Genomic DNA, 141814 nt, shown 5'->3' with positions numbered 1-141814 from the left:
TTATAGATAATTGTGCTCTTGCAGTTGAGGTAAATGAGACTTTAAAACCGAATGCATGTTAGGAGCTTGGAGTGACGTCAAATGATTGAAATTATCCGGAATTTCAGGAACAGGTTAAGGTCAGGATAACACAAAAAGGGAACAAACTGAGCAAACTGGGACCAAATCTCTGTGCAAAGGGCCTTGCATAGAGCCATGGTCATCCTTGCCCACACAATATGGGAAATAGTACATTTGCAGCGGTTGCATTAGCTCATGATTGTCATTCACTGCATAAATAAATGCCTTATTGAAAAAGTTGAAGTGCTTGTTTAGTTAGGACTAAAAGACTTCAGTTAAGGTTTTAGTCTTGTTAAGATTAAAAGAGCTCTTGCCACAGAAGTCCTTGTGATTTCAGTGTGTCATAAAAAAATACAGGTAGTTACAGCATTTTAGTAAAGGATAAAATAGAGTATATCAGTAAATTTACAACCCAGTCCATCATTATCTAGTGATGGATAATGATTATTTCTGTATAATATTTGTTGTGCAGTTGTGGATGACGACTTGATCAGCATTTACAAAAAATTCTAACATAGCCTTTTTTCTCTTTTTGTGACAGGTTTGCTCGCCTCAGTCCCTACGATCCAGGAAGAGGCGGAGCCTCCCATGTCAGATGAATCTCAGGCCAGCAGCAGCACTGCCGGTGAGACCCGTCATACTAACAGGATTCACCTGTGCACCTGTGTTTTTCTCTTGAAAGCAAAATGTGACTACTTTTGCTGAAGTGGCATCATGTTTTCTACAGGTCAAGCCTGCACGCCCCCCCCTGCAACATCAACACCGCCCAGCTCAGAGCCCTCCAGCCCGACAGCAGCTGCCCCCGGCACCCACACCCAGAGGAAGAGGGGTCGACCCTCTGAGCTCACGAGCAAACAGAAGTCAAAAGTCCAGCACACCAACCAAGCCAAAGGAGTCGAGCAGAAGATTGACGACAAGCAGTGACCACAGGTACAGGCCAGAGTTATAAATCCCACAGTGTTTGTACTGATTCCTATGTATGTGTGTGTGTGTGTGTGTGTGTGTGTGTGTGTGTGTGTGTGTGTGTGTGTGTGTGTGTGTGTGTGTGTGTGTGTGTGTGTGTGTGTGTGTGTGTGTGTGTGTGTGTGTGTGCGTGTGCGTTTTTGTGATTTATGAGGACACAAATTTGTATAATGACATGGGTATTACACTGGTATTATAACATAAACATGAAATATTTGGACATTTCCTCATATTAAAAAAAAAAAAGCTTTAAAACATACTAAAAATGTTTTATTAAAAATCTAAAAATGCAGAAAGTTTTCTGTGATGGGTAGGTTTAGGGGTAGTGTATGGGGATAGAATGTACAGTTGGTACAGTATAAAAACCATTACTCCTATAGAATGTCCTCACTAAAATAGCAAAACGTAAATGTGTGTGTGCATATATATATTAGGGCTGTCAAAGTTTAACATGTTAACGCATGCAATTAATACAGCATCCGTTTTTTCCTGCCACCCTTTGGATAGTGTTGCTAGCCATATGATGATGCTATCATTCATTCAAGTGCTATTAAACCATTAAAGTGTGACAAGGCACAAAAAAAGAACTTAAAACTGTACTGGCGTGTGTCTGTGATGCGGTGAAACTGAAATAAGAGCACAGAATGCCGCCTTAGACAGCGTGCCAGTGCAGCATTGAGTTCTCTTTCATGCTTGAACGGACAAAAACACAAAAGGATACTCGCCACTAATGGGAATTTTGACATTATTTTGTTATACAGTCTTAAAATTAGTTTATTGAAAAAGAAAAGTGTTAAATGAATATAAAGAAAATAGGTCAGATCCACATCATGTGTGGCATGTTTTAAAGTGACAGCAGCCTAATAAACCTGCTGCTGTCATTAATGTTAATCAAAGAACAAAAGACAGAGAAAATCACTCACTGCTCTTGACTGAATCTCTTGTTTCTTTAATAAGGATCAATCTATATTCAGCTTATAATTTATGCAATGAAGACTGGAAAGTGTTTATTAGATAAAGAAATTATTCAATTTCTGTATATTTACCAGTTAGACCTACCTGAAAATCTTAAAGCAAGGTTACATGGGTCAAAAACAGCGAAAACAGTAACTTTTAGTGCATTTTAGCAAGGCAGGTAAAAATATGAAACGACCCGCCTGGGCCAGTAGAAAAAAAACCTTATTATTGAGCCCTGATATATTAATGGCACAATATGAAAATATCCAAAAAAACACTAGAACAATGTGTGATATATTTTGTTGACTTGTGTACTTGCATTATCTCAAACGTTTCCAACAATGTTTAAATCCAGAGAAATACGCAATTTTAACTACGTCGCCTATCACTGACATCACATACCATCGATTTCCAGTTTTACTTTCATAGAAACCATGGAAACAACAAAGACGCTTTAATATATTGTTTTATTTGGCAGGTGAGCAATACATTTATCAACAAACTTAATTTTTTCAACAAATCATTGTTATACAGCTAAACGCAGTCTTATTGTTTGAATTGTTTTCTTGATTTACCACGAGTACAATGTAAAAGTTTAATACATTACCTCATCCGTTACTATGATTTCTGACAGTCCGTCGAATTGCTTTCCATCGGCAGAGGTGAAGACAACAAGTCCCATGATTCATTAAGTCCACGCTTATTCACAGCATCATCAAGCCATGCCATTGGTTTGAATAAGTGACCTTTAGTGGAGAAACTTACATATTGTGCTTTTAAAGGCAGCTAAATGTGACCTCTATTACAGTGGATTTATGTAAAGATTGTTTTAAGTTCACTTCAGTTAAAAGTTGTTATATTTTTAAAGCCTATTAAATGTTAAAAATGATAGTTTTCAGTTATACTGTAATGTTGAAAAGCTATAATTAATGGCTAAAATTGAGGAAAAAAATCCATGTAATAGAGAAAGATGTAAAAAGATGTCTTTAAACAAATATTTAAAATATACAATCTTTGTTTCTACATTATTTTGGAGATTCAATGTGAAAGCATTACAATACAAAAAAATATACATTAAAATACTTAGGTGTTAGTTGCGATTAATTAAAAAAAATGTGTGATTTAGTTTTTTTTTTTTTTTTTTTGTCGATTGACAGCACTATATATATATATATATATATATATATATATATATATATATATATATATATATATATATATATATATATATTAGCATTGAAGTAATCCAGTTTTTAAGCTTTTAAAGTCGAGTCAGTGGTTTTAATTTGCTAGCAAAACGAACCAGCCAACAGTGATGATGATCATGAATTTCTGCCTCCTTCAGGTAGAGACTGCATTTGCAGTCCCATATCCAAGGGAGTCGGAGGAGTCTACCTCCCAGAACCATCCGACAGACGGAAACGGCAGGAGAAAAGTGTGAAATGTCGCCACCTTTTGCAGAAGAACAGAAACGGCACTAATAAAAAACAACGACAAAACATTTAACAGTTCTGTCAAGGCGTGTTATACTGTGTAGATCCAGGGCTTCTTTCCGAAACATCCTTCATAAACAGCTGCTTTTGACCTGCTAAACTAAACATGATTGTATGAAGATACAGATCTGTTTCAGATGTTTAGTGCATTGCGACCTGACAGAAATGAAATGGATATTTCCGTCGCCATTGACAGTTTAGGGTAATGAGTGATTCGCAGAAATAAGTATTCGTGAAATCTAGCCAAATTTATGCAACTCGAGTTAATGGTATGTCATAGAAATGAAGAGGGAACATTTGAAGATACGGCCTACAGTGTTCTGACCACATGAATTGAGAGTTGTAATTTTTGTATGAAGTCTGATATAGTTGAACTCTATAATTGCTTGCAAGCTACAAGCAACTAGTTCGCACAAGCAATGAAGAATTTTACTTCTTCAGTTTCAGTTTTGGTCATTTCTCCCTATAAATATACGCTTTGTGTAACTCCGAATGCAAACATTTCATTGCCACTGGCTGCACTAAAGTTTTCTGAATTTAACTGCATTCGATTCTCATATTATTTCATTAAGCTTGATTTATTTACCGAGTCATTCATTATAACGTTTTCTAACAGTTAACGACGATTAATTGTACATTCCACTAAATGTGTTCATTCACTATAATTTAACAATTTAAGATGTTCTCTCTGGCAATGTGGAACAGCTTTATTTATTTTTCCTCCCTTTTTTTCTTTTTTGTATTGTATAAAAGAGTTTATTTTCATTAAAAGGCTGACGGGATTGTTAAGCTGTTCTGTTTGTAGGCAGTAATTTATTTAAGCCTTTTCACTGCATGCTTCTGTCAGCGACAATGTTTCTGCGATATATTGCATCTACGATGTTTCTCTGTAGACTACAATATATCAAATAAATTTCATGAATCTATTTGAAACTCATTTGACTTTGTTTTTCTTCAACATTACTTCATCATGTTACTCATCCAACAGCCATTGTTTTACGAAATCTCATGCAGCTTGTTGAAGAGAGGTGTGCTTTTACTTTTCTAAGTGATCAGACTGAGACCTGTTGGACGTTACAGCAGCTGAGCTATATTTAGGTATCAGAATATCGTAGACACGTGTGTAGGCTCTTTTGATTTGGGTCAGTAATTAACAACCAAGAACACCTTAACACCATAGCAACATACTTAAAAACACCCAAGCAATGCTCTGTCAACCACCCACAAAGCCACAGTGATAGTCTTGCAGTTTTGAGAACATTGACTTCAATCACCACCAGAGGGCGTCATATGGACGTATTTTTTGGATTTCTCTCTCTCTCTCTCTCTCATGTATATATGTATGTATATATATATATATATATATTATAGTAGAATGCTGAATTGCATTTCTGCAAAAGCCTGCTCATTTGCATTAAGTGATTGAAACTAATCATATTTATGGTCATAGTCATAAAACTGTTAATTTATAAATGTTTCTAAATGTTCAGATGTCTCTTTTAACTGCCCAGTACAAATCTTTCAATCCAGCAATACATTTTTTTGTTTTATTGTTTAGCTTTATTTTATATTTTATTTTATTAATATTTAGTTCTATTTTATATTTCATTTTTTTTTTTTTGTTTTTTTTTTTTGCTTTTTCTTTTATGTATTTTTGCTTTTATAGTATTTTGTTTTTAAACATTTTACATTTTATCTTTATTTTTTTCTGCATTTTGTTGTCTTTTTTTGGTATTGTTTCTTGTTTTGTTTTTTTTTCTTAGTTTTGTTTTTGTTTTGTTTTTTGCTTTGGGTTTTGTTATCCTATTTTTCGTTTGTTTTTGTTGTTTTTATTTGTCTTATGTTCTTTTTCGTTGTAGTTGTGTGTTTTTCTTTGTTTTATGTTCTTTTCTGTTGTTTGTTTTTGCGATTATTTATTTATTTTATTTTTTTGCTCTCTTTTTGTTTGCTTGTCATTGCTTGTTATTTGTTCAGTTTTGTTTTGTTTCGTTTTTGTTTTTGTTTTTTGTTCATTTTTTTTGTTTTTCTCTTGGTTTTTGTCTTTTTTTGTTTTCTCTTTTTATGTTTGCTTATCATTGCTTGTCGTTTTTGTTCAGTTTTATTTTTGTTTTTTGTCTTTGTTATTTTTTTTTGTTTTGTTTCTTTGTTTTGTCTTTTGTTGTTTTGTTTTCTCATTTTTTTTGCCATTTTTGTTTTGTTTCTTTTTGTTCTCTTTATGTTTGCTTGTCGTTGCTTGTCATTTTTGTTCTGTTTATTTTGTCTTTTTGGTTTTGTTCATCTCCCCTCGTTTTTTTGCCTTAATAGTTTTGTTTTTGTTTAGTTTTTTTTTGGTTCTCTTTATGTTTGTTGTTGCTTTGTTTTAAAAGGTCATCATCCAACCTTCACATTAAACAGATTAAACGGTCACAGATACTTCCTCTGTATTATAATCATTTATTGTTATTCATCTAAATAAGTGAATAATGAAAATGGCATCTGTGATAGTTTTCTCATTGTTATTAAAATTGACATGCACCATCAGTGAACGTCTGAGTGAACTGAACAGCATCCAGCAGTGTGCTGCTGTTTATCTCAGACTGGCATTGTAGTAATGCAATCGAGCTGCTGTATGCAGAGCTGATGTGAACGGCGTCCTGTGGGAGCTGCGCTAATGAGAGAAGAGCTCTCAGCTCCTGTCCAGGTCAGCTAATGTCTGCTCTTATAGAGCATAATGACCATACAGAGACTCTTATCGCTGCCTCTTTGCCTGTTTCTCTTTCTTCGTCCTCCATCTTCTGCTGAGTCCCGCAATGAAACAGATCTCCTGCAAGTCAATAACACGTGTTATCTTTGCTCGCCCAACAGTTCAATGTAAAATAAGATGACGCATGTTTGATCCATCAATAACATGCTTGCTTTTCCATTAATGAAACATGGAGATCTGGATCTAATTAACAGGGTTTAGGAGGAGTTACTAATGAACTTTAATGATACAATATATATCACAGGCAGCCTTGGAGATATTTTCATCTGTTATCAATGCCATCGATTCCCAGCAGGCATCTGCCGGCCTGCACTAGTGTGGAGGTGGCAACTTGAGCCGCATTGATCTGGACCATCAATCACTGGGGTGGCAGACCCTTTTAGAGGAGACTACGCCTCTCTCTCTCCCTTTCTCTCTCTCCCTCTCTGTTATCCGCCTCTGACTTTAATGGCTCCATTGAAGGACACACGCAGAGCAGAGCAAGGAGTGTCATGGGTGTGCAGCAGGATGTTTTCCAGGGGAAGTGAGGACATCCAAAGGCACTACAGCTTCCCGTGGCTGATGTAAGCCCCCTGAGGACCCTCGTGGAGGACGTTTCTGTGTGGAGTGCCGTACGGGTGGTTAAGAAAGAAAGTGGCATAATTGTCGGCTCCATCGATTTCCCCCCAAGAAGGGTCCAGTGGCACCCCGCCCTGCCCCGCAGATGGTGCTCAGCCTGGCCATGGACTCCAGAGAGGATGGGGACAGCTGGATGGAGGAACAGTGGGAGAAATGGTACAGTAGTCATGCGGCCTTTTGCGCTGCACTTAACTGACCTTGGATCAGCCAATGTGCTCTGAAATGGGCCAGAACGTTAGTTTGGTGTGCACGCAGGAAAATAAATGGGTTATGGATGCGAATGAAGGAGATATGAAAGTTTTTGTCATTTAATATGTGTGTATATTTCTACTCTAAAATTAGGCTTGCTTTGAGTGTATCAAAAAAGATAAAATTACTCTACTGTGGTGTGCAAAATGACATTTAGAGGTCTACTAGGGTTTTTCCGCTTGACTGAATTTATGTTCAGTTATCTTGTTCGTCTTATCTATGCAGCTGCACAAATTGCAGGAATATAAAAAGGAAGTGCTGAGAAGTTAGAATGCTTTTTAAAGCTTAATTTATCAGTAAATGGCTAAACGATTTTGCTAGCTTGCAGACAGAGGTAAGGATACCTAATAACAGTTGCTTTCTAAATATTAGGCTGAATAAGAATGTAATTGTCAAGGATGTTCATACAATGTGTTGAAAAAAACTGCAGAAAAATATAGCAGAAATGTGTTGTTTCCGTGCTTAACTTTCATGATTCTGAATATAACTTTGTTAGGCCGTTTAATAAATTCGTTTTTTATATACTTTTTTATATGTATGTATGTGTATGTGTGTGTGCCTGGTATTCCCGGTATTCCCTACAAGGATAGTAATACCAGTAAATTTTGACCTTATGGTAACATTTTTTTTTTGGGTCCCCATGAGGAAAACAGCTTATAAATCATACTTAAAGAAGTGTTTTGAAAATATAAAAATGCAGAAAGTTTTCTGTAATGTGTAGGGGGATAGATTATACAGTTTGTGCTGTATAAAAAACATTACGTCTATTGGAAGTCCCCATAAAACATGAAAGTCAGTATGTGTGTGCGTGTATATATAGCATTGCAGTATTCCTGAAGTTATCAGATCACCCGGCGAGCCGTGCCCTCACAGTGATTGTCTAGCTTTAGTCTCGTGGAGGAATGACGTAGTGTGTGTCACTGTGAATGTGGGTGTGCTGGCACTTTTCAGGTTAACTCATGACATCAGTCTGAATGAATACGAGGATGATGACCTGTCAGAAGTAACAGAAATCACAGATGAGAACGGAATCACTCTCAGCCACCTCGACCTCGACCCTAAAGTAAGTCTGTACCCTCAAATACAAAGTCTGTTTGCATATAAGCTGGCATTTTGGGGTAAACCATATACATTTTAATACCTTTTATTTATGTTATTTTAATTTTTTACTTTTATCTTTAATTTATGTTTTTTTTTGTAAGATATTTATATGTAATTTTCAAAATTTACATTTTAAATTTGTCATTTATTTACATTCTAATTCACATTAAAGTAAGGTTTAATATTTTTTGTTTTTATATGTATTTATATACATGTATTTTGTAGTGTCGGGTTTACTCTGGTTTTTGGGGGTGTGCCAAAGCACCACCTGTACATGCCTATAAAAGTTAATCAACATCTGCTCTGAGCCTGGAGCTAATCTCCATTGGGCTAATCCAGGTCTTACTACAAGACTAGTTCAGGAATAAAAAAAATGGCACTTAACTTCAGATTTGGGTTTGCATTAAGAAAAAATATTTGTACATGATATCACTGTAAATTAAATTTAACTGTTCAAAAGTAAGTTTAACGATATTTACTAGGGCTGGGTTGATTTTAATCGATTTTCATTTTGAGTAACCGATATCAATTCTTAAAGGGTTAGTTCACCCAAAAATGAAAATAATGTCATTTTTTACTCACCCTCATGTCATTCCACACCCGTAAGACCTTCGTTCATCTTCGGAACACAAATTAAGATATTTTTGTTGAAATCCGACGGCTCAGTGAGGCCAATATTTATATTATAAAGCGACAAGAATATTTTTGGTGCGGCAAAAAAACAAAATAACGACTTATATAGTGATGGCCGATTTCAAAACACCGCTTCATGAAGCTTCGGAGCATTATGAATCTTGTGTCGAATCAGCGGTTCGGAGCGCCAAAGTCACGTGATTTCAGCAGTGTGGCGGTTTGATACGCGATCCGAATCATGATTCGATACGCTGATTCATTATGCTCCGAAGCTTCATAAAGCAGTGTTTTGAAATCAGCCATCACTATATAAGTCGTTACTTTGTTTTTCGGCGCACCAAAAAATATACTTACGGGGAAAAAAACTAAACTGGCGCCACGTAAGTTGAATAGGGAGGGCGGAGGACATACAGTGTAAGCGCTTTGAAGAATGCGGAAAACGGAAGCACTTGCAAGGCGATAATTTGTGTTTATAAAGCATATACAGTTGTATTTTATTCGAACCGTCGTTTCACTAGATAAGACCCTTATTCCTCGTCTGGTATCGTTTAAAGCCCGTTTGAAGCTGCACTGAAACTGTAATTTTGACTTTCATCCTTCTGGAGGCCATTGAAGTCCACTATAAGGAGAAAAATCCTGGAATGTTTTCTTAAAAAAAACGTTATTTCTTTTCGACTGATGAAAGAATGACATAAACATCTTGTATAACATGGGGGTGAGTAAATTATCAGGAACATTTTATTTGAAAGTGAACTAAATCTTTTTCATTTTTGGGTGAACTAACCCCAAGTTAGTTTAAATCCCAAGAATCATAGTTTGCTGCTTTCAGTGGATGAATGAACAAAACTTTGTAGCCATGTCCATCCAATAAATTGCAATAAGCTTTGTGCTTTGTTGCTTTTGATATGAAACAAAGTTTTAGCTTTCAAATTTTATCCATTTTATTACAATATACAAACAATAAATGCCGTTTTGGCGCTCTTTTATGTGGAGTGACAGATCGCTACGCCTCAAATTCCTCGTGTGAATTAATCATCTCTTCCGCTTGACTACTAGTTTACAGCACGAAATAAACATGGATGAACAACAGAAGGTATGTTAAAAGATACTTACAACTTAACGAAATTGTATCATGTCTCATGTAATCACTAAATCGGTGTTTCAACCGCCGAAAGACGTCAATAAGGTCACCTAAAATGTAAGATTTACGTTGCCTCAGAAAAGCCATTGAATGTCCATGAACTCGTTAAATGAACTCAAGAGAGGAGCATTTTGATAAATATATGCACTATATTGTACATTAATTATAAACTGTTTTCCATTATTTAATGTAGCTGCCTATGTTTGAATAAATCCTTCATTTTTTTAATGACAGCCACCATTTAAATATTTAATTTAAATAATTTATTTTTTAAATGATCAGAAACATAGCCTATTGCCTTTAAAACGTTTTTATTATAACGTTATCATTATTTAAAAAAATCCTTTTGTAATTTAAATGCAAGTAGCCCATATAAATCAGTTAATATTGACCTAATATTATAGTAATTTATGACTACCAAATGAGGTTCTTTTTTTCTATATTTTCCCTTGAGAATATTTTTATGTACTACCTGATACACTACCCTAATTAATCAATATTGAATCAAATCAAAATCAGAACTGAATTTAATCGCAAGCTTGTGAATAGATATTGAATCCAATAGTGAAATTTCTGTCAGTATATAGCTGATGTAATTAAATGATTATCAAGTATTTTACATTTAAAGGATGAACATTCCATGTTTTATATGATCCAGACTACAAATATTGCCTTTTAAAAAAATATGAATTCAAAAATCTTTATTTACTCACCCTCATGTCGTACTAAAACTGTATTTGGAAAACAAAAGAAGACATTAGTTACCATTAGCTTTCAATATATAGAAAAGAGCAGTTTGGACATTCATCATAATATCTCCTTTTGTGTTTTTTATATATATATATATATAAACAGTCTTACAGGTTTGAAAAGACATGAGGGTGAGTAAATGATGACCAAAATTTACTTTTGTATAATCTACCCCTTCAATTTTTGTTGTTCCTTGTGATCCCCATGAATTAAACTTATTTAAAATCTCAAAGATCGTCTGTAACTAAAGAGTATGATTAGTGTTAGACAATAATAATCAGTTATCTTAATTCAAAAACAGTAGACGTCAACAGGCAGTCCCCACCACAAGTAAAACATTTATTTGTGGTTTATATCTCTCCACCCTAAAACCAAACAGTCACTTATCTTTCCATGAGAAACAGTCATACGGTCTTGAGCTGAATGAGGAGTCATTTGATGGTGCAGAGCTTGGCGAGCAGTTTACCCCAAAGCAAAAATAGATTTCTAGGTCATCCGCACAGCATTAGTTTCCATGTATTGCAGTCTGAATGTGTGTGGAAATTTCAGCATTCATATGAATATGAGTGTGTATAAGGTCACAAGAGTGTTCAGAGTCAATTAGTATAGCAGTCAATTAGCATTAGACATTAACACCAAGGGGAGATGTCAAAACCAGTCACATCTGACTGTTTATCATGGATATCATCATCTAACCACTTACACTTAAACAAAAGTCCCTCATTTATGGTTTCACTACCTTTTTTATGTGAAAATTAGCAATATAATATAAGTGTTTGTTCTAAGAATAGCTGTGTTTAAAAACAATAAGGCATTTTAGCCAGAGACTATTGAATAACACAAGACACGTCACTTGTATTGTTTTGAATGGGAGAAAGTGTAACACGCAATATGGCGGAATAAGTCCCGCCTTCTAAATAAGAGCCAATCACGACTGGTAAATCGACATTGTGTCACTGCAGCGGCCGTTAGAAGCTCCGGTTCCTATAGAAACAGTCAGACTAGCGCTTCCGTTATGAGGCACAAAAGACGCACATTTAGGACTGCGCGTTAGCTTGATCCAGCCTGAAAATACAGTTTTTTGTCATGATTTGAGCGTTTAGAAACAAAATTTATGTGACAATTGTTGTCAGATTTCATTGATGATTTCAAATATGAAATTTAATCGAAAGCTTGGCAAGCAGTTTTGGAGAATTTGATGTTTCCCCATTCAAAGAGATAGGAGCTGCACTTGAATGCCCGAGAGATGTTTCAAAGATGGCCGCTGAGTGAAATGACTTGTCTTAAAGAGACTTTGGTTTAGCGTACATGTTATAAATTCTCTCTGTCAAAGCCAGTCACATCTGACTATGTGATTTATCATGGAAATCATCATATAACCACTTAAACTTAAACAAAAATCACTTATTTATGATTGCACAAGCTTTTTTAATGCAATAATTAGCATCATGTCATTAATGTTAATGCTAAGGCTGCGTTTAAAGGCAGTTTAGCATGGTTGAACGTCAAAACCAATTACATCTGACCATGGATATCATCTAACCATTTAAACTTAAACAAAAAACCCTCATTTATGATTTCACAACCTTTTGTATGTGATAATTAGCATCATAACAAGTGTTTATACTCAGAAATGCTGTGTTTAAAGATAATACGATAGTTTAGCGTTATTGAACGTGTTATAAGTTCTCTGTCATAGCCGTTCACATCTGACCATGGCTATCATCATCTAATCACTTACACTTAAACAAAAAATCCCTCATTTATGATTTCACAACCTTTTTTATACAATAATTAGCATCATAACAAGTGTTTCTGCTGCGTTTAAAGGCAATAAGGCAGTTTAGCATAATTGAACATGTTATAAATTCTCTCTGTGTCATTTCTGGGTGTGTTTATTTTGCTTGTCGTGTGACACGCCTCATTGTTCTCTGGGATTGAATTAGCTTTCCTTACAGCAGCCAGGAAGGGAGCCACAGGCTGATGTCATCACCGCTCTCTGATTGGCCGGCTGCGTCTGACTGCAGCTCCTTTGCTCTTGCCTCTAAAGCTCTGCTGCCTGCTCTTCCCAGGATCACATGACCCAGCCGACCAATGGCACGCCGAGGAGCGGCTGGAGGAGGGGGGTGGCGGAGCTGCAGACGGAGATGCTTCACTTGGACCTGATTGATGCAGAGGGAGGAATCCAGGAAGAAGGGGAAGAAGAGGAGGACGAGAGGCGGCCGGTTGATGCCGTCGATGACAACCACAAGGAAGAGCAGGGCGCAGGGCCGCCTGTCACTCAGCCTCAGCTAAAGGATTTCATCCCTGCTGTCGCCATGGATACCTACCGGCCCAAGAGACCCACCACCCTGAATCTTTTCCCTCAAGTGCCAAGGACTCAGGTGAGATGGACCGTTTTGGCAGCGGCCTTTGGTCTGTAAGATGCTTGTGATTTACATCCGAGGCGGGATTAGAAATTGTTTTACAGTAAAAATGATGATTTCCATACTGGATCTCGAGCGGTAATGTCATCTCGAGCCATTCCCCTAGAGGGATGGGGTGTATTTTCAGTGTAAACGCATGTAGCGTTCGGTTTTCTTTGGTATTCCCGGCCGCTGATGCTGATGACGTTTCCTGTTTGTGAGCTCCCGCTCGGCCCACCTGCTATGAATCACTGCTGTCCGCCCTCCATGTGTAATGTAATCTGACAAGAAAGAGCGTGAGTGGATCATTACTGTTGACCTGTGAGGGTCAAACAGCAGGGGGCGGCACTTTAATAGGCCGTTTTGAACAAAATATTTCGAGGTGGGAGTAAAAACCCTGTTTTTTGGATGTCATATGTGGTGCTGTTTTTGAAAGTCTATAGTGTTCTGTGTAATTCATTTTAGACATTTTAGGGTTAGCTATTGTAGAACTTGTTGATCTATAGATATGGGGCAAGTTGTCTCAGTTTTTACTCCATTATTTCTTGGCTTCATAATAGATAGTAAACATTTTCCATCGTAATTGTCCAGGAAGCTTGTGTGACAACATGCCCCAATAGAAATGTAACATACAATGATCTGAAATTTGACCTGGGAACTTTAGCAAAAATATGATGATATCAGAATTTTTATTGTGAGAGCTATCCTCGATCTCCATTACATTTCCCAAGCACTAAAATTAAGTTTAAGAAATTAAACTCTTTTGGGAAAGAGTTTTTGTCTTAAAATTTTGGATAGTTCACCCAGAAATGAAAATTCTGTCATCATTTACTCACCCTCATGTTGTTCCAAACCTGTATGAGTTTCTTTCTTCTGTTGAACACAAAAGAACATATTTTGAAGAATGTCGGTAACCAAACAGTCGATGGACCCCATTGACTTCCATAGTATTTTTGTCCACACTAGGAAAGTCATTGGGGTCCATCAACTGTTTGTTACCCATATTCTTTTGTAGGAAGAAAAAAGAAATTAATACAGGTTTGGTACAACCTGAGGGTGAGTAAATGATGACTGAATTTTTATTTTTGGGTGAACTATCCCTTTAACATTAAATACTCAAATTTATTATATATAATAACATAATCACACTTTTAAACATCACCCTGTCATATCACAGAAATTATAAATGGAGTGTTATTTCTTTCTTACTATTGCACATAATCTTACCCAGTGTTGTTACTAAAAGTGAAACTATGAAAAATTGTTTTTGGAAATGGAAATAAAGCTGAAATAAAATTTAAAAAGAACCAAAATTACTAAACCAAATGTAAACAAAAAGCTAAATAGAAATATTTAAAAAGGAAAAATGAAAATATAAACGTAAAAATAAAAAATAAATAAAATAAAGTAAAAATAAATGTAAAATATGATACAAATTTCACAGACTGTTATCATTTCCACAGTTATTAACATCTCAAATCTAGAAAGTTTTTCATATTTTCATTTTTAAAAAATGTAATATTTATAACGCTTGTGTTTTCTGTCATCTCCTGTTCACCGCTGTAGAAGTTCACTCAACTAAGATGACTTCTGCTTCTGAGAATACCAGAAATGTGAAAAGCATCCATAGTATAGATAGATATAATGCTAAAATAACTCTGATCTAACCTCAGTTTTTAACGTAAATCATCAGCTGCCATCCTTTCTCTCTCTCATTTTTGAAGTGCATTGTGGGTAATGAGGCAGAGGGAACTAAATGATTTAAGTAATGGCCCAGCACTGCTATCTCCTGAAAAGACTTCCAATCCAGACTGTATTGACCTCAAATTGACCTTTTCATTTTTCTCTGTTACCGAATAGTGTTTGGTTATGCTGCTTGCTGTAATTTCTGACATTGTCCTCACCCTCATGTCAATCCAAGCTTCTTTCTTTTGTAGAACACAAAAGGAGATATTTTGCTGAGCGTTCCCGCTGCTCTTTTACATACATTGAAAATACTTTATTCCAGATCTTCTGAAGTCATCCAAAAACCTCAAGTCTCATTCTTGATTTAATATAGGTCAGTAATACATGTTTGGATTGACATGAGGGTGAGTAAACTAACCCGTTAACCTCCACTGAGCTAAAATGCACATTAAACACAATGCATTTTAGTCAGTTTAATATTGCATAACAATATTTACCAGTCCTCAATATTTAAATCACTGGATATATTGAAACTAATGTTTATTATTAGGAATTGCAAAAACCCACTTGTATGATATCTTATTATTTATAGTTTACATGAAAGTGTTGCTAGAATAATAAAACAGCCTTTTGCTTGAATGTTTGCGCACCCTGAATCATATCCAGGTCAGCAGATTGTTTTACGACTAGAGAAGATGGATGGTGGATGACTGTAAATGTGCTTCCCTGTCTTTAATCTCGTAATCTTGGCTTGTCGAATCTCTCCACGTCTGCAGCATTGGCACAGCCGCTGGGCTCAAAGGGCATTTGAGGAATTAGCAAAGAGCTTTTCCACAGAAAGTGCATAGAGTTATTGGGTAATGCAAGTAAAACGGTGAAAAAGTATGCTCTAAAAATATCTACATTGTGACAAAAGTATTTCAGCTAGCAAGCCAGAGGCCTGGATGTTGACTGAAACTCTTAGAATAGATGTGAAGTGCTATTGACAACCTATTACTTACTGTAATCTGACACGTTTCTGAGCGAAATGGGATATTCAACAATTAAAAATGTTGGAAAAGACTTGATTTTATCAAGAAATAACTGATTGAATAGTTGTTTCAGAGGCAGAGCAAAATTATTACATTTTAATAAAGGATTCTAAGGATAGGCTTAATGTTTTCTTTTTTGTTTTTTTTACTTAATTAATATCCATCAATGATTTGTCCACAATAACACCATGTGCATTAAGAAACTAAATTGGGACATTTTGAATCATATTGAATTTCAAGTTATTGACAAAAAGGAAAACGGTTTGTTTTATTTCAGTTTATCTCTTTGAATTTTGTAGAAAAGTATTAAAACATATACCGCCTTTTGACTATTTAAAGACTTTATCAAATAATTTTTTTTCCCTTTTGTTGACATGTTTATTATTGAAAACAGTGGTTCCTTTTCTAAAACAAAATAGCCAATGGCCTTTAGTTTATGTCACAGCTGTAAAACATGATTTGCTATTTGCATATGGTTTTAGGTGGAGAGACATTCTTGCTCTAGAAAGCATCTGATTGGACGAAACAATGTAGTGCAGGATGAGTCATCAATATTTCAGCTCCAAGACTGTGCACATGCAAAAATAAGAGAGAATCAACGAAATATTAATAACTGATTATGTTGTAGTCAATGTATGCTTTTTGTTTTTCTATGCTTTTTTTTTTTTTTTTTTTTTTTTTTTGCACAGTAAAATAAAACCTGTAGCTGTAGTTTGCCTTTTTTTGCTAAATAATTTTGTCAGTTAAGTTTAAACCAAGTTTAGTGTTTTGATCTTCCCTCACATTTAAAAAGCTTTAAAGGTGCCCAAGAATGCTTTTTTACAAGATGTAATATAAGTCTAAGGTGTCCCCTGAATGTGTCTGTGAAGTTTCAGCTCAAAATACCCCATAGATTTTTTTTAATTAATTTTTTTAACTGCCTATTTTGGGGCATCATTAACAATACACGGATTTACGCTGGGCGCCGCCCCTTTAAATCGCGTGCTCCCTGCCACACGAGCTCTCGACTATATTACAGCACATTTACAAAGTTCACACAGCTAATATAACCCTCAAATGGATCTTTACAAGATGTTCGTCATGCTTGCTGCATGCATGCTTCGAATTATGTGAGTAAAGTATTTATTTGGATGTTTACATTTGTTTCTGAATGAGTTTGAGGCTGTGCTCTGTCGCTAACGCTACACTGTTGGAGAGATTTATAAAGAATGAAGTTGTTTATGAATTATACAGACTGCACGTGTTTAAAAATGAAAATAGCGACGGCTCTCTTGTCTCCGTGAATACAGTAAGAAACGATGGTAACTTTAACCACATTTAACAGTACATTAGCAATATGCTAACGAAACATTTAGAAAGAGAGTTTACAAATATCACTAAAAATATCATGATATCATGGATCATGTCAGTTATTATTGCTCCATCTGCCATTTTTCGCTATTGTCCTTGCTTGCTTACCTAGTCTGATGATTCAGCTGTGCACATCCAGATGTTAATACTGGCTGCCCTTGTGTAATGCCTTGAACATGGGCTGGCATATGCAAATATTGGGGGCGTACATATTAATGATCCCGACTGTTACGTAACAGTCGGTGTTATGTTGATATTCGCCTGTTTTCCGGAGGTCTTTTAAACAAATGAGATTTATATAAGAAGGAGGAAACAATGGAGTTTGAGACTCACTGTATGTCTTTTCCATGTACTGAACTCTTGTTATTTAACTATGCCAAGATAAATTCAATTTTTTAATCTACCTTTAAAAATGTAAAATATCTTCCTCTTATTTTGATGGTTTAATAGAACTTGTAGAGTCATTAAAACAAATATCCCCTCTGGACACCTTACAATGTAATTAATTGCATGATGTGGCGATTAATAAATCTAATTAATCCCAATTTAATCGCACATCATTTTTGTCAGAGAAATTATCCCCAAAAGATAATTTGAAGTCATTATTGTGTAAAGCATCAAATAGACATTACAAAAAGTAACTTCAGAAAGAAATATTTTATTTGATTCAACATACACATTTTTACACATGAACTTTTGGATTATGAGGTTGAGTAATTGATGCCTGAATTTTCATTTTTGGGTGAACTATACCTTTAATGTTTTAATATTAATATGGGAATATGAAATTATTATTATTTAAAAAGGGCTATGGGACAAAAACAGCACTCGTGTGATATTGCACTAGTTACTTGTGTGATATTGCTTAACTCCTATGATCTAAATATGAGACAAAAACTCAAACAGGAGCATTTTTGCCCCCATATCTTTAATTTTAGGGATTTCTGACTGTGGAATGAGTTGTTGCCCTGCATCATATTCGTCATCAATCAACTGTATGAAATGTTACTGTATATGTCTGGGGCGGGGCAAGTGCGTTAATGCGTTAAAAATTCAACATGTTATTTTTTAGTGTAACTAATTAATCTCATAATCTAATCTAACTGCCAGTTCTTTGAGAGACATCTTTCTCAGATTTAAATGTCACATGCTTTATTTCCTATAGAGATAAAGATGACATAATTCTAGCCTGATATTAGTAGACTCACAGTAATAGATTGAGACAGGCTTTGATTATTAAACTAGAAAGCAATAAACTGTCAGGATAGAATTTCTCCCATCTGGTTTCTTTCCTGATACCGTTTTTAGAGTCACTGGATAAGAGCATCATTTCAGCCATCTGTGTCTTCCTCCTCCGTCATGAGCACTACTGTGTTCTTCCCCCACACTTACGCACACACTGACACTCTCTCACGCATGCCAATTCCTGCATCATCGATGGGCGCATTGCTATGGCAACATAGGAGTGTCGGTGTTAAAGGTGCATTATAGCAGCGAGGTCAGTTGGTGAGTCAGCGATAGGAATGAGCAGTAAATAATCTGTCAGGCTGCTCTTCCTGTAAATCTCTTGCTTTATGGATTGAAATACACTTTCTGTTTATGGTTTCACTATATGATAGAAAAGCACCTAAAATGTGGTGGAATGTTTGACATTTTACTTTTAATTTTTTTTTTTACGTAATAAAATTTTTTAATCTAATGCGTTCTTGTATATATTTTTAAATTGTTACATTTTAATATACTAATAATAAATGTTACATGTTTATTTGTTAATTTTAAGGTTCTGTAGAGAATACTGATTCATGGTAGTGTCCAAAAATGTTATAATTTTTATTGTTTATTTTGGTATATTTTTTGTAAGGGTTAATCTCACCAATATTGATTTGACCCTATAAGCACTTTGTATATTGAAAAATCTATTCCTCACTCTTTTTCTCTACTTTAATCACAGGACACAATAAATAACAATTCCTTTGGTGAGAAAGAGCGGAGGAAAGAAAAGAAAACCCATTCTTCATCACCACACATTAAGGGTGAGTAATGGCCACGCGTACCACAAAACTGAACACGTCTGATGAATTGCTGAGACTTAAATTTTCATTTTTCAAACTAATTTCTATGCCTTAGTGGAATTACTATGAGATGAAAGAAAGAAATGCAATATATGTAGCATTATTGTGGGTGTTTTTGTAGTATTTGCTTCAACGGAATGTAAATGTGTTTACATGCTGCAATTAACTTAATGGGATTTTCGTCAATCTACTTACCCAGAGAGTTCATCAGATGTCACTTGTGTCTGACTCTGCTAGCTAGAAGTATGAAAACAAAGGTTTGATCACTGTAAAGCTGATGTGTTTCAATTTTCCTGTCCCAGCATAATTCATCAAGGAGTGTAAATACTATGACTACCAGGCTATGTCCCAATTGTCATGATTTTACTATGTACTAAAATTGTATACTTATGATTTGGCATGTGTAAGCATTAGCACCTACTTAAAGTCAGCAGCCATCAAATGAAAATTCATAGTTTTCTAAATGCATGTTAAATGATCTTATTGTGACAATTCATCTGAGCATGTTTTATTTTATTTTTTATTTTTTGGAAGACCATAACTAGGTCTTGTAGTAAAACAACAAATTTCTCTCTGATGACGTATGATGGACTTCTTCCAATCATTTAGGCCCTGTTTCCACCTGGTATTAAGATGCGTTATGGTCGATCGGATCACAAGTGGACGACAGGTGTAAACGGGGTATAAAATGTTTTGAGCTTGTGCACTTTCGACCACTTCCAGAGGTTGTCGAAAACGCATTAGACTGGTTTGCTTTCATAGTGGAAACAGGCTCTAAAGACCGTCTACTCTCCACCTACTGACCTAATGCATAAACATTATGGGAGGCGCGCTAGCCAGGCAGGATTTAAACTTTGCTGAAGACGAAAAATGTACCAAGCACAATGTTCTCTCACAATTCCTGATTTCTAACACACACTCAACGCTTTCGGCGTGGTATTGCATCTATCAGAGCAAACATGAAAGCTGATCTTCTCCTTATGTTTTTCTGTCTTCTCTGGGTGCGTTCATATGTAAATTGTGTGAGCTTATTTTGCCCATTAGATTGAAAGATCTGAACAAAACCTTACATTTACCTGCTTATAGACCCTTCCCTCGAAGAAATCAGGACAGAAGTGGACAAAAGGGATGGATTAAAATACCAGGTGGAAACGGGTTTGTTTCTCTGCTGTCCACTTGTGATCGACCAAAACGCATCTTAATACCAGGTGGAAACAGGGCCATAGTCTGCTTAAACCCGCCCTTTCTTATAATCAACTGCAAGCTCGCATTCAGATCTGCCTCCATCCACTCAACAACCAATGAATTGAAGACCCGCTCTACATTTTTCCTTTTTGATAATCCGTTTCACTTAAATGTATGTCACAATATGTAAGAAAATATCTGTCGCTATTCATCTTGTCGTTTCATTCATTGTTTCTTTACTTCTAGGATCGTACATTTACAAATTGTGACATCGTGGAAATATCATGGTGCATTTCTTCAGTTGACAAAATTGCACACTTCACTTTAAAAAATAACAGCAATGGCATTGAAATTGTAAAGACTACACTAAATGGAAAAATAGTCCTTCTTTTCTTTCTATACTGGTTGAAAAACCATCAGGATTCATTACTTCCTGTGCTGAGTGAAATGTAGCATTTTGTGTTTATGAGGCATTAACTGACATTTTTACATAATCCTCTTCAAATGTTTTCCTCCATTAGGCTTATTGCCTAATTTATAATCTTCTGTGTGTGTGAAACAGGAGATCCGGCGGCCAAACCTGAGCAGGTTAGCCAGACCGATGGGGACAAAGTTCAGGCCAGGGCTGACACCAAACCACGAGGCCCTGCCTCCTCTACGAATAAATCCTCAGCCTTTCGCAGCAAGCAGCAGGACAAGTTATCAGAGTCTTTGAACAACCCCAAAGTGGTGGAGCCCCTCACACAGACAGTCATGAGGGAAAAATCCACGGAAGTGACCCTCATAGAGGGTGTCCTTGACATCCCGATCATTTGCAAGGAAAAAGCCCGGTATCACACCGTCAATGGCTATCGGGAACAAGTGCAGTATCCTGTGGAGAATGAAGGTACGTGTGACCAGTCGGTCGACAAAAACAAGGACTATCGCATTTCGGAAGGAAGCGCCACAGAGGAGATCCACCTCACGCCGGTTAACGGTGAACAGGAGCGACCGTTTCTGTCCCAGAGCAGTGACAGCAATCGCATGTCCATTAGTTCAGACACGGAGCTTCCTCCCCTTCACTACTACCCATCGGCGGGTTGTCCAAACCCTTCCATTAGCGAGGAGGATGAGGTGTACCCACCCACACCCCCATGCCGGACTGTCAGCCTCAGTGACCCGGGGGATGCTAGTCAGCGGACTGAAACCCGGAAGCCCAAAGTGGCAAAGGAGGACACCTTAAAGACGGTGGCGGTCAGCACGGATGCTTCGGGACTGACATATGACTCGGTTAAGTACACCCTGGTGGTGGATGAGCATGCTAAGCTCGAGCTAGTGAGCATCAAGGATTGCTACAAAGGTTACGAAAGTGACAGTGACAATACAGTCTACGAGTCTGCCATCGACGATGATGATGAGGATCAGGAAGTGGACGATGAGGAGGAAGAGTCTGGAGCCAGGAGCATGAGGAGAGATACTTCCTGTTTGTCTGCGGACTCCACCACAGACACAACCTCAGACGTGCCCCGTTCCCGCAAGTTCATGAACGTCTTTCTGAATGGACGGTCACGTTTCTCTGGTGAGTAGTATGGGCTTAGAAAGTAGTTTGGAAATTATAAAATTATAAAGGGGTGGTTGATTATGATTTCACTTTTTTAACTTTAGTTAGTGTGTAATGTTGCTGTTAGAGCATGAAGGACATCTGCAAAGTTATGATGCTCAAACTACAACAAGCTTCTTCCCGGGTTGGTGACATCACTAACCCTAAAATTTACATAAACCCTGCCCCCAAGAATACGCAACAAAGGGGGTGAGGCCATGTTGGGCTGCTTTAGAGAAGAGGAAGAGTGGTTGTAGTAGAGTGTTGTTGCCATGCCGTCAATTTACGCTGGACTGCTTCACAAACAAGGGTCAATTCAATTCTGGATTTGCACAAAAGATTAACATGACGGCAAATGCTAGTCGATGAGTTGAATCAACTTCACAGCAACTACATACATTTATCCACTAACCGTTCAGTGTCTTACTCCGGTTTGAACAATGTAAGGCTGAACACTGTTACTGACAATCCTCATTTTGGCTGCGTGAGATTGTTCTGCTTTGTTGTTGTTGAGCAAACGAAGCGCGAGCTGTTAAAGCTCCGCCCTCTTCTGAAAAGTTGGCCGGCAGCAGCAGCTCATTTGCATTTAAAGGGACACACACAAAAACATTGTTAAAAAGCGTGTTTTTGCTCGCACCCAAATTATCTGTGGGGTATTTTGAGCTGAAACTTCACAGACACATTCTGGGGACACCAGAGACTTGGGCTGCTGGTGTATTTTGACTTCTTTTGACTCTGAAACACTTGCATTGTCCACAATGCCAAGTTTATGAGTTTATTTTTGGCTTTGGCTTAGTGCATGTTACAATAAATTGGAAAAAAAAAAAAATGTGTTACCAACAGAAAGTATCTAAAATCAATTTAAAGTTGTGTAGTAAAAGCTCTAAAGAACATGTGCTCCCAGTAGATGACTGCTTTATGTCATAACCTGTCCTGTACGAGGGTTGAACATGCTACATGATTCAGAGAGAATAAATGGCTCTTACATTTATAAAAATTAGCTCTTCATGTGAAGCTAAACATCCATTAACAGTCTACGTGCAGAGGTTTCACCAAACAAATGCAAGTGTGGCGTAAAAAATCCCAGAAAGAATGGAAAAGGTCCAAGGGTTGAACCTTGTTGCACCCCTTCCGTAATACTCCCCATGTAACTGCCAAGGCCTCGAAAGAACTGCAAAGATTTTCCTCATTAACGGGTTTGCTAATATCAGACTCGCCTTTGACCAGCCAGGATCAAGGCAATGAAATTCAGCAAGCGCAACCTGCCGAAATATCTCTTTCCCTTGTTGTTCTAGTTGTGACAATGAATGCTTGTTCTCCCACTTAGGGGCTGAGTTTGGATTCTTCTCCTGTGTTATTAATGGAGAGGAAAGAGAACAGAGCCACAGAGCAGTGTTCAGGTAAAGATTCAATTAAAGTGACACTGAAACTTATCCTGACCATATTTCATATTAGAAAGACCATATTAGAAATTTTGATGCCTTTTTTAAACCCTACTTTGAGGACCATTATTTTGTCATGAAATGCAAAGTAATTGTACTACAAATAGGTTTATTCTTTTGATCTGTAATGAAATTCACCCACACACCAACTACAGCAAAACAAGATGACGCCACAAAAAACATAACAAGTAATGGGATGTATCTATCTATGCAAATATATATTTTGTTCAAAGTCACACTCTACTCATGTATGGTACCTTAAACTACTTTTTTGGAGATCACCCAATCATACCACCTGACATTTCACCTGAGCATTCCTAATTTTGGCTTGTTTACAGGTTTATCCCTCGCCACGATGATGAGTTGGATTTGGAGGCAGATGACCCCTTACTGGTCGAGGTGCAGGCCGAGGATCTTTGGTGCGAGGGCTACAACATGCGCACTGGATCCAGAGGCATCTTTCCTGCATTCTACGCCGTCAAGGTGACAAAGGATGAACTGGTTAAAGGTAAACCTTTGCTTTTCTATGGCATTTTGAGTATTTGAGCTTTTGTATATTGTGTAATAATGTCCTCCACCGTTCACTGTGATTTATTCAGAGGTCAAAGGTGACTGGATGGACAAATTCTGGGTGAAATTCCTTGGTTCTGTTCAAGTGCCGTATCACAAAGGGAACGATGTGCTTTGTGCCGCCATGCAGAAGGTAAACTAATTCATTTCTGTATTATAATTCTGCCTTGGATTTCCATATATTTACATAATAACTACAAGGACATGTTGTTGTTCATATGTAATCTGATGTTCATACGCAATCTGATTATGTCAACAGATAGCATCAAACAGAAGAACAACAATGCAGTTCAGCCCCCCTTCACCTTGTATTCTGGAAATCAACACAAGAGGAGTAAAAATCATTGTTCAGGATGACTGTCGGACTTCTGGAAGGGTTTGTATACCTCAATATTTTTCCTAAAAATTACTCGCCAAGCATATGGTAATTCCTAACATGTATTACCTTTTTATTAATATGTTAATTAATATGTTCTGTTATTCTTTATGGAAGTAGTTCAATAAAGGATTAAAGGGTTAGTTCACACAAAAATGAAAATTCTGTCATTAATTACTCGCCCTCATGCCATTCCACACCCATAAGACCTTCGTTAATCTTCGGAACACAAATTAAGATATTTTAGTTGAAATCCGATGGCTCCGTGAGGCCTCCATAGGGAGCAATGACACTTCCTCTCTCAAGATCCATAAAGGTACTAAAAACATATTTAAATCAGTTCATGTGAGTACAATGGTTCAATATTAATATTATAAAGCATCGAGAATATTTTTGGAGCGTGAAAAACAAAATAAAATAATGACTTATTTAGTGATGGCCGATTTCAAAACACTGCTTCAGGAAGCTTCGGAGCACAAATGAATCAGTGTATCGAATCATCTGTTCGGAGCGCCAAAGTCATGTGATTTCAGCCGTTGGCAGTTTGACACGCGATCTGAATCATGATTCGACACGCTGATTTATTTATGCTCCGATGCTTCCTGAAGCAGTGTTTTGAAATCAGCCATCACTAAATAAGTCGTTATTTTGTTTTTTTTTGGCACTCCAAAAATATTCTTGTCGCTTTATAATATTAATATTGAACCACTGTACTCACATGAACTGATTTAAATATGTTTTTAATACCTTTATGGATCTTGAGAGAGAAAGTGTCATTGCTTCCTATGGAGGCCTCACGGAGCCATCGGATTTCAACTAAAATATCTTAATTTGTGTTCTGAAGATTAACGAAGGTCTTACGGGTGTGGAACGGCATGAGGGTGAGTAATAAATGACAGAATTTTCATTTTTGGGTGAACTAACCCTTTAAGGGGGTCAATTTAATTTAATATTTTAAGTATTTTATATTTTGAAATCTTTAAATATTATGATATTGAAACATTCTGATTCTAATTTCTATCATTTCATCAATGGATTCTTGCCATGGAGGCGGCGTCTTAGTGTGACTAGATGTTGCCACCAAAAGGCTCTTCCACTCAATTGCACTGTGTGACGCAACATTTACGGCTCCACAGTTACGCAATGAAGCGTCTTAAGAATGCGGGGGGGGGTTCTCGCCCCCTAAGCCCCTCTGAGTGAATTTGTGAGCGCGCTCAGTGATGTTAATCGCAGGTTTCAGGAGTTTAGTACACATACTGAGACGACCTCACACTGCAGTGACATCAAGCTGTGCTGCTTACACTAATGTGTCCCAATCTCTGCTGCTGATTAGACCACTCAGTCTTTCTTTCCATATTTTACAGGGTGAAAAGTGCTTTCACTTTTTTCAATTGAAAAACATCTCCTTCTGTGGATGCCATCCAAAGAATAAAAAGTGAGTTTGAACAAATATATGTTTTTTTCTCATCATGCTTTTATTAGATCCTTTCTGTCCAGTATGACTAGATATATGACCCTCGACCACAAAACCAGTCATAAGGGTCAATTTTTTTGAAAATGAGATTTATACATCATCTGAAATCTGAATAAATAAGCTTTCAATTGATTTATGGTTTGTTAGGATAGGACAATATTTGGCTGATACAACTATTTGAAAATCTGGAATCTGAGGGTGCAAGAAAATCAAAATATTGAAAAAATCACCTTTAAAGGGATAGTTCACCCAAAAATGAAAATTTGATGTTTATCTGCTTACCCCCAGTGCATCCAAGATGTAGAGGACTTTTTTTCTTCAGTCGAACGCAAATTATGATTTTTAACTGCAACCGCTGCCGTCTGTCAGTCAATCAATAGCAGTGATTGGGAACTTGAACAATAAGAGTCGAAAAAACTTCCATAGACAAATCCAAATTAAACCCTGCGGCTCGTGACGGCACATTGATGTCCTAAGACACGAAACGATCGGTTTGTGCGAGAAACTGAACAGTATTTATATAATTTTTTACCTCTAATACACCACTATGTCCAACTTCGTTCAGCTTCCGGCTAGTAAGGTCTGATCGCGCTCTGACAACGGAAGTGATGTCTCGCGCTTATTGAAGTATATGGGCGAGACATCACTTCCGTCTTCACAACGCGTTTTTTGACCTCACTAGCAGGAAGCTGAACGAAGTTGGACATAGTGGTGTATTAGAGGTAAAAATTATATAAATAATGTTCGGTTTCTCGCACAAACCGATCGTTTCATGTCTTAGGACATCAATGTGTCGTCACGAGCCGCAGGTTTTAATTTTGATTTGTCTAAGCAAGTTTTATTTACTGTTATAGTTGAAGTTCCCATCTACTGCTATTATTTGACTGACAGACGGCAGCTGTTGCAGTTAAAAATCATAATTTGCGTTCGACTGAAGAAAAAAAGTCCTCTACATCTTGGATGCACTGGGGGTAAGCAGATAAACATCAAATTTTCATTTTTGGGTGAACTATCCCTTTAAAGTTGTCCAAATGAAGTCCTTAGCAATGCATATCCACTCACAAAAATACATTTTTGATATATTTACAGTAGGAAATTTACAAAATATCTTCATGGAACATGATCTTTACTAAATATCCTAATGATTTTTGCCATAAAAGAAAAATCGATCATTCTAAACCAATCAATGTATTGTTGGCTATTGCTACAAATATACCCGTGCGACTTATGACTGGTTTTGTGGTCCAGGGTCACATATTAAGTGAAAATAAGGGTAAATTAGGGCTTAAATAAATTAATATAAGTTATATAAAAAATATTATTTAATTGATTTATTTATAAAATAATTTTGGCATTTTTTTCTCAAGAATTCTCTTACGCTCACTAAGGCTGAATTTGTCTGATCAAAACAGTAATATTCTAAAACATTATTACAATTTAAAACAACTATTTTCTATTTTAATATATTTTAAAATATAATATATACAAAGCTGAATTCTCAGCATCATTACTCCAGTCTTCAGTGTCACACGATCCTTCAGAAATCATTCGAATATGATGATTTGCTGCTCAATAAACATTATCACTGTTGTAAACAGTTCTGCTGCTTCATATTTTTTGAGATACATTTTTTCATAACTATTGATGAATATAAAGTTCAAAAGAACAGCATTTATTTGAAATAGAAATCTTTTGTAATCTTATAAATGTCTTTACTGTCACTATTGATCAATTTAAAGGGTTAGTTCACCCAAAAATGAAAATTCTGTCATTAATTAATTACTTACCATGTCGTTCCAAACCCGAAAGACCTTCGTTCATCTTCAGAACACAAATTAAGATATTTTTGATGAAATCCGAGAGGTATAGGACTTGTCCATAGCAATATGATCACCACTTTCAAGGTCCAGAAAGGTACTAAAGACATTGTTAAAACAGTCGATGAGACTGCAGTGGTTCAACCTTAACGTTATGAAGCGAGGAGAATACTTTTTGTTATTTTTGTTTTGTTTTGGTGCACAAAAAGTATTCTCCTCACTTCATAACATTAAGGTTGAACCACTGCAGTCACATCGACTGTTTTAACAATGTCTTTAGTACCTTTCTGGACCGGTTAAACTGCTGTCTATGAGTCATAAACCGTTCATCAAAATATCTTAATTTGTGTTCCGATGATGAACGAAGGTCTTACAGGTGTGGAACAACATGAGGGTGAGTAATAAATGACAGAATTTTAATTTTTGGGTGAACTAACACTTTAATCCATCCTTAAAAGTATTATTTTTTTTCAAAATGTGAATGGTAGTTTAGATGCAGAGACTAATATGAGATTCTTAATCTGGGACTGAGAGCTTGTGGTCACTTATATAAAGCTGTACACACAATAACCACATTTTAATCTAGCTACACCGCCCCCTATAGGAAAACAAGAAAACATACAACAATGACATTAGAGTCACATACTTGACAGTAAATACTCTGTGCGTTTCTTTCAGGTATTTTGGACTAATAACAAAACATCCAGCATACCAGAGATTCGCTTGTCACGTGTTCTTCTCAGAAGATACATCCACAAAAATGGCTGAATCTGTAGGGTGAGTTTTCCAGTTACTTCAAGACCTCTTTAACACTGTTTACTTTCTCGATTTGAATGCGGGTTGATGGCTTTGATAAAAGCATACACCACCGATTAACAACCTTGTAGCTTTACGTATGTATTTAATGGTTTATAAGTCAGTTCTCCAATGGAGCACTTTGTGTTTGAGTTAGTCTCTGTTCCTGAATAATTTTTTGAAAGCATAAATAATAATAAAAAAAAAATCATTGTTGATAAATATGTATGTAAATAAAGAGTTTTTCTTTGTTTTAACAGGAAAGCTTTTCAGCATTTCTACAAAGAACATATGGAATATTCCTGTCCGACAGAAGACATCTTCCTCGAATGACCTTCAGTCTATTTGTATTTTTGCATTATCACATACTATATGAGGTGTCGCATGATGGTGGTTTTGATCCTCTTTGTAACGTGTCATGTTGATGATATAATGTTGATGTCTATTTTAGACAAATGTTAAAATCGAAACAGATATCGACCACAGCGCAACTACTTTCACCTCGTACATCTCGAGTATTACTGACTGGTGTAAAGCCTTACGAAGTTTAATAACAAAAAAAAAATGTTCGATGTAACTTGTAAAAATCATTTCTGTGCGAGGTTTGCTTTCATTTGAATTCATTCGAAGCACAATGTTTGATGCGTTAATGATGGATGAAACAACACAAGACAGAAAAGAGATCTTAAAGCTATACCGGATCCAAGATCTGTATTTCAAAGTTTTGATCAGAAACCAAAGCTTTACTGGGGCACGTCCTTCTTCACTCAAAATGGATGTGAAGCATGTAATTAAATTCAGCCCAGTTTGTCCATCTGGTGTCCGTGACCTTCTTTGCACCACAGGTTAAGGCCACTTTCCAACGTTTACTGCGTCATTTTGAAAGGGTGGTTAGCAACGATTTAAACCCAAGGTTACGAATCCCTGATCCAAAGCATTAAAGTGCAGTCACATTTATCGTTGTTTAGCGAATTTTCCTAGTTGAAATCCAGTCATTTCAATAGGAATCCATTCACACAGAGTGGGCGAACGCAAAAAAACGCTAAACAGGCCAGTGGAATGAAAAAATGCAAGGTCTAGAGTACGCAAAAGATGCGAACATAATGGTCAAACGCGATCATAGGGGATGGTTCACACAGAACGTGTATTTGCTGTTAAAAACGCAAGATGCAGGTCAGTGGAACAAAAAAAGCGCGAGGTCTAGAGACGCATTTTTTAAAAAGCTTTAACTTGAGCGGCATGTTTTCAGAATGCCATGCCTACACCAGACGTCACTGGCAACCCATTATAATCAGTGATGCTGTCTACACTGGATGCGGCGCGATGCATCATGAAAAATTCTATTTCCCCGTTCTATTTCTGATGTACTCTCGCGCTACTTCTGATATGAACGACAAATGGATTTGCAATGGTTACTTCGTTGCATCCAGAAAAAACGGTGGCATCCGGTGTAGACATGTGCAAGACGCAAGCGCAATGGTTAAAGACATCTATCTAGCACGTTTACATTGAAAAACAATGGTAAAGTAGCGCAGTGGAACGGAAAAACGCAACGGACCCTAGCGTGTTTACATACAACACGTTTATCTATTCCATTCCATTCCACATTTTTCCATTTTCCATTCCACTGCGCTACTTTTCTATTGTTTTCCTGTGTGTACCTGGGTTCTATGTTAAATCGGGTACGTGCTGCTGTTTATCCGCACTCTACCAAGTCTCACAAATACAATATAGCATCCATGCTTACTTCTGTGAATGTTTTTTTTTTTTGGTTCTCGTATTCAATGTTTATGTGTGCTTATATTCCCATATGTTGCTCTGTTAAACAGAGCGTAGTCTGGGCCTATTTGCATTCTGGTTCAATCTCAGAATCCCTGACGTATGTAGCTGTGAAAACCAAATACTTTTATTTTCCTTTTACATTCTATATTAGATATCTTATTTATAAATATAACGAAATGGAAAGATCTTAAAGTATATATTATTCTGGCACCTAAAATATATGTATTGGGAGGATGCAACACTGTCATAATGACAAAAAGGCCTGTATAAATGGTGCTTGAGGAATACTGCTGCCTGGTAGTGAAAAGATTGTGCTTGCTCATTTTTCTCCTGATGCAGGTTTCAAAGCCAAGGCCTAAAATGGACCCATGATCTTCACCAGTACTTTCAAAATGGCACATCCTCACAGCATGCGCTTACTTAATATGCAATATTCACAAAATGTGCAGTCTTAATTGAATAATCTGCAGACCAAATGGTGTTCTGTAGAACAGTTTGTCTCACTGTGCGTGAAGATATTTTGCTTGGTACGGCCATTTTGAAAGGTGGTATTCAGTTGTTAGGACCATCTGTGTCTGCAAAAAAATCTGCGAACCGATCCTGCAAAATCACAAGTTGTGCCTATTTCATCTGTTATCACTGTACATTGTTTTTTTTGTTTGTTTTTTTTGATTGATCATAACTGTTCTGTGGAACCCATAAAATTAAATCCTATTTGTAAATGGATTGTCCTGGTGTGTTATTGCTAACAGTATATATATATATATATATATATATATATATATATATATACAGTGAGGAAAATAAGTATTTGAACACCCTGCTATTTTGCAAGTTCTCCCACTTAGAAATCATGGAGGGGTCTGAAATTGTCATCGTAGGTGCATGTCCACTGTGAGAGACATAATCTAAAAAAAAAAATCCAGAAATCACAATGTATGATTTTTTAACTATTTATTTGTATGATACAGCTGCAAATAAGTATTTGAACACCTGAGAAAATCAATGTTAATATTTGGTACAGTAGCCTTTGTTTGCAATTACAGAGGTCAAACGTTTCCTGTAGTTTTTCACCAGGTTTGCACACACTGCAGGAGGGATTTTGGCCCACTCCTCCACACAGATCTTCTCTAGATCAGTCAGATTTCTGGCTTGTCGCTGAGAAACACGGAGTTTGAGCTCCCTCCAAAGATTCTCTATTGGGTTTAGGTCTGGAGACTGGCTAGGCCATGCCAGAACCTTGATATGCTTCTTACAGAGCCACTCCTTGGTTATCCTGGCTGTGTGCTTCGGGTCATTGTCATGTTGGAAGACCCAGCCTCGACCCATCTTCAATGCTCTAACTGAGGGAAGGAGGTTGTTCCCCAAAATCTCGCAATACATGGCCCCGGTCATCCTCTCCTTAATACAGTGCAGTCGCCCTGTCCCATGTGCAGAAAAACACCCCCAAAGCATGATGCTACCACCCCCATGCTTCACAGTAGGGATGGTGTTCTTGGGATGGTACTAATCATTCTTCTTCTTCCAAACACGTTTAGTGGAATTATGACCAAAAAGTTCTATTTTGGTCTCATCTGACCACATGACTTTCTCCCATGACTCCTCTGGATCATCCAAATGGTCATTGGCAAACTTAAGACGGGCCTGGACATGTGCTGGTTTAAGCAGGGGAACCTTCCGTGCCATGCATGATTTCAAACCATGACGTCTTAGTGTATTACCAACAGTAACCTTGGAAACGGTGGTCCCAGCTCTTTTCAGGTCATTGACCAGCTCCTCCCGTGTAGTTCTGGGCTGATTTCTCACCTTTCTTAGGATCATTGAGACCCCACGAGGTGAGATCTTACGTGGAGCCCCAGTCCGAGGGAGATTGACAGTCATGTTTAGCTTCTTCCATTTTCTAATGATTGCTCCAACAGTGGACCTTTTTTCACCAAGCTGCTTGGCAATTTCCCCGTAGCCCTTTCCAGCCTTGTGGAGGTGTACAATTTTGTCTCTAGTGTCTTTGGACAGCTCTTTGGTCTTGGCCATGTTAGTAGTTGGATTCTTACTGATTGTATGGGGTGGACAGGTGTCTTTATGCAGCTAACGACCTCAAACAGGTGCATCTAATTTAGGATAATAAATGGAGTGGAGGTGGACATTTTAAAGGCAGACTAACAGGTCTTTGAGGGTCAGAATTCTAGCTGATAGACAGGTGTTCAAATACTTATTTGCAGCTGTATCATACAAATAAATAGTTAAAAAATCATACATTGTGATTTCTGGATTTTTTTTTTAGATTATGTCTCTCACAGTGGACATGCACCTACGATGACAATTTCAGACCCCTCCATGATTTCTAAGTGGGAGAACTTGCAAAATAGCAGGGTGTTCAAATACTTATTTTCCTCACTGTATATATATATATATATATATATATATATATATATATATATATATATTATATTTATATATAATATATATATATATATATATATATATATATATATATATATATATATATATATATATATATATACATATATACACACAACAGTTCTTTTTGGTTCTCGAATCTGATTGGCTGAGAGCCGTGCGATATTCTTGTGATAACAGCACTCCTACCTTTTCACCATTACTCCGCTTGAAGCAGCTGTCATGGTGCACCGTTTTTTTTTTTCTTTTTCAAGTACTACACTTGCTGTTCCACGAACAGTAGTTTTAAGAATTTTTTTAAGTGAGAATGTAGTTTAGACCTGAAATATGTGACTCATATTTAATCATAGTGCATGTTTAATCATGTTTAGATGCTTTCGGAGATGCAAGCTCCAGGCCGTCAGCGGCCGTTCAGTGCTCGTGTACCCGCCGAGAACAGCTTCATCTCAGCAGTGCTTCGGGGATTTACTGCTGGCTATTATAGTAGTTAAACATGAGCTGTAATTTATTTTGGGTACATAAAATGAACAATCTTTGGTCTTTCCCATGGAATTGGGCTACTTTTAAGTTGTCGCCACTCCAACACCACCAAAACACCCCCCAGACGTACAACTTCAGTGGAGAATTCAGCCACCTGATGGAGAAAATTGCATTGGGCTATTTTTGACTTGCCATTGGTCTACTTTTGTTGCACAGACCTGGCAACCCTGATCACATCATTACTGTATGGCATAACCGGATTGGCCTCTGCTGATCCTGCTGCCAATGAGATTGCTAGTCCTGCAGTGCGCTATCAAAGTTCCTCTGAAATCCTCCACCTCCCCAGCTCCACCTGCCTAGATCTGCTACAGGATTTATGTATGTCTATTTATGCAGCGGCAGCATATCTTACATGCTCATAGCATTGTGTCTGTGTATCTATTAACAGTAGCTAGTCCATGCTTGCTCTGCAGCAGCGTAGCAGATGTAGTTCGCCAAGACCAAATACTTTAACTTTGCCATATTCAATAACATGCTAAAACTATTTTGAAAGTTTTCATGACTGAAATATATATATATATACCTTTAATAATTGACATTTCAGACACAATATGGATGGCTAATTTGTTTATTTTTTGGCTTCAGGAATGGAAGTAAGTGGGTTACAGTGTAGTCCATAGAACTGGAAATCTAAATAGTGAATGCAGACAAGCAGAGAGATGCATCAGCACTGTTGGAACGGCACTTGTCTAATCAAATTAGTGAATCAGCATAACTGCCGTCTAAAAAATCTTAAAGATGCTAGCAAGCAGGTCTGTGCGTGTTAATTCTCAGAGGAGTCTGTTTCCTCCGTGGAACCGTCGCTCTCCATTTCGATCCTCTTGCGTTGATGCAGGGACTTGCGTGGCGAGGCCTTCTTGGACGTCTCCTTCTGTCCCGCAGCGCTGCTGCTGCTGTTGTTGGACGTCGGGCTGATGGCGACTTGAGCTATGCTGGAAGATTCACAGAAACATGGTGTCAAATGTATTACATCTCAAATCTCTCCTTTAGCATATTAGCTTTCAATAAAATGTGTTAAATATAAAAAGATTGTTAGCAAGCTCTCAGTCTTTTAATAAAAGACATTTTATAGTTAACCAGCAAGTGACTGTAATATACTCTTTGAAGCAAGTCCATCTCTCTCACAGTCTCTCCAGCTCCTGGTCCATCTCTGGATCAATCAGCAGGTCCGATTTATTGGGAAGAGCACCTGATAAATATATGTTAGAGAAGATAAAGCATTCAGTACAAATTTCTAACTATTAAAAGAACAAAAGATACATGTATTCAGAAATACAAGTAAGCATCTTATATTAGCTAATACCCACTGATGTCTTGGTTTACTCCCTCATGTTTGGCCAAGGCCATCAGGAAGCCATAGAAAGACACACGCTGACTGCTTTCTAATATCTCCTTAATGGCAACAATGGAGGGAAACCTGGGAAAAGATGAGATCAATATCATGTTCTAGAGTTAGTGGGTAACACAATTGCAAGTAACGTAAAATATGTAATCAGATTACTTTTTCAAGTAACACATTACTTAACGGATTAGTCCACTTTTAAATAAACTTTTCCTGATAATTTACTCACCCCCATGTCATCCAAGATGTCCATGTCTTTCTTTCTTCAGTCGAAAAGAAATTAAAGTTTTTGATGAAAACATTCCAGGATTTTTTTCCATATACTGTAGTGGACTTCAATGGACACCAAACAGTTGAAGGTCAAAATTACAGTTTCAGTGCAGCTTCAAATTGTTCTACACGATCCCAGATGAGAAATAATGGTCTTATCTACAGAAACCATCACTCATTTTCTAAAAAAAAAAAAAGTTTTATACATTTAAACCAGAAATGCTCATCTTGAACAAGCTCTCTTCTTCTTCTCTATTAGAATTCCGGCAGTGTAGACACTGATAAGTGTATTACTGCCCTCCACAGGTCAAAGTTTGAACTAATTGTTATATACTATTGAACTAGCATATTGCATATAAAAATTAGTTCAAACTTTGACCCGTTGAGGGCAGTAATACACTTATAGCAGCGTCTACACTGCCGGAATTCTAAAAGGGAAGAAGAAGAAGAGAGCTAGTTCAAGATGAGCATTTCTGGTTAAAATGTGTAATTTTTTTTTTTTTTAGAAAATGAGCGATGGTTTCTGTAGATAAGACCATCATTTCTCATCTGGGATTGTGTAGAACGCTTTGAAGCTGCAGTGAAACTAATTTTGACTTTCAACTGTTTGGTGCCCATTGAAGTCCACTATATGGAAAAAAATCCTGGAATGTTTTCATCAAAAACTGTAATTTCTTTTCGACTGAAGAAAGAAAGACATGGACATCTTGGATAACATGGGGGTGAATAAATTATCAGGAAAAGTTTATTTAAAAGTGGACTAATCCTTTAAATTTACAACAAAATATCTGAGTTACTTTTTCAAATGAGTAACGCGAGTTACTTTGTTTTCCGATTTACTCACTGACACCTCTCTTGTGCCCATGTTGAGAAAAACTGTGAGTAAGTGCAGAGGTGTTGTGTGCGCTGTGTAAACATGATGGTTATTGTAGTTCTAGACTAAATGTGAGCATTTACTCATCTCAATTGCACAAAAAGAGACTCAGTATTCCCCAAAATGAATAAAAACAATGAAATGCAAACTCAGAATATTATGCAAACCTGAAAATAATTAAATATAATAAATTACACAAATATACTTTGTATTTAATCTCACTTTATTATTTAGCGTCTTTGCATATACCAATAAGCAAAAATGACTTCACATTTGTGTTTCATTTTTTACATTTTTTTTATTATTATTACTTAAGTAAAGAGTGTTAATAAACTTTCTTCACCTGCGTCCTTTTCTTCTACAATCTAGAATGGCAGCACAGCTAAAAGGTTTGTTTGAGCGTAGCCTTATTAACGTTATTAGTTACTTTTTAAAGGAGTAACGCAATATTGCAATGCATTACTTTTAAAAATAACTTTCCCAAACACTAGTGTGGATGATTATAGTGGGACCCATTGTAGTGTACAGTGTAACTTACTATATATGCCTAATATTATTTTCTAATTTTATTTAAATATAGATTTAATAATATAATAAAATGAAGAAGTTAATTAATTCATTTAATAATATACAAACCCGATTCCAAAAACGTTTGGACACTGTCCAAATTGTGAATAAAAAAGGAATGAAAAAGGAATGCAATAATTTACAAATCTCATAAACTTATATTTTATTCACAATAGAATATAGATAACATATCAAATGTTGAAAGTGAGACATTTTGAAAAATATTTTGCCATTTTGCCAAATATTGGCTCATTTTGGATTTCATGAGAGCAACCCATTCCAAAAAAGTTGGGACAGGTAGCAATAAGAGGCCGGAAAAGTTAAATGTACATATAAGGAACAGCTGGAGGACCAATTTGCAACTGGCAACATGATTGGGTATAAAAAGAGCCTCTCAGAGTGGCAGTGTCTCTCAGAAGTCAAGATGGGCAGAGGATCACCAATTCCCCCAATGCTGCGGCGAAAAATAGTGGAGCAATATCAGAAAGGAGTTTTTCAGAGAAAAATTGCAAAGAGTTTGAAGTTATCATCATCTACAGTGCATAATATCATCCAAAGATTCAGAGAATCTGGAACAATCTCTGTGCGTAAGAGTCAAGGCCGGAAAACCATACTGGATGCCTGTGATCTTCGGGCCCTTAGACGGCACTGCATCACATACAGGAATGCTACTGTAATGGAAATCACAACATGGGTTCAGGAATACTTCCAGAAAACATTGTCGGTGAACACAATCCACCGTGCCATTGCCAGCTAAAACTCTATAGGTCAAAAAATAAGCCATATCTAAACATGATCCAGAAGCATAGCCGTTTTCTCTGGGCCAAGGCTCATTTAAAATGGACTGTGGCAAAGTGGAAAACTGAAGTTCTTTTTGGAAAACTGGGATGCCATGTCATCCGGACTAAAGAGGACAAGGACAACCCAAGTTGTTATCAGTGCTCAGTTCAGAAGCCTGCATCTCTGATGGTATGGGGTTGCATGAGTGCGTGTGGCATGGGCAGCTTACACATCTGGAAAGGCACCATCAATGCTGAAAGGTATATCCAAGTTCTAGAACAACATATGCCCCCATCCAGATGTCGTCTCTTTCAGGGAAGACCTTACATTTTCCAGCATGACAATGCCAGACCACATACTGCATCAATTACATCATGTCTGCGTAGAAGAAGGATCCGGGTACTGAAATGGCCAGCCTGCAGTCCAGATCTTTCACCCATAGAAAACATTTGGCGCATCATAAAGAGGAAGACGTGACAAAGAAGACCGAAGACAGTTGAGCAACTAGAAGCCTGTATTAGACAAGAATGGGACAACATTCCTATTCCTAAACTTGAGCAACTTGTCTCCTCAGTCCCCAGACGTTTGCAGACTGTTATAAAAAGAAGAGGGGATGCCACACAGTGGTAAACATGGCCTTGTCCTAACTTTTTTGAGATGTGTTGAAATTTAAAATCAACTTATTTTTCCCTTAAAATGATACATTTTCTCAGTTTAAACATTTGATATGTCATCTATGTTGTATTCTGAATAAAATATTGAAATTTGAAACTTCCACATCATTGCATTCTGTTTTTATTCACAATTTGTATAGTGTCCCAACTTTTTTGGAATCGGGTTTGTATTTTTTTCTTATTGGTTACTTATAAGTTAAATATAAAAAAAAATAAATAAAAAAAAATGCAAATGTCAGAAGCACATAAAATAACTTAAACTTAAATCTAAATGAAAACTAAAAAATATATAAAAATAAAAGCTAACTAAAAATATTAATAAATACTATAATAGTATATAAATAATGAATGAATGAATGAATAAATGAATTTTCTGCAAAACTCTTTCTGTCTTACTTGTGTTTGAACCTCTCACAAAGTCCCTCTATACATTCACAAAAGATGGAGGAGTCTACGCCTTCTTGAGCGTCCGGCTCCTCATTGGCTGCACTGGATAACTGCTCCACCGAGGTGGAGGTCGGGACTATGACAGTGTTTGGGTTCTTCCCCGACAGCAGGTCTTTGTAAAGCACGGACACACTCTCCACAAACTCTGTGAAAGTGGATGAGGATTAGATCATTCTGATGAAAGGAGGAGCCTCGAGTAACCATAGAAACGCTTACACATGGTGATGATGTCACTGGCCTTTTGTTACACCACTGTTAAACTCTCAAGGTCAGTGCAGCTTTTGTGTAAGTAAGACCTTTAAATATCACCAGTGCTTTTGCGATTGGGTGGTTAAGAATTAGCACCTGAATCAAGATTTTACTTGTATAAGGAAAACTGTATATTTTTTTATATGCTATAAGCAGTTACAATCACTTTTAATAGTTATATGAATAGTTTATGTGATGTACAGACATTTTAAGACGTCATAAGCAAAGTACAGCTTAATATTATAGTACAGTGCTCAGTGTAAATGAGTACACCCCCTTTGAAAAGTAACATTTTAAACAATATCTCAATGAACACAAAAACAATTTCCAAAATATCAACAAAACTAAGTTTAATATAACATCTGTTTAACTTATAACATGAAAGTAAGGTTAATAATATAACTTAGATTGCACATTTTCAGTTTTACTCAAATTAGGGTAAGTAAACAAAAACTACTACATCTAGTTCTTTGTATGACCTTCATGATTTTTAATGACAGCACCAAGGCATGGAATGAACAAGTTGGCGACATTTTGCAACATCTATCTTTTTCCATTCTTCAAGAATGACCTCTTTTAGAGACTGGATGCTGGATGGAGAGTGATGCTCAACTTGTCTCTTCAGAATTCCCCATAGGTGTTCGATTGGGTTCAGATCAGGAGCCACTGAATCACTTTCACCTTGTTCTTCAACATAAATCCAGCAGTGGCCTTAGATGCGTGTTTAGGATCATTGTCATATTGGAAAAGTGCACGACGACCAATGGCACAGAGTGATGGTAGCATCTTCTCTTTCAGTATAGAGCAGTACATCTGTGAATTCATGATGCCATCAATGAAATGCACCAGCAGCACTCATGCAGCCCCACATAATGACGCTGTCACCACCATGTTTCACTGTAGGCACCATGCATTTTTCTTTGTATTCCTTTACCTTTGCGACGCCATCCAGTTTTGAAGCCATCAGTTCCAAAAACATTTATCTTGGTTTCATCACTCCAGAGTATAGAGTCCCAGTAGTCTTCATCTTTGTCAGTATGGGCCCTGGCAAACTCGAGGCGGGCTTTTTTTGTGCCTGGGCTTTAGGAGAGGCTTCTTTTGTGGACGGCACCCATGCATGCCATTCCTCTGCAGTGTACGCATATTGTGTCACAGGAAATAGTCTACTTCTTGGCTTTGTACTTCTTTAGATAACTGCCGTGAACCTGCATGCAGATTTTCTTCAACCCTTCTCATCAGAAGACGCTCCTGTCGAGGTGTTAACTTCCATGGACGACCTGAACGTCTCTGTGAGATGGTTGCAGTTCCATCTTTTTTAAATTTTTGTACCACCTTTGCTACAGTATTCTGACTGATAAATAAAGCTTTGCTGTAGCCTTCACCTTTATGGTGTAAAGAAATTATTTTCTTTCTCAGGTCTTGTGACATTTCTCTTCCATGTGGTGCCATTGCTGACAGCATGAAATGGGAAGGGGTTTTAACACACTTTTATAGTCAACTGTCTGCTGGACACCTGTGTTATGAATAACTAGACTCACCTGTGGTTCAATTCTTGTTAAATTTGACATTTGTAGTCTAAAATTTATCTTTGCTCCAGAGACTTTCAGTGGGGTGTACTCATTTTTGCATCACCCTAATTTGAGTAAAACTGAATTTTTTTGCTCTCTAAGTTATATTATTAACCTTATTTTCATGTTATAAGCTAAACAGATGTTATATTAAACTTAGTCTTGTCAACATTTTGGAAATTGTTTTTTTGTGTTCATTTGGATATTGTTTAAAATGTTACTTTTCAAAGGGGGTGTACTCATTTACGCTGAGCACTGTACTATAATATTATACTTTAGTTTATATATTATATTATTAGTTAAATACCTTCATAATAAAACTGGATTTGGAATGAATAAATAAAATCTGAGAACGACATTAGACAGTCAGTGGCATCGTCTGTCAGGACAATCCTACGATAGAAAGAAAATATTAAAGTTATTCAGTTAAATATCAATGTGAAACGTCAAAGAATCATCAAACAGCAAATCTGAAATTACCTGGCTGTGTTTTGTACCATCTCAGTGGGAAAGTCAGGACATAACAGCTGTAAAAGTGAACTGTATTCTGACATTGCCAACAGATCTGCAAAAGGAAACAGCTGTTTTTAATCACTCTAAAATGCGAACAACTGAAAGAAAGTGTTATGCATGACTTAAAAACTGATAAATGGCACAAGTTTACCCCCATTCTTTCCAATCTGTCTGAAGCATTTCCAGAAGATATGGATGAAGGTCTCTCTGTTATGAGGTGTTGCTTTGATGTAACTGAATTCCCTGAAGAGCACATGATTCCCATTCTTCACACTAGTAAAACTGCAAAATTATTATTAAATTATATTATACCATGGTAGTATCTGTATTATTTTTTAGTATCACAAATAACTTACTATTCTGCAAAATATCGGACCACACCAAATTGACTGTACTCCTCCTTATGTTCAAGTATCTGTGTGACTGCATCATTCAGATAGAAGACGACATTCGTTTCAGCTGTAAAGTAAAAAGAAAAAAGGCAATGACATGACAGCAGTGTGTGTAATACTTTTTAATGCAACTGTCAATCATTCTGCAAGCAGGCATCTTGGATCCCACTGCAGCTTATCAGTCTGCGAGCCAACAAAACAACTACCCAAGCAATAATAAACGTAACATACCTAAATACTCGTCCACAGTGAGGCTGAAACGGTCCGTATTCATTTTCATGATGTTTTAGGGTTTTAAATGATGCAGATGCGATTCATGACTCTGCTGGTAACCCAGAATGGAGTCCTTAAAGATGCTTTAGCGGTCAGTGTGCCCACTCTGCACTGACGACACCGCTTCATGCGTAGTTTCTTAGGGCTCAAAGCTAAAATTGAAGGTAAAACTTTATATAAAGCTATTTAATTCACTTTATTGTGTTATTTAAAAAATATATGGTCACTGGAAGTCTATATATGCGTGTTTTCCCTGTAACATTTATTCTGAATTTATGTAATTGCCTCAGTATCTTGGCTCAAATTCATACAGGGATATAAAACAACCAATAGACGACGCGGTCGAGCAGCACATGACACAACACGGAAGTGAGCGCTGGGTGGAGTCTCGCCCTCTTTTTTGAAAAATGCTTGGCTGTGTTTCGTCAGTTTTTGTTGATGCAGCCGCGGCTATGGAAACCCGCGCATGCGCAGCACAGCTGTTTTACTGCGCCCATATGGCTTTCCATTTAAACACTAATCCACGAGGAGCTGTATTTTCGTGTGCTAACACAGCTCGCGCACAAAAACATTAATATCCATTTAAGAATAAAGGATCCTGATAGACATTTTACTATTTAGATCTGTCACTAAACTACGTTACTTAAAAATATGCGTAAATACTCGACTGCAGGCAAAAGAGGTATTTTGTTCATAAAATAGGCTACCTAGATTTTTTTTTTTTGTAATAGATACGTTACGTATTGTGATATATAATGTTAACAATTGACGTTAAACTGACGTAACACAACTGACGTGACGTGACAGAATTTACAATTTCAGTTTTTTTTTTTTTGTCAATGTCCCAAAGGTTTGTTTCCAAAACCAAAAAGTGTATTCACGATGTGAAAAAAAATGTTAAACACGAACACTCTGTAACTGCATGCTCACATACATATTCAAAAACGCAAAATATTCAATAAAACGTGTATAAACAGCACAAAATGCACTAACTAGATTTTATTTATAATAGTATTGTGATATATTACAAAAATTTTAACAATTGACGTTAACTGTACAGTAACACAACTGCGTGACCAGACATTACAATTTATTACCTCAGTCAGTTTATGATAGAATGTGTTTATTAATTATTAGTGTAACAAAAAAAAAAAAAAAAAAATATATATATATATATATATATATATATATATATATATATATATATATATATATATATATATATATATATTTGTTCTTTGTCAATGTCCCAAAAGTTTGTTTCCAAATTCAAAAAGCGTATTCACGATGTGAAAAAAACGTTAAACACGAACACTCTGTAACTGCATGCTCACAAACATATTAAAAAACACTAAATATTCAATAAAAGTTGTATAAACAGCACAAAATGCACTAACTAGATTTTATTTATAATAGATATGTATTGTGATATATTACAAAAATGACGTAACAACTGCGTGACGTGACGTGACATTTATTTTTTATTTTTTAATTTGTCAATGTCCCGAAAGTTTGTTTCCAAAACCAAAAAGCGTATTCACGATGTGAAAAATTTTATGTTAAAGAAGAAATGTTAAACACGAACATTCTGTAATTTCATACTCACAAAACATATTAAAAAACGCTAAATATCCAATAAAACGTGTATAAACAGCACAAAATGCACTAACTAGCCTATAACAAATGAGGTGGACGTTTGAATGAAAACTAGGCGTCTCCTCCCTCTGTCTCCCCGCCCTCGGAGGCGTTTCAAAGCCCGGAGAGTAATGACCAAATATCGGTCCCAGCTGAAGAAGATAGCCCTGTCTTCCCTCTCTAAAAGCAGGTAACTAAAACTGATGAATGTGATTGTGATCGGAGATTATTACACGAAAGGCGTTTTAAGCGTTATCTGCTTCATTATACGTTGCTGCGTTTTATTTGAGGGCCTCGGTTTTAGTGACGGACTGAATAATATCAAGCCGCTTTTATATCTGTGACAAACAATAGTGTGAGTCGGGGTTTTCATTTTATTGTTACGTGTCAGGTTAGATGAGATGTTAAGGATAAATGCTGACATTTCAATCGTTGTGTTTGTTGTGGGAAGCTATGAAAATGGCGATATTTGTTTGAATCTCGTGATGGTTTAAGCTGTTGCAGGACCAACAGACAGTCAGTCAGGGCCGCGTATGTGCTAACAGCTAACCGGTATATTTAAATTTAGCCATATTTACACTCTGAAACTAAACAAACCATACACGGGAATTGTTTTGGGAAGCCGTGAGGATTAGATTTGCAGTGTCCTGTTTGAATTAAGACCATATTTGAACGTCTTAATCTGCAAAAAGCTACGGCCCGAGCGACAGTAGCTGCGGGTCACTAACGGCTCTGCTGCACCCCGATAATGTTTTCACATGTGATGCGCTGCAACCCTCTCTAACGTTTTTAAAAGCCTCACTCTACTTTATTTACCATTTTTTTAGCTAATAAATCATTTAAACAGTTGCTATTGCTCATAACACTCCGTGTTTGCCTTTTATATTTGTTTTGGGCGGGTTGAATTGGCGGCACTTTCTGCGTGCATTATTTCTCTTACACGTTTCTTTGCCATATATGCTTTTAAATGGTGTTTTCTTCACTTAAAGCCTGGGCTTTTGTGTTTAAGGATTTATTTTTCGGCTCGGATCGATATGTAATATGAAACTAGGCTCTTCTGGGAGATGCATTAGTGGATGTTGCTCTGCTTTGGCTGCATATCTGGATGATGTGTTCATTTGCTGTGAAGTGAATCAAGGCATTTCTTCTGTCTGGCTGGAGATTGTTGTGGAAATGCATGGGGATGGTATTACAAAGTGCACAGAACTTAATTTTTTAATTTTTTTTTTTAACTGTGACAAGCTAGTCTAGTTTCCCATGCCATGTTAATTATATTTGGTCTTAATACTTTAGATACTTGAGATGTTTGCATGCATCAGATGAGCATGTCTAATTAAGGTTTAACCGGAAATTTTCATCTGTTCTTAAACCGTATCCTTATTTAGTACATTTTTGTGTGTGTGTGTGTGTGTAAACATTTTCGTTCTGCTTTGTATGGTGTGTGAGCAACCAAAGTTTCTCCTCCTTTTGTTTAGTTGAATAGAGAAGACCGACAGAAAACAGCCATGGGGGATGACAGTGAATGGATGAAGTTACCCATCGACCAGAAATGTGAACACAAGGTAAGTGATTCAGGCTACTTTTATATTTTGGCCCGTCCAAAATCCCCTGACGGTGTTAGAAGAACAGCTTGTGGCCGAAGAACCAAACTGTCAGCAGTTTGCTCACCCTAATTGTTGCCTTTTAGAAATGAATGAATGAATGCATGCAAAGCAGTGAAATAAATGTGAACGTCCTTTATGGAAATCTAACATCTTGATATAATGAATCTCATTTACATTTAGGTGAATGACCACTTTGGTTGTTAGCTGGTCATGTCAATGAGTGAAATGTTAAAATGTGAGATGTTTGCTCCACCTCTCTCTCTCTCTCTCTCTCTCTCTCTCTCTCTCTCTCTCTCTCTCTCTCTCTCTCTCTCTCTCTCTCTCTCTCTCTCTCTCTCTCTCTCTCTCTCTCTCTAATATATATAATATATTATATATATATATATATATATTAGAGAGAGAGAAAGTTCAGTCATATGTTTGTATTCTAAACCACTGCTAAGATATATTTAAATTTTGGAAGTTATAAACCATTGTTGGCCATATTTTTCTTGCTTTATTTTGTGTTTCTGTAACTCTTGCAGCTCAATTTTTGCTATGAAGATAGTTTTAGATGCTGACATGGCACTAAAAGATTAATAAATACTGTAGTATAAATCCTTGTTCAAAAAATGAGCAGTAAAGATTTGTGTATGCATACATAAACAATTCAAAATTTTGGTGTTTGTAATGTTGATAATGTTAAGTCTCTTACACTGACCAAGAAAAATAAAATAAATTTGTCTAACTATGGACGTTGGATAACTTTCCTGAGGTGAATGTAATCTTAGGTGACGAGTTGTTTACATATGACGTCTTCCCGCAGTTTAAACTGATTGGACGATTGCATGAGAGACTACGTTTCAGCCAGTTGCAATGCGTCTTTCAACATGCCTTTTAATGTTCATTCATTTTTTTCTTGCTGATACTTGTAGTGAAGGGGCGGGACGATTGGCGGTGAGAATAGTGTGCAGCGCTTTTGTTTGAAATGCATTCACCTGGCTTCACAGACAAGGTTTAAGCCTAGTCCCAGACTAAATGCGTGTTTGAATTGAAAGCTGCTTGCAGTGACATATTTTAAAATGTGTCAATGCCATTGTTTTGTCTCAAGATGCACACCAGTAATGTTTTTTTTTTCTAGGGCACGTTTATTAAAGCTACTTAAATGTCCTAATTGAACTCAGGCCTAATCCTGGTTTAAGTCTGTGAAACCAGGCCCTAGTTTGTTTTGACAGATTAGTAAATGGATACATTGATTTTTCAAGAGCATCATCCCTTTATATTTGCTCGAATTTTGTGATGATAATTTAGTTTAGTAGTCATGTACTGCACATTGCGACTTCAATGATAAAGCATGTTGTGTAGTTGAGTTCATGTGTATTATGAATAATGGCCATTAAACGTATGTCGGCCTCTAAGGAAAGTGGGTCAGTTACCTCAAGTCACGAGCTCATTTATTTGGTTGTTGTCATGATTGATCTTCTGGTTTCCCTTAGATTTGGAAAGCGAGATTAAACGGATACGAGGAAGCATTGAAGCTCTTCCAGAGGATAGAAGACGAGAAGAGCCCAGAATGGGGCAAATATCTTGGACTTGTCAAGAAATTCGTAACAGATTCCAATGCCGTAGCCCAACTCAAAGGACTGGAGGCAGCACTTGTTTATATCGAGAATGCACACGTGGCTGGCAAGTAAGTAGCTTTTGTTTTTGTCCAAAAAGCACCATTAAAGTAGTCTCAACAGAAGTCTTTGAATATAGTGCTAGTGGCTAAGTTTTAAATTAGTTTCACGAACCGCTGATTTTGTCCTTGGAGGGTTAATGGCGACGTTTGCTTTTCCCTCAATCCCAGAGCAGCTCTTTTGAAATGTTTTTTATGGGATAATATTTTGTAAGAACTTTGTTTACAACTAGGTTTTGAACAAAGCAGAAATGTGATACCTGGTGAAAGTCTATTTCTGGATCGAGCGAGAGTGATCAGGCAAAGTAGGTGTCTTGTTTGTAGGAACGCAGCAGTAGCTATCTTTAACCCATTCAGAAGACCATAGAAATATAGCTTATTTTCCTCAGTTTTTATGAGGATGACAGCAATTCCTTATATTTAAACAAGCATCTAAATAAAAGGCCTACATTTGTGCTGCTCCTTCTACCGCTTTTCATCATTGAGTTGGTTTCTTTGGCTGTCTAAATATAGCCAGGTGGAATCTGTTGGTCATTGTTAATGGTACGATAAACTCTTTTTCCTAGAGTATCAATTATAGGTTGACCAATTGTGGATTTTACCGATAACTAGGTGGGACCATACTTGCCAATAACCGATTAATCAACCGATAGTTTTTAAAATGGATACTGGATAAGAAGACAAACATAACACTCAAAGTAAAACAGTTCTGAACTTTATTACAAAAAAAAAACTATTGAACCATGAAATTGTGCTAAATGAAGTAAATATATAAATATAATTATTTTAATAAATGCATTCAAACTGGAACAAAAACACTCTGTAATACTCTAAAATGTATTAGTAAATGTTGAAATTAACTAACAATGAACAATACTTCTATAGCATTTATTAACCTTAATGTTACAAATATATCTTATTGTAAAGTGTTACCAATTCATATAAATCCAAACGGTCATGCTTAAAGATGGCCATCTTTAAATATCTACACAAAGGCCAGAGCACTGAAATTACGTAAATGTATAGTCTCACTTTATTTGCTTCTGTTTTAGAACGCTTGATGATTATCTAATCAAAATAACTAAATATGTATAGTTCACTGATAAGCTACGCAACATCGCATTCATTATCGACGGCGATTCATCTGCGATAATGAACGCGATATTGCGTAGCTTGTCAGTGATCTACGGCTCTGTCTATTAAATGCCGCTCCATTTGAAAGCAGGTGATGGCGATTTAGCGGTAATCAGGGAACCGGCTTTACTGACGAAATGCGCATGACAATTGCATGCGATATATCGCCCAGCCCTAATCGCAGTGTTGATGAACCGAAATTGGATGCGTTTTTGATTTGTTTGTTTCTGTTGGCTGCATGAACAATTTCTCACGTCACTAGCTTTTAATATGTATTTATTAGCCATTGAAGTTGTATAAGTGGCCAGCTGAAACTAATACAAATAGATGGTAACAATCAAGACATTAAACATTTGGGTCGGCTTTGTGTGTATTTTTGTCACATTGTTTTAACCCCTTGCGGTACTATTAATTTTAGCGTCCTCAGCCTTGACGGCAAACATAGACTACTGCTGTTCTTTCTCTAATGCAGCATCTAGTCAGCAAATTATTAATTTTTATAAATTTAAATTTATAAAATTATAAATTAAAAAATTTAAAATTATAAATTTAATATTATAACATGTACTGTGGTGTACAAAATACATACCGTTTCGCTGTCAGAGTTTTAAATGCTCATCTGAAGTGTCAGCACTCTCCATTCAGCGCGCAGCCTCAAGTGTCAAAATAAACACCACAAGGCATCAGTGGTTCCACCTCTAGAGGCCGCTCTCATACTGTATGATGACAGCGAACCCTTCTCAGCCGCTCCAGCAATGGATGCAACCCGGAACAAATATCAACGTGTTTTTTTTTTGTTTTTTTGTTTTTTTTTACAATAACCATCGTTGCCAATGAATCTGCAAACCCGATAAATTGGTTGACCTCTGGTATCAATTCTTTTAATGAAATTTGGATAAAGGAGTAATGTGAAAACAAGTAACTTCACTTCCTTAATGTTTGTGTTTTGGTGTGATTTACTCAGTTTGCTTTAGGGATACAGTCTGTAATTGTGAGAACACTTGAAAACAGGAATATTGCCTTTTTTTTTTTTTTTTATACTATTTGTGCCACCAGAATGGTCTTCAAGTTGGTGTACAATTTGAAATAATTTCCTAGTATCCATTATGCCTTAATGGATCTAATGGAAACGAGTCTTGTCTTGCAGGACAACAGGGGAAGTGGTTTCTGGAGTAGTCGGCAAAGTCTTCAACCAGCCCAAAGCACGAGCCAAGGAGTTTGGTTCTGATATCTGCCTCATGTACATAGAGATTGAGAAAGCAGAAGTGGTCCAGGATGAGCTGATCAAAGGACTGGATAACAAGAACCCCAAGATTGTTGTTGCTTGTATCGAGACGCTAAGGAAGGCACTTTGGTGAGTAGGCAATTTTTAAACCTGTTAACCATCACTGTAGGAAATGTGGTTGTCAAATTGTCACTTACTTACTGGCACTTATTCAGCATAAAATACTTGTTAATTTGTCCTTTTTCAGTGAATTTGGATCGAAGATCATAACGCTCAAGCCTGTAGTGAAAGTCTTGCCAAAACTTTTCGAGTCTCGAGAAAAGGCAGTTCGAGACGAAGCCAAATTGCTGGCGGTGGAGATCTATAGGTGGATCCGCGATGCTCTGCGAGCTCCCCTCCAGAATATTAATTCCGTACAGGTGAGACTGCTATTCTTCATGAAGTTTTAAAATGTGCATCTGTAGCAGTGATTGTACTTGAACGTTCATAGTTCTCTTGAAATATTGGTGTAGATCGGCTCTTGAGTTTTGCGTCATGTCAATGGTTAATACAGGTGGTAATATTACTTATTTGACACATTTCTTTCAGTTGAAAGAGTTGGAGGAAGAATGGGTGAAACTCCCAACTACAGCTCCTAAGCAGACCAGGTTCTTGCGCTCTCAACAGGACCTGAAGGCCAAGTTTGAACAGCAGCAAGCTGCAGGAGGAGATGAGGCAGACGGTGAGAAAATGGCGAAAATTAGTGTAGTGAAAATTCAGCATTAAATTTAAACACTATCATCCAGACAATATTGATGTTTATAATCCTTCAGATTTGTTTTTCAAATCCAGTCTTTATAATTGATTATCTACGCTACCATTTTTGGATGTAATGAAATCAGATTTGTTTGTTCAGACCTATATCTACATCGGTTGCCATAGTGAATGAATTAGTTGCTAGCACCAAGCCAAGAGACTCTTTAACAACTGAGAGTAGCTGTCAGTGTAGAAAAGAGGATGAAGTACTGAAAATTGGCTGGTTCTAATCTAATGCAAATAAAATATATTTTATATTATATATGTTATATAAAAATATTTATTTTTAATTCATTTTAGTTGTCATTTCAGTATGCCTTCATATTCATTTTAATTTCTGACCATAGGTGACAATGATGAGGAGGCAGAAGCTGTTCAGGTTGATCCTTATGAGCTCTTGGAAGCCGTTGAGATCCTTTCAAAACTTCCTAAAGACTTCTATGAAAAAATCGTAAGTCAGAATAACAGTATAAATGTATTAATCATTATTGGGTTTTACGTCAATTTAATTTCTGCATCATTTCACCTCTTTGTTGTAGGAAGCAAAAAAATGGCAGGAGAGGAAGGAAGCGTTGGAGGCAGTGGAGGCTTTGACTAAGAACCCAAAACTCGAGAATGGAGACTATGGGGACCTGGTCCGAGCATTAAAAAAGGTAAAAGTTCTAGTGGCATTTTGGGTAATGGGATATTCTCTGTGAGCAAGGTCAATATATTTTTTTTTTTTTTTTTTTTTTTTTTTTTTTAGGTTATTGGGAAAGATGCCAATGTGATGCTAGTGGCCATGGCAGCCAAGTGCTTGGCTGGACTGGCAGCAGGACTGAGGAAGAAGTTTGGGACATATGCAGGTCTTGTAAGTGCTCTCCATGACTTAAATTGATGCAAACCCTTTCACGATTTTTTTTTTTTTTTTTTTTTTTTTTTTTTTTTTTTCCCTGAGGTGTTTAGCGTAAACAGACAGCAGTTTCTTTGGATGATTTGTTCCTCAATTTTTTTGAAGGTGGTGCCAACCATCTTGGAGAAGTTCAAGGAGAAGAAACCTCAGGTGGTTCAGGCCTTGCAGGAGGCCATTGACGCAGTCTTCCTTACTGTGAGTATTCAAAATTAATGTTGGCGGCAAATGGCAGACAATGATTTAAAATTTGATCAATTGCTAACTGTTGGCATAATTGTATCGCAGACAACCTTGCAGAACATCAGTGAGGATGTTCTTTCAGTGATGGACAACAAGAACCCCTCCATCAAGCAACAGGCTTCACTGTTCCTCGCCAGAAGCTTCTGTCACTGCACCCCAAGTACTTTGCCAAAAAGCGTTCTGAAGCCCTTCTGTGCAGCGTTCCTCAAGGTACAGTGCACTGAAACACTTTCTGAATCCCGGTACTGGTGTCTTGGGGTCTTGTTTTGTAAGTTGTCCCTCTTCTGTTGATGCAGCAAGTGAATGATTCTGCTCCAGAGGTCAGAGATGCTGCTTTTGAGGCTTTGGGGACGGCCATGAAGGTGGTTGGGGAGAAAGCAGTCAACCCATTCCTGACTGATGTTGACAAACTCAAGTTGGACAAGGTAAAAACATGTTTAGCTTTGCATTTAGGTTGAATTCTTAGGGGTACACCAATGTTAATAATCTGGTGGATACCAATAACTGATAATTGGCTGAAATGTAAAAAAAAAAAATCTATACTATTTCTGAAATTAAAAATTAGTCAACTTGAATGCTACATCACTTAATTCAGAGTATGATATATAATATAATATAATATAATATAATGTAATATAATATTCATTTTGAAATTTGTTAAAGACTTTTTAAAGACTTCTTTTGTGGAGGGGGAAATCAACCTGGTACCCTGTAAACTTCCTGAAATTGCAGAAAACCAGCCAATTGTATAAGAGCAACTTCCTTCCCCCAGTTTTGCATGCAATATGCCCCAGACAGCTGGTGAAAGGATTGTGGGTGGTGCTAGTGCAGAAGTTCATGGCTCTTCCTTTCGTGTTTCATGCATAAATAGATAAAAGAATGTGCTGATAAAGTGCAGCTTGTTGGCAAGAAAGGAGGTGGTGGTGGAGGAGAGAAGAAAGAGAAACCTGCTGCTAAAGCTCCTCCACCTGCTGAAGCACCTGCCAAATCATCTGGGCCTTCTAAGAAAGCTCCTCCTGCAAAGGTATCATCAGTTCTTATTTTGCTAAATGTTGTTGGTGGTGGTGGTGAGACAAAAGATTTAAAATGGATTTGTCATGTTCTTTATGAACAGGCTGCAGGACCTCCCAAGAAAGGAAAACCAGCCTCTGCCCCAAGTGCGAAGTCCAAGAAAGCTCCAGACACCAAAGAAGTTGTCGAGACTGAGTTATCTGTATGTCTCGACACATTCAATATTTTTGTGAAACTGAGGGCTTGACCAAAAAATAATTTTGTAAAATTTTCATGTAATTTGATTTGTGTGTTCATCAGTTGGAAGTGTGTGAGGAGAGGGCGGCTGCTGTGCTCCCAGCGTCCTGTATGCAGCTGCTGGACAGCGGCAACTGGAAGGAGAGACTTGCTAGCATGGAGGAGTTTCAGAGGGTGACTTGTGGATTTTGTCCATTTTATGCCATTTTAAGCTCTTTTGTAATGATTTCAACTTAAGGAATGTGCTCTAAACTTGATTGTGTTCTGCTCAGGCTGTGGAGCAGATGGACAAATCTGAAATGCCGTGCCAGGCTTTAGTCAGGATGCTGGCTAAGAAACCTGGATGGAAAGAGACCAACTTTCAGGTAGTCCTCTTTAACATGTAAGGCTCTTAATAGTTCTCAGGGTTTGGCATTTGATCAGGTGCTAGTTTCCAGTGTGGTGGTTTTATTTCTGTAGGTGATGCAAATGAAGCTCCACATTGTGGGACTAATTGCACAAAAGGGATTGTTCTCAAAGACGTCCGCGCTGGTGGTTCTGGATGGCCTGGTTGATAAGGTTGGTGACGTGAAGTGTGGAAGTAATGCTAAAGAGGCGCTCACTGCGATTGGGGAGGCCTGTTCTCTGCCCTGGACTGCTGAACAGGTTGGTGTTTGTGGAATGGTTTCATTTTCAACTAGCAGAAATCAAAAAGTGGTAAAATTGAGTAATTTCTTAGTTGTGTAAGTGTGTGTGTGTATATATGTAGTATTTTATAATTGGTATTTATACTTATTAATATTTAGACATGTTTAAAAATAGTTAAACTTGTCTAATTGTTAGTTTATTTTATTTAAAGGTGTATTATAATAATTATTACAATAAGTATGACATCTAAAATCAATAAGTATTTTATTATAATAAAATAACTATTTCATTTTTACTTATTAGCCATGTTTATAATAGTAGTTTGTTGTTGGTAAACTTGTCTAACAATTTATTATATGAGAATTAAATTTATTATTTATTATTATTTATTTATTGACTATTTAGTCAGTTTAGTAGTAGTCATTAAACATGTCTAACAATTGTTTTGATTAAAGATTTATTAATACTATTGACCTCTATAATAAGTTTATTTTATAATAATAAAATAACGAAACTTACTAACTTGTCTGATTATTTGATTTTAAAAATATTACTTTTACTTCTATGACATCATTTATTTTATTTATTTATTTTTTAAATGATTGCCCTATGTTTCTCAATTCTTAGGTTGTCTCGATGGCTTTCGCTCAAAAGAATCCTAAAAACCAAGCAGAGACATTGAACTGGTTGGCCAATGCCATGAAGGAGTTTGGATTTGCAGGGTGAGCACTGCGTACCTGGGCTTTATTTATTTTCCTTCAAGCAGTTAATCTTTTCCTCATTTCTAACTCTGAACCTTATTCCCCATAATCCAGAATAAATGTCAAGGCGTTCATCAACAATGTCAAAACTGCTCTGGGTGCCACAAATCCTGTGAGTAATTTTGAGTCATGGTTTCAGTATACATAACCATACTTCTGTTGGGCCTTACAAGTGGAATGACATGTTTAATGGTACATTTATGTGCAACACTTGATAATAGTAGCGATTTAATAAACACCATTTGCCTGGAATATTACAATTTAATATTGACCTTTGTGTATAATGAGCTGTTTGTGTTAAATTCAGGCTGTGAGGACATCAGCAATCGCTCTTTTGGGAGTCATGTACCTGTACATGGGCGGTCCCCTGCGCATGTTCTTTGAAGATGAAAAACCAGCCCTCCTTTCACAAATAGATGCTGAGTTTGAGAAGGTAAATATGGCCTTTTGAAATACAGTAATTGAAAGTGACCCTTTCAAAGAGTTGAGTGGACCATGAGTGGGTTTTAGCTCACATTTAAAACCTGCTTTATGTACATAATCAAGTGAACCACACCTGTTTATTCATTGTTTTAATTTGATAATGCCAGTTCCTCCCTATCTAGCTTATGCCAAGTATGTTTATAGGGGTGTGTTTTTGTGTACTTTTACTGCTTCATTGTCTGTAATGCCCATTACAGTAACACTGGGTTTATCAAAGCATGGTTTCATAGATCATGATCTTTGATTGATCTACTGAAGATTATAAATCAATGAATAAAAATAAAAAAAGTGAAAAAGTAAACTCAAAATGTAAATTAAAAAATAAAAGATTTGAACAAATTAAATGAGAAATCTAAAAAGTGAAATCTATTATAGTTTGTTTTATATTTAGCTTTTTCTGCTGCTGTCATTCAATTTAAGACCACGTATATTAAAACAATTTTGGATTCATGCTGATTTTTATAGACCATTGGTGCTAATGTTTTAAATCCTTTTATTTTTGTTTTTCTTCTGTTGAATCTGAATTTTTCGCCTTGTCATTCTATCTTGAATAGATGCAAGGTCAGTCTCCTCCTGCCCCAATCCGTGGCGCCAAAAAAGCAGGAGCTGAGGAGGAGGGAGATGCGGCTGAAGAAGAGGAGGTGGATGGTGGAGCTGGAGACATCATGGACCTGCTGCCCAGAACTGATATCAGGTCAGTGAGAGTGTGGCCATGCTTTTAAATAATGGACTCAATAGACAGCTTTGGATGCTGGTTAAAGAAAAAAATGTTCAGGTTAATAGATTGATTTTCATGTTCACAGTGATAAAATCACGTATGACATGGTGTCAAAGATCAGTGACAAGAACTGGAAGGTCAGAAAGGAGGGTCTTGATGAGGTGGCAGCCATCATTTCTGAGGCCAAATTCATCCAGGCCAGCATTGGTGAGCTGCCGATGGCACTGAAGGGCCGTCTCAATGACTCCAACAAACTACTGGTAATGCAAATTTCTTACTCAAATACAAGTGATAAAGACTAATCAAGATTCAAATATTTCATTACTGATATTAATGTTGCCTATTGCCACACAGGCATTTCAGTTGTAGCATTCTATTAAAGACATGGCTGTAATCGCATAACATGTGTCTGTAGGTCCAGCAGACTCTCAATATTCTGCAGCAGATAGCCACTGCTATGGGTCCGTCTCTCAAACAGCATGTCAAGAACCTGGGAATTCCTGTCATCACTGTTCTTGGTGACAGCAAGGTATGAAACCCTCAAGTATGCACTGATTGGGGGGTCTGTTTGTTGCACTTAAAGTGTCCCTATTATGCCTTTAAGGTTCCTAATATTGTTTTGGGGATTTTGAACCATCATCATAACTATTAACAAAGTAAAAAATGGCTATATCATTGTTTGTCATTACAATGGGTGTTTACTGTTTACAGAGAGAATACTTCAACTAGTTAGCATCTTAACATCCTATTACAATACAGATGGAGCTCCACTCTATTATAATAAAAAAAAAAGCAGAGTAAAAGTTTTTACATTTATGTAAGCGAACGGGGCCCACAGTTATGTTGTAAACTCCCACGTTAGCTGAGCACCAATGCGAATTGCTGATAATGCATTAACTTTAAACTTTGTAAACAAAAATCGTGCTCCATCCTTGATAATTACTCCAAGAAATAAGACACATTAATTGACACATTTTTAGACAATATTGGACCCTCATCTGAATGGCAGAAGTACAGAAACGTGAGTTAGTTGGTTGGCAGGAGACATAGACTAGGGTGTACGTTACACAACATAACATACAAAACTGCGAATTTCGAACGATCGCTAGAAAATATAAACATCAATTATTAATCATACTTCCAGGTTGAGATTCAGAGGAGCAAGCTGGTCCAAATAAACTGGGCATTGATCCATATTTTAAGACCTAAGCGTTTTGTGAATCCTGCGTTAAGCTACCTGAGGTTTTGAGAAGCAGTCGTCAGTAAAATGACGGGAACACAACAAGATTGTACATGCAATAAGTGGGCAGGCAATATGCTAATGTTTCGTTGTGACATCACAACGAAACTGCTTCGAGTCAGTTAAACGAGTTGTTTGTAATACGAATCCGGAGTCGACTCTTCCTTTTGAGAGACTTATACGGTGTACTTTGAATTAAAACATCCTGCAAAGTTTTAAATCTCACTTAGAGCTGTGTTACACACTACATGAAAGGTCATTTTCAAAAATCCATAATAGGGGCACTTCAAGGTGAGGAATTGCACAAGCTTGTGCTACTTGTATGGCTGTTTAGATAACTATTCAACGCTCTAGCTTGAGGTTTCTAATTTGCTTGAAATTTGACTCTTTCAGGCTAACGTCCGTGCTGCTGCCATGACGACCCTGAACGCTTGGGTGGAGCAGACTGGAATGAAGGAGTGGCTTGAAGGAGAAGACCTATCAGAGGAGCTCAAGAAGGAAAATCCCTTCCTCAGACAGGAGGTAAAAACACTTGTTTAACCCTATGTAAAACACAGGGTTTTTTTCTCTCCGTGTTACATGTTTGATACATGAGGCATTTGTGGCTCATAGTATGATATGGGAAAAACATATATTCAGAAGCCCAAACAGCAAATATATGCAAATTGGTGCAGTTGCTGATATTTGATCAAAAAGATGAAATTCTGATTGCTTCTAATGTAAATCAGATAAATCTTATTACAGACTACTTTCATGAAACGCATATAAATATCAGTTTTCGCTCCATCTCCCAATAATGTCTTGGATATTTAAATGCTTAATTTTATGATCAAAGTTCTATAGCTTTTACTCTAAGGGAGCAAAACATAATGCAGTGCAATATAATGATTAAGGGATGTACAAATTAAATATGCAATATAAAAGTTATTCTTGCATATACTTTATAAAATGTAAATGTTGTAGATTGCAGCATGTTTTTCAGCAAAGCTTTGGTCATGTTGAATTAGAGGACTTTTTTTGTGTATCAGATATGATACAATAGGCTTTTTAGGGCTAATTGCATATCTGGGAAGTATTTGTTTCCTCTACATGTTTTTGTTCTAACACCTAAATGGCCTTTTATGGTGCTTTTCCACTGCGTTTTATGGCTCGGTACGGAACAGCTCAGCTCGGCTCTCTTTACTTTCTGTTTGCTTTTACACTGCAGTTTAGTACTGCTTCAAAGTGGGTGGGATTATAGACTGTTTGTATAGTTGTGCTGCCTCTACTGCTGTAGATCCGCTTCTCAGCTACCAACGAGTCTGCACCTCATCTACTGAGCACGATAGTCATTTCCTTTTCAAGTTGTGTGATGGTCGTTTAATAAAGTTGCGTGGACAAATGATTCTGCGGTGGCTGTTACTATTTGTCTCGTTTCAAATTCAATGATGCTGGTATTGACGATTCTTTCTGACCAGTCGGTTATCTGCAGTTATTACACGTCACATTTCAGTATCGGTACGGCATGCTTGGAACGTCCACCAAGGAGGTACCTTTTAAGCGAGCCGTACCGAGCTGTCCCATGCAGTGGAAAAGCGCCATTAGACATGGTCTAAAAGCCACACAACTCCACATAAAACTGTTTTTGAAAGGTTTTTATCCGGTTTTATTTGGTTAATGATCAGAAGCTAAAATGCTGCTTAAATTTTATAGTTGCTGGGCTGGCTGGCTGAGAAGCTGCCCACCCTGCGTACGGTGCCTGCGGACCTCATGCTGTGTGTGCCTCACCTGTACACCTGCCTGGAGGACCGCAGCGGAGATGTGCGCAAGAAAGCTCAGGATGCCCTCCCCACCTTCATGATGCACCTGAGCTATGAGAAGATGGTCAAAGCTACTGGCAAACTGAAGGCAAGTTTGCCCTAACCTTGGAGCTGGGCTTGTTTGACTTGTCAAATGAGCCTTCAAAAATCATTCTAATATGCTGATTTTGGTGCTCAAGAAACCATTTCTGCTGCTTAATATTTTATTGTAGTCTTTGAATAGAAAGTTCAGTTTTACTGATATTTGATAAAAAAATCAGTTATAATCAGTTATATCAGTTTTGTTTTTTTTGTTTTTTGTTTTTTTTTTCTCTCGATAAATTTAATTTGTCCTTGTTGAATAAAAGTTTTAAATAAAATTATCTAAGTGACCCCAAACTTATAAATGGTAATGTACACTGTTATTAAGATGAGGACACATGGATCAACTTTTGACCAGCGAAAAGCAGTTGTGTAACATCACTCTTGCCCTCTTGTCTTTCTACAGCCTGCTTCAAAGGACCAGGTGGTTGGCATGCTGGAGAAGGCCAGGGCCGTGATGCCAGCCAAGCCTGCAGCTCCTGCCAAAGCTGCAGCTTCCAAACCCGCCTCCAATGCTCATGCTGCCAAACCAGCTTCAGGTTCACTTGCGTTCCCTTTAACCACAGCTAACATGACCACCACTGCCTGGCTGGTGTGAGCTATTTTGAAGAGGAGTGGGCAACTTTGGCCCTTAAGATCCATTTTCCTGCAGAAAGGACATTGGATCATGAGGGCCAGATTTTTCCAGCCCTGCTTTTGAATCATATTTGTGATGTAAAATCAGGTGTTCTGAAAATGTAAATTAGAAACTCCAATTTGAGATCTATTAAAGATGCTGAATGTCTTTATTTTGCAGCTCCAGCCAGGAACCAAAGTCCCAGTGAAGACTTCAGTGAACCAGAACCCAAACCAGACACAAAGAAAGCTAAACCAGCAGGTCCTGCAGCTAAAAAGGTGTGGCACATTTCAGTGTTTCTGCTTTTGTAGAGAGTTACTGCTCATGAACAATTTAAAACCTTGTCCAATCTGATCTGAAACACAAAAGGGAATGTTCATGGGAAGACAATGACAGAGGCTTCTTTTGAACTGTAAAAGATAACACTATTGAAAGTGAATTTAGGTTTATGCCTTTTTTTTTTTTTTTTTTCATTAAAAGTCAAGTGTTAAGATGAATTGGGTTCTGTATTTTAGCATTTTAAATGTTGCTCTCTAAAGTGTCATTTTGTGCACTAGAACGAGAGCATGGAGCTCAAGGTGAAGGGAGAGAAAGATAATGCTAAACAAAACAGGCTCTCGAGAGGGACGCCTAACAGCGAGAAGGTATTAGTATCTCCTACAGAGCACCAGTGGAGCTGGTGTGAGGTGGCACAGTTTGGTGGGGAAGCACTGCATGTAATGTAAACTGATTCATAACCTTCCTTTCCACCTTCTTTATTATACAGCCACAATGGTCCGGTCCAATTTTGGTAGTCAGTAAAAATTAAGGCTGAACAATTAATCAAAATAAAATTAAAATTGTATTGTGACTGTGTGATCAAATTGCAATGTCTAATTTTTGTGACACACAATAAAAACAAAAACATTGTGCTTTTGCTTAAAAAAATAAAATAAAATTGTGATGTCCGTTTCATTTCTGCAAACTTGTTTTTGGAGTAAGTGTACACATGTAAACTCCTCTTTAAAGTTTCGAATGATGCCTTGCACTTATCTGTAATGACCATAAATGGAGTATTTTAAGTTTTCAGCTGTTGTAAGGAAACCATTAAAGGGATACTCCACCCTTTTTTTAATATTAAACTGTTATTCCCTTAACTAAGACGAGTTGATACATATCTCTCTCGTCTCAGTGCGTGCACTAAATCCCTCTTTCTCGCGGCGAAACTTTGTTAGCACTTAGTTTAGCCCAGTTCACTCAATAGGGGCCAAGCAGAGAAGCTACCAAACACCTCCACGTTTTCCCTGTTTAAATAGTTACTCGAGTAGTATAACTCGACATAGAAAAGCGCAACATTTTGTTTTGTGTCACCGTCCTAAGCGTGTAAAATGGATAACTATATTGTATGGCGGAATACCACAGCAAGTGCTCGGGAGCACTTTGACTTGGCGCAGTAATATCTTCACTCGTGAAAAGTCCTCTCACCGGCCCCCGCTCCCTCTCATCCTCCCTCTTATTTCCGTCAATAGAACCAACGTGACTTTTACAGGAGAGGGAGCGGGGTGAAGATATTACTGCGCCAAGTCAAAGTGCTCCCGAGCTCTTGCTATGGTATTCCGCCATACAATATAGTTATCCATTTTACACGCTTAGAAAAGCGCAACGTTTTGTTTTGTCACCGTCCTAGGTCGAGTTACACTACTCAAGTAACTGTATTTAAACAGGGAAAACGTGGAGGTGTTTGGTAGCTTCTCGGCTTGGCACCTATTGAATGAACTGGGCTAAGCTAAGTGCTAACAAAGTTTCGCCGCAAGACAGAGCGATTTAGTGCACGCACTGAGACGAGAGAGGTATGTATCAACTCGTCTTAGTTAAGGGAATAACATAGTTTAATATGAAAAAACGGTGGAGTATCCCTTTAAAGTGATCGCCCAGGGCCCTCATGCTTGCACAAATATCAGTTCTAGCATTGCTATCTTGACATGGCAGACTGTTCATTATCAAAATGAAAGTCAACCAAACATAAGTTACATTGCTTTAATTTAAATGGTCGGTATCTGTGCTGTTTAGCGTGACCCTCTGTGGTTATGCCAAGAACATTTCCACATGTGAAGGATGATGTTTTACGTGAATATTGGAAAGTGAGTGAGGTACAAAGTCTAGTTTACACAGGCCTAATAAGTTTAGCATCCAAATACATTGTGAATATGGAAACCTTTTGGATTTTTGCCGAATGAGAGAGGTAGGCAATGTGAGCCCAAAGACTGTTTTCTGCTTCAGTTTTGCTTAAAATTAATTTATTTTGATGTTTATATAGCTACTTTTATTTTTCATTCTTGTTCTGTTCTGAATTCTGAATTGTTGTAGATTGAGGATAACATGACTTTTCCTGATACTTTAGGGTGTTGTGAGTAAGAAACCTCCAGTTAAGGCTGGGGCAAAGGATGAGGAGGACAGATCTGGTCCCATCTTCATCTTCGTTCCCAATGGCAAAGAGCAGAGGATCAAGGAAGAGAGGGCCTTAAAGGTGAGCAGCTTTTGTCCATGTGAACAACATATGTCTGCACTATTGACTAGCACCGAAGGGTTACCAAATCCAAACTCTTCTCTAGATTCTAAAGTGGAACTTCATGACTCCTCGTGACGAGTATGTGGAGCAGCTGAAGACTCAAATGTCGACATGTCTGGCCAAGTGGCTCCAAGATGAACTCTTCCACTTTGACTTTCAGCGCCATGTCAAAGCTATTGGAGCCATGATCGAGGTTAGTCACAAAACAGTTGAGTCTGCAATCATATAAAATTGTACTAGACTTAACTTGTTAACCGTTTTCCAGCACATGGAGGTAGAGTATGATGCTGTGATTGGCTGTCTGGACCTAGTGTTGAAGTGGTTCACCTTGCGGTTCTTTGACACCAACACCAGTGTGCTGATGAAAGCCCTGGAGTTCCTCAAGCTGCTCTTCACCATGCTGAGCAGGAAGAACTACCAGCTCAGCGACTACGAGGCCTCTTCCTTCATCCCCTACCTGATCCTCAAGGTGATCTATTGTTATCTTTGGACAACAAAGACATCTAATTAGTTGAAATACAGCCTAACATGGTCCTTTTCGGTTCCCTGCCCTCAACACAGGTTGGAGAATCAAAAGATGTGGTGCGCAAAGACGTCCGTGCTATTCTGACGATGCTGTGTAAAGTCTATGCAGCCAGTAAAGTCTTCCCCTTCCTTATGGAGGGAACCAAATCAAAGAACTCCAAGCAGAGATCTGGTAAATGCACATGGATTTGATTTCTCAAACATAAACAGTCTTTTTACAGTAGAAAGTGTCTTAATCATGACGTTTTGGTCTTATTTGTTCTTCAGAATGTCTTGAGGAGCTTGGATGCCTGATTGAGAACTTTGGGATGAATGTGTGCCAGCCGACTCCGGCCAAGGCTCTCAAAGAAATCGCCGTTCACATCGGAGACCGTGACACCACGGTCCGCAATGCTGCTCTCAATACCGTCGTGGCTGCCTACAACACCTGTGGAGACCAGGTCTTCAAACTCATCGGCAATGTAAGATACCAGTTACCCTCAAACATGTTTCAGACAGTAATGAATAGTGGTCGACTGATTATAGATTTTTTTTTTTTTTTTTTTTTTTTTTTTTTTTTAATATATGGCTGATGCCGAAATAAAGCCAATATAGGTCTGATTGAAATTAAATTTCAATTGCTGAAATGTATATTTATTTTACATAATATAAAAGTAGAAATGATTAGAAAATCATTTATATGAAAATAACATTAAAGGGATAGTTCACCCAAAAATGACATGATTTCAAAATATGCAGTGCTATCCAGTTCATGTTGGGTGTGATGTCATGCCAAACTCAACTTTAATTAATTGTTTTATAATATGTCAAGCTCTCCGAGAAAGAAATGAGCATGCTTGAGGAGAGAATCAAACGTTCGGCCAAGAAGACGCCTGTGGCCCCAACCAAACAGGAGCGACCTCAGAGAGAGCAACCCACCAATCCCAATTCAACCTTCCTCCGCAAGCCTGCGCAAGAGGAAGTGCCCAACAAGCTCAAGTATGTACCACTAAGTCTTTTGTCATGCACTCCTAAATGATCATTTGAAATGCAAGTGTATTATATGGGCAAGTTGGCCAAAATGGGAATTCTTCACCCATGTGTAATACTTTGTATGCGGCCATAGTCTAATTCTGTCTCAGTCTCGTTCTATCCTCTTGTCATTGCATATAGCTTCTTAATCCTGAGCCTCTCTTTTCTCCTCTTACTATTCCTTTCTTTTCTTCGCTGCCCTCCATGGACAGAATAATGTATCGCACTTACAGGATGTAAGTACTGCCGTACTGCTGTAGCCACTGCTCACAAGGCATCTGACATCCTGGAGGTCTAGAGATCACAAAAAACTGGACTGAAATATAAGGGAAACTATTGGATTATACAGTTGATATAGCTAAATATTTTTACGCCTTATTTGATTGTATTTGCGATTGAGATTATTATAAAATACAGTATAGGTATATAGTTTATAAAGCATGTTTTCACAGTGATTCACAAAATGAACAATGAAAAATATTAAACTTATGCACCAATATACTTGTGAAATATATGAACATATTTGGTAAAAATGTTTTTTTTTTTTTTTTTAAACCTTAAGCTCGCAAGGCTGCGTTTATTTGATAATTAAAAACAGCATTTTAAATTTTCACTATTACTATTTTTTTACTAACTGGTTCCTCTATTTAAAATGTAACTTATTCTTGTGATTGCAAAGCTGAGTTTTCAGCAACCATTAATATTCTCATATTTTTATTTGCTGCTCAAACATTTATTATCAGTGTTAAATTGTGCTGCTTTTTTTTTTTATCAACTTACTGACTCACAAACCTTTAAACGGGAATGTACATGTGTATATACTTATGAAATATGTTTAATACAAACTTGAGTTAGGGCACAAATTAATCACTGAACCAGTTTTGAACCATTTAATTGAAACGCAGTGTGAACTTCACAAAGGAATCAAACAAAACAAAAATCATTGTAAGTGGATGTATGCTTTAAAACTTGTTTTCCTTTTTTTGCTGGTAGTGAATCAGAATTTGGGGGGATAATCAAAAAAATGCAACAAAGTGATGTTTTCCTCCATTTTCAACAGTCAAGCCCGGGCACAGAACGCTCACTTAGAGCAGTCGGCTCCGTCCATCCCTAAAGAGTTTCAGTTGGATTTGGACGTGTTCGAGAACAACCACACATGTGCCAGCGATATCCCCGACCTGGTGCAGCACAAACTGGATGAAGTTCTGGAGCCGGTCATGATTCCTGAGCGCAAGTAAGAGTTTAGCTCAATAGAGGTCTTGTTTGGAGTCAGTTAAAGGGTTAGTTCACACAAAAATGAAATTTCACCCTCAAGTTGTTCCAAACCCATAAGAAGGTTGAAGGTCTTACGGGTGTTTAATTATATGAGAGTAATCATAACAGAAATTTCATTTTTAGGTGAACTAACCCTTTAAATGTATTCTGAAATGCTATGGCGTATCACTCTTGTTAAATGGTTTAAATCCTGTTTTTGTTATTCAGGATGCGTTCAGTCTCTCCTCATTTCGACGACATTCACAATAGCACTGCCTCCACCATCAACTTCGTCATCTCACAGGTGGCCAGTGGGGACATCAACACTAGTATCCAGGCCTTGGCACAGGTGGGTGTCCTGCTTCTATTGTTTGTATATCCCACCTTAATGTTCATAGAGCTTATATGCTTTTAGCCAGGGACAATGGGAGTTTTCACACTTGAAATAGTTAACCCTGGGTCATTCTAAACTCAGGTAAACAGAATCCTGGGTTATCTTGCTTCACGTTTCACACTGCGGGGTTAATCCTGGATGTTCATAAGTGGTTTCAAATTATACATTCTTAAACCCTCAGTTAACTTGTGAAACGTTCCTCTACCCAGGGTTAAAAACGGTGTTTAGAATGATAGCCTGGGGTTAAGTGTTAAGTGCAGTGTAAAAAGCCCTAATGTTTCTAGCAACAAAATCAGTTTGGCCGAAAGTGAATATGCTTAACTCATTTCCCTATGACATCCTGCAGATTGATGAGGTCTTGAGGCAGGCGGACAAAGCGGAAGCCATGTCTGGACACATCGACCAGTTCCTCATCGCCACTTTCATGCAGCTGCGGCTCATTTACAACACTCACATGGCCGACGATCGGCTGGACAAGAAGGACATCTTCAAACTCTACAGCTGCATCATTGGAAACATGCTCTCTGTGAGTGCAGCTTTACTTTTAGTTTGGGAAGAGAACTTTTGCTTGAATTTCTGAACACATCTGGTATTGTATTGCCAGAAACAAACAGCTTTTGTTTGCAGAAAATCTTTTCCGCATTAAAATGCATCGAGTTTCTGCAAAACAAACAAAAGTCATCGTTCATTGGTGTGCTGAGTCACCGTGTGTCTGTTTCCAGCTGTTCTCGATGGAGAGTCTGGCACGGGAGGCCTCCATGGGCGTCCTGAAGGACCTGATGCATGGTCTAATCACGCTGATGTTGGACTCCAGAGTGGAGGACATCGAGGACGGGCAGCAGCTCATTCGCTCCGTCAATCTGCTTGTGGTTCGAGTGCTGGAGAAATCCGACCAGACCAACATCCTAAGGTTAGCGGTGCAGCTCTGCTGGGGTACAGGCCGCCTCCATGAACCTTTGCTGTGTTGGCCCAATTTTTACAACATAGTACACAAAACAGTCTGTAATCGATGGTTGTAGAGTAAAGGTCATTGTTTTCTTTACAGTGCTTTGCTGGTGCTGCTGCAGGACAGTCTTATCAGCACCGCCGGCTCCCCCATGTTCTCTGAACTTGTCATGAAGGTAAAACTGACACTTTGTTTGGGCATACATGTATGTTGACATTTTAATTGTGTCATATAGTAGGCTGCTTTTCTAAATGCTTCACTTTCCACACTCCAGTCAAATCATGATGGAAAAATGATTTAATTGACATGACTTCTGGGTGTATAATAAAAAGTAATAGCCAATTAAGTGGGAAATATTTAGGTGGGACTTTAATTTTATCTTTTTATATATATATATATATATATTATATATATATATTTTTTTTTTTAATTAAATTGAAATAATTAAAAGAAATTGGTCACACGTGCTTAATTCCACTCACACACCCAAAAAGGTCATTTCAGAGGTAGAGAAAATATTTGACATGAACTCATAACATGCACTGATGAATCATGCGCAGCAATGCCACACATTTCATCTGCCATTTTATTAGCTGATTGTCTTGTTTTTAGACATTTTGTTGAAGAATATAAATGTGAATTTTTGCTTTTTGAAGGTGGCTGTCATCATCAAACACACGTGGATCCATTTTGACATATATATATATATATATATATATATATATATATATATATATATATATATATATATATATATATATATATATATATATATATATATATATATATATATATATATATATATATATATATATATATATATAAAAACGAGTCATTGATGGAAAAAGTTTGTCAAAATATAATGGGGAGATAATTCATTTTGAAGTTTTAAGTGTTAACAATGAGATTTTGTAGTTTTTCTAATCAATTAACACTGTTTTTGGTTTTTAAGATGGACAAAATTTGTCACCAAAAAGTCATTCGGGTTAAACAAATGACACTTTTAGTTATATCAAAGTCCCTTTAAGACAAGTCATTTCACTCGGCGGCCATCTTTGAAACGCCTCTCGGGCATTCAAGTGCAGCTCCTATCTCTTTGAATGGGGAAACATCAAATTCTCCAAAGCTGTCTGTCAAGCTTTCAATTAAAGCTAATGCGCATACACAGTCCTAAATGTGCGTCTGTTGTCTCATTTCGGAGGCGCGAGTCTGACTGTTTCTATAGGAACCGGAGCTTCTAATGGCCGATTGGCTCTTATTTAGAAGGCGGGACTTGACGCATCTTGTGGTGTTCTGTAGTCTTTGGTTATACCGAATAACAATATTTTTAAACCGTGTTAACAGGCTGATATCTAGCTAGCTAGCAAAAGGACAATCAAACATTTTTTTTAAAATAGTATTTAAAATATTACATTTTCCATGTTTTATAGCGGTTGTACCAAATGATGCTTCGGGACATGTGTATGAGCAAGTGAAAACATGAATTTTCAAATAATAGTTAGTTACTTTGCTTCACATCCATGTGGTCCTTTGCCAGGTGTCTGAATGATTTCAATATACCAAAAACATTTTTTAATTTTGCTTTCTTCTATTCAAACACCTTTCTCTGTCCCGTGCAGTGTCTATGGAGAATGATCCGTTTCCTGCCTCAGACCATTAACAGTATTAATCTGGACCGCATCCTGCTCGATGTGCACAACTTCATGAAGGTTTTCCCCAAAGAGAAGCTAAAACAGCTCAAGAGTGACGTTCCCCACCGGACACTGAAGACACTGCTGCACACGCTCTGCAGACTCACTGGAGCCAAGGTACGCTTGAGACAACCTGAAAGTTTAAAAAAGCAACGCTTTGCTTTTGCTGAAAGTGATCCGTCAATGTCTGTCTCTCAGATATTAGATCACATGTCCATGATTGAGAACCGCAACGAGTCCGAACTGGAGGCGCACCTGAGGCGGGTGGTCAAGCATTCAGCAAACCTGTCGGGACTCAAATCTGACAAGAGCACAGAGAAGGGCGCCCTCAGATCGGTATGTTCTGCTGGGGCTGAACTGAAACATTCATCTTGTTATGAAAAATTGCAGTGGTTTCTTCAATTTTATTTCATTTTAAATAGGATGACAAGGTGATCAAGGCCAAAGTGAGTGACATCCTGTCTGAGATCTTTAAAAAGATTGGCTCCAAGGAGAACACTAAAGAGGTAACACTGCAGCTTGATAAAGAGTTGTCTAATGTTTGGGAAATAATAGGGCAGGGCTGGGCTGAAAATATGAATTTCATGGTTTTAATCTATTCTGATTCTGACACGCCAATGTCAATTCTTAAATCCGCAAAATTACATTTTTTAAAATGAAGCGGCGGCAGTCCAAACAGCATGTGAACTCATCTCTTCTGCTTTATTACTAGTTGCAGCATGAAATAATAAATGAATGGACATCAGAAGGTGCTAAAAGATAGTTTCCTCATGTCTCGTGTAATCGCTCAAATGGTTTCAACCACGGAAATATCGATAAAACAGCTTGTAAACAGCGTCACGTAACATTTACCTCAGAAAAGGCCACTCAGTGTGTCTTGTACAGTTTACAGCATTAGTTGAGGTTCATGTATATCAAGCTTGCGAATCGAAACCGAGTGGAATTGTGAAATGTCAATGCCCAGCCTTAGGAAACAACCAGAATCATTTTACTGTTGTCCACTCAATACGTTAGTCAATCCGAGCATGTTGTTTTTCAGGGTCTGACGGAGCTGTATGAATACAAGCAGAAGTACTCTGACGCAGACCTCGAGCCCTTCTTGAGGAACACGTCCCAGTTCTTCCAGAGCTATGTGGAGCGAGGACTTCGCATGATCGAGTCTGAGCGTGAAGGAAAGGGCAGAATCCAGACCTCCACAGGTGCATTATCTTTATGAAATTGAGTTTTGTCAATATTTTTTTTTTTTCCTAGCACACTAAGGTCTGTGTTCTCTTTCAGTTATCCCTCAGCACAGCACAGACTCTTTTCCTCCGAGCTCCAGCACTGTGCCCAACGGAGAAGATCTGAATGCCGCCGCCTACTATGAAAGACTGAAGATCTTACGGCAACGGCGCGGCCTTGAGAACTCAACGGTTTGTCTCCTTATTAACTTGGGTCAAGACACAATTTACTATAGTTATTGACTCATTTCATGTTCATATTGCTTCAAATTTCTTATCCGTAATGCAGTATCTTTCTTGTATCTAAAACGATAATGACTTAATACCTTTAAATTTTATGATTGTTTATTGTAATACGTGTTTTAACTAATAATTATCAATTACAGTAAATCAAATGTCAAATAATATTTGACATTAACTCATTCTTTTTAAATGTTAGTTATTAAAACTTATTATATAAATCCTAAAATTTAAAGTACATCAAATAATTTTGTTCTTATTGAGAACTACTTGACAAACCCATTTAAAACAAAAAATCTAAAATTTAGTTAATTTGTTAAAGATTTGAATTATTATATAGTAAAAACTATTAGTTTTTGAGTAATATATAATATAGAATATGTATATATATATATATGTGTGTGTGTATGTATATGTATATATGTGTGTGTGTATGTATATGTATATGTATATATATATATATATATATTATAAAAAATAAAAAAATATGGATTAGTAATACATCAAATATCAATAAGAACTACTTTGGATTTACTTTAATTGATAAAAATTGATCATTTGGTGTATGCTTATTAATAATAATAATTACAATTACAATAATTACTAAAGTCCTACAATTTGGTAAGGCATTAATACATTAAATATAAAAGAGTATAAAAAATAAATTGATTTTCTGTCATTTTAATGGACAGTTTATTAATAATATAACTTATTTTTAATTAAGTCCTAAAATTCAGTTGGTATAAAAGTAGTCTCTCTCGCTCTCTCTCTCATTTTCATTAACACATTTATCAATTACAGTAAATGTGTGTGTATATATATATATATATAAAAAATTATTGATATTCAATGTATTAACTACTATAACAAAGATTTAGGAATAGTTTTACATTTACATGATATAAAGTGGAGTTTTAAATATTTTTGTGTTGTCCTGCAGCCGGAGGAAGACCGACCTCCTCTGAGCTCCTTGAGACCATCGGTGGCTTCCTCCACAGACATGCTCCACAGCAAACTGTCCCAGCTGAAGGAGTCTCGTGAGCACTTCCAGCAGGAGCAGTCCCACTCCCACAGCCCCACCCGCTCCTCCTCCCCCGCCTCCAACCTCGACGACCTCAAAAAGAGGCTGGAGAGGATAAAGAGCAACAGGCAGTAGATCGGCGCCTCGCTTCATTTTCGCTAACGCACTAGATAGTCAGCTGACTCCCCCTAAACTCAACCATCCCGACGTCTTTCAGGGTAAACACGTGCATAGATTACGGTTATGCGAAAATAGGATAAAAAAATAAATAACCCGGTCTGTCATTGTATAATATTAAGAAAACATTTTCTGTATGTTAGTATTGTGCACAGTTGTTTTTGTACATACGGTGGCTAACCACACCAGGCTTTTATGTGTCATTTAGGATTTTCCGTGTACAGTTTTCTTGTGCAGAATGCTGTAATATGTGTAACTGAAGCTTGTTTTGGTTTTTTTAAATAGACATTTTAGAGAAATCTAAATTAATGTCGCTTTCACTTGGTCTCAAATCCTCCGTTCAACACTGTTTGACATTTTTGCTGTTTTCTTTCTGCCTTTTATCTCTCTCTCTCTTCCAAGCATCTCTGAATCTCAACTTTTGAAGGATTGATTCCTTTCTTTTAAGGAGCATGGCATGAAGTACTGGATCTTTCTTTTTATGTAAATAAAGTTTGCATTACTAAAGGCTGTTAATTCAGTTTTTCTTTAAATAATATTCCCAACATTTTGCACTCTGTAGAATGTTGGTTATTGATGCATTGTTTTGTATTATCCAACTCGGATTAGTGTTGAAGTGTTGCTATTAAGTTTAAGTGTATAATCTATAGTGAAAATGGCAATAAAGATTTTTTTTTTATATATAATTTAACAAACTATACAATGATGTTCTTCTGAATTTTTACTTCAAGGGTCTGTAGGGCTATGCAATGTACAATACTATTACAATATAGATTTATGTAAAGCAATATATAATGAATAGTATTTTATTGCACAGTCCTAAAAAATGGAAAGAAATTAAAGTTTAATTTAGCAAGGGTGCATTAAATTGATTAAAAAAAAGACTTACACGTGGTTACAAAAACTTTCAAATGAGTGTTTACTTTTCTTTAAAAAGTATGATGGTTTCTGCAAAAATATTAAACGGCACAATTTTTTTTTTTTTTTCAATATTTTTTGATTACTATTTAGAATTGAGCGCATTTAATGATACTTTGCTAATACAAATTGTATAAATTGCAATTTTTCCCCCATTGAAATTTGTTTTCTAATATATTTTTAAATTATTCAATTAAAGCAGTATTTCATGTTAAAATGGAGATGAGGCATTTAAAATCCAATTTGTTTTTTTTAAGGTAGAATGCCAATGGTGTAACCACTAGATTCCTATATAGTTCTATATAATGTAGCTTTTAAATTATCTAGTGTTTTTAGACATACTTTTAAGTTGGATTTGGATTTATACTTAAACCTTGACAAAAAGTAGTCTTTGACAATGTTTATGTATATCAATTTTAAATGTTGATTTGAAGTGTCAGTTTTTGCATTAATTTTACTACAGTCAAACCTGAACACAGAAGAGGACATTTTGTTACACATAACATCAAAATTCAATAAAAATGTAACAAATGCTTTATCGCAGCTTAATCAATCTGGGTCTGATCTGTTTTCAAGCCTTTTGGCTCAATTTTATCATATTGTTACAGCCACACCAGTTCATTTGTGTGTACAATAGTGTGTTGTGTGTGCCTGTGAGTGGGTGTGTCTGTTTTGTACTCTTGATGTTTTAGAGTGTAATCTCTTCCTTGCAGTTTTTTTTTTTTTTTTCTTGACATTTAGGAGCATCACCCCTTCATTGCTGTGCACTTTTTACCTGCAGTGGTTGAATTGTAGTTTGTACCACCAAAAGTTTCTGAGTTTTCATATTTTTTCATATTTCCCATTCATTTCCTATGTCGGCCATTTTTGACCTCGAATTTTTATGACTCTTTAACATATCTGAATCATGTCCATGATTTTTTGTGTGTTCACATAACTAATGTGACAGAAATCACCAAATTTCATCCCATTCTGATGAAGCAAAAAAAAAATTAAAATTAAAAACATAAAAGTTTTCGGTCATTTTTGACCAAAGAGACCCAGAGGGTTAAACAGTAGTGCATAATTGTGACTTAGTCACTTGACATTTAACTTTTTCTCATAGTTTATCAGTTATTGTGTCTGTCTCTTGATATTTATCAAAACAAAAGGAAAATAACCCCCCAAATGATGCAACAGAAAATTTTATTGAGGTCATATGTGACAGTTTGAGATATGTCCTGAAACATGGAGTGTCCCAGATCATCATATAAGAAGATTGTGTGGCAGACCACTTGGTTGCACTTGTCTTGTGTCACAAGAAGTGACTGGCCAACCTTGGATGTCTTTTTAGTTTCTCCTCCAGCTCCAGATACTTCTGAGGTGCCCTCTCCTTGTGTCTACAAAAACAACATATAGATTTACTGTTTTAAAGCAAAATGTACCAATGTGCTTGTTTGCAAGCCAATCGACAAGGCAAGTATCTAACTATTCACTTCCAAAGTTAATTTAGCTACAGCTGTACCATCTTCAAAAAGGTCAGTATTCAACATATGATTTGAAATGCGTACCGACTGAGTCTCATATTGAGAATGTGGATCCTGAACTTGGCGTCAGAGCAGTAGATGAGGTAATCGTCCTCGTCTTTAACGGTCAAGTTGAGCTTATTCTTCTGGTACCACTGCTGCTGCTTCTGCAACTCCTCTGTCTCCTGAACAAAGTTTGAGATTATCTAAATTCACTACAAGCTTATTCTGACCCTTTATGGGACAATTTAAAAAAATAAAATAATATTCAGCCAATCAGATTGAAACGGCTTGTTAGCTATGCTGGCCTCCATTGCCAGCAATAACACTCCCTTTTTCAAGGTCCAGAAAGCTACTAAAGACATATTTAAAACAGTTTGTGTGACTACAGTCGTTCAACCTTAATATTATAAAGCGACGAGAATACTTTTTGCGTGCCAAAAATAACAAAATAGCGACTTTATTCCACAATATCCAGTAAAGGGCGATTTCAAAACACTGTTTCATGAAGCTTCGAATCATAGGTTTTGAATCAGTGATACAAAGCGCGTATCAGACTGCCAAAGTCATGTAAACTATTGCCGTAACGAAGCCTCATTTACTGAAAACATGTGATTTTGGCGCTCTAAAACACTGATTCGAAACAAATGATTCGTAAAGATTCGAAGCTTCATGAAGCAGTGTTTTGAAATCGCCCTTCGCTGGATATTGTGGAATAAAGTCGCTATTTTGTTATTTTTGGCGCACAAAACGTATTCTTGTCGCTTTATGATTAAGGTTGAAACACTGTAGTCACATGAACTGTTTCAAATATGTTTTTAGTGGCTCACTGAACCATCAGATTCAGATCAACGAAGGTCTTACTGATGTGGGAGGACATGAGGGTGAGTAATAAATGACATAATTTTCTTTTTTGGGTGACCTAACTCTTTAAAGAATGTGCTAAATCTTCTAGACTGAATTAGCTTGCCTTTGCGATTCTGCTCTGGATGAGGCTGGTTTTGTTATTAAGCTGCTGTTTAAATTCAGTCAGACAGTCTGTTTTCAGCTGGAGTGCTTCCTGGAGCGTGAGGGCTTCTGGTTGTCCCACTCTGGCCTGGAATGGAGCCAACAGGTCCAGCTCTTTCTCTTTCTGCCGCTGCTGCTTTTCTTTAGCCATCCGTTCCTGAGGAATCAAAGGAACCAGAGGTAGGTGGTAGTTTGGATCAGTGCAATGACAGTGGTTGACCGTTTAAAGCCATAATTCACCATATCTTCCATGTGCTGATGGGCCATCTTGTTCCTCAAAGTGTTGTATATAGAGATGAGCAGATCAGTATTACTATCCTCATTTTCTCTCAAAGATAGGATGGACTTAACCTGAAACACATATGCTATCGTCAATATGATCTGCTAGACAAAATCATTTGTTGTGGTGATTGTGATCTGTAATACCTCTTTTTCCGAATCTCTGATTTGAAGTTCAACGTTCTCCTCGTCTTTCATCAATTCCACAAGCATTTCATACAACTGCAAGTTGTTGTAGGGTTTTGCAGAACGATCCACCTGAAGATGAAACAAGCCGTAAACACAAACGCAACTAAATATAAACCATAATATTGATTTAATTTCTCGTGACAATCTTTCCATCTGCAGCTAAAATGCTGTGTAGCAAATTCAAATCTGATGCTTAAAAAGACAGTTCCAACCTGATCACACAAGAAAACGTAATTATTTTACAAAGTTACAAGTTCGTAGAAATTCATATAATTGGATTCGTAGAAACGTGTACTATTCGTAACAAACCACACCCCTAAACCTAACCCTCAGTGACGAATTAGCAGGACATTCGAAAACATACAATCGAGATTGTATGAATGGCATTATAAGAATTAGGTTGTACGAATAAGATCGTATATATATTTGGTATTGTAGAAAAGTGTACTATTCATAATAAACCACACCCCTAAACCTAACCGTCAGTGACGAATTAGCAGGACATACAAAAACGTACAAACGTGATGATACAAATAAGATCGTACATATAGTTGGATTTGTAGAAAAACATACTATTTGTAATAAACCACACCCCAAAACCTAACCCTCAGTGACAAATTTGCAGGACATTCGAAAACATACAATCGAGATTGTATGAATGGCATTATAAGAATTAGGTTGTACGAATAAGATCGTATACATAGTTGGTATTGTAGAAAAGTGTACTATTCGTAATAAACCACACCCCTAAACCTAACCCTCAGTGACGAATTAGCAGGACATACAAAAACGTAAAAATGCGATCATATGAATGAGATCGTAGATATAATTGGATTCGTAGAAAAGTGTACTATTTGTAATAAACCACACCCCTAAACCTAACCCTCAGTGACGAATTAGCAATACATACAAAACGTACAAACGTGATCATACGAATGAGATCGTACATATAGTTGGATTTGTAGAAAAACATACTATTTGTAATAAACCACACCCCAAAACCTAACCCTCAGTGACAAATTTGCAGGACATTCGAAAACATACAATCGAGATTGTATGAATGGCATTAGAAGAATTAGGTTGTACGAATAAGATCGTATACATAGTTGGTATTGTAGAAAAGTGTACTATTCGTAATAAACCACACCCCTAAACCTTACCCTCAGTGACAAAATAGCAGGACATACGAAAACACAATCAAGATTGTATGAATGGCATTTGAAGAATTAGGTTGTACGAATAAGATCGTATATATATTTGGTATTGTAGAAAAGTGTACTATTCGTAATAAACCACACCCCTAAACCTAACCCTCAGTGACGAATTAGCAGGACATACAAAAACGTAAAAATGCGATCATATGAATGAGATCGTAGATATAATTGGATTCGTAGAAAAGTGTACTATTTGTAATAAACCACACCCCTAAACCTTACCCTCAGTGACGAATTAGCAGGACATACAAAAACGTACAAACGTGATGATACAAATAAGATCGTACATATAGTTGGATTTGTAGAAAAACATACTATTCGTAATAAACCACACCCCTAAACCTAACCCAACGTGACGAATTAGCAGGACATACGAAAACATACAATCGAGATTGTATGAATGGCATTAGAAGAATTAGGTTGTACGAATAAGATCATATATATAGTTGGTATTGTAGAAAAGTGTACTATTCGTAATAAACCACACCCCTAAACCTAACCCTCAGTGACGAATTAGCAGGACATACAAAAACATACAAACGCGATGATACAAATAAGATCGTACATATAGTTGGATTTGTAGAAAAACATACTATTCGTAATAAACCACACCCCTAAACCTAACCATCAGTGACGAATTAGCAGGACATACGAAAACGTACAAACACGATCATACGAATGAGATCGTACATATAGTTGGATTCGTAGAAAAGTGTACTATTTGCAATAAACCACACCCCTAAACCACACCCCTCAGTGATGAATTAGCAGGTCATACGAAAACATACAATCGAGATCGTACGAATGACATCATAAGAATGAGGTCATACATATAATTGGATTCGTAGAAAAGCGTACTATTTGTAATAAACCACACCCCTAAACCACACCTCTCAGTGATGAATTAGCAGGTCATACGAAAACGTACAATCGAGATTGTATGAATGGCATTAGAAGAATTAGGTTGTACAAATAAGATCGTATATATAGTTGGTATTGTAAAAAAACATACTATTTGTAATAAACCACACCCCTAAACCTAACCGTCAGTGACGAATTAGCAGGACATACAAAAACATACAAACGCGATGATACAAATAAGATCGTACATATAGTTGGATTTGTAGAAAAACATACTATTCGTAATAAACCATACCCCTAAACCTAACCCAACGTGACGAATTAGCAGGACATACGAAAACATACAAACGCGATCATACGAATTAGATCGTACATATAGTTGGATTCGTAGAAAAGTGTACTATTTGCAATAAACCACACCCCTAAACCACACCCCTCAGTGATGAATTAGCAGGTCATACGAAAACATACAATCGAGATCGTACAAATGACATCATAAGAATGAGGTCATACATATAATTGGATTCGTAGAAAATCGTACTATTTGTAATAAACCACACCCCTAAACCTAACCCTCAGTGACGAATTAGCAGGTCATACGAAAACATACAATCGAGATCGTACGAATGACATCATAAGAATGAGGTCATACATATAATTGGATTCGTAGAAAATCGTACTATTTGTAATAAACCACACCCCTAAACCTAACCCTCAGTGACGAATTAGCAGGACATACAAAAACGTACAAACGCGATGATACAAATAAGATTGTACATATAGTTGGATTTGTAGAAAAACATACTATTCGTAATAAACCATACCCCTAAACCTAACCCAACGTGACGAATTAGCAGGACATACGAAAACATACAATCGAGATTGTATGAATGGCATTAGAAGAATTAGGTTGTATGAATAAGATCGTATATATATTTGGTATTGTAGAAAAGTGTACTATTCGTAATAAACCACACCCCTAAACCTAACCATCAGTGACGAATTAGCAGGACATACGAAAACGTACAAACACGATCATACGAATGAGATCGTACATATAGTTGGATTCGTAGAAAAGTGTACTATTTGTAATAAACCACACCCCTAAACCTTACCCTCAGTGACGAATTAGCAGGACATACAAAAACATACAAACGCGATGATACAAATAAGATCGTACATATAGTTGGATTTGTAGAAAAACATACTATTCGTAATAAACCATACCCCTAAACCTAACCCAACGTGACGAATTAGCAGGACATACAAAAACATACAAACGCGATCATACGAATTAGATCGTACATATAGTTGGATTCGTAGAAAAGTGTACTATTTGCAATAAACCACACCCCTAAACCACACCCCTCAGTGATGAATTAGCAGGTCATACGAAAACATACAATCGAGATCGTACGAATGACATCATAAGAATGAGGTCATACATATAATTGGATTCGTAGAAAATCGTACTATTTGTAATAAACCACACCCCTAAACCTAACCCTCAGTGACGAATTAGCAGGTCATACGAAAACGTACAATCGAGATTGTATGAATGGCAGTATAAGAATTTAGTCGTACAAATAAGATCGTACATATCATTGGATTCGTAGAAAAGTGTACTATTCGTAATAAACCACACCCCTAAACCTAACCCTCAGTGACAAATTAGCAGTTCGTATGAAAACGTACAAAGGAGATCGTATGAATAAGTTTGTACAAATTCGCCACCAGTTTGTCAAAGCGTAAAATAGCTTGAATTGTCATGGGACAGTGTTGGATAGTTCACCCAAAAATGACAAATTCTACCATTCACTCTTTTTTGACTTTTTCTTCACTGGACAGAATAATTTTGGGTAACACTTTATAATAACTGCACACTATGAAGCATTAGTTAAGCATTAGTTAATAGTTAATTAATCACTTATAAAGCATTAATATACATTAGTAAGTAGTTTATAAATACAGCTATAATTGCTTTATTCTTGATTTATAAGCATATCTATAATGTGTTTAATAATTGTATTTTCATACTTTACTAATAATCAATTTATTATTTCTAAATTAAGTATTACATTATTTACAAACCAGTTATTTAGGAGTTGTCAGTAGTTCATTTAGTAAGTGTAAGTAAATGATTAATAAACTATTTAAACATTAATTTATACATCTTATTATTTAGACACATAGTAATAGTTACTTAGTGTGTTAGTAAATGTTTTATTAATACATATTCCTACTGCAATTCATGATTAATTCAGGTAGTTATAAAACATTTCGAAGTAGTCAGTTAACTATTTTTGTGAGCTCATCTAAAGTGAGGACTATTTATGCTTTGTAAAGCTTTTATAAATGAGATTTAAAGGTTCAGTGACCTGCACTGCTGTTCTCTAATTTTTAAAGTTAGTACTGAGGTAGTTTTGACACTAGGAATATGTTAATAAAGCATTTATTAACACACTGAGTAACTAATACTATATGTATAAATAATAAGATGCATAAATGTACATTTAAATATTTTATTAATAATTTACTTACACTTCCTAAATGATCTTATGAACCACTGACAACTCCTAAATAACTGGTTTGTGAATAATGTAATACATAATTTAAAAATGATAAATTGATCATTAATAAAGTATGAAAATACAATTATTAAACTCATTATAGATATGCTTATAAATCAAGAACAAAGCATTTATAGCTGTATTCATAAATGGCTTACTAATGTCTATTAATGTTTTATAAATGATGAATTAACTATTTACTAATGCTTAACTAATGCTTCATAGCGTGAGTTATTCTAAAGTGTTACCTAATTTGGGAGTCAAAGATTTCTATAAAATTCAGTTATTTGAGATTTGGACCAATGAGATTTTACTGTGGGTGGAGTTATGCATCATGACTTGACAGAAATAGAAATGTCTTGTCGCTTTTCCATTTTCTATATAACTGTTTTCTGTTAATTTCTCATTACAATTTTAGTTTTAAATATTACCACTTTAATCTTGCAATGTTTTGATTTTATTCTCAAAACTTTGACTTTACCACACTTTACCATACAAGGTCTACTGAGACTTTTCTAAAAACATTGTCTTTTTGTATGTTTCATATGTTCCTGTTATGTTTCTTCTCGAAATCTGTTTTTATTTATTTTTTTCATTTTTTAGGGGCAATAAAACATTGTATTACTTTGACCAAAGTAATTATTTTTGTGTAACATCAGACCTGAAAGCCAGAAACCATCTGTGGAGTAAAAGCTTCTGCTTTCTGCGAGTCTGCCGCTTCTTTGGGCTTGATGAAGTTGAGCCAAGCTGGGATAATCCTGTCATCCTCTAGATGATAGGTCACCCGGATCTGTCTATCAGGCATCATAAAGATCCGTTCAGCCACATCTTTACTTGCTGGCTTAGAAGGATCTCTGTGGAACCGCTCCTCCACCCTCTGTTGGAGACCCCAAACAAAATGTCCATGACCATTTGTTCCCATCTTTGGGATTTTTATTGTTAGCAAAGCCACTAGAAGCAAAATATGTATCTTTTAGTATATTGCTGGTTAATGTTATACCTGCAAGATAATATTGTGTTAAACCGCTTAAAGGTCATGTCTGTTTGTTGGGAGAGCATTACCCTTAGAAGCCGTTGTTCAAAAGCCTCTCCAGCCCGAATCACTTTGACTTGCTTTCCATAAACAACATGTCGATAAAAGAGGAAGTCAGTCCGATCTTCAAAGGTTTCTGTCATTTCAAAAGGCTTCTCGATTCTTCTGGCTAGACCGTCAGTGCGAGTATGACTATAAAAGTCCATCTGTCGCTCGGCCTCAGGAACTAAAGTGACGTACCTGTGGTCTAAACAAAATTAAACATTTAAAATGGCAAGCTTGTTTTTTGTGAACTGATGTTTTAACTAATTAAAACATAGCATAGCAAAAAAAGTAAACAATTAAATTAAATTGAAAACAATCCAATGAATTATTTATTCTAAGTTTTGTTGAGCAGTATTCTGTATTAATGAAGTGCCCCCGAGAGCACAATTTGAGAAAAAACTGGTATTGTTAAAGGGTTAGTTCACCCAAAAATGAAAATCCTGTCTTTTATTACTCACCCTCATGTCATTCCAAACCCGTAAGACCTTCGTTCATCTTTGGAACACAAATTAAGTATTTTTGATAAAATCCAATGGCTCAGTGAGGCCTGCATTGCCAGCAAGATAATTAACACTTTCAATGCCCAGAAAGCTACTAAAGACATATTTAAAACAGTTCATGTGACTTCAGTGGTTCAACCTTAATGTTATAAAGCGATGAGAATACTTTTTGTGCTCCAAAAAAACAAAATAACGACTTAATTCAACAATATCTAGTGATGAGCAATTTCAAAACACTGCTTAATGAAACTTTAAAAATCTTTTGTTTCGAATCAGTGGTTCAGAGTGTGTATCAAGCTGCCAAAGTCATGCCCCCACAGTGGTAAACCACTGAAATTTCAAAACACTTATGATGTGACGAAGCCTCATTGACTGAAATCACTTGACTTTTGCAGTTCCGAACCACTGATTCGAAACAAAAGATTCGTAAAGCTTCGAAGCTTCATGAAGCAGCGTTTTGAAATCGTCCAACATTAAGGTTGAACCACTGTAGTCACATTTTAAATATGTCTTTAGTAGATTTCTGGGCATCTGAAAGTGTTAAATATCTTGCTGTCACTGAGCCATTGGATTTTATCAAAAATATCTTAATTTGTGTTCCAAAGATGAACGGAGGGCTTACGGGTGTGGAATGACATGAGGGTGAGTAATTAATGACAGAATTTTTTGGGTGAACTAACCCTTTAAAGTTATACATACTGGCATTGGCAATATATAGAAAATGTGTGTTGTATTACATCTCAAAGCATCACTTCTTCCAGGCCTGAAATTCTCAGATGTCACATTGCTGTCTGTGTGTATTTCTCTCTCGTCAAGACAGTCACTTCGGTGTTTAAACCATTCCTTAATAGTGTTGGGTTGTGTACCTGATAAAAAAAAGGGACAAACTGAAAGTTTGTAGACACAAACTAAATGCTAAAATATTGTGCAGATAAATAAATAATTTATTCAGAATACTTATATTTTAATATGTGTAATATTTGTCTATTTATTTATAAAAGTGACAAAGTGGGAGTTTGTACTCAACATGTCAACACACAGGCTAAAAGCTAAATGAACATACTTATATATAAATAAATAAAATGTATTCATAATATTTATTTATTTATGAAATTGACAATGTGTGAGTTTGTAGTTGACGTCAACAGGCCAAAGTTTAAATTAACATTCTTATAAATAAATAAATATTTCATAATAATACTTTATTTTTTAATTATTATTAATTGTTATATTTAAATAATAATAATTATTATTATTAGGTTTTATTTTTTATTTTATTTGAGTGAACTATGCCATTAACAATTTTTTTTGTTAATATAAATGTACATGATCAATATGACAAGGTATGTTTTGTTTGTTTTTTAATGTTGAAAACAAAAACATCTGCAAAGATCTTACAATTAAGGTCTTTATAAATGGTGAGTTTGGTCACCAGACCGTCTTTCAGAAGGTAAGGGGCAAACTTCTCTAGCTTGGCTTTCCTGTACTGGATAACCTTCATACCGCCTGGATAATGCATTTCCATATCTATAAAAATGAAGAAGAAGAAAAAAAAAATGGAACATAGATGATTATCTCAAGAGATAGTGGATAATGGATGAAAGGTTATGTGTGAGAGTGTGAGAATGAGGACTTGACCTTGTGGTGAAATATCTATTTTATTCACCCAAGATGGAGGCATTTCAAACATTTTCAGCTCATCCATTTCCTCCTTCAAAAGAAAAAATATTGGCGGTTATTACATTTTTAGCATAAATATGGATAAATATCATGTTCAGTGTGGAATGGGCCCAAAATAAGAAATAAAGAACAGTTTTTCTGTACTTCTTCCTCATCTTCTGACTCTTGGTGTGTCGTTGGCTCTGAAATGTTTGACATAGATTGGCTGGTAAGCCCACACAGCATATACTCCCACTTTGATAGATCGCCCATGTCAAAGGTCATCTCCTGCAGATGCAAACAGACCCGGTGAACTTTCCAATGCTTGTCATCTTCGCATTAATATCACAACCACACTAAGAGATACTGACCTTACAACCGAAAGTGCAATCTTGCTTGTTGACCCAGTAGTTTTTATGGTTCCAGATGCTCTCTATGCCCAGAAAGTTCTCATTGGTGGTGGAGTAGCTCTTGCCTGTCAGAGGGTCAATGAAGAAGTTCTCAGGTACCTCCCGGTTCCCTGAGAGCACCAGAACCCAGCTGTGAACTCTCAAGCCCAGAAGAGGGTCGGGTGGTAGACGTTCTTTCTCCTGTTTAAAAGGAACCAGTGAAAATGCAAATGAAAAATACAACTGAATTTCACTGAAATATTCTCTAGCTAACCTTCTGAAGTCTCTCTGCTTCCAGTTGCTCCTTCAGTGCAGCTTCTTTAGCTTCTGAGTGCCGTTTCTCCTCTTGACGCTTTTCAAATGTGCTGTGCAGGTCGCGTGTGGGTTTCACAGAGTATTTCCGCGTTGTCTTCTTCTGTCCCTCTGCCTTACCCTGAGCAGATCATACAAAATAGGAAGTAAGAAAAATGAGAAAAGTCAGAATTGCGATATATAAACGCAATTGTGAGTTATAAAGTCAGAATTGCGAGTTTATATCTCACAGATAACACACAGCTGCAAGTTATAAAGTCAGAATTGTGAGATATAAACTCGTAATTCTGAAAAAAAAGTATTTTTTCTCTCAGAATTGGACTTTATAACTCACAACTGTGAGTTTATATCTCACAATTCTGAGAAAAAAAGTCAGAATTGCGGGTTAAAAAGTCTCAATTATGTTTAAAATTGTTTTATTCCGTGGCGGAAACAAGCTTCCATAGGTTTGTCCCACCATATTAAAATAAGTATGTCACAACAAGTAATATTAAGTCAGACTAAAAAGTAAAATTTATATGATCATTTTACATCAATAATTCATGCCATTTTACATCAATTTTTAATTTATTGATTATAGTTTTGCAATTTAGGGATCAGAAAGCATGTAAATACATTAATATGATACCATTTGCATGTCACAGGCCAGGCAATGCAACTCTCAATTTCTATTTAATTTCCTGCTCTGTATCAGTGTTATTTATTTTAGTATCATTGAGATACAGTTTTAGTTTTAGTTAACTATATTAACCCTGCTCTGTATCCACTGAGGGGCCTGAAAGAGGTTGAAAACCCATTTTAAAGGGATAGTTCACCCAAAAATGAAAATTTGATGTTTATCTGCTTACCCCCAACGCATCCAAGATGACTTTGTTTCTTCAGTAGAACATAAATGATTTTTAACTCCAACCTTTGCCGTCTGTCAGTCAAATAATGGGAGTGAATGGGAACTTCTACTATAAGAGTAAATAAAACTTCCATAGACAAGTCCAAATTAAACCCTGCAGCTCATGACGACACATTGATGTCCTATGACACAAAACGATCGGTTTGCACTCACTTAAGGTCTGATTGCGCTCTGACAGCAGCTGTGATGTCTCGCTCTCATTGACGTATATGCGCGAGACATCACTGCCGTTGTCAGAGCGCAATCAGACCTTATGAAGTGAGTGCAGAACACAGCTGGAGATAGTGGTGTATTAGAGGTAAAAAATGATATAAATACTGTTCAGTTTATCACACAAACTGATCGTTTTGTGTCTTAGGACATCAATGTGTCGTCACGAGCCGCAGGGTTTAATTTGGATTTGTCTATGCAAGTTTTTTTGACTCTTATAGTAGAAGTTCCCATCCACTAGCATTATTTGACTGACAGACGGCAGCGGTTGGAGTTAAAAATCATCATTTGTGTTCTACTGAAAGAAACAAAGTCATCTACATCTTGGATGCGCTGGGGGTAAGCAGATAAACATCAAATTTTCATTTTTGTGTAAAAAGGTTAATTTGTTTAAATTTACATGGCATAAAAATAGTTTTACATGCAATGTGTGATCTAGTGTACAGTTTTAACTCTGTACTTACTTGGATTTGAGGCTCCAGTAAGGGACATTCTTGCCGTGACTGATCGAGAAGACACATCTCTTTTGTAGCGTACCCACTGACGCAGTAAGCGTTGTATCCTGCGCCCAACAACAGGCTACACAGCACACTGGAGAAATCAAAACATGTGCCTCTCTGCGTCTGCAGAACCCAGGTGGGCGATGACAGCTGCTTGGGCTAAACAGAAATGAAATAAAAAACATGTTTTCAAGTCCAAGAGGCAAAAACAACCCTCATAAGTCAAGTTAGATCAAGTTAAATGCAATTAATAGGGATACAGTCAGAAAATTCTCACAAATTCAAATGGTGGATCCAAGAGCTCCAAAGAGAGATAATCAGACACAAAACTGGCACATCCCTCCCAGCTGTACAGCTCAGGATATGGCAGCAAGGTGCTTCGCAAGGTGGTGCTTACAAATTTCTGTTGATAAGAAACCATCATGAAAACAAAAGAATATTCAAGTCTTTTGTGGTAATGTTGCCATGTCTGGAAAGTGCATTTGCTGTATGTACCTGAACACCGCACTCATTTACAGGGCACAGAAGAAGCGGTTTGTTGTCAGGATATAAAAGCGCATACTGCTGACGGAAGTTTTCAGCCATCGCAAGCATGAGCTTCTCCTGTGAGGAGTTCTCCTTGTATGAGGATGGACATTTGGAAAGGTCCACTTGAGGTCTTGGCTTTGCTCTGAAACACACATACACACACATACACATATATATAATATATATAAATATAATAATATATATACACACATGTATTATGTAAATAAACTTTTATGTTAGATGCGATGAATCTCGATTAATCAACTACTCGCGCTATTAATCGCGATTATATATATTATACTTATTAGTGCCGTCAAATCATGATTAATCGCATCTAACATAAAAGTGTGTGCTTACATAAAATATGTAGTGTATAATGCTACAGAAGCTTTGTATTTCAGATAAATGCTGTTCTTTTGAACTTTCTATTCATCAAGGAATCCTGAAAAAAAAAGTACACAACTGTTTTCAACATTGAAAATAATCATAAATGTTTATTGAGCAGCAAATCACCATATTAGAATGATTTCTGAAGGATCATGTGACACTGAAGACTGGAGTAACGATGCTGAAAATTCAGCTTTGCATTACAGGAATAAATTACTTTTGTCAAATATATTTAAATAGAAAACAGTTATTTTAAATTGTAATAATATTTCACAATATTACTGTTTTTTACTGTATTTTTAATTAAATAAATGTAGCCTTGGTGAGCAGACGAAACTTCTTTTAAAAACATTAAAAATCTTAGTGGTTCCAAACTTTTGGACTGTACTGTATATATATATATATATATATATATATATATATATATATATATATATATATATATATATATATATATATATAGTCAAACCAAAATTTATTCAGACACCTTGAACATTTCATTCATTAATACAGTTTATTCAAGATAGTTTAAATAAAATATGACAAGATCTCAGAGTTAAACTGTGTCAGAAAAAAATAATCTTAATTATGTCAGATAACACTTGAGCAAAACATGGTCAGGTCAAAGTGTCTGAATAATTTTTGGTCAAATTTTTTTAATCAATTTTACTGGTAGTCCACTGTATGAAGAATTTTTGGGTATATTATGTCAGTTTACTTTATTTTGCTATCCTCACTTACATAAATGAACTATAGTGTCCTGCACCCACTAGTAAAAATATATCAAAAATATAAAAAATGTCTGAATAATTTTTGGTTTGACTATATATACATACACACAAATTATTTTGTGAAGAATGGAAGACTTGCATTACCTAATAATGTTTTTTTTTTTTTTTTTTTTTTTTTTTTTTTTATAATCTATGAGAATAACAATTACAAACTTTATTTTTTATTTAATGTTTCTTGATTGAAAATACAATTTCTAATTTTTACTTTATTTTTGTTCTGAAATATGACCTGGACCAGCATTATTTTAGTATAATTGAGATACTATTAGAGTTTTTATTGATATTTTTAATTAGTTTTTATTCTTATATTTTCCATTTTCATTTTCATTTTAGTTAAAGTTTTAGTGATTTTGTTTTATTACATTTTGGTTTTTTTATAGATATGTCTATAGCTGAAATACAATAAGTTCACAGTGTTTTTTAAATATTCTTTTAATTTGATTTATTTTATTTCAAGTAGCTCAAATGTTTTTATGGTTTTAGATTTAGTTAGCTATAATAACTCTTGACATGTTCTTGACCAGCTTCATGACATTCATCCTTACAAGCTTAATATATAGTCCACTGATTGAGGCAATGGTGAGTGGGTTTTAACAACAACGTGTGCACTAAAGTACCCTACAGTTTTGTTAAAGTAAAAAGTTGGAGGTCTTTGACCTTGGTCTACTACCCTACATGCGTGACCTGATATACGTTACCACCCACCCATGTTTGTGGCTAATGATCAAGGCCATTGTAAACATCCAGCGTGTTCATGTGAGCGGAACTCCTATGATGAAACACTGCTCATTGCTTGTTTCATGAGTTTACCACATGTTTATGAACTTTAGTAACCTCACATGTGTGTAAGTCTCTCTTCTTCATCTGTTATAGTAGCGTCTTCTTCACAATCCGCCTCCGGTAACACCTCCATCTAAAACAAGTCATACACGTATTCAGAGATATACACACAACTTTTAAACGAAAAGTTTAGCTTTATATTTACTTACATTTCAATAAAGTGAATCTTTTTCTCGTTTGTCCTTAATTTCTAAAGCGAAGATTAACACTAGCGTAATAACCTGTTAACGTACTTGTTTACGTAGCGCAATTTGGTTTCCATAGTGAGGGTTCGCTGACGTTACAGCGTGCGAGGGCGGAGTCGACAGACGTTACATTTATTATTATTATTTTTTTATTATTAATTTAAAAAATGTTGTATTTATAAATATAAGAATAAATGATAATAAAACCGAATTATAAAATTAAAATTGTAGTAATGTTAATAATAAAACATATCAAAAGATGATTTAACTAGGCTAATAAAACAATTTACTAATCTTCTACTGTCAGATTAAAAACAGACATCTCAAAACTATAGGCTAATATGTGGAACTCATGTGTTTTTTGTTGTGCTTTTGAGTGACCCAAGCTTTTTTTTTTTTTTTTTCTTCGTGTATGTTTGCACTTAATCCTGTTTTGACTGAAATATATCCTTATAATGTAATCATCACACACAGTAGGAGCTCGTAGTGTGTTTACAGTCCGGTGACCTCAGGTTCTGATACGCTCGCCGCCCCCTCGCGACGCCTCACAAGACGAACGCATTAATAGATCAGAGGCAGACAGACAAACACAGACACAAGCAGCACTATGGGATGTTCGGGTTCCTTCACATGCATTGCATTTCTTCTGATTGCACTGCACCAGACCTCTGGATTCTGGTTATTTAACGTTATCTTCCCTCCGACAGCCAAACCTCGCGTCGTTAACAATAGCACTCCTCCTCTTATCATAGGTAAGCAGTCTTGCATTCATTAGTTTGGATATTTAAGTTGGGGGGTTTAGTTTAAAGTGTTTCCTATAGGATTTGGTTCATTAATTTAGTCAAAAGTGTACATAAGGCGACGTAGACAAGATAAAAGTTCACTTTTAAACTCATATTTTGTGTAGTTAGTTGTAAGGTCCATCTTTGGTAACAAGATATGTGTGTGATTTTTGCTCATTTTTGACCCCTTTGGAACAGTACCTGGAAATTTGGGTAATCGCCTGGAGGCCAAAATAGACAAGCCTACACTGGTGCACTGGATGTGTTACAAGAAATCCGAAGACTGGTTTACCCTCTGGATTGATCTAAACATGTTCATGCCCATTGGAATTGACTGCTGGATTGATAATATAAGGTAAACCGACTATAAAAGCAAACTTTAACAAGAAATCTTTTGTAACTTTTAACAAAACTTTTATATATACACTACCAGTCAAAAGTTTGGAAACATTACTATTTTTAATGTTTTTGAACAATGTCTCTTATGCTCATTAAGGCTTCATTTATTTCATAATAAATACAGAAAAAACAGTAATATTGTGAAATATTATTACAATTTAAAATTATGTTTTTCTATTTTAATATACTTTAAAATATAATTTATTTCTGTGATTCAAAGCTGAATTTTCAGCATCATTACTCCAGTCTTCAGTGTCACATGATCCTTCAGATATCATTGTAATATGATGATTTATTATCAAAGTTGGAAACAGTTGTGCTTAATATTATTTTATAACCTGTGATCCTTTTTAGGATTCTTTGATGAATAAAAAGTTTAAAAATATCAGCATTTATTTAAAATAGATATCTTTTGTAACAATATACACTACTGTTCAAAAGTTTGGGGTCAGTATTTATTATTTTTTTTGAAAGAGATTAATATTTTTATTCAGCATGGATGTGTTAAATTGATAAAAAGTGATAGTAAAGATTGATATTGTTAGAAAAGATTTATATTTTGAATAAATGCTGTTCTTTTTAACCTTTTATTCATCAATGAATCCTGAAAAAAGCATCACAGGTTCCAAATTCAACATTGATAATAACTGAGCATCAAATCAGAATTAAATCATATTAGAATGATTTCCAAAGGATCATGTGACACTGAAGACTGGAGTAATGATGCTGAAATTCAGCTTTGCATCACAGAAATAAATTATTTTTAACCATTTTTTTTTAACTATTATTTAAATTGTAATAATATTTCATAATATTATTGTTTATTAATGCAGCCTTAATGAGCATAAGAGACTTTGTTCAAAAACATTAAAAATAGTAATGTTTCCAAACTTTTGACTGGTAATTTTTAGTTTTATGCTTGAATTTTAGTATTACTCAATATTTAAACTGCTTGTTTTGTCTCATGTGTGCACAAATGAACAGAGCGGCCCCTTTTTAAGGTACTTCTGATTTATTGACAACTGTTTCCTAATCATCGTCAGTTCTGTATTTCAGGTCATTGACCTTTTGTATATTGCTTTTGGAGGGTTTTCGAAGGCTGATGTCATAAGGACAGGCCAATGTATCATAACATTAATATCAGTCTAATGTTTTTTATCAGAAGCTGCGATTTATTTGAACTGAAGCCATTTATACAATACAATTTCTTGTTTTTCTTTGGTTCGAACTTGATATGAATGTAACAGTTGCATCTTTTTGTGCAGAATTGTGTACAACAGGACAAGTCGCAAGACATCGAATGCACCCGGGGTGGAGGTCAGGGTCCCTGGATTTGGACAGACGCACCCTATAGAGTTTCTTGACTTAAATAAGCTGACAGGTGAGAATAACATCTCAAGTAATTGGACTTCTTACATCACAACATCTGCATTTTCATCCTGAAGTACATTTTATGTTCTAGGTTACCTTCATACTATGGTTCAACATTTGGTCAGCATTGGATATGTGCGAAATGAGACTGTCCGTGGTGCTCCGTATGACTGGAGAATCGCTCCAAGTAAGTTAAATGACAACAACAATCATTTCACCATAGCACAAAACAAATAGTAGCCTTTACATCTGGACTATTAAACTTTAGAGCTCCAACTCAACTCAAATATATTTGTGAACTTTTATGTTTGGTGCCACATAGATGAGCAGGAGGAGTATTTTTCACGTCTGAAAAACTTGGTGGAAGAGATGTATGATGAGTACAAGCAACCAGTCTACCTTCTGGGCCATAGCATGGGCAACAACTACATTCTGTACTTCCTCAACCAGCAGACTCAGGACTGGAAAGACCATTACATTAAGGGCTTCATCTCTCTGGGAGCACCTTGGGGTGGCGCTGTGAAGCCGCTCAGAGTCTTAGCATCAGGTACAGAGAAGAAAACATCATCCATATTTATACTGTCAACTATATGTTTCTTTGATTAAAAATGTCAGAGTATTCCTTATTTAAAAGGCACATGCAAAAAAAGGATGAGGCCTGGTTGAGTTAGTTAGTAGTGTGTTGAAACTTGCGGTTATGGTAAAGGGTGTTTATTTCCTAAACACACTCGAAGTGGTTGATCAGTCACAACACATGTGTCCAGCTGACCAATCAGAGCGCACTGCACTTTTCAGAAGGGGCTTTATAGAGACAGGAACTAAACAGAGCATTACTGACAGACTGGGAAGGTGAAAAATAATGTGTTTTTTGAACATTCAAGCATTAAAAACATATGCTTGTTAAGTCTAGCGTCATGAGTCACCACTTCTGAGGCCAAACCATACGTAGACTGTAAAAAAGACGCACCATCACTCTCTTCCATTGTAGTAAGTGAAGCCGCCAGTGTGCCAATATGGCGCTGACATCTCAAGTCTTGAGTCTGCACATGGAGTCCGAGTCTGCGCAGTAGCGAGCGCGTAGTGAAGCCGCGATATCAAGGTCCTGCCCACATTGCAGAACAACTCATTATGTCGGTGTGAAATAAACAGTTCAGGAAATGTAAAAATTAAAGTTAAAGCTCCGATCTCCTCCTGAAGATCCAGAAAAAAGTCTGTTGGGGCTTCAGTGAGAAGCTGTCAATCTCAGCTGTCAATCATGATCTCAAAACCCGCCTTTTATAGCATCAAATAACTAACTAAAAACAAACTTATTTAAAGAATGAACACTTTAAATAACATCAGCGTGATAAAAACTGCCTAAAATGACAGAAACCGTCTTTGGAAAAAAAAAAAATTTACATGTTGACATTGACATCTCTTTCCCCGCCATTGACAGAATTTTCCATCATTTATGAAACAACGCTTCCCAGCTATTGACGGAATTTTCCATAATTTATAAAACAACGCTTCCCTGTCATTGACGGAATTTTCCATAATTTATAAAACAACGCTTCCCCGCCATTGACGGAATTTTCCATAATTTATAAAACAACGCTTCCCCGCCATTGACGGAATTTTCCATAATTTATAAAACAATGCTTCCCCACTATTGACGGAATTTTCCATAATTTATAAAACAACGCTTCCCTGTCATTGACTGAATTTTCCATAATTTATAAAGCAATGCTTCCCCACTATTGACGGAATTTTCCATAATTTATAAAACAATGCTTCCCCACTATTGACGGAATTTTCCATAATTTATAAAACAACGCTTCCCTGTCATTGACTGAATTTTCCATAATTTATAAAACAATGCTTCCCCACTATTGACGGAATTTTCCATAATTTATAAAACAACGCTTCCCCGTCATTGACGGAATTTTCCATAATTTATAAAACAATGCTTCCCCACTATTGACGGAATTTTCCATAATTTATAAAACAACGCTTCCCCGCCATTGACTGAATTTTCCAGAAAAAAGTCTGTTGGTGCTTCAGTGAAAAGCTGTCAATCTCAGCTGTCAATCATGACGTCAAAACCCGCCTTTTTATAGCATCAAATAACTAACTAAAAACAAACTTATTTAAAGAATGAACACTTTAAATAACATCAGCGTGATAAAAACTGCCTAAAATGACAATTTTTGAAAAAAAAAAATTGACATGTAATTTGACTTTCGTTTGTCTCACGTCCCATTACATTACATGGAGAGGGCGGGGTTTATGACCTATACTGCATCCAACCACCTGGGGGTGATCAAGACGCTTTGGCTTCACTTTTCAGGACTCTTGTGGCACACTTGGTCCAAATGCTCTACCAGTTGCCCCAAGAAAACAACAAACGGTGTCAATATACACTTACAATGTGATGTAATACTACCAAAAAATTATAATCCTACACTTTATCTCCATACTGAAATCCCAGATTCATCTTTTATAAATCATTGAAAACATTTTTTTTCTGGGATACCGTCAGCACAGAGACTGTATTGTACACCGCATGTTTTTAAAAGTTTAGCTTACATGTGTAAAATGAATAAATAGTGTTCATAAATGGCTGTTGAGATAGTATTCTCAAGTGAAAGGAGTAGAGGCTTGGACCCAGAAACAGCATTCCTTACGTCACAACTTAAAGCAGATTCTAGTAGACCCCAAAAACTTTGTTAAAGAGCATAATATGGCCTCTTTAAATGAGTTTTGGTCTTTATTTTATGCCTTTTTAGGTGAAAATGATGGCATACCCTTCGTGTCCAATATAAAAATCCGTGAAGAGCAACGGATGACGACCACAAACCCGTGGATGATCCCTGCTGAAGAGGCGTGGTCCAAAGACCACACCTTCATCTCCACCCCCTTTTTCAACTACACCAACCAGGACTACCAGCAGTTCTTCAAAGACATTGACTTTGAGGACGGCTGGTACATGTGGGAGGACACCAGAAACCTCACAGCCGGCCTGCCCACACCTGGAGTCGAGGTCTACTGCTTCTACGGGGTGGGACTCCCTACACCCGTGACCTACGTGTACGACGACCAGTTTCCAAATGCCGACCCCGTAGATATTATTTATGATGACGGCGATGACACAGTGGACAGCCGCAGCATGAGTCTCTGTAAGCGGTGGATAGGGAAGCAGGACCAAGCTGTGCATGTGACAGAGTTCAGAGGCATGGCTCATTTGGACATGGTCTTTAATCACAAGGTGCTGACGGCAGTCCAGAGAATTCTGGAGGGAAAGTACCATGATGAGAAGCATGTCAGCATTGAACAGCCTCCATCTCTTAGCCTTAGTTTTGTGTGACATATTCCCAACTGTACACTGGTATCATGTACAAAAGTATTGCTGTGTTCACGCCATGTTGTAATTACCGTAATTACATAATGACAACCCGTGATGTTCTACTTGGAGATTTTTATGTCCTCGGACACAGAATAATGCATTTCTATGGCAACACCAAAATGAATCTGACACGTGACATGTGGTACAAGTCAGAGCTCTCTGAAAATTTTGAGTTTACAAGTTCTATGAGGACGTAAGTGCTTTTTAGAAGTCGGAATCTCGTAATTACAGTAATTCCGACATGGCGTGAACACACCTCATGTCTTAAACATCTCTTTCCCTGTGTCTCAATCAGCTCCCTAGTTCCCTAGGTCGTGAATCAGTATATCATGAAAGTGAATGTGGCTGATTCCCTGATCAGTGCCCTGACTACTGAACTAGGGAGCTGATTGAGACGCACAGTTTGTATTGGTTTATATTAACTCTTTCCCCACCATTGACAGAATTTTCCATCATTTATGAAACAACGCTTCCCGCTATTAACAGAATTTTCCATAATTTATAAAACAACGCTTCCCCGCCATTGACGGAATTTTCTATCATTTATAAAACAGCGCTTCCCCGTCATTGGCGGAATTTTCCATAATTTATAAAACAACGCTTCCCCGCCATTGGCGGAATTTTCCATAATTTATAAAACAACGCTTCCCCGCCATTGACGGAATTTTCCATCATTTATGAAACAACGTTTCTCCGCCATTGACGGAATTTTCCATCATTTATGAAACAAAGCTTCCCCGTCATTGACAGAATTTTCCCATAATTTATAAAACAACGCTTCCCCGCCATTGGCGGAATTTTCCATAATTTATAAAACAACGCTTCCCCGCCATTGACGGAATTTTCTATCATTTATAAAACAGCGCTTCCCCGCCATTGGCGGAATTTTCCATCATTTATAAAACAACGCTTCCCTGTCATTGACGGAATTTTCCATCATTTATAAAACAGCGCTGCCCCGCCATTGATGGAATTTTCCATCATTTATAAAACAGCGCTTCCCCGCCATTGATGGAATTTTCCATCATTTATAAAACAGCGCTTCCCCGCCATTGACGGAATTTTCCATCATTTATGAAACAACGCTTCCCCGCCATTGATGGAACTTTCCATCATTTATAAATAAACGCTTTCCCGCCATTGATGGAATTTTCCGGCTTTCCGTGTTTTCACTGTTATACGGTAGGGGGGCGCTATTAAGCATCTTCTGAAAGAGTACAGAAACTCCTGATCAAACCACATGCAAAAAAGGAGCAGAAACAAGTGATAAAAGCGTTGCTTATGCACATTGTAATATTTGGGGAAAAAATATGGCATTCTCAGCTTTTTGTTCAAAAAGTTGCTTTTTTTTATGAAACTTACCCACATTCAAGTGTTGAAAAAAAAAGAATGCATGAAGCTAGAAAAATGTTTTTTGTTTGTTTGTTTGTTTATTGCATGGTCAGATGTCCATACAACAAAATATTAAGGGGAAAGTTCAATTTTTGTGAAAATGATCAAAAACGCCGGTGGTGGCTGGCAACTTTTTTTTTTTTTTTAAATGCTGGCGGGAAAAGAGTTAATAGTCATGATATAGTCATTTTTTTCTTTGTTACAGTGTAGAACTTTATTTGTATTATACAGAATTTTATTTAATCTGTACATTAAAGATTACAGACATCATAGCTCTTAAAGTATAAAATGTATTAGATGTTTCTTTTTTGTATAACACAGCATAACTTAAACTATGCTACCATAATATGTCAATCACATTTCATGTATAAAAAGGATCATATTACTAGTTAAACGGCTGCTTACTATAAATATAAAAATATGTTTATCCATATTAATAGTACTTGTTATTTGTACACTGTCTCTGTACACAGTACTGATAATATTTGTTGAACTCTGTAACCTTTGAACTGGTTTAGAAGTTCTACGTCTAGTAAACATCAGCTTTTTGCAAACAAATTAAAACACATTAGACAAAGGTTCAGAGTTCACACAGAAACTGGTAGTCATTTTGCCAGGAAATCTTTCCTTGCTTAGTTGGAAAACATAATTGATCGTTTCTTTTGAAATATAGATATTTTGGCAGTAGGAATCTTTTAATCAGTAACTCGGTTTGGTAATATCTCTTTTTTTCCTCCTTAAATCTCTATGATCTTTGAACATCATCCTCACACTGACTGAAACCCCAACCTACATGTGCAATATAACAATAATTCAATGATCACCCCCTTCAGTCATGATTACATGCACACTATAGTGCAAATTTGAGTGCTTTTTGATTATACATTTTAATGCTTACTACACAATACACACAATTTCATTAAAATAATATTATTATTAAGTAAATATTGTGTTATCCGTACATTAGTAGTGCACAATTTTGTATTTTTTCAGTTTTTTTATATAAAGTTTTTATTACGTTTTAGTATTTTAGTACTTAAGTTGTTATGGTTTTAGTTTTTGAAATAAAGGTGAAATATAATAAAATAAGAAACATGACTTGGCAAAAAAATGAAGTTTTAAGTTGAATGCTGAAATTACTAAACTAAAACTGAAATAAAAATAAAGGTATAGAGAAATATTATTACAATATTATTAAAACTTCAACTAAAATGACAGTGCAAATTGAAACTATATATATATATATATATATATATATATATATATATATATATATATATATATATATATATATATATATATATATATATATATATATATATATATTAAAAATAGACTATACTAGCATATAAGCAATACTAATTTAGCATGTCTAGAATTGACCAGTTAACATTGACGATCAGAGCTCTTGTTTTTAAATAATTATTATTATAAAAATACAATTTATTAAATTGTATAGAGAAAGAGATAATACATAATATTATTTAAATACATACATTTAGAGATTCTGTACTCTTTCATAATAAAATTAATGCATACATTTTATATTATTAAGAAAATCTGTAAAAGTAAAACTAAATAATTTTGTTCAGGCAGGATCATTTTGTAGGCTTCTTTGCTTGAGGTTCCCCGATTCACAAATTAAGGCTTTAATTCTGAAGCATAACATCTAGATTAACATCTTAGATTGTTTTTGAAGCCCACAAGGATTTCAAAAGTCACATTTTTCATGTAGTAAGTGAAATTTATCTTTTTTATTGAATATTAACAAGAACAATGTACTAAGAGAAATTTATAGTGCAGAAAACAAAATCAATTCTTGCAGCCTTGCCATTATCGAACTGTCTTTCGAAGCTCCGCCCACCGACTCGATGTGTTCTGCCATTGTTTATTCGTGTCTAGTGGCTTTAAAAACACCTCATACTTGATCAGCACATTGTGTTCATCACAGTCACTGTCGCTCAGACCCAGAAGAGACACTTCTCAGATCACTCTTAACCTCATGATGGACAGATAAACACAAATGCACCCTTGATCCTGTTTGGTGTGAGCCACTGAGAGAGATGCTTCCCTGTCATCGGTTGAACCTCGCGATTCTTCAGCTGTGTTTGTTGTCGTTGGTGTCATTTACCGACAGCAGAAGTTTGAAATGCTCCCCGGGGAAAGTGTGTTCAAATCGACCGCCTGTGGTTCTCAGTAAGTCCTTTTATTACAGAACATCCTTTTTTTGTTGTAATGTCCTGTTGCTTTTCTGTTCTTGACGCAGGACACAGTTGTTTACTTGTCTCATGATGTACTGTCATACGGTCTGTGTCTCAACCTAGTGAGCCGCTTACATAGGCAACACTAACGCTGTCCAGATAGCTCAAAATGTTATCTAGATAGCGTTTACATGAACATTAGATGTTGTTATGTAATACAGGCACTATTACAGGATATACAGTAGTGTTTAACCTCATATCCATGCATTTTATAGTATTCAGTATATGATTGTATTTATAACCAGATCTTAAACTAGTGTCTTAACGCTTTTTGAAATATGTCGATATTTATTTAACAGTTTAAAGCACGTGACCAAACAGCTGGGAGCTTATGATTTTTCAGTAGAGCTGTCGAAGAAAGCGAAAGCTGGTCCAACAACAGTATAAACACAACACAAATCCAACATATAAAACCGATTGACTATATTGGATTTGTGTTGTATTTATACTGTCTTGTTTACGGCCATTTTCTTCTTTGTATCTGTTTATTTTTGCTTTGGCCGTTCCTCATGACTAGGTCATATGACCTGAGGAAAATAAAAGACTTATTCAATGTCACTGATTGCGAAACCGGTCGTAGTAAAACAAGAAAATAACAATACTTTATGTTTTATTCCCCTATTGGCAAATTATGAAATGTATAAGAATATTTTATAAATTAAGAACATTTTTTAGGCTTTCTAGAAGTCTCATGGTGTTTTTGACATGGTGCTATCGTATTACCATATTTTGTTTTTGATATGAACCTTAAAGGGTTAGTTCACCCAAAAATGAAAGTAATGTAATTTATTACTTACCCATGCCGTTCCACACCTGTAAGACCTTCGTTAATCTTCGGAACGCAAATTAAGATATTTTAGTTGAAATCCGATGCCTCCGTTAGGCCTGCAAATGACATTTCCTCTCTCAAGATCCATAAAGGTACTAAAAACATATTTAAATCAGTTCATGTGAGTACAGTGGTTAAATATTCATATTATAAAACGACGAGTATATTTTTGGTGCACCAAAAAATAATGAATTATATAGTGATGGCCGATTTCAAAACAATGCTTCAGGAAGATTCAGAGCGTTATGAATCAGCGTGTCGAATCATGATTCAGATCGCGTGTCAAACCGCCAAACTGCTGAAATCACGTGACTTTGGCGCTCCGAACCGCTGATTCGATACACTGATTCATTTGTGCTCCGATGCTTCCTGAAGCAGTGTTTTGAAATCGGCCATCACTAAATAAGTCGTTATTTTGTTTTTTTGGCGCTCCAAAAATATTCTCGTCGCTTTATAATATTAATATTGAACCACTGTACTCACATGAACCGATTTAAATATGTTTTTAGTACATTAATGGATCTTGAGAGAGGAAGTGTCATTGCTCCCTACGGAGGCCTCACGGAGTCATCGGATTTCAACTAAAATATCTTAATTTGTGTTTCGAAGAATAACAAAGGTCTTATGGGTGTAGAATGTCATGAGGGTAATAAATGACATTATTTTCATTTTTGGGTGAACTAACCCTTTAATAGTATAAGATACTTTGAAATATCTTAGAGTAGCATGTAAGTAATCTTACCATCACTGTTACTAAAGACACTAAAGTGAATATCTGTGCTTTGGAACATGAAAGCAGGTTTTTATTTGGTCCAAGATGGTTTTAATGTGGTCGTGTTCCAAAACCATTTCACCTCCTTGAGCTTGTACCACTTAGAAACCATCTAGCATCCTGCAAAACACACCTACCCATGTAGACTGGATTTTCCATCAGGTACTTTTTGTGAAAAAAAGGTTTGTCTTTATGTCTAAATATACACTACCATTATTCAGCAATAAAAAGATAGCTTAAATACATTACTTCTACAATAATATCTAAAGCACACTTTTAAGTACACTATTTGACAAGCCAATATTTACACGCCACCTGATAGTAGGAGCACCAAAAATGATTGAGTCATGTGGTTTTAATGTTAAATATGTGAAATGAATTCTGGATGTGGTGATTGACTATATAGACATGCAAACTTTGGTTAAAAGGGGGGGTTAAAATGCTTCAAACCAAACCAAACCGGAAGAGATTAGTGATGATAGAGATGTTTAATCAGTAGGTGATAAAAAGGTAATCTCTTTTGAATGGTGATAGTGTCAAGTCTTTAATCAGTGATTCTTTGATCATATCTAAAGTAGTTTGTGAAGTGCTTCTTATGTGAAAACTCATCAAAGTCACTATAAAATTTAAATTGACATCTTTATTTTTTTATATATATATATATATATATATAAATAAATATACAATATTGATTGTTTATTCTAAATGATTCTTAAGTGATATCTGTCGAATGATTATAAATGATTTATCCATAGTTCCAGGAGATCTCGGGAATCAGCTAGAAGCAAAACTGGACAAACCTAGTGTGGTGCACTACATCTGCTACAAGAAGACCGATGACTACTTCACGTTATGGCTCAACCTGGAGCTGCTGGTGCCTGTGGCCATTGACTGTTGGATTGATAACATGAGGTAAAGGACAAAAGTGCAGCTGAAACTGGAAGCTGTGCATGTGATGTACCGCTGGCATATGAAATCCATACTGCAACCTTTATAGAGTGCAACAGTCAGAAAAAATACTATTCATTTTCTCCATAGAGATAAATGATCATTTATAAACCTTTAAAAACAGACCTACTGTGAGCTATATTGATTATTAATCAATGGTATGTGCTTTTGCTGAAGCCATCGGTCTGCAATATTTCAACTTCATTTTAAATAAGCATGTTTAACAGCTGAATTTGTGGTGAAAAACTACATTACCCATGATGCTGTACAGAAAATTCCACAAATCAAGAGTGTTGCAGTGAGCAAATCATGCCAAAAGAGTTGCAAGGAACAGCCACTCTGATAATTAACAACTTTGAATGTGTTTTTTTTTTATTTTGCTATCATTTTAATGTCATTCGCAGTGCTTCATGGGATGTTCTTTCCTTCACTAAAGTACGCAGTCTTGTCCCTTCGTTCGATTTTCAAAAAACCTTTTTGTCTCAAATAAAATTTTGTAATTTTTTGATTGACCTCGTATCTTAGTTCATGGCTTATAACGCTTTTTTTTTTTTTTTTTTTTTTTTTTTTTTTTAAACGCCTATAGAAAAAATTTATGGCAAAAATACTTTTGGAAAGTGTGTGGGCACTAATGCACTAATTTCATTTTGAATATGAAATGAATAGACTTTTTTTTAGATTGAAAGCATGCTTTTGCTTCTTTTGATTTCATATCACCTGCTTTAAATATGCAAATACATCATCAGCATCTATTTTTTTTAAAGGCTACTGTACAATCGTACAACGCACCTCACTGAAGCTCCTCCGGGGGTGGATGTCAGAGTGCCTGGGTTTGGAAAGACGTATAGTTTGGAATATCTGGATCCCAGTAAACGGAGTGTGGGTGAGTGGAAAATGGGTGTTTATCTAATTATTAAAAAACTTGTATATTGGTAACTGTTGTTTGAAGAGACCTTTGTCTGTTTCAGGCATGTACTTCTTCACTATAGTACAAGCACTGGTTGAATGGGGATATACCAGAGACGACGATGTTCGAGGTGCCCCCTATGACTGGCGTAAAGCCCCCAGTGAGTTTCTTCTTGGTCTACTTATGCACAAAAACAAAGTTCTGGGAATTGTCTTAATTGGACATTTTTTCCCTGATCTGTAGATGAGAATAAGGAGTACTTCCTGCGTCTGCAGCAGATGATTGAAGAGATGGCTAATAAGGCTGGAGGTCCTGTGGTCCTCATTGCACACAGTATGGGGAACATGTACACTCTCTATTTCCTTAATCAACAACCACAGGCTTGGAAGGACCGGTACATCAAGGCATTTGTTTCTCTTGGACCTCCATGGGCTGGAGTGGCCAAAACTCTGAGAGTTATGGCAACAGGTATGGGCTAAATTTGTTGTGGAAGGAGATTTTGCTGAATTTAAGGTGCTGTATGCCATTATTTTTGACTGTACTAAAGCATAAAAATATCATAGTATGTTCGCTGAGATTTAGGAAACATGCGAAGTTCAGATACTTAAAGGGATACTCCACCGTTTTTTCACCGTCGAGTAGTGTAACTCGACATAGGACGGTGACACAAAACAAAACGTTCCGCTTTTCTAAGCGTGTAAAATGGATAACTATATTGTATGGCGGAATACCATAGCAAGAGCTCGGGAGCACTTTGACTTGGCGCAGTAATATCTTCACTCGTGAAAAGTCCTCTCTGCTTGGCCCCTATTGAATGAACTGGGCTAAGCTAAGTGCTAACAAAGTTTCACCGCGAGACAGAGCGATTTAGTGCACGCACTGAGACGAGAGAGATATGTATCAACTCGTCTTAGTTAAGGGAATAACATAGTTTAATATGAAAAAACGGTATCCCTTTAACGAAGAAGAATGCTATAGCCATTAGCCAGTTTTTCTACTTTGAAATGTGCGTTCTGTGTCAGAATTTCTGTTTTGTTTTGGTCCGTGTGATCCCGCCCACTGACAATTTACTCAATAGTATGTCGACAACCTTAGGTTGTCAGACGGCGGAAAACACAGCATATTGCAGCAAAAGAAGCCAGCAAACGAACTGGTTCAGAGATCACAGATTCGTCCAGACCTAAAAAACCCATGTCAATAAAAACATTGCAAACATATGCATTAGCTGATCAACTTACAGTATAAGCTCATCGCTTTTCATTGTCAGTTGCGCTCGTTCCTGTTGCGTGTCCTCAATCTGGCAATCCCATTTCAGCCGCTAGCTGTTAACAATACATACTGCGCCTTTAATTTGATAAATTACCTGTGGCAGGCTAGCTACCATTCATTTGTACGTCAATGATGTGGTGCTCATTTATTTATTTTTTGCTATGTGAATTCATCCAAAAATACATTAAAAATGCAATTCACATATACATATTTTTTTGAGGGCGTAAAGTTATGGTAATACTACGGTCCTGATCTCATGATGAAGATAAAAATCTTGAAAAGAAAACCTCAAGTAGTTTGGCATAATCTGGTATTGTTTTAATAATAAAATGATTATTTAATAATAATTACTTTAACAAAACTGCTAATTGTTATTATCAGATCATCGCAGGTTTTTTTTGGGGGGGGGGGGGGTGCTTGAGATCATCAACACGTCATCAGAGAAGTGATGTCGCTGCAAGAGGGAGGGGAATTTATTTTGATTAAAGATTATGAGGGCACATGAATTTGAAAAAATGATGTGCATGGATAAATCATTTATAAGTACTGCAATACTCCATAAAAAACAGGAATTGTCCATTTTGATTTCACTTTAAAACCCATTTATTTGATTTTGGTTCCATCACAGGCGACAACAACCGCATTCCCGTCATCAGTCCGCTAAAAATCCGCACCCAGCAGCGAACGGCCGTCTCCACCGTCTGGCTCTTACCCTACGCCCACTCCTGGCCCAAGGACATGGTCCTGGTTTCCACCCCCAACGCCAGCTACACAGTCCAAGACTATCAGCGCTTCTTCAAAGATATTGACTATGAGGATGGCTGGGCCATGAGAGAGGACACAGAACCGCTGGTCAGTGCTCTTCAACCTCCGGGCGTTCCTGTCCACTGTCTTTATGGCAGCGGCATTCCCACAGCTCAGGGCTACAATTACACAAACTTCCCGGATGTGGACCCCATCGTCATCAACGGGGATGGAGACGGAACTGTCAACTTGTTGAGTGCCATACAATGCAAACGCTGGAAGAGCCAGCAGACAAAGCCTGTTCACATGTTCGAGCTGCCTGGGAACGAGCACGTCGCCATGCTATTGAACGTAACCACAGTTAACTACATCCATGATGTGCTGTTTTCACCATGATTGCATCGAAGCTTCACACTTCCCCTCTTTAACCTTGAACTGATTATTCTGGTTTGCCAAACAGACAGGACTTGGTTCTGCTTTTTGGGTGGATGTCGATCACTTCTGGAGGATGTTCCTTACCGTAGTTCGTTTTCAGAGTTCCCTTATTGTGGAATTATCAGGACATCAATGTAAAATGGTCATAAACCGTTGGGCACAATCAGCATTTACAGAAATTATTCTATTTTTTTTTTTTTTTTTTTACTCCTCAGATCTAAAATTTGATCAGATCTAAAGTAATTTCCAGTTGTTCAATGTGAAATAGCAGTTGCCTGCCGTTAATCCTTGTCAATTTACATTTTAAATATTGTCTGTTTTTTTAAACCTTTTTAAATTTTAACCTCCTATAGCCACAACTTCTTTAATCTACAGATTTTATCTAGTGCTTTTTTAAATGTTTCTATCCGAATTGTACTGACACTGCAGTATTGCTGTCGATCCTACTTACAAGCAAGTGGCTATTTATCAGGCTGTCTGTGACCAGTATTGATTTATGTATTTTTATCAGATGCTCTTGAATGTAGAATGTGCAACCCGACTGCTGGATATCTCATTGTTGCTCAATTTATGTCGGTTTGACCTTTCTGACTGCGTTTGCGCTATGCCCAAGATGGGTTAACCCATGTTACATGTGAACAAAGTCCGCTCTTGAATATACTGAACAATGATTTGAGAAGCAAGTTATGTGTCGGTTTTTTTTTCCAAAAATGTTTTTTGAATTGAGGTTGTAATTTACAACACTAACTGTGGAAAGTGAAACTTAGTCTTTCAGTTTTAGGATGTGGTGTGTTGCTCATAAACCGGTTTGATGGTAAAAATGCAATGCTAAACCAGGGAGGGCCTGATGGTTTGTTGCTCAAACAACAGACAGTTGTGTACATGCCCTGGATTAGTGAAAATTACTGTGTTGTAATTATGTACAATAAAATGCTCTTTACCAAAATTGTAATAACTTAAAGAGATAGTATTTAGTGCAAATCCTTCATTGTATTTTGCAAACCTCAGAATCTACATAACTACTAAACAGTGTTTCATATGGAGGCTCCTTTCTGTCACAGAATAAAAATATTTTTAAAAAGTTTATATCTCATCTGAATTGAGATATAAACAAAGAAAAAAATTCTGTGGCAGAAATAAGCCTACTTATTTTCAAGATCATTGGAGGGAGAAAAGAAAGACTTTATTTCCCGTTTTGCAGCGAAGCTCTGTGCAGTTGAGGCGTATGTGAAACGGTCCATCTTCATGAGTGTCAATGAGACTCTGTGAAAAGTAAAATCACAGGTTATTATTATTATAATTCAGATGGCTATGCCAAAAAACCCCAACTCCTTGATCTTTGCCTTTTAATCAGTACTTCTCCATGTTTAGTTTGTGATTCAGATCTGTTTCCTACCTGCAATTCCGATAAACATGCCTTTTTCAGTCTTTCCGTGTGGTCACCCACACACCAAGCAAGGCTTATGTGGAAAGAAGGATCCTATAATAAGTAAAGAAGGCTGTTACATTAAATTTGGTTGTTTTTAATCTAATCTTTGTTCATGAATGTGATATTAATGCCAGGTTTTTACCTTATAAAAGGTGCTTAGGCTGAATTCTTTCATGGTTTGATCCAATATTTTTATGAGCTCAAGCAACTGAGCGTTTCCAGTGAAGATTTCCATACCAAGGAAGGTCCTGCATGAACTTTATGCCATTAAAACATTGCATTGAAATGGAAAAATAAACAATACACCACCTAGTTACAGCAAGAGTAATTAAATACCTAGTCTTTTCAGCATTAGAATACACCATCAGTTTATCAGCCAAGCAGAAAAACCTGAGAAAACAATCTGACTTAGATACTCAGCAAACTGCATATGTTATAATGAAACAATGAGGAGTTGATAATATAGCACAGACTTCTGGAAATGTGTCAGACCAGTCCGAATGGACTGGATGAACGGCTGAATCCAGTGATGCCGCAGAACAACTGTCTTTGATAGACTGAGGTGAAACTCTTCAGATACTTTCAGTGGGATGTCGTGAGCTGCCGCGATCACCATTATTTCATTGAGTACCTCCAGAAAGGCCTCCTCAGGCTCATCTAAAAAGGGTTAAAGGCCATTCAGAGATAAATTACAGTATCAATCTAAATACACTCAGGCAAAATGCTTACAAGGAATGAACACGTATGTAGCCCAGTTGCCCCGCTCATGCTGGAAGGACCGCAGTCGCCCTCCATGTTCATCACTTTTATCGGTCCACTGTTCTTCTGATTCTCTGAACATCTCAGGAAGAGGCAGGCGAGGTGTCAAGTGGGCTGATTTGCCTGCTTTGCTTTTAACAGATCCATGATCCAAAGGTTCACTGGTGCTATTCGGGTAAAAGAGGAACTTAGAGCTCTATAAATGCAAATCAAAATAAAACTAAACGACATAAGATCAAACGCACCAAACCTGCTTTCATTGTCAAGTTTTCCTCTTTTCCTTGAAGGTGAGGAGTCATTTTTTGAAGAGTTTTCAGTTTCATCCTCAGAACTGCTACTACTGTAATTGACAATCATTTTAAGGCAGAAAAATATTAAAAACCGCACCAGAGCATTAAAAACACCATATCAGATACGTGACGACATTTTTATTGTCATATGCAAAGCGCTTCCGATGGTTCTGCTTCTTCACAGCGTCCCTACAACAAACTATCGTTACCAAATCGTTCTTTTGAGTCGGATCTTTTACAATGCATCATTTGAACCGGTTCACATCACATGATTCCTTTACAAATCAGAATGAAGCGGTTCTGGCCAGTTGCATAAACTTAGTCACTAAGAACTAGTTTGACCAACTTGCAGTTAACCATTTTTCCCATTCAAATTACACCAATCTACCTTTTTATCCAACAGACTTTAAAAAAATTAGGACCACTCTTAAAGAAAAACATTGTGTCTTAACTTTTAAGACTAAGTGGTTTATGCAACAGGCCCAACAACCTAGTGTATGATTGAACCAAGAAACGTTTCTTTGTACTGCGAAATTTATGTTAGTAACCAAGTATTTAAAAAAAGTTGTAGAGAAAATATGTTTACGACTTCATTGTATGACAGCTTATCAATACACAAACGAAACCATTTTAGATATCTTTTTTTTTTTTTTTTTCTTAGCCAAGATATTTCTGCCAATTTTAGTATTATATATTTTCCCCTAACTTTCCTTAAAGGCAATATTCAAAGCATAGATACCATTGTATGAGTGCGTAAGAACCGATTCTTTGAAACTAGCCGTTCGAAAGAACCGATTCAGAAAATGATTCGAACCTCTCATCGCAAAAAAACCAAACGGTGCTTCATCAAAGCGTCCCACTACAGCAAATGTTGATTCAAATGGTTCCGACTCTTTTGCATTCCTTCCTTACAAAATAAAGCGCAGCTGCTGTCAACATTGCATCTCAGCAATAACCATAAACATTACAATACAATATTCATACGAACAAAAATGTTGACGTTTATTTTCTTATTGAAGTTTCATAGTTAACTATTATCCTGTCACCACTACAATGAATAATTCCCCAAAAACCGTTCTAATAAAACAACCACTCGCCCTATATCTGATATAAAACGGTAAAATACACATTTTACGAAGTAATAATGTTGTTTTCAGTATGAATATGCTTATATAAATGCCGTTTTTGAATAAAATGAATGAAGTTCCGGTATGTTTTGTGAGGATGCCAATTCTGTGTTATTCAGGTTCCCGTGCGGCTGTCGGGGGTTTCGGTGGTCAGCGATCTAAGCCCGAAATAAAACGCACTATGTGTCGGGCATTCCTCGCCAGTCAGCTCCCCTAAATGCCATGCAAACGCCGAAAAGACTGTTATCGGCTTTTTCCGGAGAACCCCAGGAGAGATCTGGAGAGTTTTGCAGGGTTTTCATGTGTTTTTGCAGGCACTGGCCAGGGGGTGCGGCCTAGCAGAGACCGCGGATCAGTCGGAGGATTTACGGCCTTCAGAAACACCATAAGCCGTTTGTTGATTTAACTTATATCCCTGAGGATAAACATGCGTGGAATCCGCTTCTGAAAAAAGGTAATATGCATATCTGAACATAATTTAGAAGAATGTGTGTGTTGCAAAGCTACAGTTAGCCTGTTAGCCAGCTTGCAAATATTCGTTAGCCATTTTGCAAAGCTATGTGTTTGTGTTTTCATCCAAGTGTCTTAAAAATACGTCTGTTTTATACGCTATTATTTACTGTGTTGTACATTAATATTCATGTTACTTAACGTTTAAATTCGGTCACCGGCTTTTATTCACCGCGATAAAAAACGCGATTATGTGTGAACAATGTTTGTAAACAAATGCGCAGCTAACAAGAGTCAGTCGTTTTCTTTATGTTATTACATTTTCATAACCTTAAATGCTTTGGGACAGCTGTACCCCTTTTATACACAGGTGATTACTGAGAGACAATAGGACTGTGTCTCAAAAAGTAGTGAGCTATCTTCTTAGACAGGTTGGCAGGGAAGTTCATCTCAATATCCAGCATGAAACATGAGGTGTACCAGACAGAAACTCCTACCTGTGTTATTACTGAGATAAAGTGGTCTGTCAGATTTCATTTTCATTTTTTTTAGTCTATCAAGTGCTCATATAAGATTCTAGGTTCGTTTGATTTGGAGTGCATTGCTGGAAATAATGTAGATCTCCTTACAGACCAGCCAAGATTCAAATAAAGATGTTGCAGTACAGGTTAAGGTGGTGTTCACATTGCTGGAGTTCATTGTATATCATGAAGTGGTTTACGTGAGAGCCACTTTGTTTTTTCATAAAGAACTTTGATATCTTGCCTACAGTCATTGTAACTCATGTTCCCTCAAATCATCAACTTTTTCTGAACATTACGACTTCTGGTTCTGGTAATTTTAACTTCTCTTATTGTACAGTGTAGGGATATTTTATTCTGTCCCAGTCAGTAGTTCAGACTTTTTATTTTTCTTGCCAACATTTTCACTGGCCGCACACATTTTAATTTCGGCTATATTTTTTATATGCCTGAAAAAATAAATAAATAAATAAATAAATATATTTATAGACTGTTAATTTTTTTAAAAATTATTGATTTGTAAATTTTAACCCAGTTTTATTAATGCTTCCTTGGATGCGTCTATAAGTCTTAATTGCCATTTAACAAACTCTTAAAGGGTTAGTTTACTCCAAAATTAAATTTCTGTCATTAATTACTCGCCCTCATGTCGTTCCACACCCCTAAGACCTTCGTTCATCTTCTGAACACAATATATTTTTGATTTTTTTTTTTATCTCCCATAGAAAGCAATGAAATGACCACATTCAAGGTCCAGAAACATAGTAAGGATATCATTAAAATAGTCAACGTGACTATAGAAGTTCAACTTTAATGTTATGAAGGGACGAGAATACTTTTTGTGCGTAAAAACAAAAATAACGTCTTTATTCAACAATTTCCTCTCTACCCTGCCAGTTTCTTATGCAGTGAATTTTGTGTTTTTGCACACAAACAGTATTCTCGTCGCTTCATAACATTAAGGTTGAACCACTGTAGTCACGTTGACTATTTAACGATGTCTTTACTACTTTTCTGAACCTTCAATGTAGTAATTTCATTGCTTTCTATGGGAGATTTTAATTAAAAATCTTCATTTGTGTTCCAAAAATGAACGGTCTTACGGGTTTGGAACGACATGAGGGTGAGTAATTAAGGACAGAATTTTAATTTCTAAACCTTTAACTATTGCAAAATTAGATTACACTGCAAAGGTGGCACAGAAGCACAAATGAAGTTACATTTAGGTGTCTTTACATCAACTGTTTAAATGCTGAACTAAAGGTGGGTCAGAGCAGACCTAAATTAGTGTGGCATTGCATCTTTACTCTGAATTTTTGTTTGGCTATGTAAAGACTCCTTGTGTCAGCCAGTTAGAGAACGTTACCTTGGTAACATTTAAATCAGTATATGCAACGACAATATTCAATTTAATATTAATTTAAAATTTTGCAAGGCATCAACAAATGTGTGATGAGGCAAGTGATGGTTCCATCAATTGGCGCAAAAGTCTTTCACAGGCCATCCTTTTTGTGGAGCCCTGCTGTGTAAATGCCCCTAAAGATGTGTGTTTCATCCAGGTTTCTTGTTTGTTTTTTTCTTACAGGTCTGTACAAATGTGATGAAGAAGATGATCAAGGTCTTTTGCACTTTTGGCTGATGCTCACATCCATGTCAGTTTTCTGTTTATATCCAGCCAAACCGTGTTCCGGAAAGCATTGTTAGCTCCTTTTTTTTCCCCATTGTGGGCAATCCAACAATTCCTTCCCCCTGACTTCACCCGGAAAGCGGTCCAACTACGGCTCAAAGCTGAATCCGTACACCCGAGCCCGGATGACGGAGGCGTGGCAGCAGCATGCTGTTGCCCCGCCTCCAGTTGTGCACACCATCCCACCAGGGGCGGATGCACTGGGCTGCACTGTCTACGGCATAGTCCTTCAGCCGGACACGGCATTGCAGCAACAATCCCAGCAACAACAACAACAGCAGCAGCAGCAACAGCAGCAACAACAACAGCAACATCACAGTCAGCAGCAGCATCCGGCACAAGCGCAGCAGTCCTCCTTGCATGTAGGGAGTGAGGGAGGACACAAGTGTGGTGCATGTGGCCATGACATTTCCCATCTGGCTAATCCACATGAGCACCAGTGCATGGTGAGCCAAGATCGTTCGTTTCAGTGCACGCAGTGTCTGAAAATCTTCCACCAAGCCACCGACCTGTTGGAGCACCAGTGTGTGCAGGTGGAGCAGAAACCCTTTGTGTGTGGAGTGTGCAAGATGGGCTTCTCGCTACTAACTTCGCTAGCGCAGCATCATAATGCCCATAACAGCGGAAACCCCATGAAGTGCTCCATATGTGAAAAAACATATCGACCAGGTTCTGGAAATGCCACTCCAACTTCGTCAACGGCCACCCCTGGGCAACCATCCAATGACGAAGCATCGTCGAGTGGCAGCGCTGCTGTTGGGACATCAGGCCAGCCTACATTCGAGCCTTCGCAACCTGACCGGCCGTACAAGTGTTCGGTGTGCTCCAAGGGCTTCCGTCACTTATCCGAGCTCACACGTCACGAACGCGTCCACACAGGCGAGAAGCCGTTTAAATGCGAAACATGCGACAAAAGCTTCAGCCAGTCCTCACATCTAGCCCACCACCAGCGTACTCACAGCTCTGAACGACCATTCAAGTGCGCGGTGTGCGAGAAGAGCTTCAAGCACCGCTCCCACCTAGTCCGTCACATGTATGCCCACTCGGGTGAGCACCTTTTCAAGTGTAACCTCTGCGAGTTGCATTTCAAAGAGTCTTCCGAGCTCCTCCACCACCAGTGTCAGCCGCAAGGTGCTCGGCCGTTCCGCTGTGCCACATGTGGGAAGGGCTTCAAGCGTCCGTCCGACCTGCGACAGCATGAACGCACCCACTCAGAGGAACGCCCGTTCCACTGTGAAGACTGCCAGATGAGCTTTAAACAACAGTACGCCCTGGTGCGCCACCGGCGCACACACAAGGCCTCCGCCGACCGCCCCTTCAAATGCAACCTGTGCGACAAGGGCTTCCTGCAGCCGTCCCACCTGTTGTACCACCAGCACGTTCACGGCATGGACAACCTCTTCAAGTGTGCATCCTGTGGCAAGGGCTTCAGCCAGTCTGGGGAGCTGCTACGTCACAAATGTGGTGAGTCCTCCTCGACACCCACAAATCCAGACAAGCCCTACAAGTGTGACGTGTGCGGAAAGGCTTACAAAAAGGCCACCACGCTACAGCGCCATCAGAATTCCCACTGCACAGAGAAGCCTCTCAAATGCTCGCTGTGTGACCGACGCTTCCTGTCCTCCTCAGAGTTCGTGCAGCACCGATGCGACCCATCCCGGGAGAAGCCCTTGAAGTGTCCTGACTGCGAGAAGCGCTTCAAGTACTCCTCGGAGATGCAGCGACACAGGCGCGTACACACCGGAGAGAAGCCCTACAAGTGTGCCAGTTGCGACAAGGGTTTCAAGCAGCGGGAACACCTGGCCAAGCATCAAAGCGTGCATGCGAGAGATGCCCAGTTTAAATGTGTATGGTGCGGAGAGCGTTTCGCTGATCTAGGTGCCCTTCAAGAGCACACTGTCCAGCACACGGCTGAAGGTGGCGGATACCCCGTGTCTTCTCTCATTCAGTAACTCGTCTCCCTGATTACATTCACAGAGGTTTTAGCAATATCAGCAAACTACCCCAATCAATTGAATTTTTACAAGGCCCAGTAACCTCATAATACCTCATTTTGTGCTAATCGTGCATATGCTCAATAAGTAGTTGATATCAAGAGGCGTACTTCAATTGAGTTTGATTGGCAAGCAGAAATGAATTATTGGTGGTTGGTTTATATTTGAATCCTGGGTGGAGGGAAACAGATTTATGAACTCTATCCCAAATAGCACTGTGACCCTAGTACAGTATGGCAGCATTTGCCCTCACAAAGCCCCCCATCAAATCTCTAGAGCACAAGACAAAAGCGATTTGGTCTGCAACTATTTGTTCAGTCTGGAATCGTCATGTAGAATCAGCATACATTTTTGGTATCACATTCATGTACCTAGTATGGTTGAGATACTGCTTAAGCCACGTTTCCACCGCAGGAACTGGGACTAGGGACTTTGGGGTGGTACTCGGTGTGTTTTGACCACAGGCACTAAAGTATAAATAAGTTCCAGGTAAAAATTTCCCCTCAGAAAGTCCCTGCTCACGAGGTAGTATTTTTTTCAAAGTTCAGGAACTTTCAGGGGTGGGACTTGGGTGCTGAACATGCTGATTGGTTGAGTTCACGGAGCATGTTGACTCCATGCAGCATTGTAACCACCACAATCACCAAGTCGGTTGTGGTGCGTGCAGTAAGAGTTGTTCCAAATTCAAAACAAATTGTTCTGGGTAATTTCGGTGGAAACGTGGCTTTACTGTGTGCCTCTACAAAATAACTCTACTCGGATCACTAGCCTTGCTCCAGTCTGAGTACATTGTACACACATTCGGAGCACCTCCAGCAGCCTACTGTGCACATTTAGTTCACCCCACAGCAAAAGACAAAACAGAAAGGGGGACAAAGTTGTGCTGTTATAAACTGTTTAAACTGTCTGTATATGTCAATGTTGACGTTCTCCTCGTGGCAACTAATGGTATGTACCAAAAACCATCATTGTACTGTACCACACCCTAAACGGGACAGATCGTTAACCAGCAGAAGTATAATGACCTCAGACGGTCTCTACATTTCACTGAGATTATACATAAATATATAGAATCTATATAGAAATGTAAACTTGCATACAAACAGTTCATATTACCACCAGAATCAGTACAGCTGTTCTAAAAATTGCTTAACCTGAAAAGGCTTCCTGTATTACTGTATGTACATAGTTAGTATGTATGCGACTTGTTTACCAGTCCTGTCATTAGATATTGCGTTGTCTTTCTTAAACAGCACCACAGTTTTATAAGTAGCTTTTCATCATGTGAAGTTCTGATTCATACATTCTTTAAGTTTTGTTTCTGATTTGCCTTTTTAAAGTTAATTTCAGCCTCTTTGTAGATGTAGTTGGGATTGTAATTGGTGTGTTCAAGGTTGTGTGAAAGTTGACTCTGTTTTTATAAAGGTTTTTGCCCCCCCTCCCCCTTACAGGACTCATGTACTTGTTGTACAGTACCCTAAGTGTCATTCTTCCTCTACTGTATAGATTTATCCATGTGTTTGATCTCTAATCTGCCAACACCATGTCTTGCCTGCAGTCATTTGCCTTTCGCAACGTGACAAGTCTTTTTTTTTCTGTCATTTTCTTTTATAAAAACTGTAATCAGAGACTTTCAAAATGAATTTTCGGTTTCCCCCAAAATCCAGGAGGAAAGATAATTTTGGGCCTTTAAGGCCTTGACTTAAACACACGTCATTCAGATTTTTTTGTTAATGAATGTTTGTGTTGCATACTCATCCAATGATAACCAGTACATTCTTTTGAGAAATTGTTTTTTAAACTGACATTTATACATATATGTGTATATTTATACATATACATATTTAGAAAGTAAGTGGTACTCATACAAGAGTAATCTATGGTTTTTGAATCACATGCTCTTCTTTCTTTAATTTTAGAAGAAGCTATCACTTTTTGTAATGGTCCACAAAGCTGAATTTGAATAGAACTGTTCAAGTTTTGATTTGCCTATATATTTTTTTTTTTACTTTACCCCTCCCACACCATCGCAATTTCCAATCATTTTACCTGGGGCAAAATTACATTATCAGCTCTGTTGCTTATGCAGTATTATATGTTGATTACTGGCCCTTGAGGAACATCTCCCTCTTGCAGTTAGGTTTTGCCGTACTGTACAGCGGGTTTAGAGGTAATAGTGACACTTTGGCCTTAAGCAGGGGCGTCTAGTTTCTCCCCAGAGCCCTTTGCCTCCAATTTGTTTCCCCTTTATAGTATCTATTTATGCATTGTTTTAAATACCAAGGGGCTTTTTTTTAAACCGTAGGCATTAAGAATCAAAGAGCAGTTGGATTTGAAAATTATGTTGTGTTTTTTTATGTTTTCATGTTTGTATATTAATTTTTTATTAATATTGTTTAAAATCTCTATATAAATATCTATATTCTTGGCAGACGTGTCAGGACCACAGGGGAACGTTAAGATCGATGGCCTTCCTCTATGGTTTTGAGACCTCTCCACCCCGTGCATGCCTGCTGTGTTAGTTCCCGTAATCTGTTCCAAGTATCTGCGCTTCCGAGCACACATACTTATCCTTAGTTTTTTTGTTTGTTTTTTTCCTCCAAATTGTAGATTGTGAATGAGCTAGTAAGAAAAGTTCATGTGGCGGTTGATGTGATATTCATGCTGAAATATCTGTATGTAGCATTTAATATACACAGCACTAACTAATAAACCTTTTCATTAATAATGCACTGTTGTGTGTAATTTTAATGTGGATTTATTTTCTTTGTGTTTTATGCTGCATTTGAGCATAAGTTGCACAATATATGGGCGTCTTCTTGGGTATTGAGGTTATTTAGGACGTAGTAACTCTTATGTCAGAACCCATACAATCCAGAATCTGCATGTCGTGTAGGAACCGGTCTGGCTCCAGCAGCGATCCGAAGCTTGTCCCAGGATTTTGTGTATGTTTTTAATGCCATCTGGAAATATTAAAAAATTTGAGACAATTAAAAACCATAATGATATGATTAACTCTAGAATTACTTTTTATGACCATGTCTTCTTTTTTGTTTTTTTTTGGTACGAATTCTCACCTCTGCGATCTCTACCTTGCGTTCCCATTCTTTAACACTTTTCTGCAGCTGGCTGTGGGACTCTTTAACCTTGATGTATTGTAGGACATGTGGTACGTGATAGCTGGCCAACTGGCCCCTCAACTTCCCATTCAGAGCCTCTGCTTTGTTTCGTTCCTGTCAGGAAAACAAAATCCATTTTATGGCTTTTAGCCAGTGGAGTACAGTACAGATGCATTTGTTTTTTTTTTTATAAGGGTTGATAGATTATCTTTATTTTTAAAGCATAAATATTTGGTTCTTTACTGCCTTGATGTTGGATTCTGAAGTTATGGCTCTTGAGGAGCTTTATGGTGGTCTACAGATCTGTGAGTTCAAGTACAGGAGTTAAGGAGTTTCATTATCCTGACCTCCTCTGCTTGCTTGGTCTCGTCCTCAATCTTAACCAGTAACTTCATCCGTAAAGCAATGTCACTGCTCAGCACATCTGACTCGTGTTTCAAGGTCAGAAGCTTCTTCTGCAAGAAGAGGACATTGAAAAATTTCTCTCGACACTTAAGGCCTGTACACACCAAGAAGATAACTATAATGATAAGTATATAGTAAATCGTTCTAAATATAAAAGAATAGCCGAGTTCACAACACAACTATAATGGCACAGAGAAACAATATAATTGGAATCGCTGTTTTTTGCAGCTGGTAGACGATAAAAACATTGACGGCCAATCAGAATCCATCCTGCCTTAAAGAGCTTGAGCATTTAAAGAAACAAACGATGGTCTTAAAGTAAAGAGTACGATATTATAAACTAGTGTGGATGCTAATATAGTTATCTATCTTTATAGTTATCATTCATGTGAATGGGCCTTTACAGTGCCCACTCTTTTAGGTCAACAACTCGAGGCCAACAGTTCCTTATAGTAAGGACCATTGCAAGACCTGTCCAAATACTGTGGTGTGTGGCTCAAAAAAAAAAAAAAAAAAAAAAAAAGGTGATATCTTCAGACATTTTCTATGGTTGATTAAGAATCACCTTATTAGAATTCAAGGCCTGGAAGGTATTCGCTGCAAGCAGTTTGAGATCAGAATGTTCTAGGTTTAGCTCATCCAGTCGTTTACGAGTCTTGAGGTTCTCCAACTTGAGCTGCTCTAAGTCCAGCACCGTCAGCCCCTCACACATCTCCTCCTGTTGTTGTAGCTTGACCTGTAGTTTTTTCTTGTGTTCGAGGAGTGCCGTATTCTTCCGATGCAACTTCTCGATCAAGTTCTCCTGGAAAAATTTTGGTACTTTATTGTGAATTTTAAGGGTGTGTTCACACTTGCCAGGTTTGGTCCAATTAAAATGAACTCTTGTATAATTGCTCTGCTAGTGTGGTTCATTTGATTAAATGTGAACGCTGCCATCCGGGCCCTGGTTTTGCAAAAAACAAGTGGACCGAGACCCCTGAAAAGATGGGTATCGGTCCACTTTCAAACGAACTCTGGTGCGGTTCAACTGAAATATGAACGACACACACACCAGACATCTAAACGAACCAAAAAGAGGGCATTCCTGTTTTTTCTCATCATAGGCCCTGTTTACACCTAGTATTAAAATTTGTTTTGGTCGATCGGATCACAAGTGGATTACGCTAAATACAGGTGTAAATGGGGTATAAAACATTTTGAGCTTGTCCACCTTCGACCACTTCCAGAGGTAGTCGAAAACACATTTGACCGGTTTGCTTTCGTAGTGGAAACGCTCATGTGTGCGTTCGAACAACCACAAAAGAACCGTCTACTCTCCGCCTACTGACTTAATGCGTAAACATCATGGGAAGTGCGCAAGCCAGATGGGATTTAAATTTTGTTGGCTGAAGACACAAAATTGGTTTGAAGATGAAAAATGTATCAGCACAATGTTCTCTCACCATTCCTGAGTTTTAACATGCACTCACAACATTCGGTGTAGTCTTGTGGCTATTAGAGCAAAAACAAAAGCTGCGCCGTCTCCTTGTGCGTTCATATCTAATTTGCGTATTTCCCTGGTTTCACAGACAAGGCTTTAGCCTAGTCTCAGACTAAAATGCTTGTTTGAGCTGTTTTAACTGAAAGCAACTTGTTTTGTCTCAAGATATACACCAGTAATGTTTTTTTAGGTCATGTTTATAAAAGCTTCTTAAATGTCCCAATTGAGTTAAGGCCTAATCCTGGCTTAATCTAAGCCCTGTTTTTGAAACCAGGGGCCTGTACCATGAAGCTGGATTAGCTGGCTAGCCAGGTAAGTTTCAGATTAGTTTGTGCCAATCCTGGGTTTTAGGTACCATTAAAGTAACTTGACTTTTAGCGGTGTTCATCGCCATAGTAACTTACGCTCCACGGCTAACCTGCCCCGGAGGCAGGTTATGTTCTGGGTTAGAGATTTCAAAATGAAATTGGACCAATCAGATGTAAGCTAAGTGACACACCCAACGCAATAAAGTCACTCCCCCAGTTTCTCTTCCTCCAAATTAAAGGTCATTATATAGTAAAAACAAATATTTAACGATGAAAATGTCTGGTTTTAATGATAATTTATATGATTTGTATAATTATATGATCTATATTTCTAGTAAGTTTAGTGTAACAGTAGTTATTAAGCAATTTGTTTCAATGAATATTAATATATATAGATCATATGTAATATAGGCCTAAATAAGGTGTAAATAAACTCTTTAAATATGACTATATGTGACTTTGTATGTTTAAGTCTCTATCGCTATATATTATCAACTATATAAACTAACTTCACAACTTTCACTTGCACTGATAGAGATTCTTTTATTTCCATTAGTGTAATCATATTTAAATTCTTCATTTTCAGCGAAAGAGTTATGAATCACGCTGGCTCTCTCGCGAGAAGTGAATCACAGTTTATTTCTGTTGCAAGGCATGTGATTGGCTGTTCACCACTGATGTCACAGATTCATGTGCACGCGCTCCACAAACTCAGGATCAAAGCCTGAGTTGTCAGAGAAAGTTGATGATCAGCATCATGGTACCAACAAAACCGGATTGGAGTGGTTTGGTTTTGTCAACTCGAAACTAATCCTATAACCCTGAGTTTGTTCATCTACCATCATTGTACAGGCCCCAGGCCTCTGTCTATTAGATAGAAAGATCAGAAAACCCATACATAGACCTTCCCCTCGAAAAAATCAGGAGAGAAGTGGATGAAAGTGGACAAAAAAGATGGATTAAAACAACAGGTGTAAAAGGGTATGTGTCTGACTCGTCTACTTGTGATCCGATCGACCAAAATGCATCTTAATAGCAGGTGTAAACAGTGCCATAATCGCGATGTTGACTATCACTCTTCGGTACAGGCATCAGATCTTCGTTTTGACTCCTTTACACATTTTATAAACTCCTCACGAGTTGTCAGCTCCATAAGATACCATCATATATAAGCACATTTAGCCCAGAACACAGCATTGTTTTGGATGTTCGACAAGTTCCATCGCAAAAATGTCATGAAAGCTTTTTTTATTTTTTTTTTTGTATCTTTAGGTTTGGTCTTAAAAATGACAGTGTGAACGCTAAGCAAACCAGGACTAAATCAATGTATCATTTTCTTTGTTGTTCCAGACCAAAAGAACCAAACTACAAGTGTGAACACACCCTAAATCACATTTTTCAGAATAAACCTACAACCTGAAGTTTTCTTTTACCTTGGCTCTTATTTTGTCCTCAATGTATCTGATGACCTTCTCAGCAGTCATTGTCAAACACTTTTTGTCCCGCAGTGCTTTACAGATGTCGCTATCAAACTGGCAGCATTCTTTTTTAACCTCCACCAAGTGGATATCAGCTTCTTCCAGAGTTGCCTGAAGAGGGTAGAATCAATTATTTAAGCGTATGAAATATATTTGTGACAAACCTTTATGAGCTCGTTCCCTCTCTTGACTAATGACCTTGTAATTGTCCAGCTCTCTTTCTGAATGGTCTTTCGCTCTCTTCAAATCCTTAGTCATCTGTTTAAGCACGCTTTGGGCGACATTGCATTTCTGTTCCAGTGTCAGGAACTGTTGTCTCTCTGGAGTGCGCACTTTAGATTTCCTTCCTGGACTCTGGTATCAAAAGATTGACAGTGAATGAATGAACAAATATGCATGGACAACTCATAAACCACTCATGTTTTTTATTATTTATCCCTATAAAGCCTACTGTATCATGTTTTGATACACATTTCTTGATCTGAGAAACACAATCTACTACATGCCTTCTGTTGTTTGATTGATAGTTTATACTTTTTAACAAGTAAAAGGCCTTTTAGTATAATGGTAAAAAAGTCATTTCATGATGCAGGTGTCGTTTTTGCTGTGAAAACGTAAGAATAACTTTTATATTGCTATTAATATTTAAAAATGAACTAAAGAAACTTAGGTTCACTTGACTATCCATCCATACATCAAAAAATGTTAAAATGCGAGTATGAAATATGATGCATCAGGCTTTTGAGGAACGTTTATTTCCATCAATTACTTAAATGTCAGGCTTTACAGGATTAAAGAGCAGAAAGAACAACGTATATAACGTAAGAGACGTCACGACGCACTAAACATTACGTAAGAAATGTATGCACTTGTTTACCTTATTAAATACACAGACAAGCTATTTAAAACCATCTAAAAACAAATACGTACCGTTGCCATTTCCATCTCTGATGCTGTTTCGAAAAAAGTCTCCACATATCGCTCACACATATCGATCTCTGCTTGTAGCGCTGCATTGGAGCGTCTTAAATGTAAGTTAGGGAAATAAAAATGAGTTATGTACATGTCAAAAATAATATAATATACAAAATTGTTTGCTGACGGAACCAGAAATAAAAACGTTTAGAGAGTTCGGTTAAAATACGGCTGCATCCTTCGTTATTAGCCAGCTAAATAAGAGTATTGAAACGTTATTTATTTTAGGCAAACATGACTGCAAGAATAAGTCAATATTTGAAATAAATAAGCTTACTTTAAGTCCTTCACAAGTTCTACAAGTTGGTTTTGATCCATGTCGGTTTTAATGTTCTCTGTCTTATCTGCCATTGTTGCTATGGTACGTTGCCATGGTTGCGTGCGCGTGTTTGTTTCGCCCTTAAATTATTGGTAATAATTAATAAACACAAAAGTTATCCATTATTGTGATATTCCATGAAAAAACACATATTAAAAATAAGCACGATTTTAATATGATTTTTAATTAGGGACAGATTGTACCAGACAATGTTTTCCACAATTTACCTTTAAATAAATAAGTAAATAAATAAATAAATAACATGTTATTTAATATTGAAAACAGTTCTCTTATAAGGATATTTACATGATTTATTTCAATGGTAGATTTGCATCTGCCGTATGAATACAGATTTGTGTGTTTCCTCATAATAAACTAATAGTGTAATACAGTAAACAATTTGTACAAAACTGCATGTCTGATGATGCTTTGGAAATTAAATATTCTTTAGAGCAGTGAATGGAACAGAAAAAGTGAATAGAGCAATACATTTCTTCACAATGTTTTTTTTTTTTTTTTTTTTTTTCGTATGTTAGACATCAAACGGAAGTCTAATATTGGGCGCATAGCAACGGAAGGACATGCCCAGTGGCCATGTCCATAGATACATATAAATAGATTCCTCATTAGCGGCTGTTTTTATGGGCCGCAAGCCGTCCGCCATATTAGAACGGTCAAACCCGGTCCGTAAACATTCGAGAGCAAGTTGACTGTGCGTCTGGCGTCACCGTCGACCGTTATGACTGCGGTTATGCCCACTGAGTGGCAAACGACTGAGTGGCTTAGATGGGGCAGCATTGCTTTTCAGCATGAATGTCGCGAAAAACACTAAACAAACTCATCCAAAACGGGAAAGAGCTTTGCGACTGACTGTACAAATAGCTTTGACGCAAAATCTGAGGTATATTTTTACAGACGCTACAGAAAAAAGAAGCAAATAGGTCGCTGCAATTCAAATAACAATGGACTCCAGGCAGAGAAACATGGTTTGCAGTTATCATTTTGTTTCAAAATGTTGGATTTTGGGGTAAAATCATACCGTATATATTGTATTGTTATATATGCAAGCTATATATATATATCTTATATATCTTAGCTATATTTTGCATAACTGGGTGTTTTTAAATAAACACTGACAAAAAAAATACAAGTTTTAGGGCTGGACGATATGACGATAGGATAACATTGATATAAGTGATCACTCCAATTTATACCTACCTATATATTTATATAAAGCGTTCACAGGCCGATTTGCTTTATGTATTTCCCCGGCGTCGAAATCAGGCACATATTTATATTGGAAAACACGATTCCTGGCTGCATGTCAATATCCATGGATTAGGTTTCTTTGACATAAGGAACACTTTCGAGTCCAACCTTTAGTGTAATCGTTTGTTTTACTCGCGTTTTCGCAGTTTCCCCTATTAAATCCAGTCATGCAGCAGGTTCTTTTGCCACTCAGTCCAGCTGAGGGAGCACGTTGTGGCGGGAAAGTGACGTCTATGCATACCCTCTAACAGGTTAACATTATGTTGCATAATTTTGCATGTGGATATTACATATTGAGAACAAAACACAATCCAATACATGCTCACCTCAGCTTATCCCATTTCGAATTTATAGCTCGTCGGTTTTAACGATATGCTGCACGGTAATGTGCATTTTTATTGATTTGTTAGTGTGAACAAAGAATATACACTAACAAGAAGCGACACTCAATAAAATGTTCCATTGCAACACCGGCGCCCAGCAGCAGCCCTGCGTTTCCGCCATTTTGTGGTGAAAGCGAGTCGGCAGTCCACTAGTTTCTATGGCAATATCAGCTGCTTTGTTAAAACAAAACGTACATTAAAGCTGAAATCCAACCTGAATGATGACAACACAGAATAAAATACTATCAATAGTGATCATCAAATCCTTTTAACAGTTTATTTTACACACTTTGTGTTTAAGTCTTCCACTTTTTTGGTGCAAAAAACCTTTGCTCTTTAGAAACCCAGTCAGTTTGGGTTAAAATTATTTAAAAGCTTATAAACACTGAATTATTACCAACATATGAAATTAAATTAAGGACTTGCATCAGAAAAATTGGGAATGTTGGACATTAAATATATGAATAACAGCTTGATTTAGTGTTGTCTAATGTCTGTTAAAGCAAAAGTGTCCAAAAGTGGGAATTATGCGATAACGGACACAGCAATGCATCATGTATTATAAGATAGTTATGTTTGTAGCGTGATCCATTAAAACGTACAATATATATATTTCAATTAAATCCTACTGATACTATTATTACTATTACTCCACTAGGTCTGAAATATATTGTTCGCTGCAAACATGATTATCTTAAATGTATTAATTATTAATTTACTATTAATAAATGTGTAAAGTTGCATAAAATGGAAATACTCAATAAAGGAGGCTAACTACATTACCTCAGAGGGTTGAATGGTTGGATTCCACAACTGGTAAAACAAAACACATATAAGACAATACAACATTTACTGTGGAGCCATACAATTTACTGGTGAGTTAATTAAAAAAAAAAAAAAAAAAAAAAAAAAAAAAACCTGTTCTATTGCGCTTCTGATTTGGCAGTGAAATTGTGAAGATGTGAAGGATTCTATGGTCCAGTTAGTATATTCACCCCATAATGGCGGCCACCACCTAGTGGCTGTTACCCAAAAATTATCAAAGTGTCGCCTCTTGGGTTCTAAGCTCTTTGGTGTGAGTGATGAACAGCGTCATTTTGACCGTTCAAAGATGGCGGACGCGTCGAGTTTGGAGCTGACGCATGCGGTATCTACTCATATATATATCTATGGCCATGACAACATGTACTTCCGGATTTTCAATGCTAATTGATAAAGCTATCTTGCGCTTCCGGGCCAAACCGTTCCAGTCCGTTTTTCCTGCAGTAGCACGGGGGGATTGGTCCGGAAAACCCGAACCCCTATCACAAGCAGAACGCTGCACGGGATTATAAGCGGTTTTCGCGATTCTCTCACAACGACTTTACGCAAGCGACGTCACGGTGACGCGGTTTTTCACGGGGGTCGAGCAGAACATCGATCTGTAGTCCACCGCCTCTCTCTCTCTCTCTCTCTCTCCCTCGTTTTCTAACCAGTCAATATCCTTTAGCTTATGAACTGATTAGAAATATTCTGCTCAGTTCCGGTGGACTGTATTTTCCATCATCCATTGCTACAGATTGAAGACTGAGAGAACACACTTCCTGACTTTTCTTCTTGGATCTTTATGCTTTGGATCTAGGGATTTGAGGCCCCTTTGGGGTGGTGGGGGGGTTTAACCCACAATAATTAGATTTAAACAAACCCCCCCGCCTAAGACTCAAAGTCTATTTTTAAACCAAATAACTTTTCACAAAACTTCACACATACACATCCAAAATAGACCTGCATATTCGCATCTTTGTATGCGATATTAGCACTTCCAGAGCATTTCACAGACTATCCGCTATTCTTTTTCACCCCCGGATCTCCAGGCGGTCTAAACGCCGCTGAAAAGCCGGGGAACGAGTGCTGCTCAGCGGCCAACGCGCTCCATCTTTCACGCCGCTGATATCAGATATTACACGCCCGAACCGGATACCATCAGACCCCCCGGGCTGGTCTACATCTGATCAGTAGTCCTCCGTGTGTGTGTGTTTTGAATTGGATTTGGCGATCAGATTTCTCCTACACCCTGAGCCCCGTCGCGCGCCATGCCCGGCCCAGTGGCCGGTAGTAAATCTCGGGTGTATGCCGATGTCAACACTTTGAAGAGCAGGGAATATTGGGACTATGAGGCCCATGTGCCCACCTGGAGGTGAGAGATTTAAAGCTATAAAAGTGCATCATCATCTGATGTTGCACGAAACCTAGGCGCGTTCACACAGGTTTCGTGCATAATTTTGTGCATGTATCTGCTGGTTTTCTTTGCGCAGTGGTTCATTGTAGGCTCGGTATCGATCGTGCTGGGAAAGTCATCAATCTGTGTGATCGAGCAGCCCCTGTTTGAGAGCTGGTGATGACATGAACGGTTTTACAGATGCAGTGTGTGTCCTCCTCGTCAGCATCCACAGATTTTATGCAAATGCACCGATTCCCTCAAGTGTGCAATCCACATCCAGTAATTACCATTCGAAACCAGCGCACTAATAGAACATTTAGTGGTTTTAATGGTTAGATTCCTCTGGAGCAGTTAATGTGTTTCTGTTTTGCACTGTGCTTGTATATAACTACAAGCTCGGTTAATGTGCTGTCATTATTATTTATTATTTTTTGTCATTCTTTTCTGTGGAACACAAAAGGAGATTTTTTTTTTCAATCTTCATGCCAGCTCTTTTCCCACCAAAACAAAACATGAAAGCACAATAAAATTGGCTTATACAACTCTTCTCCTTGATATGTCTTCTGATAGCATTCTGTATTTTTTTTGAAAGAGTCAAAAATTAAGTCATTATTAAATGCAACATCCCAGTGTGAATATATGCAGAATGGAAAATACATTTAAAGGGATAGTTCACCCAAAAATGAAAATTTGATGTTTATCTGCTTACCCCCAGGGCATCCAAGATGTAGGTGACTTTTTTTCTTCAGTCGAATGCAAATTATGATTTTTAACTGCAACAGCTGCCGTCTGTCAGTCAAATAATAGCAGTAGATGGGAACTTCTACTATAACAGTAAATAAAACTTGCTTAGACAAATCAAAATTAAAACCTGCGGCTCGTGGCAACACATTAATGTCCTAAGACACGAAATGATCGGTTTGTGCGAGAAACCGAACATTATTTATATCATTTTTTACCTCTAATAAACCACTATGTCCAACTTCCTTCAGCTTCCTGTTAGTGAGGTCAAAAAACGCGTTGTGATGACGGAAGTGATGTCTCGCCCATATACTTCAATGAGCGCGAGACATCACTTCCGTTGTCAGAGCGCGTTCAGACCTCACTAGCCGGAAGCTGAACGAAGTTGGACATAGTGGTGTATTAGAGGTAAAAAATGATATAAATAATGTTCGGTTTCTCGCACAAACCGATCGTTTCGTGTCTTAGGACATCAATGTGTCGTCACGAGCCGCAGGGTTTCATTTGGATTTGCCTATGGAAGTTTTTTCGACTCTTATTGTTCAAGTTCCCAATCACTGCTATTATTTGACTGACAGACGGCAGCGGTTGCAGTTAAAAATCATAATTTGCGTTCGACTGAAGAAAAAAAGTCCTTTACATCTTGGATGACATGGGGGTAAGCAGATAAACATCAAATTTTCATTTTTGGGTGAACTATCCCTTTAAAGGATTAGTTCACTTTCAAATGAAATTTTCCTGATAATTAACTCACCCCCATGTCATCCATGATGTTCATGTCTTTCTCTCTTCAGTCCAAAAGAAATTAGGGTTTTTGATGAAAACATTCCAGGATTTTTCTCCATATAGTGGAATTCAATGGCCTCCAAATGGTTGAAGGTCAAAATCACAGTTTCAGTGCAGCTTCAAAGAGCTCTACATGATCCCAGATGAGAAATACGGGTCTGATCTAGAGAAACCATCACTCATTTTCTAAAAAAAAAAATTAAACATTTTATACATTTTAACCAGAAATGCTCATCTTGAACTTGCTCTCTTCTTCTTCTCTATTTGAATTTCAGCAGTGTAGACACTGATAAGTGTATTACTGCCCTCCTCAGGTCAAAGTTTGAACTAAATTGTCATATACAATATGCTAGTGCAAGTAACAATTAGTTCAAACTTTGATCAGTGGAGGGCAGTAATACACTTAGTAGTGTCTACACTGCTGGAATTCTAATAGAGAAGAAGAAGAGAGCTAGTTCAAGATGAGCATTTATGGTTAAAATGTATAAAATGTTTAATTTTTTTTTAGAAAATGAGTGATGGTTTCTCTAGATAAGACTCTTATTCCTCGTCTGGGATTGCATAGAGCTCTTTGAAGCTGCACTGAAACTGTAATTTTGATCTTCCACCGTTTGGGCTCCATTGAAGTCCACTATTTGAAGAAAAAGAAAAAGCTGCATAAAAATGTATCAATGTTCTATTTGAATTCCACAGAAAAAAATAACAATACAATTTCGATTTTATTTTTTGACTGAACTATTCCTTTAAACCAATTGAGTAGACTTTTGTGGGTGATAATGTTTAGATGCCTGCTTCTAACTATGTGGCAAAGTGTCTATTTTGTATGGTATTGGTGAGTCATTTGGATGTTATTGTTGTTAACTTAAACTATATATAGCAGGACTCGAACCCAGGTCCGCCGGCATGGGAGTCGGGCCCTCTAACAAGGGCTAAACACCACAGTCTCTAGTATCGGTCGCAAGAGCACCTCATTGAATTCAGGCGAATGAGGTTTACTCACTAGTCTACATCTGTTACAATACGATTATCGGCACCGATATTAAGCGTTTTTATGGTTATCTGTCATTTTCAAAACCCGAATTGCCAATAAAATGATTTAATTTTGAAATTATATGCTATTTGGCTATCACTATTTGAACTCATTTGTTGTTTGTTGTTGTTTACGTCTTTAAGCTTTACAAAATTTTTACAGAATGCTGCTGGGTGCTACCTGCAATTTTAATGTTGTTATTATTAATATTAATGTTATTATTAACAGTTCTCAGAATTAAAGATATGTTTAAAACCATTTCAAGTAAATTTTTTCAGAGCCCTTGTTGTTCTTTATTTTGACAATAATTACAATTAATAAGACATTATATATATATATATATATATATATATATATATATATATATATATATATATATAATGATGTGTATATATATTTATAAATTGGTTCAAAATATCGGTTATTGGTCTAATGGATCTGTAATAAACGGTATCGGACCTGAACAACATATATCGGTTAACCCCTAACTAAAATTACTAAAACTAAAAGAAAAATAAATTAAATCGAAATCGAAAAAAAAAAAAAAAAAAAAACGAATGTCAAAATTACAAAAATTTAAACTGATATTCAAATGAAAATTAAAAATATAAAATAAAAGCTAATTCAGAATATTAATATAGCTAAAAAAAATACTGAAATTAAACTGTTGGATGCAGCTCATTTATTTATTTTTTTTATTTTTTTTAAACTGGATTTTAATGCATATATACCTAACTGTATTTATTGTAACATATTTCTTAAAGTTAAGCCATTTGATTTGCTAAACAGATAAAAAAAAATATGATTCTGCATGTACAAAGCTCTGTAAGACTAGTGGCATTTGCCTCATTATTATAGTTAAGAGTGCTTTCAGACAGCAGACCATTGCTTAAAATGTCTTCTTTGGCTCCGTCCCTCGGTAGAGACGTCAGTCAGCCCTCAGCTGACAGTGGAAATGATGGGCTTGGTCATTTTCACAGATGGTTGACTGTGTTTCAGCCCCCTTCATGCTTGCAGAAGCCGTGTGTTCGCGTTCTGGGCTGGAGATGTTGGTTTCTGGTGTAGATTCTCTATCTGACTGGCATGTGACTCTGTGTACCTCCTGCAGTAACCAGGAGGATTACCAGCTGGTACGGAAGCTCGGGAGGGGCAAATACAGTGAGGTCTTCGAGGCTATCAACATCAACAATAATGAGAAGGTTGTGGTCAAAATCCTCAAGGTGAGAGTTTGTAAGCATAATCAATATGACCTAGCTATTTTTACTTGAAATTTTGTGGTTTCTCTGAGGTACATTTAATGTAGTTTTTCCTCCAGAACATCTGATAATTTGTTTAATATGATTTAGCTTGAAGAAATTTCCTTGTACATACTTGCATATTTAGTGTTTTCTATTTTAGTTCACTCAAAAATGAAAATTCTGTCATCATTTACTCATGTCTCTCCAAACCCGTAAGACTTTTGTTCATCTTCGGAACACGAATGAAGATATTTTTAATAAAATCTGAGAGATTTCTGTCCCTCCAATGACAGTCCACGCTACTACCACTTTGACACTTCAAAAACTTCATAAAGAGATTGTAAAACTAATCCATATGAATTGGGTGGTTTAGTCCAAATTTTCTGCCAAACCTCATTGGCTCAAATGTGGATGAACCTCATTGGTTCTCGCACACGTCAAGCAAACATGCTTGAGCTTCTGTTGACCACAACTGATGTGTGAGTTGATGAATGTTTATATGTGAATAAAAGCCTAAATTTAATCTTTTCATCATACAAAGCAATCGTGTCTCTTCAGAAAATTTGGACTAAACAACTCGAAAAATATTGGTGACTCATCTTGCACTCTTGGGCGTACCCAATGTTTTGTCCAAACAAATGCTTTATTATTCTCACTAACAATAGTAAATCATGTGTCACGGCTTTGACATAAGATAAAGGCTGTTGGCCTTTAATGTTGAGTAAGTTTGTATATTGTTATATCATTGTTTTCCAAAACAGCCTGTCAAGAAAAAGAAGATCAAGAGGGAGATCAAGATCTTGGAGAACCTACGAGGGGGAACCAACATCATTCAGCTAATGGACACAGTAAAGGACCCTGTGGTACATTCTCCATCTCTCTTCTCTTCCACTGGTGATAATTGTCAAATCAGGGTTCAGTTTGTCCCTGGAGGAGATTGTGGGCAGACCACATTTGAGACAAATTGCTTTTTATCTAGCTTACAGGAGTGAATTTGGTTTTAGGCCGGAATTGGTTGTAGGAAGTTTCTCTGTCTCAAAATTGTCAGTGAAATTATATTAAAAAAAAATGTAATGGGTAATATCACAGATTTACTGTCCAAACATAAGTAACCAGTAATAGAGTGTTTCTAGAGGATTATCTGGACACAAATGAGATCAAACAAAAATTACTGAGAAGCATAGTGATTATTGAAATATCAAATTAGATTTTACATCAGAATAAAGACTTGCAGCCAGTCATGATCCTTTTGTACTCCATGTGCTTCTATTTTACTCTTGATTGCGATCACAATGAATGCTTGATGGTGTCTGTTAATGCTTACTATTGTTGATTTATGGACTTCTTTTTTGAAGGACTTCCTTTCCTAATTGTTCATCTCTCTCTTTTTCTGTCTATTTCTCTTGGTTTCTCCCCAATCTTTCTGCAGTCTCGAACACCTGCGCTTGTCTTTGAATGCATCAATAACACAGATTTTAAGGTATATTCTTATTAAGATTATCTATCTATCTATCTATCTATCTATCTATCTATCTATCTATCTATCTATCTATCTATCTATCTATCTATCTATCTATCTATCTATCTATCTATCTATCTATCTATCTATCTATCTATCTATCTATCTATCTATCTATCTGTCTATCTCTCTGTCTGTCTATCTCTCTGTCTGTCTGTCCATCTATTCATCTGTCTATATGTTAGCCTCTTTCTGTCTATCTATGTCTGTCTATCATCTGTCTGTCTATCTGTTTGTCTGTCCATCTATCTATCTATCTGTCTGTCTTTCTGTCTGTCTATCAAATCTGTCTGTCCGTCTATCTATCAGTCTGTATATCTGTCTGTCTGTCTTTCTGTCTGACTACCTGTTTGTTTGTTTATGGATATTTCTTTCTTTCTGTCTGTCTGTCTGTCTATCCGTTTGTCCGTCTATCTATCTGTCTGTCTGTCTCTCTGTCTTTCTTTCTATCTATGTCTATCTCTCTACCTACCTACATGTCTGTCTGTCTGACTACCTGTTTGTTTATCTATCTATCTATCTATCTATCTATCTATCTATCTATCTATCTATCTATCTATCTATCTATCTATCTATCTATCTATCTATCTATCTATCTATCTATCTATCTATCTATCTATCATCTATCTATCTATCTATCTATCTGTCTATCTATCTGTCTATCTATCTATTTATCTGTCTATCTATTCATCTGTTAGCCTCTTTCTGTCTATCTATATGTCTGTCTGTCTATCATCTGTCTGTCATCTATCTGTCTATCCGTTTGCCTGTCCGTCTATCCGTTTGCCTGTCCGTCTATCTGTTTGTCTATCTATCTATCTATCTGTCTATCTATCTATCTATCTATCTATCTATCTATCTATCTATCTATCTATCTATCTATCTATCTATCTATCTATCTATCTATCTATCTATCTATCTATCTATCATGTCTATCTGTCTATTTATGGTACTGAATAACTAATTGGCAGATAGACCGATAAATAGTCTCCTATATTTAATTGAATGCCGACTGGCTAATCAGAATTTAAGGAACTGTGTAATAATTAAAATGATTTAAGAGCTTATTTTAAGTATCAAAGTTGCATTTCAATTTAAACCCTGCACTTCAAATCTAATGCATTACATTACATCTAATACTACTTTTTGTTTCCTTTCTGTTTAGGAACTGTATCAAAAGTTAACAGATTATGATATACGTTTTTACATGTATGAACTACTAAAGGTAAGCAAGCTTGTGCTTCGGTGGTTTGTTTTGGAGGCCTCTGTGAATTGCTAAAGTTTGTTTATTTTATTTTTACGGGCAGGCTCTGGACTACTGCCACAGTATGGGGATCATGCACCGCGATGTCAAACCCCACAATGTTATGATCGATCACCAGTTAAGGAAGGTAATGATGCAGTTCTTCATCCTGAACAACATTTAAGACATTCAGAATACAATTCATAGAGACTTTCAGAGAAAGAAAAGCTGTAATGTTCTCTGGCATGTAGTTATTGAACTTATACACCAGCAGAGGGCATCAGGGTACCAGTTTCTTTTGGGAAAAACGGTAGAATTTCAGATGTTGTGTTTGTGTGTGTTTGATGCAGCTGAGGTTGATAGACTGGGGTCTTGCTGAGTTCTACCACCCTGCACAGGAGTACAATGTCAGAGTGGCTTCACGCTATTTCAAGGGTCCAGAACTGTTGGTGGACTATCAGGTATAATGTACTTTATGAATCACACAGAACAATTATTTATATATATATATATATAATTAATTAATTAATTGCCCAAATCTTGATTAAAAACATTGAGTTACGTTTAAAGCGTCCTTGATTTTATGACAGCACGAACACTTTCTCTTGTGTAATGTAACATTCCTTAGATTTGTCAGTAACTAGTTAATCCAGTTGCAGATCAGCTGAGGTACCCAGAAAAGTTATCTCGATCCACTGGGGAATTACACAACTTCACTGTTTATATTAAGTCTTTCAACTTTTTGCCTTATCTTTAGATCAGAAATCTTCCTGTCACTGTTGCCACATGAAAGATCAATAAAAAAACTGTTGCTAACAATCTGATTAGTATAAAATAACCAAAAATGGTGGTATTTATAGCATAGCTCACTCAAATACCCTTAAATGTAGCACGTTACACGAGATATTAAACCTATGCCTCATTTTTATGATCAGATAAATGCTAACACAATTGAATAATATTAAATTAAGGTTTTTGTCACATATTGCTGTTTTCTTTTTAGGTTGTGTGTGGTTATTGGGTTTAATGTGTCTAATATTGTGTAAACAGATGTATGATTACAGTCTGGACATGTGGAGTCTGGGCTGCATGCTGGCCAGTATGATCTTTCAGAAAGAGCCCTTCTTTCACGGCCAAGACAACTACGATCAGGTGATTAGCAAAGAGTTTGATTATTCATTTTTATGGATATATTTCAAATGAAGTAATATTAAGTATTCAACACTATTAGATAAACGCTTTGTCCTAAGCATGTGACCATGATTTCATTCGACTTCCTCGCTCTCCAGTTGGTGCGGATTGCAAAGGTTCTCGGAACAGATGAGTTATTTGGCTACCTGCGCAAATACCACATTGAACTGGACCCGCGATTCAAAGACCTGCTCGGCCAGTGAGTACCAGCTGAGGGTGTCATGGAGGCATTTCAGAAACCTAAATATAATTTTTAAACTTTATTTTATATTCTGAAAACATTTTAATACACAATAATATCAGCAACAAGAGTAGAATCATTTTTATTGTTTGATATTTTATTGGCAAATAAAATACAATTTATTATAATATTATATTATATTTATTTATTTTTATAATAAATATTTATCTAAAGTTTATTCATAAAATTAAAACCAAAATTAGGTAATTCCAAAGCATTCCACTGAGTTCAGTAACTTTTTATGCAAGGAAATCTGTATCATCAATTGGGTTGGGTATCATTTGAATTTTTTAGCGATTCCGATTCCCAGTTTCAATTCCAAAAACATTTATATCAAACATATTTATTCTGTGTCTTTTGGCAAAACATTTTGTTGCTGCTGATTTCCATGAACAAAAATCAGCAGCCTAAAGAACACTACCATTTTCCTTTGGTTTAAACAAAAATACCACAGAAAACTGGACTAATAATATAAATGCCAAACATTTTTAAAGACAAGTTAACAGTAATAAAATAATAACACATTAGCAATAGCACATATAAATCCAGCTGAACAAAGTTCAGATACAGAAATTGTAATAAAATGTAAAACACTGCATAGTTTTCTTTTTATAATTAAAATATAGATTAATCCTTATTAAGGTTACAAAAGTTACTCAAAAAAAATCACTCACTGATCTTGACTATTTATTTTTTATTTTTTGTTTTTGTTCTTTGATTAAAGTTAATGACACACACTGCAGCTGATTTATTAGGCTGCTGTCACTTTAAGACCTAGTGTTAATTTCGTCACCTATTTTTAATTTAGTCTTAGTCTTAGTCTTGTGCCAAATGTCCTTGTTAGTTTTAGTCATATTTAGTCATTCACATATCTTTTTTTGTTAGTCAAGTTTTAGTCGACTAAACGTCTCGTCATTTTAGTCTAGTTTTAGTCAAAAGAAAACTCAAGGTATCTTAGTCAAGTTTTAATCGACTAAAAGTCTTTTAATTTTAGTCTAGTTTTAGTAAAAAAATTGTAGTCTTTTTTTAAAAATAACACATTATTACTGAGATTATTACTGATAAACATTTCAGTAAAAAAAGTGTTTCACATATCTCAAACATTGGTAAAATGTCATAATTACCTGACAAAATACACTTGTTGAAAGATTTTTGTTGAATGCAAATGTTAAACGTGTCTGGGTTTCAATTTCTGATTTAGGAGACACATTCACAAATGATTAACCTGTTCTGAAGAGTATTTTATTTTAACCAACACAATTCAAAAGGTAGCAAGTCGTCGTCACTCGTCACTCGTGTTCGCTTTGGGTGTTTTGTGTTCAGCAGTTTCGTGTTGCAGCCACAGGCGTATGAGACCTGTAAAGCCTCGTTTACACTGCACGCCACTCTGGTCAATGCTTGTGTTTACACCAGCCGCGCCGCGGTGCGTTTGAGAAGCGTCCCAGAAGCGTCTCGACGCGCCGCTTCGCTAAAGATAGGCACCTCGCCTCCAAGACGCACAGCTCAAATACAAAACAAAGTCAAAATAATCACCCTGTGTAAACTCCCGCTCATATGTTACATAGAAACTGACGACAAGAGATTCGAAGTTGAAAAACTTGAGTTGACATCGCGCAGAAGACGGAACAACACCTTGCCGGAGCCGTAACGAGCCGCACACGCATGCAGTCAGGGCAGGACTTAGGGTGGTGGGGGCCCCTGGGCTTGAGTCACTTTCGGGCCCTACCTTCTATACATTACTTTAAATAGAACAAAATGATACATACACAAGCTATGTATTAGAGCTACACAATTCTGGATAAACTGAGAATAAAAATAGAGATCACGATTCTGAACAAACAACTTCAGCAATAAACATAAATTATGTTATTTTGTTAAGTCTATAAAAATGTTAATTGTTAATCTGAATCATTTATTTAAAAAAAACTTTGGTTTGAATGAATGATTAAATTCCTCAATCAAATACACTTGTTTCATAGATGAATCAGCATTTTGAACGAATCTCCTGAATGAACGATTCAATGACAAATGTTTTTTTAAGTAATTTGTCGCCATCTGGTGGCGTAACAATATAATCGATCCAATCGTTATTTGAAGTGCAAAGCTACTTTCAAAAGGTGACTAGTACAGTATACAGAGTTACATGTTTAAAAAAAGACCGTTATAATTTATTTATATGATCAATTATTAAAAAAGGTTTTCTAATAAATAAATAATGATTAAAAAAGTTCAAAGTGATCATGGTGTTTATTGCAATGCACAAATATCTTGGTCAGAATGAGAATAAAACACTTATTTACCTGGAAAACATACTGAAAAACAAACAAATACCTTGTAAGGTTGCAATCATTACAAATCATTTGTATTACATATAAATAGCTAAATCTATGAGTGTATAAATCTGTTCTTGGTAAGTACTGACATATTGTATAGATTATATACATCTCCAGTATACATATAGGCAGTGTTAGGCTGACTTTGACCTACAGTATGTCTACTACATCACATAAATTACAATCTTAGAGAATAATATATAACAAAATTAAATAAGCATTTTCTCATTACCATGGCATTTTAAAGATCATTAGATGTAATTTAGTACTCTAGCAAAAATACATAAATAGAACTTCATAGAACATGCCTAACTTTGTTCAAATTTAGTGGTAGGCTAATATAAGATAGCAATTTTAATATAGGAAGTGCCTTCTGTCAGCATAGTGGAATACTAGCGCGACTCGAATGAAGTGCACTCAACATTTGTACATATGCCACAAATGTGGTTAAAGGATGGCTGTAGTCGGCCAATTTCATGTAAATTCAAGGTGAGTTATTTAGCAGCCGCAGATCTCAAAAAAAAAACAACTTACCGATCGGTGCGATTTGCTGCTTAAAGTCGGAGGAGTTGAATACGTACTGAAGCCATACATGCACTTTGCTGTCTTTATTGCAGATGAAGCTGTTTATATATATTTGTGAAATAAACGCATGTTTCCAACATTTACGTGCAGTAAAAAACTATTCATTCAAACCTTAATGCACTACTTATTTCAGCGCCTACAGGCCTATGTACAATGAAGATCAACATAAGCTTATTCTTTTTAAATATCAAAGTCTATTTTTATACTTTTATTTCGATAAATATGGCATACATAATAATACAAATTGTGTTTAATATAATACTATTTCTACATGAAAACTGTTAATGTTGTAAAAACTGACTCATGTACATGGCATTTTTACCATAGTAAAAAAACATTGTCATTCGTCTCTTTATTGCAGAACAAGATCGTCGCATACAAAAATATACAGAGGATTTACAACAGTACTCATTGTTATAGCAGCAAATGAACAAAATCAAATTATTTCTCCAGGGAATAACATTAAATGAACACATAGGCTACTTCCGTTTTGTATTTTCAATACACTTCTTACAAATTATACAATCTTAATATATTGCAGCAGTTCAGTTTAAACTGGTATGATGTAAAATTATCTCAAATCTTCACACTATTAATTCTTCGGACTATTATGGACGTACACTTCCAGATGTCCATTATTTGTAAATAAATCTCACAAGAACATTATCATATAGCCTACCAATTTCTAAAAATAAAGATTTTTTTTAAAGACAATATTCCTTTTATTCCAAATAGGCTAACAGATTTGTGTGGACACACAATCGTTGTGATAAAACTCAATTCAATGACAACATTGCAAAAGTTTCTGCTCGTGGAAACCCTAACCAAGGCAGTTTCAGAAAGTAAATAATAAATATCATTACCAGAAGAAGCCGACTGTGTAAATCCTTGACATAAACCGTTCGCATTTAAAGTTATTAAAGCATTTTCCCGAGAAGTCGCCGGCGCGAAGGTAACAACTGATACACTGCTTTGCGGATAGGCGGAAGTTAACTGACGTCATTGTGAAAAGGGTCTATTAAATTAAAATTTTCATTGCAGGGGCAGGACCAGGTAACAATGCTAGTCCAATCAACAAACTTTAAATGAAAAATTAAAAGACTGACATATTATTGAAAAAATCTAACGTAAATGGGCGGGGCCCCCTATTGGGCGGGGCCCATGGGCTTGAGCCCAGTCAAGCCCAATGGTAAGTCCGGCCTTGCATGCAGTGTAAACAAGGCTTCAACGAGGCTTAACTTGAGCAACAGCGCGAAGCCGTGAACTCATTCCGAATATTTTAAAGGCGTAACAGCTGATGAAAAAGCAGAGACGATTGTAGACGAAAATGAAGAGAGATTTTATCTTAGTTTTTATTTTATACAAAACATTTTCGTCTCGTCTTTTTTCGTCAACAATAATGCATGTTAATTTAGTCTTAGTCAGCGTTTTTGGACAGTGGTGCTGCAGTCTTGTCATCGTCTCGTCTTAGTCATGAAAAAAAAAGTCGTTGACGAACATATTTCGTCTCGTCTCGTCTGACGAAATTAACACTATTAAGACCTCATGCAGGATTCAATATACTGACACGTTTTCTTTTTCAACTGTTTACGATCACTTAAGATAAGGCGCACTTTATGAGAGGCGGATCTCTGTTCGCATGCTTTAGGTGTGTGTGTAAATAAAACAGCATGCGGCGCGAGTACTAAATTGAGTTCTCTTTCGCTTCGTCTTGCGCTTGAAAATGGTTTAAAATCACATTAAAATCCGCACACAGGAATCAATAAGCAGAATCGTAATGTTAAGTAGTATCAGATTCCCAAATTGGAATTGATTTTCGATTCCCAACCCTAATCATTTATGATATCTGACTGAGCTTGAGTGGTCAGTATGTTAGTTTGTCCATTTATTGAAACTTTCCTGCCATATCCTACAGGCAGACACGGAAGCGCTGGGAACAGTTTGTGCAGACTGAGAACCAGCATTTGGTCAGCCCAGAGGCTCTGGACCTTCTCGACAAGCTGCTACGCTACGACCATCAGCAGAGACTGACTGCCACCGAGGCCATGGAGCACCCTTATTTCTGTGAGTTAGCTTACTTCACTGCTGGCAACTTATATTGACACAACAAAGAGTCTAAATTTCCCGAGACATACACATTTTTCTGTGTCTTTAGATCCAGTGGTGAAGGAGCAGTCTCACACTAATACAGATGGCACCATAGTGTCAAGTGGAACCAACACACCCCGATGAGAGCAGGTGTATATTCAAATATTTCTTCTTAATTGTAACAAATTATTTTTTTGGGGGGATGTGCATATAAACAATCATTTTAATGTGAATTCTGTCAATGAAATATTCTCTAAAATATATTTGAACCATATTGGTTATCAGCCGATATTAGAGCTTTATTTTATCGCTCTAATCGATATTTAATTGTACATGCTTATTTTTACAATTGTATTAAAAAACAATTTAATTTAAATATTTAAATTATTAAAATTATTATTTTATTATTTAAATAATTTAATAACACTGTTAAATGTAATCTTTAGCAACTCTCTGTTTTCATACTGAACATCACAGTGTAAGTTATTCATTAATAATTTTAATTAGCTTTTATTTTTATATTTTCATTTTCGTTTAAGTTTTAGGTTTTTTTTAGATGCTTTTGTCATTTTTATTATTTTTTTCTATTAGCGTTATTTTTATTTTAGTTTTAGTAATTTTAGTACTTCATCTTGAACTTATTGCTTGGCAATTAACCAAAATTATTTCTAAGTTTAAGTAAATTTTTTGTATCTAATATTTATATTTTGTTTTATTTCAATAAGCGTAAATTATTTTTACAATGTTGTGATGCTTAAATTCACTTGTAACATTAAAAATTGTTGTATTTTTTGTTATTTATTTGTAATTTATTTATACAAAATAGAAATTCTCTTATTTATCAGTTATCGGTCATAACATGAACAAGTATCGGCTTATTAGTATCGACCAGAATTTTAACATCAGTGCATCTCGAGAAATTAATATGATGAAAATCATGAATTTCAATATCAAGAGAAATAACCCACAATTATTTTTTGCAACTGAGTAGCATTTAATACTGTCTGAAATTGAAATGTGCCTTTTTGTTGTTGTTTTTCAGGAACCGGAAATGGCGTTTGTTACCTCAATTTTTTATCCCTTGTGTCTGAAACCTCTTCAAGTGTACAGTGAAAGTTGGATCTAAGCAGCACCTGTTACACCTCGTCTCTCAGACACACACACACACACGCACACTCGTATACACACACTGACACAGATATTTCAACTTTCCGTGTCCGTCAAGGTTGGTCTGCCCCCTCTATAACAGATCTGTTCCTCTAGCTTGAAGATTTCAAAGCTTTCCCTCCCAAGTTTTAGATGAAAGGAATATATCCTCGACTCCACCCCCAAGTACACTGGCCCCTCCCACCTTAAACTAGTCATGGAGAATGAAGACCAGAATGAACCCCGCCCCCTCTCTCCTTATTGGTCTGTGTGTCTGTCTGTTCAGTATTCAGACCTTGACGCAGCCTCCACATACTGTAGTAATAAAGTGGCATGGTGGACCTTTATTTCTTTGCTCTAGGTAGATTGATTACTATATTAATGAAAATAAATGATTTTTATTTAGATCTATGTGCCTCGTTGTCTGTTGATGGGGTTTGGGTTTTAATTAAATGTGTGCTTATATGTGACCCTGGACCACAAAAACAGTCATAAGTCGCACGGATATATTTGTAGCAATAGCCAACAATACATTGTATGGGTCAAAATGATCGATTTTTCTTTTAAGCCAAAAATCATTAGGATATTAAGTAAAGATTATGTTCAATGAAGATATTCTGTAACTTTCAAACCGTAAATATATCAAAAATTATTTTTGTGAGTGGATATGCGTTGCTGAGGACTTCATTTGGAAGGTGAAAAATATTCAAATAGTTGTATCTCGGCCAAATGTCCTATCCTAACAAACCATACATCAATGGAAAACTTATTTATTCAGCTTTCAGATGATTTATAAATCTCATTTTTTTTTAAAAAAAATGACCCTTATGACTAGTTTTGTGGTCCAGGGTCACATTTTTGGTGTTTAATGGCTGTTGCTCATACTTAAAGGTCGCTACCCTAAAATGCCATCCCAAACTTGTATGACCTTCTTTTTTCTTTACAAAACAAAATAAGATCTTTTGGAAAACATGGAGGTCCCAACAACATCTAAACCCACTGAAAGTAAGTCGTACAGGTTTGGAGAGACATGAGGCTGAGTAAATAATGACAGACTTTTCATTTTTGAGTGAACTAACCATTTAAGGTTTGTAATTTGAACAAATAAAATTAAAACACTTTTGGCGAAAATATGATGAGAGAAAAAAAAACACTGCAATATGCTAACAATACGCCCTAGCAATGTTTCTAAAGAAGATATCGCAAGAAAAGTTTCGATTTATCTGTTGGAAACATCGGTAAACTTCCTGGTTAATTAACTAACCAAAACACATCCTTATATGAGCTTAATCAGATACTGTATATAACGTAATGTAATATTACAACTTACCCCGTGCGAAAATGAGTAAATGTTATGCGCTAGTCAGAAAGTTACGCGCTTTGTCTAAAATGTTTTCGTCAAATGGAATATTTTAGAGTTAAACTGACTAAAATTAGAGATATTTTCATCAAAAAAATGATCAAAAATTTAAAAAAAAAAAAATCACATTTTCTTCACACAGAGAAAAAAATGTGTAAAAATTGTGCCTTTAGGGTTATGACAGCTCGTCACTATGTAGTTTGTTTGTTTGTTTGTTTTAAACCCCTAAAAGGTTTTAAATACTTGTTTTTAAATACTAATTTTAAGTATTTGTAAGGTAAGTACAAATACTTACCTTAAAGGGGGGGGTATCACAAACAGTTTCTGCCAATCTTATGTAAATCTTGAGTACGTATAGAGTAGTAGTGCATCCTTCATATCTCCAAAAAGTCTTAAGTTTTATCATATTTATAAAAGATACATACACTGTACAGAGTCTTTCCGAAAACAGCCGAGTGCCTGAGGCATGCCGTGGGCGAAGCTAAAGAGTGATGAACATGCACAGCTTTTGTGTAGCAATCGTCTGCAAGCTATCAATGGTCAGCCAAACTATATATACAGCTATGGAAAAAATTAAGAGACCACTCCTAGTTCAGAAATCAATGTTAAGTGGTCTCTTAATTTTTTCCATAGCTATATATATATATATATATATATATATATATATATATATATATATATATATATAATCTTTGGTGATTTTGGCCATGTTTAGCATGAGAATCCAACTCTTTAACAGTGTACTGTAAAACCAAACAGTGAAATTAATTAAATTAAATGAGTTTGTTTCACTCAAATAATAATGAAAGTTCATTGTACTTAATAGAAAAAAGTTGCATGAACTCAAAATTTCCATATACTTTAGTAAGCTGAACTTAATATGATTGAGTTGAGCTGCAGCAGATTTCTAATTCCCAGCATGCTTTGCGTCAGACCATATAAATAACTGTTGAAATTAAGTGTTATTTTGTGTGTTTTTGCACAAGATTAACATATGGAGATATAAGTTAATGTTTAATGTTGTGTTATGTTGGGATTCAGGGGGCTTCTGTTATGTTAGTTTTGTACTGTGGTGAAGAGTAGAGCCTGTGGTTAGGTTGAGGATGAGCTGCAAAACATTTAAGACCACATATGTTGTTTGATTACATACATGCAAGTATGTAATGACTCTCTGATAATGTCTCTCTGATAGTTATATAGCATGTGTTATTTGCTATGTAACATTTAACCAAGATGTAAATTAACTGTGTGTAATTAACATTATGATGAGTTGGGAAAGGGATGCTGGTGACGGGATTGTTTGTGAGAGACACCTGTGCACCACACTGGCCTTGATCCGCTTCCATGGCTCTCAGCCCCGCCCCACTTGTCACAAACATTTTAGGTTCTACCAACTTAAAAAAATTAGTTAAAGTAGCTTAAATGTTTTGAGGTAATAGGTTTCCTCAAATGTTTTGAGTATTTTGAACTTATTGGGTTTTACAGTGTGTAAATAAGTCAGAATACATGAAATAGCATTAGACCCGCCCTTTAAGAGGTATTACTATTAACTTTTTTTTGTAGTAAAAAAGGGTACTGCCCCAGTTAAAAGAAGCTATTGTTCCCCTAAAGGTACAAGTTTTACACATTTTTTTTCTCTCTGTGTTCAGGAAAATAGAAATCTATTTTTAATAGTGTGAATTTTCAATGGCACTTCGAAAGGGAAACTGTTTTGTTAGATTTGTAAAACACAAACCTAATTTTCTTCAGTTCATTGTTGACTATGGTGCGTGAGACCAGGTTAGCGCTTCATGTTGTGTGAAACATGATCACTTCATCTCTAATGTTAAGCAATATTTTGGCGATGTGATATCCTGGTTTTTGCCAGCCAGGTTAATTAATTGGCTTTGGCTCCAACGCCCCTCTGCTTCGTCATAACAGGTCTTTTGTATTCAAGAGATGTTGTCCTTACAATAAGGCCTATCAAAATGAAACCTTTTTTACTTAGATGTATTAAATAATTGGACATTTTTGTAGACACACAACTCCTAAAACACTTTGCCTTTATAAAATACAAAAAAAGGGATATTTTTTAACCAAGGTGCAATTTTATATGCCAATCTTATATGTGAGCGACTCAACACCACGTGAGTGCGCTTTGGGAAGCGTCTCAATAGCGGCCCTTTGTGACACCCAGGGCTCAAGTGTCCACTGTTGGCTCATGGGATGACGCGATTTCTCCGAGACCTCCTTGATCTGTGCAGTCCACATCGGTCCGGCCTACCTCCACAGGTCATTGTTCACCTGTGTTTAGTTCTTTTTTTAACCCTCTTCTCAGTTTCAGTGTTAAACAGAGAGACTCATAATTATTCATGTCTGGTCCTTGTGTGCTTACCTCTGCCATCCGTGGCCCTAACCTTGACCAACAGCTCCCCATGCGCGACCCCAGCATGAATATGGATCGTGAATCAGATCGAGCACAAATCTTGCTGGACTTCAAATACATATTCTTTTGTCTTTAAGATGAGGACAGTTACATATTTCAAGTCCAAAATCCTGTAGAGCCATTTGGGATACCAGCTTGTCAATGTCTCATTGGTTGACCTATAAGTGAAATTAAATTGTGGTTTATGCCACATCATTACCCATGTTCCAACATTTGATAAAGTGACTTGGATAATGACCTTACATAACTTCTGCCGCACATGATGGTCAGGAGGATGTGAAAGGTAGGCCTACCCAGGGCAATGTGACCAACATAAACCACATCCACCAATTACGCTGATGAGTGGGAGGGTGGTTGGGTTAGCAAACTATAAAGTCACTTGAAGGAATTCACCCAAAAGGATGAAACTGAAAGGTACTGAGAAATGCCAGAAACATTATTTGTTAAGAAGCTGTCCAACATACTTTTAGTCCGGTGACCACATTTTTACAAGATGACTCATTGGTAGCATATCTTGTTTGTGCAAACAGAAAGATTGATTTCCTAGAACAATGATTGACAACATTGTCATCTGACTGGTGATTCATCTCCAAACCTGTTTCGTGGTGTATAGCTGCAGATGCAGCTGCGATATCAAAACCTTTCAAGGAAATACTACGATTATAGAGCTGACAATTTGCACTTGAACTTTGTGTTGTTTTCTGGAATTTTGCTGTCATTAGTGACATTGAACCAGACTTTTGATTATTGACATATGTTGTGGTCCACTTGAAAGCTTATTCATATGCATATATAGGAAGAGGTCATCAGATATTCAAAACATGCTGCTAACCACAGTTTGCTTTTACACAGTTTGTAAATCTGAAATTAGTGATGTCATCATAATAGACAGGGATGCTGTGGATGAAACTGGAAAAAACAGCATGTTAGCACAATAAGTATTAGCAAAACAAGTCTTTCTAAAATAAGTACAGGTAATTTCACATACATACGCTCTTAAAATAAAACTTCCAAAAGGTTTCTTTGCAGCGTTTTTGCATAAAATTGTTACTAATTTCCATGAGAATGTGTTGATTATGAATATCTTGTTTAAAGGTGCCATCGAACGTTTTTTTACAAGATGTAATATAAGTGTAAGGTGTCCCCTGAATGTGTCTGTGACATTGCAGCTCAAAATACCCCATTGATCTTTTTTAAATTAATTTTTTTAACTGCCTATTTTGAGGCATAATTAGAAATGTGCCGATTCAGGCTGCGGCCCCTTTAAATGCTCACGCTCCCCGCCCTTGGAGCTCGCCCTTGCCTTAAACAGCATAAACAAAGTTCACACAGCTAATATAACCCCCAAAATGGATCTTTACAAAGTGTTCGTCATGCAGCATGTCTAATTGCGTATTTATTTGGATGTTTACATTTGATTCTGAATGAGTTTGATAGTGCTCCGTGGCTAACGGCTAATGCTACACTGTTGGAGAGATTTATAAAAAAATGAAGTTGTGTTTATGCATTATACAGACTGCAAGTGTTTAAAAATGAAAATAATGACGGCTCTTGTCTCCGTGAATACAGTAAGAAGCGATGGTAACTTTAACCACATTTAACAGTACATTAGCAACATGCTAACGAAACATTTAGAAAGACAATTTACAAATATCACTAAAAATATCATGATATCATGGATCATGTCAGTTATTATCGCTCCAACAGCCATTTTTCGCTATTGTTCTTGCTTGCTTACCTAATCTGATGATTCAGCTGTGCACAGATCCAGACGTTAATACTGGCTGCCCTTGTGTAATGCCTTGAACATGAGCTGGCATATGCAAATATTGGGGGCGTACATATTAATGATCCAAACTGTTACGTAACAGTCGGTGTTATGTTGAGATTCGCCTGTTCTTCGGAGGTCTTTTAAACAAAATGAGATTTATATAAGAAGGAGGAAACAATGGAGTTTGAGACTCAATGTATGTCATTTCCATGTACTGAACTCTTGTTATTTAACTATGCTGAGGTAAATTCAATTTTCAATTCGATGGCACCTTTAAATACTCAAAACTCTTGTTGCATTTCATCTCTGTATCTGCATTTGTCGGCCACATACTTCATTGAGGCTCCCTCGTTTTGAAAAAGTAAGCATTACATTCCAAAGTAAGAAAGATATTACAATAATTTATGCCTCACAAGGAATGTAAATGTTATAATGGTCACTTCTCTGAAATTAGACATCCTCAATTATGTGTGCGGCCGAGAAATGTGATCTACAAAATGATACGGCTTCTGAATATCATTTGAATATTTGATGCCACAAAACTTGCAGAATTTGGCAATTTTTTTTTTCAAAAGAGGACATTTATCATAAAGGATTAGTTCACTTTAAAATGAAAATTAGCCCAAGCTTTACTCACCCTCA

The 141814-nt window shown here is 36.7% G+C and overlaps 11 protein-coding genes across 19 annotated transcripts in view; 7 read left to right on the top strand and 4 right to left on the bottom strand.

The window, feature by feature from the left end:
* cry2 (cryptochrome circadian regulator 2) overlaps nucleotides 1–4394 on the top strand; it is an 18306-nt gene extending 13912 nt beyond the window's left edge. Inside the window, exons 9-11 of the mRNA XM_067378811.1 lie at nucleotides 602–685; nucleotides 788–990; nucleotides 3326–4394. Coding sequence (XP_067234912.1) covers nucleotides 602–685; nucleotides 788–984 — 281 coding nt within the window. The 3' untranslated portion in view covers nucleotides 985–990; nucleotides 3326–4394. The remainder of the gene's footprint in view (nucleotides 1–601; nucleotides 686–787; nucleotides 991–3325) is intronic.
* A 3670-nt stretch (nucleotides 4395–8064) lies between these two features.
* Nucleotides 8065–28973, top strand: mapk8ip1a (mitogen-activated protein kinase 8 interacting protein 1a). Its single transcript, XM_067379738.1, has 11 exons — nucleotides 8065–8146; nucleotides 12667–13092; nucleotides 19132–19213; nucleotides 21000–21995; nucleotides 23344–23416; nucleotides 23797–23966; nucleotides 24058–24161; nucleotides 24288–24404; nucleotides 25769–25839; nucleotides 28374–28472; nucleotides 28751–28973. Exons 2-11 carry the CDS (start codon nucleotides 12787–12789, stop codon nucleotides 28821–28823), a joined length of 2091 nt encoding a protein of 696 aa, XP_067235839.1. The 5' UTR covers nucleotides 8065–8146; nucleotides 12667–12786; the 3' UTR covers nucleotides 28824–28973.
* Nucleotides 28974–33795: 4822 nt separating this feature from the next.
* cstpp1 (centriolar satellite-associated tubulin polyglutamylase complex regulator 1) lies at nucleotides 33796–41263 on the bottom strand. 3 transcript variants are annotated; one of them, XM_067380068.1, is made up of 9 exons: nucleotides 41138–41263; nucleotides 40871–40973; nucleotides 40666–40796; nucleotides 40482–40566; nucleotides 40309–40394; nucleotides 38134–38329; nucleotides 34538–34647; nucleotides 34356–34419; nucleotides 33796–34162 (listed from the first exon to the last, which is right to left on the bottom strand). In XM_067380068.1, exons 1-9 carry the CDS (start codon nucleotides 41184–41186, stop codon nucleotides 33994–33996), a joined length of 993 nt encoding a protein of 330 aa, XP_067236169.1. In that variant the 5' UTR covers nucleotides 41187–41263; the 3' UTR covers nucleotides 33796–33993. The 3 variants fall into 3 exon arrangements, with proteins under 3 accessions (XP_067236169.1, XP_067236170.1, XP_067236171.1); XM_067380069.1 differs by having other exon boundaries at nucleotides 34029–34162; nucleotides 34329–34419; XM_067380070.1 differs by having other exon boundaries at nucleotides 34147–34162; nucleotides 34308–34419.
* A 1610-nt stretch (nucleotides 41264–42873) lies between these two features.
* ckap5 (cytoskeleton associated protein 5) lies at nucleotides 42874–69919 on the top strand. 4 transcript variants are annotated; one of them, XM_067379442.1, is made up of 45 exons: nucleotides 42874–43004; nucleotides 44290–44376; nucleotides 45894–46087; nucleotides 48357–48563; nucleotides 48682–48853; nucleotides 49023–49155; nucleotides 49577–49680; nucleotides 49769–49882; nucleotides 49975–50079; nucleotides 50227–50316; nucleotides 50407–50571; nucleotides 50658–50786; nucleotides 51233–51385; nucleotides 51476–51574; nucleotides 51673–51783; nucleotides 51882–51974; nucleotides 52069–52254; nucleotides 52864–52958; nucleotides 53052–53109; nucleotides 53305–53430; nucleotides 54035–54174; nucleotides 54284–54458; nucleotides 54614–54727; nucleotides 55832–55960; nucleotides 57131–57325; nucleotides 57725–57857; nucleotides 58115–58212; nucleotides 58492–58578; nucleotides 60315–60440; nucleotides 60526–60675; nucleotides 60748–60951; nucleotides 61044–61179; nucleotides 61275–61468; nucleotides 61819–61985; nucleotides 63079–63252; nucleotides 63501–63621; nucleotides 64013–64192; nucleotides 64389–64576; nucleotides 64712–64787; nucleotides 66232–66420; nucleotides 66502–66639; nucleotides 66726–66809; nucleotides 67343–67502; nucleotides 67582–67715; nucleotides 68704–69918. In XM_067379442.1, the coding sequence occupies exons 2-45, from the start codon at nucleotides 44320–44322 to the stop codon at nucleotides 68917–68919; spliced, it is 6099 nt and encodes a 2032-aa protein (XP_067235543.1). In that variant the 5' UTR covers nucleotides 42874–43004; nucleotides 44290–44319; the 3' UTR covers nucleotides 68920–69918. The 4 variants fall into 4 exon arrangements, with proteins under 4 accessions (XP_067235543.1, XP_067235542.1, XP_067235545.1 ...); XM_067379441.1 differs by having other exon boundaries at nucleotides 66232–66639; nucleotides 68704–69919; XM_067379444.1 differs by lacking the exon at nucleotides 58492–58578.
* Nucleotides 69920–71063: 1144 nt separating this feature from the next.
* ccdc135 (coiled-coil domain containing 135) lies at nucleotides 71064–85858 on the bottom strand. The gene is made up of 18 exons (XM_067380026.1): nucleotides 85756–85858; nucleotides 85606–85679; nucleotides 83556–83730; nucleotides 83338–83463; nucleotides 83025–83219; nucleotides 81406–81564; nucleotides 81114–81332; nucleotides 80908–81030; nucleotides 80722–80794; nucleotides 80482–80610; nucleotides 79821–79949; nucleotides 78568–78785; nucleotides 78167–78382; nucleotides 72819–72929; nucleotides 72633–72743; nucleotides 72355–72549; nucleotides 71430–71569; nucleotides 71064–71258 (listed from the first exon to the last, which is right to left on the bottom strand). The coding sequence occupies exons 2-18, from the start codon at nucleotides 85677–85679 to the stop codon at nucleotides 71174–71176; spliced, it is 2478 nt and encodes an 825-aa protein (XP_067236127.1). The 5' UTR covers nucleotides 85756–85858; the 3' UTR covers nucleotides 71064–71173.
* A 439-nt stretch (nucleotides 85859–86297) lies between these two features.
* Nucleotides 86298–93777, top strand: lcat (lecithin-cholesterol acyltransferase). The gene is made up of 6 exons (XM_067379265.1): nucleotides 86298–86543; nucleotides 86772–86928; nucleotides 88238–88353; nucleotides 88435–88530; nucleotides 88666–88890; nucleotides 91109–93777. Exons 1-6 carry the CDS (start codon nucleotides 86399–86401, stop codon nucleotides 91684–91686), a joined length of 1317 nt encoding a protein of 438 aa, XP_067235366.1. The 5' UTR covers nucleotides 86298–86398; the 3' UTR covers nucleotides 91687–93777.
* Nucleotides 93778–94972: 1195 nt separating this feature from the next.
* Nucleotides 94973–101486, top strand: pla2g15 (phospholipase A2, group XV). The gene is made up of 6 exons (XM_067378781.1): nucleotides 94973–95313; nucleotides 97735–97891; nucleotides 98692–98810; nucleotides 98896–98994; nucleotides 99078–99302; nucleotides 100732–101486. The coding sequence occupies exons 1-6, from the start codon at nucleotides 95181–95183 to the stop codon at nucleotides 101241–101243; spliced, it is 1245 nt and encodes a 414-aa protein (XP_067234882.1). The 5' UTR covers nucleotides 94973–95180; the 3' UTR covers nucleotides 101244–101486.
* Nucleotides 101487–101628: 142 nt separating this feature from the next.
* On the bottom strand, nucleotides 101629–103946 carry usb1 (U6 snRNA biogenesis 1). 2 transcript variants are annotated; one of them, XM_067378784.1, is made up of 7 exons: nucleotides 103721–103946; nucleotides 103441–103637; nucleotides 103185–103368; nucleotides 103048–103101; nucleotides 102854–102968; nucleotides 102679–102762; nucleotides 101629–102545 (listed from the first exon to the last, which is right to left on the bottom strand). In XM_067378784.1, exons 1-7 carry the CDS (start codon nucleotides 103825–103827, stop codon nucleotides 102441–102443), a joined length of 846 nt encoding a protein of 281 aa, XP_067234885.1. In that variant the 5' UTR covers nucleotides 103828–103946; the 3' UTR covers nucleotides 101629–102440. The 2 variants fall into 2 exon arrangements, with proteins under 2 accessions (XP_067234885.1, XP_067234886.1); XM_067378785.1 differs by having other exon boundaries at nucleotides 102854–102959.
* Nucleotides 103947–105000: 1054 nt separating this feature from the next.
* znf319b (zinc finger protein 319b) lies at nucleotides 105001–112283 on the top strand. Its single transcript, XM_067378779.1, has 2 exons — nucleotides 105001–105341; nucleotides 107444–112283. The coding sequence occupies exon 2, from the start codon at nucleotides 107671–107673 to the stop codon at nucleotides 109495–109497; it is 1827 nt and encodes a 608-aa protein (XP_067234880.1). The 5' UTR covers nucleotides 105001–105341; nucleotides 107444–107670; the 3' UTR covers nucleotides 109498–112283.
* An 86-nt stretch (nucleotides 112284–112369) lies between these two features.
* On the bottom strand, nucleotides 112370–118861 carry cfap263 (cilia and flagella associated protein 263). Of its 2 annotated transcripts, none has more exons than XM_067378783.1 (8): nucleotides 118842–118861; nucleotides 117260–117353; nucleotides 116528–116683; nucleotides 116285–116440; nucleotides 113629–113865; nucleotides 113006–113113; nucleotides 112617–112772; nucleotides 112370–112502 (listed from the first exon to the last, which is right to left on the bottom strand). In XM_067378783.1, the coding sequence occupies exons 2-8, from the start codon at nucleotides 117317–117319 to the stop codon at nucleotides 112398–112400; spliced, it is 978 nt and encodes a 325-aa protein (XP_067234884.1). In that variant the 5' UTR covers nucleotides 117320–117353; nucleotides 118842–118861; the 3' UTR covers nucleotides 112370–112397. The 2 variants fall into 2 exon arrangements, with proteins under 2 accessions (XP_067234884.1, XP_067234883.1); XM_067378782.1 differs by lacking the exon at nucleotides 118842–118861 and adding an exon at nucleotides 117582–117655.
* Nucleotides 118862–120518: 1657 nt separating this feature from the next.
* On the top strand, nucleotides 120519–135976 carry csnk2a2b (casein kinase 2, alpha prime polypeptide b). 2 transcript variants are annotated; one of them, XM_067379998.1, is made up of 12 exons: nucleotides 120519–121451; nucleotides 125141–125252; nucleotides 126032–126133; nucleotides 126700–126750; nucleotides 127955–128014; nucleotides 128097–128180; nucleotides 128383–128493; nucleotides 129083–129184; nucleotides 129322–129422; nucleotides 134298–134446; nucleotides 134538–134620; nucleotides 135513–135976. In XM_067379998.1, the coding sequence occupies exons 1-11, from the start codon at nucleotides 121348–121350 to the stop codon at nucleotides 134612–134614; spliced, it is 1053 nt and encodes a 350-aa protein (XP_067236099.1). In that variant the 5' UTR covers nucleotides 120519–121347; the 3' UTR covers nucleotides 134615–134620; nucleotides 135513–135976. The 2 variants fall into 2 exon arrangements, with proteins under 2 accessions (XP_067236099.1, XP_067236100.1); XM_067379999.1 differs by lacking the exon at nucleotides 126700–126750.
* The last annotated feature ends 5838 nt before the right edge of the window (nucleotides 135977–141814 follow it).

The sequence above is a fragment of the Chanodichthys erythropterus genome, chromosome 24 (genome assembly GCF_024489055.1).
Source record: "Chanodichthys erythropterus isolate Z2021 chromosome 24, ASM2448905v1, whole genome shotgun sequence".
Taxonomy (NCBI): domain Eukaryota; kingdom Metazoa; phylum Chordata; class Actinopteri; order Cypriniformes; family Xenocyprididae; genus Chanodichthys; species Chanodichthys erythropterus.
The sequence above is the reverse complement of the archived record's forward strand: the minus strand, read 5'-3'. Positions and strand labels throughout refer to the sequence as shown.

What these genes read in the sequence shown, in the direction of transcription:
- usb1 (XM_067378784.1), bottom strand. Translation starts at nt 103,827, where the DNA reads ATGATTGTCAATTACAGTAGTAGCAGTTCTGAGGATGAAACTGAAAAC. An exon ending in AAACTTGACAATGAAAGCAG is followed by an intron (nt 103,638 to 103,720) that starts GTTTGGTGCGTT and finishes TTACCCGAATAG; the next exon opens with CACCAGTGAACCTTTGGATC. An exon ending in TCTAATGCTGAAAAGACTAG is followed by an intron (nt 102,969 to 103,047) that starts GTATTTAATTAC and finishes AATGGCATAAAG; the next exon opens with TTCATGCAGGACCTTCCTTG.
- csnk2a2b (XM_067379998.1), top strand. Translation starts at nt 121,348, where the DNA reads ATGCCCGGCCCAGTGGCCGGTAGTAAATCTCGGGTGTATGCCGATGTC. An exon ending in TCAATAACACAGATTTTAAG is followed by an intron (nt 126,751 to 127,954) that starts GTATATTCTTAT and finishes CTTTCTGTTTAG; the next exon opens with GAACTGTATCAAAAGTTAAC. An exon ending in TCGATCACCAGTTAAGGAAG is followed by an intron (nt 128,181 to 128,382) that starts GTAATGATGCAG and finishes TGTTTGATGCAG; the next exon opens with CTGAGGTTGATAGACTGGGG.
- cfap263 (XM_067378782.1), bottom strand. Translation starts at nt 117,655, where the DNA reads ATGGCAGATAAGACAGAGAACATTAAAACCGACATGGATCAAAACCAA. An exon ending in AGGACAAAATAAGAGCCAAG is followed by an intron (nt 113,866 to 116,284) that starts GTAAAAGAAAAC and finishes AAATTTTTCCAG; the next exon opens with GAGAACTTGATCGAGAAGTT. An exon ending in AGGCCTTGAATTCTAATAAG is followed by an intron (nt 113,114 to 113,628) that starts GTGATTCTTAAT and finishes CTCTTCTTGCAG; the next exon opens with AAGAAGCTTCTGACCTTGAA.
- cstpp1 (XM_067380068.1), bottom strand. Translation starts at nt 41,186, where the DNA reads ATGAAAATGAATACGGACCGTTTCAGCCTCACTGTGGACGAGTATTTA. An exon ending in ATGGTACAAAACACAGCCAG is followed by an intron (nt 40,395 to 40,481) that starts GTAATTTCAGAT and finishes TTTCTATCGTAG; the next exon opens with GATTGTCCTGACAGACGATG. An exon ending in GGGAGTAAACCAAGACATCA is followed by an intron (nt 34,420 to 34,537) that starts GTGGGTATTAGC and finishes TATATTTATCAG; the next exon opens with GTGCTCTTCCCAATAAATCG.
- lcat (XM_067379265.1), top strand. Translation starts at nt 86,399, where the DNA reads ATGGGATGTTCGGGTTCCTTCACATGCATTGCATTTCTTCTGATTGCA. An exon ending in CACTCCTCCTCTTATCATAG is followed by an intron (nt 86,544 to 86,771) that starts GTAAGCAGTCTT and finishes CCTTTGGAACAG; the next exon opens with TACCTGGAAATTTGGGTAAT. An exon ending in TGACTTAAATAAGCTGACAG is followed by an intron (nt 88,354 to 88,434) that starts GTGAGAATAACA and finishes TTTATGTTCTAG; the next exon opens with GTTACCTTCATACTATGGTT.
- pla2g15 (XM_067378781.1), top strand. Translation starts at nt 95,181, where the DNA reads ATGCTTCCCTGTCATCGGTTGAACCTCGCGATTCTTCAGCTGTGTTTG. An exon ending in TCCCAGTAAACGGAGTGTGG is followed by an intron (nt 98,811 to 98,895) that starts GTGAGTGGAAAA and finishes TGTCTGTTTCAG; the next exon opens with GCATGTACTTCTTCACTATA. An exon ending in TGACTGGCGTAAAGCCCCCA is followed by an intron (nt 98,995 to 99,077) that starts GTGAGTTTCTTC and finishes CCTGATCTGTAG; the next exon opens with ATGAGAATAAGGAGTACTTC.
- ckap5 (XM_067379441.1), top strand. Translation starts at nt 44,320, where the DNA reads ATGGGGGATGACAGTGAATGGATGAAGTTACCCATCGACCAGAAATGT. An exon ending in TCCCCTACCTGATCCTCAAG is followed by an intron (nt 60,952 to 61,043) that starts GTGATCTATTGT and finishes CCCTCAACACAG; the next exon opens with GTTGGAGAATCAAAAGATGT. An exon ending in TCTTCAAACTCATCGGCAAT is followed by an intron (nt 61,469 to 61,818) that starts GTAAGATACCAG and finishes TAATATGTCAAG; the next exon opens with CTCTCCGAGAAAGAAATGAG.
- mapk8ip1a (XM_067379738.1), top strand. Translation starts at nt 12,787, where the DNA reads ATGACCCAGCCGACCAATGGCACGCCGAGGAGCGGCTGGAGGAGGGGG. An exon ending in TTCATCACCACACATTAAGG is followed by an intron (nt 19,214 to 20,999) that starts GTGAGTAATGGC and finishes TGTGTGAAACAG; the next exon opens with GAGATCCGGCGGCCAAACCT. An exon ending in TTTGTGCCGCCATGCAGAAG is followed by an intron (nt 24,162 to 24,287) that starts GTAAACTAATTC and finishes TTATGTCAACAG; the next exon opens with ATAGCATCAAACAGAAGAAC.
- znf319b (XM_067378779.1), top strand. Translation starts at nt 107,671, where the DNA reads ATGACGGAGGCGTGGCAGCAGCATGCTGTTGCCCCGCCTCCAGTTGTG.
- ccdc135 (XM_067380026.1), bottom strand. Translation starts at nt 85,679, where the DNA reads ATGGAGGTGTTACCGGAGGCGGATTGTGAAGAAGACGCTACTATAACA. An exon ending in AAGAAGTGATGCTTTGAGAT is followed by an intron (nt 78,786 to 79,820) that starts GTAATACAACAC and finishes AATTTTGTTTAG; the next exon opens with ACCACAGGTACGTCACTTTA. An exon ending in TCCAGAGCAGAATCGCAAAG is followed by an intron (nt 71,570 to 72,354) that starts GCAAGCTAATTC and finishes AACTTTGTTCAG; the next exon opens with GAGACAGAGGAGTTGCAGAA.